We start from the raw sequence: 119,814 nt of genomic DNA on the forward strand, positions 1-119,814 counted from the left end.
GGCCTCTAAACCAAACACCAGTTAAAGGAAACACACAGCAACACAAACACGCTAATGTAAAAAAAGACACATATAAGAGCCGGGCACAGTGGTGCATGCCTGTAATCCCAGCAGCTCAGGAGGCCGAGGTAGGAGGATCAAGAGTTCAAAGCCAGCCTCAGCAATTTAGCAAGGCCCTAAGCAACTCAGTGAGACCCTGTCTCTAAATAAAATACAAAATAGGGCTGGGGATGTGACTCAATGGTTAAGCACCCCTGAGTTCAATACCGAATACAATACCGACACAAGATCTGGATTCAGAGGTAAGAACCTGTAATACCAGCTACTCTAGAAGCTGAAGCAGGAGGATCACAAGTTTGAGGCCAACGTGGGCAACTTAACAATAGCCTGCCCCTAAAGAAAAAAAGAGAAGGAGAAAAGAAAAATACACATATAAGACAAAATATAAAATATGAAAAATGCCTAGGTATCAGGCAATATAAAGAATAACACTAATTTATAGCAATAATTATATTATTTAAGAATTTTTATTTCATACACATACTAATGTCTTTATAGGAAATAAAATAATTTGAGGAAGAATAATAGGAATGTCAATAAAATGAGTGTGGTCAACTTTTGAATCTGGGTAATGCACACATGAGCTCTTATTATATAATTCTGTTTGTATTTGCTTTAAAATGCTTAATAAAAGGCTAAAATGGAAGAGGCCTCAGCACACTGCCCCAGGCAGCTCTGCAGCCAACCAATCAGAGTTGGGATTATGGATCAGCCTCATCCACTTAACTCTGGCCTGGACTATGGTAACCCTCGACAGATGGATGCCGTGAAACAGAAGGAATCCATGGGTCAAAAAAGTGAGTCAGCTCTGGTAGGGTCAGAAGCCTAACTCTATATTTGTAGAATACAGAATGTGTATTTTCTTTTTTCTATCTTTCTGTTTTCTTGTTGTTCTCCTTCACTCTTTGATAAAATTCTTCTATAAAAATTCCAATTTGGGGGGATGCTAGAGTACTATGCATGAGGCCTGGATTTGATCCCTAGCACTGCAATAAAGGAAAAAATTCCAACTTATCGTTGTGGTTAGAAGAAGCAAGGAAAATTGAGTTTATTGACTGAAAATTGAGTTTATTGAAACCTCTAATCCCTGCTAGGCATGTGGTGGTGCATGCTTGTAATCCCAGCCAGTCTGAGGCAGGAGGATTGTAAATCTGAAGCTTGCCTGAGCAATTTAGCAATACCCTGTCTCATAATAAAATATCAAAGGGCTGAGGTTGTAGCTCAGTGATAGAGGGCTTGCTTAACCTGGCATCATGTACTACCAAAAAAAAAAAAAGGAAAGAAAGAAAAATTCCTAGCTCCCTAGAATGTGGCTTTTCTCTCTAAGCAGGACACTGGAAGATGGGGAATTGAATCATCCCAGAAGAAAGATCTTCAAGACATGAAATTGGTCGATTTTTCTTAAGGTATTGAGAAGACTTAGTTGGCAGATTTTGAGATTAAATAACTTCAAAGTAAGCAGAAGCTTGGTACAGTGGCTCATGCTTGTAATTCCAGCCATTTGGGAGGCTGAGGCAGGAGGATTGCAAGTTCAAAGCCAGCCTCAGCAAAAGCAAGGTGCTAAGTAATTCAGTGAGACACTGTCTTTAAATAAAATACAAAATAGGTCTGGATATAGCTCAGTGGTTGAAAGCCCCTGAGTTCAATCCCCAATTCCAAAAAAAAAAAAAAAAGTAGTATAGGAAATTAAAATACACTCTGTGATTCAGCTGTGAATAATATTTATATATTTATAATACTAATATTGAATATTAATGTGTCAAATGTTATCTCTTGGTTTTCAGCATTTATTTCCATTTCATTTGGACACCTCACCTCCAAATACCATAACTGGTAATTAGATTTTCAACATAGGAATTTGGAGGGTCACAAACGTTCATATCATAACAGAATGAGAATAGCATCCTCTGGCTTCTGTTCAGTGGCTCTTCTCCTAATCAGGGGACACCCTTCCCATGGGACAGAATAGGAGTTGGGAAAGGCCTGTCATCCTGCGCCTTAGAGGTGCACCTTCACTCTAATGCGCAGGTATTAGGTATTTCTGTTATAGCACTTTATTTGTTCAGTTAAAGGTACTGATTGTCCTCTTAAATTGGGGAACACAAAAAAATAAGAAATATTGCCCCATAGTCTGGAAGAGGCTCATCAGCAGCATGCCAAAATGTATGATTGGAAGCTGAGGAAAGAGAGCGTACAGACTGGAAAAGAGCTTCACAGAACTGAGCTCCGCCTAACATTTCTCTTTCTGAGTCCTTCTGCACCAAGTCCAGCTGCGATAGATTGTACCCATCTATCGTTGGCATAACTCTTGATCCTCCTGTATCTGGCTTGTGTTTTATGCCTGTATGCATCACCTTGTGTCATTTTTGCCATGTCTGTCTCCCCTACACTCAAAATGGCCTCTAGTCACTAAGAGGAGGAGGACGGTGACGTCAGGCCACTGGGGTATCCTGGGGTGGGAGCTGCCATTGTTCGTTACAGCGAGGTGCATGCATGTTTCCTCCTCTTTGTAGCCGCAGTACTCGGAAAGTATTTCAGGAATAAGGACGCCCTTTGAGCTCCGGGTACCAAGAAGCCCTCGGTGCCCCTCCTCCCTCCCCCCCTCCCTCCCCGGAACGTCCAGGATTAGGGACAGGGGACTCCTCCACGGCGGCGGCGCAGACTGGTGTAGCCGGAGAAAGGAAGCACGAGACCAGCTTCCTGGGCCTGGCCTCAGTTAGGAGATATTCCTCCCATCCCCATCCCCACCTCCACCCCAACTCTGGACCCCAAGGAGCTGGGGAGGGACGGAACCGGCGGGGAACCACCACCCTTGCGCAGGGAAGTCGCGCCAGCCTAGCCCGCACGGCGTTGGACGTTCGCTACCAGCAGGGGGCAGCACGAGGCCGCTTCCCGAAAGGTGGCAGGTAAAGATCGGTGCTGCAAGGCTGCAAAGAGCTGGCGCTGGGACGACCAGGAGAGGGAAGAGAGGGGGCTGAGCCTCTGGGAAAGTTACCTCAATGACTGGGGTGAGGTATTCACTCTCAGGCCTGGCATAGTTTTATCCCTGACGCCAGAAACATAGTTACCTTTACCATCAACACGGTATAGCAAGGTGACATCTGGCACAGTGATCAAGGAAATAGGCTTTGCCATGACCGTGCGACTTTGTGCCAGTTACCTAATCTGTCTGAGCTTTGACTTCCCCATCTATTAAATGGATCCACAGGGCCCACCTCACTGTGTTGTATGGAGCTCATAAGCACACCAGTAAGTGCTTAATCATTGTTAACGCTTGTCAGCACTTTTCTTGTCGCATCTTAATTGCCTGTCTGTACATTGCTCTTGTCACTTATGGGAAAATATTTTGGGATCTTTACCCAAGAGTGGAATTTCTCTATCACTTCATGTGAAAAGTCCCCTAAACACCTGCTATCCCCTGGGTCGATAATACCTGTCATTCATCTTAGCATTGCCAGTGGCCAAGATGAAAGTTACGGCTCAGTGAGCTGGTGTGAGGCCAAGGAACTGCTCTGGGATAATGTTAGGGTGAAACTCCCATGTTAATGCAGAAATATTCAGAGGTGAAATAATTGGATTGTGAGAGCTGTAACCTAATCAGTCCATCCTAGTTTAAAAGGACTGGGTGGTAACTGTAGGCAGGTGGGGCATAACTGGAGTAAATGAGTCACTGGGATGTGCCCTGGAAAAGCGCATCTTCCCTGCTGCCCCTTGCTCCTCCCATCTCTCTGCTTCCTTGGGAGAAGCTTTCCTCTGCTAGGCCCTTTCCAGATGATGTGCTACCTCACTATGGGTCCAAAGCAATGGTGTTGGCTGTCTCTGAAACTGAGCCCCAAATAATCTTCCTCCTCTAAGTTGTTCTTGTCAGGTATTTTGGTTAAAGCCACACACACACAAAAAAAAAGGCGACTAAAACAGATGAGGTTGCCCTACACTAGGCCCTACAGAACCCCTGACTCAGACCTCAGACCCAATCAGCCACAGAGATCTGTCCAGATCCTCTTAGACTCCAGCGCCCTAGAATGGAGCAGGTCTCCTTGCTGTGTGAAAGGAAGGGCTGTTTCCCCCCAGCCCAATGTAGTTCATTCTACCCCCAAAGAGTTTGGCCTGATCTGGGTCTCTATCCACTTCTGTGATTCTGACTCTGTCTGCGCTCATGTGTGTCACTAAGGCTGGTGATTCCAAAAGGGGAAAAGGGACGCCATCTCTTTTTATGAACCATCCTTCACTTTCCCCCAAAGAAAACAAGTTGGAAGCTCACCCAGTTTCCCCCAAACAACAGCCAGCGAGGATTCTGCCCTTCTGCTCACGGCACAGCCCCACTCAGGCCCAGGTATAGGATGGGATCTCCCCAGGGAGACACGACAGCCTCCCTGAGAGACTGCTGGGAAGGGAAATACCTTCCTTAGTTGGAGACAATTGCTGAGAGAGATCCTGGAGACCCTTCCCTGGACAGTCACAAATTCTTCCCGGTGGCCCAGAGATAGAAACACATCTAACCTGTGCAGAACCTCTGGGAGAATTAGCTTAGGCTAAATTATTCAGTCCTCATTAAACTTCTGAGTGACACTATGCAATGCACACCTGCCCAATGGTATACAGCAGAACCTACATCCTGCCAGTCCCCTGGGAAGTAGAATTTCAGTCTGTGAAAAAAAAAAAATCTGTGATCAGACAAATGTCCACTTGCCTACCTATGCACTCCGGGGCTGTGCAAAGCAGGTAGAGCTCCCTTGAGAAAACAATACTTCCTATTGCTGTGGACTCACAAGGCCCTGAGACTCCCTCCAGAGGCTCTGCCCGATGCAGTCTGCGGGGCAGTTTGTGGCCTCCTTGCCTACAGCCTAGCACAGCCTGGCCAAGGTGGTTGACCACTCAACCACCCATCTCTGTCTCCTGGCAAGTGTCCTCACTATCTAGCCCTGGCTTCCATTCCTATTCCAAAGTCAGGAGTGCTTCTCAAGGATTCTTCTTTCTTCCCAAACTCCTATCCCTGACTGAGTCCCTGGTCTCTACTACACAGTTAAGTCATTGTCACTGTTATGTATGGCCACATACAGTGTCTTCAAATGTCACCCTAAAAACACCATTTCTGAAAATTTATCTAAGAAAATTTCCCCCACAACTACAAAGATGCATGTTCAAGGATGGGGTGTAAGGTAAGCACAAGGCCCTGGGTTCGATCCCCCCAGTACCGTTTTAAAAAAAAAGGACAGGTGTAAGGATATTTGTTTGAGGTAGCAAAAACTTTCAAAGAGCCCAGGTGCTCAGGTGAAATAATACTTTAAAGACCACACAGCTTGTGGACTTACAGGCAGCTCATAAAAATCTTTTCAAGACATTTTAAATAAAAGGAGGGGAAGATTGGAAAGCCATATGAACACTCGAATCCAATATAGATTTAAAGAAAATGGAGGACAACGTGTGAGTAAATTCAAGGACATGGCAAAACCAAAAGGTCAATAAACACTTTGGGAGATGCTCAAGATCATTGGAAGTTAGAGATGTGGAAATTATAGCAAGAATCAAGGATTGCCAGGCACAGTGGTGCGTGCCTGTAATCCCAGTGGCTCAAGAGGCTGAGACAGAAGGATCCTGAATTCCAAGCCAGCCTCAGCAATTTAGCAAGGCTGCTAAGAAACTCAGGGAGACCCTGTCTCTAAATAAAATACAAAAAAAAGGGCTGGGGATGTGGCTCAGTGGTTGAGTGCCCCTGAGTTTAATCCCCTGGTACCAAAAAAAAAAAAAACAAGAATAAAAGATCCCTGATGTGTAGTTGACTGGCAAAAATTTAAGAGTGGGAAAATATCAAGTTGAGGGCAGAGGAAATGTGTGGATACAGATAGCTGCATGTACTATTAGCTAAGTGTGGTCTGGATGGGGAGCTGGCGATGTCAGGCAAGGCAAACATTATTATTTTTCCATCCTGTCACTTAGAAACTCCACTCCTACATATAGATCCCAAAGACATTTTCCCATAGACATTTAAAGCAATCTGTGTGACAATGTTTGCTGTGGCAGTATTTGAGGTGACAAGGAAATTATTGGAGCCCTAGATATCTTTCCATGGCAGAGTAGACAAATAAAATGGAGTGATCACATGCTATGGAAAGTTACACAGCAATCAGAAAGAGCAGAGAGTGAGGATTTTAAAATGTGGTATTGCTCTTCCTTTTCTGAAATTCCACTCAAAAGCCAGTAGGTGGGGCCAATCAAAGCAAGTGTCCTCACAAAGGAGAGTGTTGCACCCTGCATGAGTTTTGGAATCCAAGCAGGAACACTGGCACCAGCACCGTGTCAGGGCTACATGTCCAAGCCCCAATGGGGTGTTTTAGAAGGGATTTCACAAGTGCTGGGGGTGGGTAGCAACAGGATCTGATTACATAAAGGAGGACTGATCAAATAAGTATATTAAAGATAATAAGAACCAAATTTTTCACCATCAGAGAAAGGAGCTAAAAATACAGGGAAAAAAAGGAAAATAATAAAAAGCCCTGTGGTTAAATTGGGACTGGAGTTATTGGTGTGAACTTGTGGGTCTTAATAGACATAAATGCAAATATATGTCATAGGGGCATAGATATATTTCATGGCTCTGTCCACTGAAAGGTTCTCAATAGTAGTGATCATAACCAGAACCCAGGTCTTGCCTTCTAAAAAGAATCATGCACTTAAAGAACCAAGATTCCTTGGGGAAAGGAATGACAAATTCAAAAGCTAGAGCATAAACATTGACATATATTGTGCCAGAAAGTAAAGAAGGACCCAAAGAATAGAAGGAAAACAGGAGCTGTGGGGGATAATGAGGTGTATATGCTAGGAAATCAAACTCAGGGCCTCCTGCTTGCTAGACAAGCACTCTACTGCTGAACCATAAGAGAGAAATGTTTGACAAAGATCCAAGACAATTCAATAGGGAAAGAATAGCCTTTTCTTTAAAAATGATCCTAGAGTAACTGGACATCCACAAGCAGACTAATTAAGTTGAACCCTAACATCATATCATATGCAAAGATTAACTCAAAATTAATCAAAGATCTAAATGTGAGAAAGCCAAAACTATAAACCTCTTAGGAGAAAATTTTGGTTTAAATGTTAACCTGGGATTTGGCAATGCCTTCTCAGAAATAATGCCAAAATTACAAGCAATAAAGGCGGGGGGGGGGTGATAAATTGGACTTTAAAAAACAATTTTTTTTGTTGTTGTTTTAAAGGACAGCATCAAAAAAGCACGGAATGAGAGAAAATATTTACCCATTATATGTCTGCTAAGGGACACATCTACAATATGTAAACAACCCTCAAAATTCATTCATATAAGGACAAATAATAACTCAATGTAAAAATAGGCAAAGGATATGAATAGATATTGCACAGAAGATGTACAAGTGAATGAGAAAAGATAGTCAATATCATTTGTCATCAGGGAAATAAAAATTTGAACCATAATGAAATACCACTTCATGTCCACTAAAATGGCTGAAATCAAATAAAAAGTGTTGCCAGGTGCAGTGGCTCATGCCTGTAATCCCAGTGGTTCAAAGCCAGCTTCAACAACTTAATGGGGCCCTAAGCAACTCCACTTGGAGACCCTGTCTCTAAATAAAATATTTTTAGAAAGGGTCAGGGATGTAGCTCAGTGGTTAAGCATCCCTAAGTTCAATCCCCAGTACCAATAAATAAATAAAATAACTCATACAGCAAGTGTTGCAAGGGTTGATGGGCTGTAGAAAAATAAGAACACTCATTTACGTAAGGGGGGAGGGATTTTAAAATAAATAATAAAATAATTAATTCCTCATGAAGTTAGCACAGTAGAAAGACAGAAAAGTTGATGTATTGTTTCCAGCTAAAGATGACTAAAAAGACCTTGAAAACTAAATGCAGTGAATAACATTGGATTAAATCCCAAGTCACAAAATAATAATAATAATATTAAAAACATTGTTGAGACAATTGGCTCAAGTTGAAAAGATCTGAAGATTATATTATAGCAATGTATCAATGTTAAATTCCTGCTTTTGATCATTGAAGTTTGGCCATGTATGTAAAGATCCTCCTTCTTAAGACATAAACACTGGAAGAGAGAGAGAGAGGAGGGGTGAGGGGGAGAAGGAGGAAGAGGAGGAGGAGGGAAGGAGGGAGGAAGGAAGGAAAAGAGAGGAGTAGAGGGAGGGAGGAAGGGGAAGAAAAGAAGAAAGAAAGGAGGGAGGAAAAAAGGAAGGAGAGAGGAATACTGTATCTAAGAGTAAAGGGCATGAGCCCTAGGTTCAGTGGTGCACGCCTGCAATACTGGAGGTTGAGACAGAAGAATCACAAGTTAAGGACAGTGTAAGCAACTTAGCAAGACCTTGTCTCAAAATAAAATTAAAAGGGCTGGAGATGTAACTCAGTGGTAGAGTATTCCTGAGTTCAGTTCCCAGTACTAGGAAAGATGAAAATGAAGATGAAGAAGAAGAGGAGGAAGAAAAAGAAGTGGAGTACCAAAGAAGCATAGTGCCTGCAACTTATTCTCAAATGTCCCAATAATAATAATTTTAGCTATATAGAAAAAATGACATATGCAGCTAAAAGGCAAGTGTACTGGAGTTTTCTGTACCAATCTTGCAACTTTTCCATAAATTTGAAATTATTTTAAAATCATGTTTGTTTTAATATTAAAAACAAATGAAATGCAACACTCTATACCCTGTATATTAATTAAAAACATGGGTATACAAAACAATGGATATTTCATGATAAAATACAACAACAAAGACAAACACAGTAAACACTACCCGCTGGTTTCAGAGGAGGGAGCAGACATGGAGGGTGGAAAAGAATGGAAGTGTTCAGCCTAAAGAGAACACATACAATTTTTCTGATAGACTAGGGAGGAAGTCTGGCAGAGCAAACCGCTAATTTCTCACCTCACACATCTGAGAAACAAAGAAAAGCTTTATATTTTATCTTCATACTTTGGCATTGTTTCCATTTTACGATATACAATACATTCACATGTTACTTATACAGTTTTTAAAGTGGGAAGAAAATGGCAAAATATTCATATAATTTATTCTAGACTATTAAGAATGAGATCAACGGCTAAGGTTGTGGTTTAGTAGTAGAGCACTTGCCTCATATGTGTGAGTCACTGGGTTCAATAAAATAAAGGTCCATCGACAAATTAAAAAAAAACACTATTTTCAAAAAAATGAGATCAAGCTATAGTCACTAACAAGACTACAACCTATGGTTAAGTATCAGCAATTGTATGACTCATTATTGCAAAAAACATCGTTTGAATATGCAACTAATGCAACTTTGTAAACTATCAGCTCTCATTTTTCTGGAGGGAGAATTAAAGAAATGGACTTGTATATACACTGGTCTAATTATTTTGTGGGTTGTTAAAATTTTAAATTAATATGGAAGACCTAAATATATTCTCACCTCATAAAAATTCAAATAATATGTGCATTGTGTTGCTGGTTTAAAATATATATTACTGTGACTTAGAAACAGCACTGTTTCTTACAAGACAATTAGTAGTTTTAAGTAAGCTAAGGTAAACTCCTTTTCAATAAAACACAATGTACGACAATAATGATTATGGAATTATGCCTCTATTAATACAGTAACCTTTAAAAACAATACAAATGCCCAATGGTAATGTTATCTGTTTCCAATTTCCTTGTGCAGAATGAAGAGTCTCACTTTTCCGGACCTTCCCGCTTGGACGTACACTCTGAAAATGTGTAAGCTACTACTGCGGGTACCTTTTCAAAACTCAAGGCCTGCACACGCTAAGATTCCTTTTCTGCCTTGTTTGTCCCTCCTTGAATATCGTCTTCACTAGGAAGCCTTACCCGATTTTCTCCAGGCAGGGGAAGGAACTCCCGCCCCTTGCTTTCATTGCCTCCTCTTCCCTAGAGGGCTCCCAGCTATGCACAGTAATTCTCAATCCCGAGGCCTGTCTCCACAGAGACCTGGGGTGCAGAGAAAGTGTTTTAAGGTGGGGGCTGATTCTTTATATCTGGAAATCTTCCACCGCTAGCACCATACTCTGCCCATAATAATTACACACACACACACACACACAAAATGTCTGTGCAAATTGCTTTGGAAAGCAGTTCGGCAATATATTAGCAGACAGGAAAATGTTCCTAAGCGGGACATGGTGGCATGCCTGTAATCCTAAATAGATGAGAGAGACTGAGGCAGGAGGATCGCAATTCGAGGCCACCTGGGCAACTTAGCGAGACCCTGACTTGAAATAAAATAGAGATGTAGATCAGTGGTAGATCGCTTCCTAGGTTGCCCGAGGCCCCGAGTTCCGATCCCCAGTAACCAGAAGAAGAGGAAGAAAAGGAGTCCCTATCCTGTTGAGTCAGTAAGGATCCTGAAGTTTATCCTCCCCGAAGAAGAAAGCTATATACCTGAAGATTTTGATTTGTGCATTATTTTAATGCTCAAGAACTGGAATAACTGACAATTGAATGGTCAAATAAATTATACAAAAAAAAAAAGAAATTATACAATAAAACATAGGATATTAATCGGCCGTTGAAAAGTATGCTTTTGAGAATCATAGCACACGGCAAATATTTAGGTGTGAACTCAAATTAAAAAGGCTGAATACAAAACTGCACGTTGACTAGGACTCAAATTATGCGAAATAAGGATGCACATTAAAAAAAAAACGTTTGAAAAGAGTCTTTACAGGGAAACAGTGAGGTTGCTTTTTTTTTTCCTGTTTTCATTTCTATTGTTGTTCTAGTCGTAAGAACAGTGTGCAAAGATTGGAAGCGGCATTAAGAGGAGTCTCAATCTTGCTTATACGATTTAAAAGCAGAATACGGTATTTTCGGCCAGAGGAAAGCGTTTCTTATGCAGAAATTTCGGGCCCCTCGACCGGCCCTTGAGACTGGAGGGTCGAGAATGGCATTCCCAGCATCCTTCGGAGCAAAGCCACAGCCACCGAATCCACATGAACCAAAGTGCAAGAGAGGGCTCTCTTGTCCACCACCCGTGAACTTCGCATGGGCGACCTGAATCCAGTTAGGCAGAGCCGAACGTCTATTGGTTGCGTGGCTTTTCTCCTGTGATCAGTCCCTTTAGACTGATTTCCCCAAGAGCAACCCGCAGGCCCATCCAAGACCAACCCGCCTGCCTACCAAACGCAAGAATTCGGGAGACAGTTGGGGGAAAGCCGCCCGCCCTGGGTGGAGCCCCTATCGCGCTTTGTTTGTTTGGGTGGCGCGCGGCCTCCCAATTTCCGGCCCCGCCCCTTCCCACTCCACCCGCCCCCCCCCCTTTCCCCCAGCTCCACTCCAGCTTCTTGGCTTCCTTGCACCCTGTCTTCGGGTCTTCTACTTCTCGCCGGCCTCCTTCCTTCTCCTTCCCTTCCAGCCATCTTCATACCCACCCTACTCCTACCCGTCCCCATCTCCCCAGCAAATTTCGCCCCGGCAGACAGAATCCGTGGTCCTTTCTCCGAGAAAATCAGCTTGATCCATTCTAGATGGACCAGGTTTCGGAGAAACCAAGCATCTGGGATCCAGTTCCCCAGGCCGCAATATCGGGGAGGGAAAGCCAAAGGTTGAGGCAGGGGATGGGAGAAGCGGATCCCCTGAGGGAGGAAAGACAGAGCTCGGGAAAGCTGGAGGCGATTAGAGTGGGGCCACCTCCACTTAGAGACCCTAAGAGTGCTCGTCTATCCGTCCGTCTGCTTTTTGATTTTTCCTTAAATCATCCACCCAGGGCGGGATTTCCAAGTGGAGCACCCAATTCGTAGCCCACAACATCTCCAAGTTTGTTCTCCTTGAGTATCCAGGAGCTCTTTAAAAGGGGTGGGTGGGGGGAGAGAGAACTCAAGTAATTGATGAAGACTCGGTACTTAAAACTGCTCTAGACTCAGTCTCACACACGCTTTACCTCTTTCGGGAAGAGCGTATCTCGCTCAGCTGTCCTCCCAACTCTACCACGATGCGTGTACAGGATGCACAGAAGAATGGACAGTGGGTTGCGATTATTTTTACAAAAATCGTGTCACATTCCATGATTTATTCCACACGGAGGCCATAGATGCCAGGGAAATGGAGAGAGAGAATTCCTTTGCACTGTTCGGTGCGTTTTGTTGAACTGTTTGCAGAAGAGTTTCACCTTGCCAAAAAGAAAAAAAAAAGGTATTATAAAAATAAAAGGAAATGGGATTCAAATCTAAAAGAAATATCGGTACACCCTGTTCTGCAGACTGCGCGCGCTAGAGTGGAAAGGTGCGACACATTACTCGAAGTCGCAATTTTGAGTTCGCCTCGCCACCCACTCATTCCGTGGGCCAAGGCCCAGTGTCGGCGAAATCCTTGCCTTGAGGCCGCCAGAAAAAAAAAAAAAAATCGACTCGGCTGGAGAGGTGGCAGACCAGCCCTCGGTGCGCTCTGACCGAGGCTTCGCGATGCAGTGTCCTCGGGATCGCAACGACTTGCTGCGGTTCGGTTCCCGCGTGGGGTCTGGAACCCGCCTCTCTCGTGGACCTTGACCTCCAGCGAACCTCGTCGCCACGTTTAGCTCTCCCTGACCTGATTTTGAACCCGCTAATCCCGTCCCGAACTCTCGCCCCGCGGCGATCCCTCGTCCCGGCCCGGCGCGCTAATTCCCGCTGACCCCGCGGCCCCGCCGCCTCTCCCAGCTCGCGCAGCTTTGAACCTCGGCGAGGGCTTCCGGCCTCTGAGCCAGGGCGTGATCCCGCGCGCAATCTGCACCTCCTGCGCGCAATCTGCACATCCCGCGTCGCCCCCAACCCACGCTTCGACACTCTCCACCCAAGCCAACAGCTTCTAACTACAAACATTCCGCCCTCTCGCTTTCCCTAGGTTCATTTGTAGTTCTGTGTCATTCATTTGTTTCTTTAAGAAACCTACCGGCCTCAAAAAGATCAAAATCTTCGGTAACACGTTCAGCTGGCGTCACTGTGAAGCTGCAGGCACTTTCATCGTGGCTGGCCAGCAAGGAGGACATAGGAAGAAAAAGCAGGGAACCGGTTCCTCTTGAGCAAGCGCCAAAGCGAAGACTGAAAAGACTGGAAGAAAGCAGGCATCTCGAATTCATTCCTACTTTTAAGGTGGAAGTGGATAGGCGTTCGAGATGAGACCAGAACGTGGAGCTTCTAGGGATGGGGCTGAGGATCTGGAAAGACAACTACTTGTCATTTTATGATCCTTTATGCTGTCTTTGAATTTTTCAAAATCTTTTTTCTCAGATGCATGTTTTCCTTCTTTAAAAAAACTAAAAACGATGAATATTTTAAAAGTTGATTAAATTAGTCCACATCACACGCATTTACAAACGCACCTCACACACCCGCTGGACGCGTGGGTCGGCACATTGGTTCGCAGTTGCTTTGTTTTGTAAGCCACCAGAAAAGAGCACAGACAACGTTTCTTTTCCGGCCCTCACAAGGCCGCTGAGTCTTCTTCATAAAAGCGCTTCCTCATAGGGAGTATTTTTCAGAGGTGGTTTTCTAAGAATGAAAACAAAGCTGAGCTTAGGGTCACCGGCTGGTTTGTGCATATCTGTGTGAACCACCAGGTGAAGAGGCCCTGTAAAACTCATCTCCAGATACCCAATCTTGACACCCAATCGGGTCTAATATCCAGGAGAAGGCTGGCTGTCTCCAGTGATGTAGGTGCTACCACTGTGGGGATTTGAGCCTGTTTGGCTCACAACTGTCTCCACAGTTTTATTAGATGAAGAATAGTCCACAGTATACAGCCACTCCTAGAAGAACTTTTCTCAGTCTGTATAAATTCTTAGTGTCACCTTGGGGTGAGAGGACTGGCTCCTGTAGGCTACAACTTCCAGGGGTTTCAGCTAGTGGCCAGCACCTTTCAGTATTTCCACAGATCCCCAAAAGTCACCCAACACAGTCTGTCACTCAGCTCCTCACCCTTCTGCTTTGGAAGTCCTTTCACAGGGTGAAAAGATGGAGAATCCCTCCACCTCACTCCACCCAAACTTCAGTTCCTGCACCACAGCACAAAATCTCTGAGTAATCCCCTCCCTGAACCCCAGGCACAGGCCAGGCAGCAGAGAGACCGAGGGCACTTGTGCCCAGACCCACTTGGGTCAGGGATCCAGGAAGTCACCAGTGATGGGGAGAGAGGGGAGAAACTAGAGTCAAGGTGACAGAGAAATGGGTGCCAGATAACTCTTCTCCCTCATTTCCCATCACCAAGCTCAGTCTGGATCCACCTGCGGGTGACACTGATCACAGTGATCATTTCTTGGGGGTAACAGGTGTGTGGATTCTTCAGAACTGGGACATAGGAGAGGGGTGGTTGGTGCCCTTGAATATGCAGTGTTCCTGCAGATGCAGAGGCTACAACAAAAATAAAAAGGAGCAGTGTCTACTTGGTAAGTCACTTTCTGTGGCACAGAGAGGAAAGGCAAGTGGCCGCCCTTGATGGAAGTGTGGAAACAAAAAGCCTCTGTGAATCCATTCTAACACCAACATTTAAGGTTTTTCTTTTACTGTATTCTCTTTAAATTTTGTTGTTGTTGACTAACACAATACCTTTATTTTATTTATTTTTATGTGGTCCTGAGAATCAAACCCAGCATTTCGCATGTGCTGGGCGAGCGCTCTACCACTGAGCCACAATCCCAGCCATCTTTTACTGTATTCTTTTGAACTGAATTCCATAAATTCAAAGGTATCAAAGGACATGAAGGCCACCCCCACCCATGCTGATATCAGAACCCCTCCCCAAGGCTGACCTGGAGAGCAGTCCCAGCAATTCACACCACTTTCTCTTGTGGGAAATGCCCAAGAAGGAACATGTTCCCTTAAACTCCCATTACCTCCCTGCAGGGTCTCTGATTCCTGGCCATATCCCTGCATGGTCTTGGGGGTATCTGGCTGGAAAGAGGGCAAAACCTGGTTTCCACACATAGACCCCAATAGAATTATAAACAGGGAAATCACAGTGTCTGTGCCAGGTCCCAGAGTTGGATGATTGAAGACAGGGTTACAGTTTGGGCCTCACAGCTCACTGTCCTCTAAATTCAAGCTCCATTTTTGGGAAGCAGAAGGTTGAATCAGACCAACAGAGTTTGCTGTCCTGAGGCTTTGGTGGCTGATGGCATTTCTCCAGTACCTCCACCTGGGACAGACACCTAGGCAGTATGTTTGAGGGCTGGAATCTAACTCCACATCCCTCAGGCTGAAAATTTGCCCTCTGTTCTCCTTGGACATGGCTAAGCAGTGGCTAACCTCCTCAATCTTCATCCTACCTGTCCAGGGAAGGACAGGGACCAACTGATGCTGTAGTTGTTCTTGACTAAGTGGAAACTAACATAAGCTTAAATTTTCTTTCTTCCAGCACCCATAAAATGCCATGTACTAGACAAAATATACAGACTATTCTTCATAACAATCCCAAAGGTTGGCACTATTGTCATTCTTATCTAATGAATGTGGACGCTATGGTACAGAGAAGTTAAAAGACCTATTGGCAACTAATAGTGGTAGAATCAGGATTTGAATCCTACCTAACTAGGAACCATGACTCTGAACCATTACTCCAAAGCCAGTAACTCCTACAGCAATAACAACAGCCCCACTTCATTGGACAGAATTGGAAAGGAGACTGGGGATACATAGCCACCAGATGATGCTTCTCTGAGCCTCTCCAGGGTCCTCCACTTGCTCCTTTTTCTGGCTGAGCTACTGGTTGGACACCCGGAATCAGGGAAGCACAAAATACTCTCACACAAAAAGTAGAAATAATTCAAATGTCCATCAATAATGAATGAATAAACAATGTGATATAACCATACAATGACTATCGTTCAGCCATAAAAAGAAATGAGGTACTGATACATGCTTCAATATGAATGAGCCTTGCTGGGCATAGTGTTGCGTGCCTGCAATTCCTGTGACTATGGAGGGAGCCTGAGGCAGGAGGACTGCAAGTCTGAGGCCACCTTAGCAATTTAGCAAGGCTCTAAGCAAGTTAGTGAGACCCTGTCTCAAAATAAAAAGTAAAAAAGGATAGTGATATGGCTCCATGGTACCCCTGAGTTCAATTTCCGGTACTGAAAATTAAGTTAAATTAAATTTAAATTTGAAAATATAAGTGAATCTTTAAAACGTGCTGAAAAAAGAAGCCAGGCACAAAGTTTACATATTATAAGATTTCATTTATATGAAATGTCCAGAATAGACAAATCAATAGAGATAGAAAGATTAATGGCTGCTTAGGGTTGAAGGGAAATGGGAAACTGGGGCTATGAGTTTCTTTCTGAGTTAATAAAAAAGTTAAAGTAGCTGTGCACGATGGCACTCGCCTGAAATCCCAGCAACTCTGAGGCTGAGGTAGGAGGACTGCAAGTTCAAAGCCTGCTCAGCAACTTAGTGAAGTTGAGCAACTTAGCAAAACCTCAAAATAAAAATAAAATGGGCTAGGAATGTAGTTAAGTGGTAAAGCATCCCAGGTTCAATTCCTAGTACCAAAAAAGAAAAAAAAATCAGTTTAAAGTTGATAGTGGGAACAGTCACACATGGAAGTACACTAAAAACCTTGAATTGTGTACTTTAAATGGATGGATTGTATGAAATGTGAATTAGATCCTAATAAAATTGTTACCAAAATAAAAACAAAAAACATATATAGTTCTCAGAACTCGAAGCCACCCACCCAGCCATGGCAAACCCAGGCTCAGCTCAGTTCTACTAGGATCCACAAGACTCACAGTCCAGGTTTCTTTTATCTCCTCAGAGTCCACAGGTAACCTCTATGGTGCTGGTTCCCTCAATCCCAGAGCCCCTTCTCAAGCTTCACTAGGGACCACTGTCCAACTTGAGAAGGGCAGAGGATGGAGCCAGGGCTGGGAGAGAACTCCATTCATACTCAGAGTGAAGTTAGAGAGTATGGAAGAGGTTTTCATCGTGGCAGAGCCTTGGGGCTTCACTGTTAGGTTTGAATGAACACCAACCAGCTATGTGACCTTGGTCTCAGTTTCCTCTTCTGCAAAATGGGCAACCCACCATAAATAGTCAAGGGACTATTTCACAAAATGGTGAGTCTGGCACAGCTTTAGGCACTGAACCAATACATCCCTGGCTAAAATCAGATGAAAATGTTTTGGGGACAATCCAGAATATGGTGGGAGTATAGAGGTTTTTTTTGTCAACAAAGGAAATATTCTGGAAGATTCTCTGTTGTTTTCATCTCTTAGTTCATGTAAATGCCATGTGGGTCAGATTATAATTTTAAGAAATGGCAAGTAAAAGGGGCCTTTCTCATTCTAATGGAGAGAGGGCTGGAACAGAAGAAAGGAAATAAAAAAGAGAACACGGAAAGAAGGAGGAAGGAGAGAACAATGGGTGAGCCCAGGACAGGCCATTGCGCTGTGGAGTTCTGAGGGGCGGAACCGACCGCCCAGGAAGGGATAGCAGAGCGGAGGGAGGAACATTGGAAAACCAAAGGAGAAAAGGACGCAGAGGGAGTAGGAGGAAGACTCCCAGAGACCTCTCCCAGGGAGGAGAGGAAGCAGAGACAGCTCTGGAAGGAATCTGACAGGAGAAAAGAGATCAACTAGTCAGGAGTCCCCCACCTCTCCTGCCTGCCTCCTCCCCAGCCAAACCCCTGGCCAATGCCTCCACCTCCATTTCCTGAATCACCACATATTGACCATCTCCTGGCTTTTGCTCCAGCAGTTCCTGCCCCCCCTGCGTGCACATGTACACACACACACACACACACACACACACACACACATACACACTTGTCCTAATTCTGTAGATCTCAACCAGGCATCACCTAGGAGGCTTTTAAATATATGGAGCCCACTAGGAACCATTAGAAAGTTGATAAAGAATTTTTTTCTAAGTTCCTAGATGATTTAATATGTGCTGGATAAAAAAAAAAAACAAAAAACTCCCTTCTTGCTTAAACTTCCCTGACCCTGTGTCAAGGCCAAAGCCAAGGCAGATGTTACCTGCTCCTCCATATCTGCCTGATTAGGTACCTGGAAGGCTTTGTCAGACCTCACCTATCGGCATCAGTCCCTCCATTGTGTTCTTCTTTACAAACTTGCCTAGACTCATAGCCTCCCCCAGATAGACCTTGAACTACATCCCCAGCCTTTATGATAATAATAATTATTATAATTAAAATTTTTGAGATTGGGTCTTACCACCCAGGCTAGCCTTTAACTTTTGATTCTCCTTTCTCAGCCTCTTAGGATGTTGTTATTACAGGTGTATGACACCATGTCCAGCAGTAGTGATCTCTTGAGCTTCTCAGTCTCCCATCCACCCTCCTGGTGTTCCTAAAGCCTAGAGCAGAATCCCAGAGTCATTGATGTGCCTCAGTCATCTTGTATTAGCTGAAGAGAGACAGTGACTGAAATTACAGGCAGCTAGTTATCCAGGAGGGGACTAATCACCAGAATTTGAGGAGCCTCACTATGACCCAGCACCTCTTCTTCCACCAGAAAGAACTGCCAGTGAGCTTACTATTGAAACTGCCCTTCTTGGATTTCAGCACTCCTATTCCTCTCAGAAATAAAGGCATTTGTATTGTTTTGCAAAAATAACAATGCCCATTGTAAAAAAAAAAAATCCCATTAGCAACCCATCTTCTTTTAAAATGTCAATAACCTCCTGTGGTGGGGAGGTGGGACAGTGGATCCTTCTCTAGCATGCTAATACAGAAGTCTGGCTTCAAGGCAAGGGCTGGAGGTTGCAGAAAGAAATAGGATATAGATCTTTTCTTTCATCTCTCTTGTACTTCCTAAACGGTGTCAGAATTCCAACAGTGTCCCTTTCTGCTCACCCCAAGTACCTAGCACCTTTACTGAAGGGAAATTCCCATTCTAGCTGTGATGGTCTTGGGAATTGAATTCTCTGGGGACAAAGCAATTGCTGCCACTGACTTTTGGGAAGGCACCAAAATCATGGAGGAGAGAGGCATGGGGGAGACCCATACAGAAAGTAAGTGGAGCAGGGCAGAGAACTGGACCCTTCTGAGCCTCCAGGTAAGGGTGGGGAGATTTACAGGCTGAGAGAACAAAAGATTAGAGAAATGTACAGATTGACAGAGACCCCAGGAAGGAGGACCAGAAGGAAGTGTGTGACCAGAAAGGCACCCCTGAGTCCTGAGTAGAGGGGCCTGCCTGGCCCCAGCCTCAGAAAGAGTCAAGAAGCAAGAAAAAAAGCTGGCTGTTCTGGGTCCAGGTTCAGGCCTGGAGAACTGGTCTGGTACACCTGTTAGAGCACCTTGAAGAATACACACAAAAAAGAAGGGCCAGACACAGCGTGACTCAGTGACACAGGCTGTGATTCCAGCCACTCCAGGAGACTGAGGCAGAAGTGCAGGTTGGGGGCTAGCTTCAGCAACTGAGGGAGACCCTATCTCAATTTAAAAAAAAAAAAAAAAAACAGCTGAAGATGTAGATCAGTGGTAAAGCACCCCTGAGTTCCAATCTCCAGTACCAAAAGAGGGGGGCAGACACAGGTTCCCCCACAAACACATTAGGGATTGAACACAGGGGCTCTGGACCACTGAGCGACACTTCCAGCCTTTTTACTTTTGTTTTTGGTACCAGGGATTAAATCTAGGTGTGCTTTATCACTGAGCTACATCCCAAACAGTTTTTTTTTTTTTTTTTTTTTTTTTAAATTTTGGGACACTCTCACTAAGTTGCTGAGCCTGCGGGGGCTCCTCCTGCCTCAGCCTCCCTGGTTTCTGGGTATACAGGGATGCCCCTACCACACCAGGCTCAGGCACAGGCTCTGAGCACTTGACAGGGATGCAGAACTGAAGGCTGTGGCAGAAGCTATTGGGGAACTGGCATTGAAGGATTATTTGGCTCCAAAGAAAGGTAATGAGTAACCCTTAAGAACCCAGGTAAGCTTTATCTTCTATCTGCCTCACACCCTCCTCACACACACCTTTCCTCCCCTAGCACTAGGACAGGACTCACATTTCTCACCCTAGAGGGGTCTGGGAGGAAGGCTGATGTTATTTATCCATAGGCAACTGGGAGCAAGCGCCCAGCGTCACTAAACCTGGGAAAGTTCTTTCCATCCGCCAAAAGGTGAGTAGGAGGTGGATGGATCCCCCTACCGGATGTTCTTCAAGAATGACCAGAACAGGCCCATACCCTGTAGAGACAGCTTGGATTATGATTCCAAGCAAGACAGACCAGAAAGGATGGCCACTTTCCCAAGTTAGTCTGTTTCGTGGGGCTGGAGATATAGATCAGCTGGTAGAGTGCTTGCTTCACATGCACAAGACCCTGGGTTCAATCCCCACCACCACCACAAAAAAAAAAAAAAAAAAAAGAGGGATTGGGAATATAGCTCAGTTGATAGAGTGCTTGCTTGATTCTTGGAGAAACCGAGATCTAAGAGTTCTTTGAATGAAGCTGAAAGAAGGGGCGACCTTCCTGCGGACTCTTTCCCCATTCCTCTCCACTGACAGCGGAGGACCTGCTGTTATTCTGTATAAGGAATGCATGATGGTAATGTCACCTGCCTCCGGGTCCAGGGTTCAGGACGCAGCAACTGACTCCGGCCCTGAACCTGTCTGTTCCTCCCCCAAGAGGAAGCCCACTAGTTCCTCCAGAGCGGTGAAACTAATATCCGTCATTGTGCTGTACTGTGCTGTATGTATCAGGCTGCAGCGGTTGTGTGGAACCAAGGAAGGACTACACTGGAGTTTCAATAGGGCAGAGCCACTGAGTTTAGGTCATTGCCCTGCCCCCTACCTACTGGGATCCTCTTCCCACCTCCCTCATATTCAGGTTCCTCAGTCGATTTCCAAAATGTTAGAGGAGGCAGAGGCCGTAGGAAATTCTCTCTGAGTCCCTAGGGTCTTGGCCCGATTGGGGTGTCAGTGAGGCCGCAAGTGGAGACTGATCACGAAGGCGAGATCAGTAAACTCAGGACACTGGTTCTCTGGTCCCAACCACCGGATGAGAAATTCCCATCCCAACAAATTCGCTCCAGACGGACTCAACGCCTCCAATTCTGCGTCTTACGCTAGATAGCTGGGGTCCCAGAGCCAGACGTCGCCTCAAGGTGGGCGCCCCAGCCATGTCATATTCAGAAGAGACAGACATCATTCCACAACCTACTTCCTGGCCCTCGGCTCAGCCAGACGCACGACCTAGCCAAGAGGCCGTATCCTGGTACAAGTGCGCCAAGCCTTGCAGATCTAGGACCAGCAGGAGGTACAGCGGAAGGACGCGGTCTCCCGGAATAGAAGGACGCGCTAGTGGGAACTCTGTGACCGCGCACAGCCGGCCTCCTGGGTAAGGAGCTGGGACATAAGGACAGCGAGCCGGGGAAATCGTAGGGGAGGCCCCAGCGGCCTGGAGTTGGAAAGCCTGGGTTCAAGCGTTGCCCAGACTCCAGCCTCGGCCTGAGGTCTCTGTTAGGACAGGGGTGCTGCTTGGAGAGGAGACCCAGTCCCCACCCCCACCTCCGTACGCACTCTGGCCTCCTCCGTGCGCAGAAGCCCTGACTTCCTCATCGGATTCCTGTGCGCCCTGCGCTGCCCAGGCCTTCGGGGAAGAAAGAGCCGAAATTTCTGCCGAGGCCGAATCCCGTACCACGTAAAACGAACAAGAGAAAAGGCAGAATAAAGGGCGCGGGAGAAAGGAGTCTGGGAACTCCCAAGACAACACCAGCGGTCCCGGCTGAGTTTCCCCCGCAACCAGTGACTGGAAGCTGTTGGAACCTCCCAGGTTCTGGCTTCGCGGGACTAGACCGGAGGCCACCAGCCTCTCCCGGGAGAATGGCCCTACTCACCAGTGAGTGAGCTCAGAAACTCAGCCATAGACGCCAGAAAAGCACGCTGGAATGGAGCTCTGAGTCACTGGTACGGAAAACTGCCGTTGGTGAAATAAAAAATGAAGACGGTGGAAAAAGTACCTCGAAGGGTCCAGCAGGTGCTGTTCCACTTGTGTTTGCACAGAAACCCAGGCCTGTGTGTGGCAGGAGGAACTGTGAGGTCTGGGGGTGGGGAGATGGTGTTGAGTGCTTTCTGCTTGTAATATAATTCTATGTTGGACACATCTTACTTGGATAAAAATAAATACATTTGAAAGCCAGAGAGAAGAAATGCTGGAGTGCAGAGTGGAGGTGGCTAGAGGATGAGATGGCCAGCATCCTACTGGGGGAGGGGATGGTGCTGGCCCTGGTGGGGGTCCTTGAGGAGCTTGGCTACCTTCCAGGGGCCAGGCTAGGAGGGGCCCAGTGCAGGGCTCACAGCACTGAAGCTGCAGGAATCCCCTTCAGCCAAGCTTGATTTGGCTGGGTCACACTTCCCCCAGAGCCATTCTGTAATTCAATAAACTTCCTTTCTCACCTGTTTTCCCTACACTCCAACAATCAGGTTCCCTGGACTTACAATCTCAGCTCTTACAATTAGTCCACATTGTTCTCCCACTGCACACAACTACCACCTATTCTGGGCCCAATCCCCTTTCTGCAATCACCCACTCATATAACTTGTGGCTGTATTTCCTTCTTCTCTTCCTCTTTTCCTTCCTCCTTCACTCTCTCCTGTCTTTTTTCCATTAGTATTGACCAGTAAGCCTTCTCCTCTGTCTTCTTTACCCTCCTCTCTTTTCCTGGGTCCCAAATTCTTAAAGAAGTCATTGAGAATCTCCCAATTAAGTAATTGGTGAGCCCCCAACCACCTCTCTTTTGACTAGAGCCATCTGGAATTGGACACGTACACACACACAACGGCTCATATGCACACTGCAAACACACTGTGCTTACCCCTCACAGGAGTCACGGAGGCACTCATCCTTGCCACAAATACACCAAGGAATCCACAGCCTCCCTCTCACAGAAACTTTGACCAGATCCTGGTACATACTGAAACACCTTTGCTAGTACTTAGCATCTGACACTCCAGCAGTTCAGAAAAGGCAAAGAACTTCTGAGCTTAGAGCATTTGGGGGATGGGGCACAGCCCCTATGGCACACACATATTTGCACGCACACCTTCCCTGGGCATTCTTTCTTTCTTGCCCCTTTCTGAGTCAAAGAAAGGGAAATCCGGGCTGGCACCTCCTGGCACTGTCTAGAGTGAAGATAAACTCGAAAATACTGCCCACGTGGACGTCTCAGAAAGCCAAGTGCTGTGCCCAGGGACCCTCAATGCCCAGCTTTTCATAGCCAGATCCTCCCCGGCTCCATCCACGCCCACCTGCGGCCCCGCGCTGCTCGCCCGCATCCCAGCCGGGACTGGTCCCAGGAGGCTGGACGCAGAGCAAGGAGCAGGGGGAGCTTCGCAAGAGAAAGCGCAAGGAAATGCCCGAGTTCTATCCCTGTTTCTAGATGCAGTTCTCTTGAGCAAAAACCTCAGAGGTTTAGGGGAGACGGGACGTTTGCTGCCCGCCAAGATCTCAGTCTCACTCTTGACTCCGGGATCTGGCTGTCTGTTCACACGTCACCCCTCCCTTACTTACACACTCATACACACCCCAGGGTGCGGGTGTAGCGGTCTTCTCCTGGCCCCATTCTCCCAGGCTCATTTACCCCAGGAGAGCTCTTGCTCTCCTAGAAGGGCAGGAAGGGGCTTGTGTTCTGTGTTCATGAGTGTAGATGTGGGTATGAATCTGCAGAGTGGCGCACTGAACCCCCGGCCTGCGGCCCTGTCTCCCCCCCTCCCCACCCCGCCAAGCGCTCGAGCAAGTCCAACCTCCAGTTCTCTGCTCAATCTCGCCTGGGTCGCCTTCCTCGCGCACTTTGGTTATTGATCCAGCTGAACCGGCGGGAGCGCGGAACTGCGCTTCCCTAGGGACGAAGAGAGTGGGGAGGGGAGTAGATTGGGGGGTAGTGAGGGGAGGTTGATAAACTTTAGGAGAAGGGTGTAGGGTGTTCCTCAGAACCCCAAGGCAGACCCAGCCTCCCTCTGCCGGGCTCCGAGCAGGACAGAACTAGGGGTGGAAGAGTGGGGTCACCACCTCCTCCCCCTCCTCGTCCCCTCTCCGCCTCCCGCAAGGCGCAGAGCCCCAGTGAGCCACCGAGAGCCCGAGAACCCTGACTCCTGCCCAATCAGCAGGGAGGGGAGGAGCAGCCAGGCAGGGGCGGGGCGGACGGAGGAGCTGTAGGGAGGGGGGCGCGAGGGGCGGGGAGCCGCGGGCTCGGCCAGCCCAGGCGGGCTAGGCTGCCGCGAAGGCGGCAGTGGCGGCCGACATGGGCGATGGGGGCGCGGAGCGCGACCGCGGCCCTGCACGCCGGGCGGAGTCTGGTAGCGGCAGTGGGCGCAACGGGGATCTCAGCGGAGCGGTGGAGTTGCAAGCTGACGGGGGTGGCGGAAGCCCAAAAGAGGTTGCCGGGACTTCGGCCTCCAGCCCTGCGGGCTCCAAGGAGAGCAGCGCAGACAGTGATGGGCAGTCCGGGCCCGGCGAGGCGGACCACTGCCGCCGCATCCTGGTACGAGGTAAGACGACAGCCCAGGACTCTGGTCCACTGGGCTCGTACCCTATCCCTATCAGGGCCTCCGACTTTCCTGACTCCTCCACCTTCCAATTCATATATTCATTCATTCATTATCCAGGCTTTCTTCAGCAAATATTATTTTGAGCGTCTATTGTGTGCTGGACACTGAGCTGAGTGCAAGGGACAAAGCAGCGAATGGAAGAAGTCCCCGTTTCTCCGCCTTACTGTTCTCATTTTCTTGGCCCGTCCCCTCTCTCTAGGCCCATCCCGGTTGGTTACTGTGGTGGAGACAGATATGAGTCTGGGGAACAGGATGCTGAGAGCCGAGTTCTTGTCCGGTGTCCCTTAGGGCAAGTACGGAGAAAAGCATCACATGCGCTCCGCAGGGACAAGACGTGGGGGGAACCAGAGTGGACAACCGCGTGAGGAAGAGGCCCAGGCTCCGCTAAGCTGCCAGAGCACTTCCTCTCCTCCTGCCCAGCCTTGTCTCCCATCCCCGGCAATAGGGATCCTCAGGAGTTGCTCCCGGGAGAGGGCACCGCTCTCTGGGGGCGGCGCGCGCCGTGCTAGCCTGCCTGTGCTTTGCTGTTCCGGTTCCCACTTCCTAGCGGCGCCTGGGCCCAGCTGGCTCTCGGCGCCGCCTTCCCCCGCCTTCCTTTTGCGTCCTTCCCTCTCTCCCTTGCCCCTCGCTCTCCTGTCTCCTGTCTTCTTTCCTGGCCATTTCTCAGCGCGGAACTCGCCTTCCCAGCACTCTCTTCCTGCAAGCGCCCGGGGAGGCCGAGGCTCCCAGGCCCCTAAAGCCAGTCTCCTACGTAGCTGAGGGGTCTGCTTTCACTTGATCTGGGCCTCGCCCATTGAGAAGGGAGGAGAAAGGAGTCTCTAGGGTCTTACCCCCAGCTGGTCCCCAGGCTTCGGGCCGGAGGCTGCAGTCGGCTGCCGCTGGCCATCCCGGAGTCCGCTTTCGCGGGTAACCGCTCGCCAGAGCTCCATCTTCGGATCGCTAGCTCGGCTTCCTTTCGCTGCCTCTTTCCATCCTCTTCTTCCTGAGTACCTATCCTAGAAGCCACCAGGCCTCTGGAGGGGACTGGCAAGAGCCGATTTCCTCCTCCTCCTGAAGATCCGAGTTTACCAAATCTGAGCTCTAGCCGGTCGCCTCCAGAGGCCCGTTGGCTTTTAGGACTAGGGTATAGCAGGGAGGCACTCTCACATGAAGGTAAGGGACAACCGTCTTCAGCATAACTGCAGGGATCTTGGTTTGGGAAACACTACTGTGACCTGGTGTGATCACCAGCATATTGGGTGGCACTGCTGCTCTGGGATCAGGCTTGAATCAAGGCAATACACCATCAGGTATTCCAGCAGGTGAGTGGACCTGTTGGGCACCTAGGATTAAATTAGATTCCATTCTATAGGCTGTGGGATATCCATAGTGCAACATGTGAACGGTCAGTTTGGTTTCATTAAGGAAATCTGTAGGGCCTCCAGAGATGTAGAAACTGAGTCCTACCAGACCCACACACTACCTCATCACATCACACCTCATCATGGGTGTGTATTTCCTTTTGCCAAGACAATTGTGAATTCTGAGCTCACCTACCAACTTCTCCATTCTATTAACATGATGTGTAGAACCAATAAATTTTCTGTGCACATGTCAATGAAATAGCTGCCAGCTGTAGACTTTTAGAAGGTAGGAGTCAAAAATGACCCTCCACCCTGTTAGTGGGACCTTCTAAACCAGAGAGACATAGAATGTCCCTATATGCAGGGCAGCCTGTGTACATCTTCAGGGGGTATACTTTTATAAATGTATATACACATAGCAATGCCATTATATTTTTAAAATATAGTGAAAATATTAAATATAAAACACAGAGGATCTATTTAGACACATAACAGAGATAAAAGGCAAATCAAACCTTCATAAATCCCTTTTGCCCTTCCCCATTTAATGATGAGGAGGTGATTATAGACCTGAAATGACCAGGATGTCATTTACCACTAATCCCTCCTTGTCAGGGTCACCTGTGTCAGTCACTGGCAGCCCCTCGTGGTCAGGGTGGGGCTTTACTAAGTGAAACAGCTCTGGTTCTGGCAAAGGAAAGTCCACAGTGCCTTGGCTACAGAATGACTGTTCCTCCCATAGATCCTAAGTGCATTTTGTCCTTGACCTCTGAGGATACATTCTCCCAAAGTAAAGGAAGGAGGGCTGGGATTGAAATACAGTGGCAGAGAGATTGTCTAGCATGCTGGAGGCCCTGGGTTCAGTGCAGAATACAAAATAATAATAATAATAATAAAGGAAGATCTTAGCCTTTTCAGCCTGGGTTACTATTGAAGTTGGGCCGCACTCCCTCCGAATCTTTTCAGATTCTTTTTCATTGTGTATTCCCCTTCTTGAGGACCCACCCCAGGGCAGCAGATCTGCTGAAGGAGTCTTCAGCACTGGGCAGTAGGAGGACAGTCTGGGTAGCAGAATTATGCAAAGTTCATTTAGAATACTGGCTTTACAACCCTTTGATTCTGAACAACTTCCTTTGTCTTTGTGCCTATTTCCTCATCTGTACAAATGGACGAATAGCCCTTACCTTGAAAGGCTTGCTAAGTTTCAGAGGTGCTCTCAGTAAAACTGGAAACACCCAGCAGATCTCTTAAAATACTTGCTGAAGGAAGAAGGGAGGATTAACTCCAGGTGACCCACAAGCCATTTCTAGTGGGTTGGGCAATGGACCTATGTGTAGGAGACCTCTTCCAACTCACCAGTCCCCCAGCCCTTCCCCAACGGGTCCCCTGTGGCTCTGGGCCCAGGGACTGGGTTGTATTGGAAAGTGAGCAACCCAGGGGTCAAAAATTGGCTGGTGGTAAAGAAGAATCAGCTCCACCTTGCAGACCACAGAAGGCGGTTGGTCCTCCCCAGTTCCCTTGGTGGGACCAGCTTGACCAATGACTCCAGCCTCTGGCTGCCTCTGTGAATATAGGGAGGCTGACTATTCTTCCTACCCTTCCTCAAAATGGAGGCTGCTTCTCGCCATACAAACGCACAAGCATGGCGTTGGTGCATAACTGGCACATCGCATGCTTTACCTCCGAACTCCGTGAAGCTTCCACCCAGACCTACAGCCCCGCAGGCCGCTCCACACCTAGTATGCATAGCCTCTCATCCGGTGAGGGGTGGGGACGGAAGGATCTTTTTGTTTTATATTTGGAAAGGGTACACCAACCGCCCAAGGGAGGCGAATAGAAGAAAGAGGCCTCCCCAAGCCGTGGCTCTAAAGCGAGCGTGGTTCTAAAGCGGCCAGCTGTGCACTCGCCTTTTCGTTGTAGCCGGGATCCCTATAGAAGACAAGGCCCAACTCTAAACCACAATTCCCCCCGCCACCATGCACCCTCCCACGCGCTCACTCCGACGTGACTACGTTCTTTCCACATTAATCCAGATATAAATTCAATAGTACATCTTGATAAATCCGAGAATGCGCATCCGTATTTTTAAGGACAACAGTTTGGCAGTGGCACTGGCTCACCCAAGGCGACCCTCGGGTCTAGACGCCAGTCTGTGGGTCTGGAAACTCCATTCAAGAAGCATCTTCCATGCCCCTTCTTCTGGAAGCAGGAGGGCGGGATAATGGCAGGATCCTTGAAAGAGTGACTCATCCATCCATCTATCCATCAGCAAAAAAAAAAAAAAAAAAATCCCGGCTCGCTAGTGCGCTGCTCCTTGCGCAGGGTGCTGGGGTGGGGGAAAGGGGCGCGAAGCCAAGCCTCTGGCTTGGCCTGGACAATTCCCGCGATGCTGGTGTTGAGAGAAAGGAGGATCAACCTTAGTGGGGTCTGGCCCCTAGGAGAATCCTCAGGCAATCTGGAATCGCGTTCCAAAACACCAGACAATGGCGTGCACCCGGCGGAGCCCTACCTCCCTCAGACTAGTCCAAAAGCTCCAATCAAGGGGTTTAAGAGGCTCTGGCTGGGAGCTGACTGCGGAATCTGACGCCTCTCGTCAGCAGCCAAGTCTGGGCTCAGCCCCGCCGGGCATCACTCGATTTCCACTTGAAATCTTGGCGGCCACTGGGCCTAGGGATACTGTGCCCCGGGCTGCAGGCCTAGTCCTGCGGAGCAGGCGTTTGGGCAACAAAGATGGAGGTCAGTGACATTTGGAATGAGCACCAAGCTGCCAGTCCGGGCATGGAGGCCTCCGCGGACCGCGAGACCTTACTCTCAAATCTGTCTGTTGATAGATACAATAACCCAGGCCAGACGCCAGGGAGGGTTTGAAAGATTTAAACAGCTTATGCAGAGGACCATACTTAGGAATTCTTATATTTGTTTTTATTTTTATCTTTTAGTGTTTGGGGAGAGTATCAAGTTTTTTTTTTTTTTATTTTCTTGGGGTCGCTTTGTTTTTCCTTTTTATCAGAACACTAGCATTTGGGTCTTTATTTTCCCCTTTATATGCTCACGATCCTCTCCCCACCCCCAATCCCCACCCTACCCCACCCCCACACGCAAAAGAAGCAGACCGCAGTCAAATGCATCTTGTTGGTGGGTCTTTTTCTGCCCAGTCTTCATTTTTTCCCCCCGGAACCGCGCAGAGGGGGTGGGGGAGTTGGATGGCTCTTCTCTCGCGCTATTTCTGCCTCTACGTAGTAGTCACACCTCTCTCTCTCTCTCTCTCTCTCTCTCTCTCTCTCTCTCTCTCACACACACACACACACACACACACACACACACCCGGGTGGCTCTGGAGAGAGTGGGTATCTGGGACAGAGAAGAAAAGAGGGGATGACAGGGGTGGGCATCCCGGGGCGTCTGTGTACCCGGTTCAAGTCTTACTCTTTGCGCACTCTCTGGAAGGAGAGAGGGCATCTACGCTTAAATCAGGCCCAGGCGCCATTTCCTCAACTATCCCCTGGCCCCAAGTCCCCCGCTGGTTGGTAAATCTTAAAAATTCGATTTAACTTTGGGAAGCGTGGCCTGGGGAACATATACATTTTGCCTTCTACTTCCTGTTGCTTAGTATAAAATAATGGTTGGCCTTTGATAGTCCTCCGAGAGTCAGTAAGCAGTCAGTTCCCCGGTTGTGCATCCGCTGGTTGCTGTTCGGTCCCCCAGTTTGAGATGCTCTGATAAGAAGACATCGAGGATGAATGAGCTTGCCCTGGACTCTCTCCGGACCCAGGGTAACCTAGGTGTCTGGCTACCCCATCCGGCGGGGCGGGTACAGGGGTCTCCTCCTCCCGGATTCTCCGGCTGTCGGAAGCCTGGTGTAGCCTGGTGGCATGGGGCACTGCAGAAAGTGGTGGCAGCAGGCAAGCGGGGGTCTGTCCTGTGGAACTACGTGTGGGCACACCCTGTAAAGTCAAGGCCGTGCTCTGGGAGGAAAGGTTGGGAGAGAAGGGCATTGTAAGGCTCTAGTGGAAGCTTGCAAAGGCCCGGGGACCCCTCAGATCATCTCTTTCTAGTTGACTTATTCTACAAACATAAATGTGCACCTACTGTGTGCGGGACTGATTCTAGTTACGAATGACCCTACGCAGATACTGACTTGCTCTAGGGGATTTGCGTGGCTCCTGACCTGTCCCCGCAGCCGACCGGGGTAGAGCCCGGCTGAAGTCAAGAGTGTCCGGAGCCAGTTTCCCCTCTTCGCCGCAAGGGGACCAAGTAGGAGGTGGACTCTGTGTCTGCCAAAGCCATGTGATTTCCCCACATGTGTTCTTAGCATACAGTAGTCATTCAAGTATTTGTCGAATAAATGAAAGGAGAGGAAATCATCAACATCATGTATTTCTCTAGATATGAAGTGGCCAGCGCACTTACATGAGAATATCTTTATATGAAACGGCGATAAGGGGAGCACACGATGTAATTGTTAAAATATAAAATTGATAACACCTTATATTTAGAATTTTGTTTGTGCAATTTGAAACTTTGGGAACCACTGAAACACAAAACCTGAAAAACCTTAATCTTCCTCCCCGCCCCCCACAGTAGTTAGCCCTCCAGGGCTGGGAAGGTCATCTAGAGGTCGGGTGGAACTGGAGCACCTGGGAAGGGCAGGGTCGCCTTCGGCTGGAGCTGAAGTTCTATTGCCCCGGCAAAAGTAACCACAGAATAGAGAGAAATAGCTGGATTAATAGCGTCTTTGCTTCCTCCAACTCACACCACGCGGCCCACCACTGAAAAAGCCCGGCAACTGAAGCTAGGTTTCTCTGTTTTGCTAAATTAAGCATTGACTCCTCCGAGGCTCCTCCATCCTCGGCCGCCCACCGTGTCCTCCCGCGCAGCCTGCCAGCCAGGGTGTGGGAAGGAGACTTCCTGAAGTCCAGTTTCGGGCATGACTAAGCTTAAAATATAAAAACGTAGGTAGAGGATTTAAATTCAAAAAGTAATAAGTGCTCACCCCGGCGCGATGGCGCACGTGGGTGTTCCCAGCAGTATACTAGGGAGGCTGAGGCGGGAGGATCGCGAATTAGAGAATTGCCTGGGCGATTTAATGAGTCTCTAGTCAAAATAAAAATGGGTTGGGGATGTAGCTCCGTGGTAGAGCGCTCCTGGGTCCAACCCCGAGAAGCGGGCGAGGCATTGGGAATAATACCTACTGCATACAAAAACAAAACCAGAGGCGTTAGGAGGCTCCCAGAAATAGCCACCATTCAGGTGTATCTTTCCATGAGAGGTTTCCACGCTCATATACAAGCATAAATAAAAGCAAAATCATGTCCTATAGGCTGTTTTTCAGCTTACCTTTTTTTTTAAAAAAAAAAAAAAAGTAAGTTTTTATATGAGCATGGAAAACCTAGTTCATGCTGTCCCTTACTGTAAATTTTCCCTTGCTTGGAGAAAGTTTAATTTCCTCTGGAAGAACCTTAATTGTTTTTCCTCAACATGAACACTGTGAAATGAATTTCCAAATCAAGGGGTTTTGTGCCTTTCCTGAATGGATTCATAAGTTCCTAGCAGTGTTACTGCTGCTTCATAAAGTTTACAGGACAATTTGAACAACATTTTCATTTAATTGTAAAACAGGAAATTAATTGATCAAAACTTTTTAAAGTATAAAGTGAAAAACCTCCAGTTCCTGCACCAAAGGCAGCCATTTTTTAATCGCTAATATGTTCTAGATTATTTTTTATGCTTATGCAAGTCAATGTGGCTGTATTATTTCTTTCTTACAATATATCTTGGGTCTTAACTTCTTGTTTGTTTTTTACAGATGCATAGTATTCTCTTTATGTGGACTGGATGGACCATAATGTATGTGATGTAACTTTTGCCCTGTTGGTGGACATTTAGCTTTTTTTCTTACTTGTTGATATTATTTATAATGCTGCAATAAATAAACTTATTCCTGTTCACTTCCACATGTATGTGTATATCTATCAGAAAGTTCCTAAAAGTGAGTTATTGGGTCAAAAGTTATCTGTATTTTTAATTCGGGAGGTATCAAATTGCCCTCCATCAGACTTAGTAATTTACACTCCTACCAACAATGCTTGAAAATGCCCATTTATCCCAATCTTGCCCACACAGTTCCCAATTTACATCTTGATAGATACTTTCAGATTATTCTGAAATAATAAATAAGTTCAGTAATTTACACCACAAATTCTATATCTTTTCACCTTTGTCAACCTTACAGGTGATAAATATTAACTCACTGGCATGTTCATTTTACTTCTTTGATAGTGAAGTTGACCATCTTTTCATGTTTATTAGCCAGTTGTATTTCTTCGCTGTTATATACTAATTCATTTCCTTTGATTAGTTTTAATTTTCAAATACGTTTTCTTTTTTGATCGGTAGATATTATGTATTATGGATAGTATCCCATTGCTCTCAAAATGTGTTGCAAAAGTTTTGGTTATAATTTGTCTTTTAATTTTGTTTATATCTTTTGTTTTCTGAAGTATAAATTATATTTTTAATTATAAAGCAGTTCATGATGTTTTGCTATGTAAGGTTAGGTAGAAAGTTCCTAATTTTCCTCACATAATACACTTCCTTTCTTTTTTTTTTTTTTGGTGATGGTGCTAGGGATTGAACCCAGGGCCTTGTGCATGTGAGACAAACACTCTATAACTGAGCTATATTCCCAGCCAGCATAATACAATTTCACTTCCAGATTTTATCTCCCAAACTTTCCCTACTATTGAAAAATACAAATATACAAGTTATGTATTGCAAAAAAGTATCTTTTTGCAAATTGCTTTTTTCATTTAATATATATTGTGGAACTATTTCCATCTAAAATTGCTTCATTCTTTCAAACAGCCACATAGTATTCTATTATGTAGCTATCACATAATTTATTTAACCAGTCCCCTATTAATGGTTATTTAGGTTGGGTCTCCTTTTTCACTATTATACAAATAATGCCATAGTGAAAATCTTTGTATCTTAATAAACGAGCTTTAAAATTTTCATTTATGAAACATTTGGAAAATTGTAAAAGTGTAGAATATTTTATTACATTTAAGAATAATTGTTCTTTTCTTTTTTTTTTTTTTTTGGCTATGACAAAACTATTGTAGTTAAGCTTTTTTTCTCTTATTGTTATTGGGGGCAGTGATGGGGTTTGAATCCAGGATCCTGTACCTGCTAAGCAAGTACTCTACCACTAAGCTATATCCTCAGTTCTATAGTTAAATTTTTTAAGAGTCTTTTAAAATAGACATATATTTAAATATTTGTAGGTAAAATCATATTATTTCTATTAAAAATTATGACAGTGCAGAAAAAAGTAAGATTGTTCCTGAAGTTGAAGTTGGGGGAGAAGTATATCTGAACTTAATATACTGTTTTTTCTAATTTTGTGGATGTTTGAAATTTTTCATATATTAAAATGTTTTAAATAATAAAGGTCAAACTGGGCATAGTGCAAGCCTGTAATCCTAGTGGCTTCAGAGGCTGAGGCAGGAGGTTCACAAGGCTGGGGATATAGTTCAGCCCTGGGGATATAGTGCCCTGGGTTCAACCCCCAGTACTGGTGAAAAAAAAAAAAAAGGATCATTTCAGATATACATAGTATGATTAAAATTACTAGATACGTCCTGGAAGTAAACTTTGAATATCCAAACATATATACTTAATATGATAGGCAATTCCAAAATCACACAAAAATGTAGATTTATATTTCCAGCAACGGAATAGAAATATGCTATTTCTTCACATCCCCCAAACCCAGGATGTACTCAGACTTTTAGAGGAAAATCTTTCCAATTAAAAAAAACAAAAAACTTATTATAGACTATTATGTACCAAGCCCCAGTACTATAAACAAAACAACACAAAAGGAAACAGAAAATTTATTAGTAGTAGTATTTTAAATTGCTAGTGAGGCTAAACATGTTCTAATATATTTATTCTACATGTTAATATCTTTTTCTATGAATTAGAAAAAGAATTTTCTAATTCTAATTCATATTTCTTTTGCTTATTGTTTTGAAATTGAAAATGTTCTTTATATAATAAGGAAATGAATTCTTTCTCTGTTGCATGTATTAAAAACATCCCCCAAGTCTTTTTCTTTTTAAAAAAATTTGTTATTGAAAAATTTTTTTCTAAATTGAAACTTAAATTTTAATCACATCTAATGATTATTTCCCTTTGTGCTTCTAGATTTTAGTTCCTAATTGGAAAGTTCTTCTCTCTCCAAAGTTAAAAATACTTTTTTTAAAAAATATTTTTTAGTTGTTGATGGACTTTACTTTCTTTATTTTTATGTGGTGCTGAGGATCAAACCCAGTGCTTCATGCATGCTAGGTGAGCACGCTACCACTGAGCCACAACCCCAGCCCCAAAGTTAAAAATACTTTACACACAAACACACACACACACACACAGATATCATCCTCAATATCTTCAGGGAGTTGGTTCCAGGACACCCCCCTACCCCCCTACACTCCCCCACATACACCTTTCCCTCTCCTTCTCTCTCTCTCTCTCTCTCTCTCTCTTTCATTCTTTCACTCTCTCACTCTCTTGCTCTCTCACTCTCTCTCTCTCAGAAGTTTAAGTTCCTCAGCATAGTATTTGCATAGCACATTCTACTTTTATATTATTATTATTATTATTATTATTATTATTATTATTATTATTATTATTTTCTTCTGGGAATCAAACCCAGGGCCATGCACATGCTAGGCAAGTCTCTGAGCTATATAACACTATCAGTAAGCCCCCCACACAACATAAAGAATTTTATAGTAATCAAGTAATATTTGTGGATTAGATCAAGAAAGACGTTGTCTCACTAAAAAGTCAACACATTAACAGCACGGGGGACTTCCTGATGCTAGGTAAAAATTGAAGTCAAAGAGGGCTTTAAGGGAGTCTATCAGGAGAGCCCAAGGAGGGGGTCAGATATGGGCCTGGAGGTTGAGAGCATAAGGTAAGTATTATTAGGCCAGAGGGTTATCACCTCTCCCAAGCAAAGGCTTTGCAAAGGGACAAAATTCACTCTCTCCATACCTCTAAAACTCAAAGTTCTTTGCAAAACACCTGAGGAGGAAGCAAAATTCAGGACTTATTTTGTTGAGACTTGGGGGTTTTCACCCTTAACTAAGTTCCTGAAGGAGGTCCCAGAATGAAAATTACCCTCTCTTCATACTTCCCCCGAACTCCAACCAGGAAAGGAGCGATTCCTTGAAAAAAGCAATTCAGAAGGAGCAAATTCAGAGAACAGAGTCAGTAAGAATGGGCTGGATTTTTCTGCAAAGACAACACAAATCAGAGACTTAACCAAAACTAGTGCATTTCTCACTCGCAGGATAAAGCTGTCCTACTGGGCAGGGGCTCAACTTGGAACTCAGAAGCCAGATCTGGCAATGCTCATCTTCCCTCCTATATCCAGGACCATCACAACAATACCACAGTAGGGGAAAGGAGCTGGCAATGCATACGTGGTGCTGATTGGTTGGGTAATTTGAGGGGGGAAGAGTAATACCCACTAATTTGTTTTATTGTCTTTCAGCACTCATCATCTTACCTATTTTTAAGTTTATTTTTTATTAAAAATAAATTATTTATTTTAAAAATAAGTTACTTATTAAAAATAAATAAATTTATGATGTCTCCTTCCCACCACTAGATCTAAGGGAACAGAACCTTGCCTATTTGCTCATTTATATATCCCCAGACCCTAGAATAGTACTTGGCACGTAGTAAGTAGTTGTTAAATATATGGTGAATATATGGTTGTCTTTATTTACATAGATCATTTATGTCTTTATTTACATAGATCATTTATGAGTGACTTAACATCAGTTTGTAAAATTATTTCTTCATTCTTTTTAATTGCTTTATAGTATGAATGTACCATAATTTGACCAGTCAGTTCCCTGGTGGGAAACACTGAGGATGCTTTCAAATTTTCAATATTTTGAGCAATGCTGCAACAAACATCATTATAATGTATACCTTGGAGCACATTAGTGGGTGTTGGTGCAGGAAAAATGCCTACTAAAATATAATCACCAGAACAAAAGCTGTGTGCATCTGTATTCCTGATAAATGTAATCTTAAAAAGTACTAACAGTTTATGATCCTACCAACTGTGTATAAGAGGGTGGATTTCCCTACAGTGCACCGTGGCTTTATTAATTACTTTTATTTTTTTAACCAGGGATTGGACCCAAGAGTGCTTAACCATAAGCGACATCCAATCCTTTTTGTTTTTCATTTTAAGACAGTGTCTCGCTAAGTTGCTTAGAGCCTCACTAAATTGCTGAAGCTGGCCTTGAACTTTCGATCTTCCTGTCTCAGACTCCCAGGCATGTGCCACTGTGCCTGGCTATTAATCACCTCTTAATGACTTTTCCATCTCATGGGAGATAAATGGCTTTCCATGGATGCTTGAACTTGCATTATCCCAATTATTGTGAAGCTATGCCCATCTTTTTGTGTTTATTTGCCACTTGGATGTCTTTTCCTGTGAATGACCCAGATAAATTTTTGAGCATTTTTTTCTACCAGGCTATTTCCCTTAAAAAAAAAAATCACAATTGGAACCAGGTACAGTGTGCACACCTGTAATTCTGGCAACTCAGGAAGCTGAGGTAGGAGGATCACAAATTCAAGGCCAGTCTCAGTGATTTAGGGAGACCATTAGCAATTTAGCAAAGTCCCGTCTCAAAGTAAAACATAAAAAGGGCTGGGGATATAGCTCAATGCTAAAGTGCCCCTGGGTTCAATCCCCAGTACAAAAAAATCATTTCTTCTTGAACTTGAACTTGGGGGTATAAGTTAGTGGGAGAGTTTGCCTAGCATATGTGAGGCTCACAGGAAATGGGAAGGAGAGAGATATGTATGATTGCATTGCATTTTGAGTATTCTGGTTATTATTTGTATGCCTCCTTCAAAAGTATTTTCTTCAAGCAGGGCATGGTGGAGCATGCCTGTAGTCTCAGCTAGTAGATCCAAGGAAACTGAGGCAAGAGGATTGAAGGATCCAGGCCAGCCTGGGCGACTTAATGATACACTGTCTCAAAATAAAAATATGAAAAGGGCTGGGGATATAGTTCAGTGATAGAGTGTTGCCTAGCATGCATAAGCCCCTGGGTTCAATCCTCAGTAATATTCTTTTTTGTTATTTGTTTGTTTGTTTAAAATATTTTCTTCAACTTTTAAAATAAATTTTAGCTTGGTTTTTGGTGCTTTTCTCATACCAATTTTTAGTTTTAACACAGTCAGATGCATCCTTTGTGTTTTCTTTACAGACTCTTGCTTAGGAAGAGTCTATCTTGCTTAGGAATCTCCTAAAAGTCTATGATTCACATTGTAATCTATTTAAAACTTGTTATTTATGGTGTGAGACAGGAATTGGACTGAATTTTATTCCAACTAGATGATTTATGGCTACCAGTTTATTTACCTCTATTTATTAACTAACACAACCTGTCCCATTTAGAATGCTCTTTATCATAAACTCCATAATTGTGTGTGTGTATGTGTGTGTGTGTGTGTGTGTGTGTGTCTAGTGGTGTACTCTTCATTCCCTTGTATCTCAATATTTACTCATTTGAGCATCATCCCCACTTCTGTTTTTCAACATATTTACTTAATATTTTGGCCTAATTCACTTTAAAATTAAATACTTACTTTACCTTCACCCTAAGCATGTAAAATCATGCTTTAATTTTTTTCTAGTAAACATTAAATTAAATAAATAACTTTTGAAATGACAAGTATTGATCATGTGATATTTTCAATCATCGTACAATCCACAAGCACTATGCAGAACTGTTTTGGGGAAACACTGTTGCATTCTTTTCACTGATGAATTGTCCATTTCTATGATAACACATTGCTCTATTTTTATGGCATGTTTCTGAAATAGTTTTCATTTTGAAAATTTGTAAAAATAGTATGGAGAGGCCCCCCATATCCAGCAGCTTCTCCCATTGAGGACGTCTTATACATCCATAGCACATTACCAAAAACCAGGCAACAGATATATGGACAACCGAATTAAGTGGAACTTTGGTTTTTCACCCATTTTTCCTCCTGCTCACTTTTGAGTCCCTGTATATAGTTTTGTGCCATTTTATTATATTTAGAGAGCCAAAGAGCTATCATCGCCATGGAAATACAAAACAGCCATGTCATCACAAAGGAGCTTCCTTGGGCTATTTATAGTCACATCCTCCCTCTGTTCCCACACCCTGGAAAACACTGATCTGTTCTCCACCTCCATAATTTTGTCACTTTGATGTCATATAAATGGAACCATACAGTACATAACTTTTGGGGACTGACTTTTTTCACTCAGTATAATTCTGAAAACTATGGGTAGCAATAACGCTCCAGTTTTGTTGCTGATAGTATCCCATTCTGTGGATGTATCACAGTTTGTTTACCTCCTAAGACCATCTGGTTTGTTTTCATTCTAGGGGCTATTACAAAGAAAGCTCCAGCTAGGCAGCAGGGTGGTGTACACTTGTAATCCCTGCTACTCAAGAGGCTGAGGCAGGAGGATCACAAGGTTAAGGCCACTTAGTGAGACCATTTCTCAAAATAAAAAATAAAAAGGGCCAGGGATAGAGCTCAGTGGCAAACACCTCCAGGTTTAATCCCCTGTACCACGAAGAAGGAAGGAAGGAAGGAAGGAAAGAAGGAAAGAAAGGAGGGAGAGAAACAGGCAAGTAAACTACTATGTACTTTTGGTATAGATTTTTGTGTGAGCATAAGGTTTCACTTCTCACCAGTGACTCAGGAGACTGAAGCAGGAGAATCATAAGTTCAAGTCCAGCCTTGGCAACTTAGTGAGACCCTGTCTCAAAATAAAAAAATGAAAAGGACTGGGGATATAGCTCAGTAAGAGCACACCTGGGTTCAATTCCCATACTATCCCCCCAAATAAAAGATTTCATTTCTCTAGAATAAATGCTCAAGAATTCAGTCCCTTAGTTGCTATGTGTATGTTTAATTCTTTAAGAAACTGCCAAACTAGTTTCCAGAGTGACTTGTATACCATTCCACGCTCCCACCAGCAAAGTACAAGAGTTCCAGTTTCTCTGCCTCATCCCCAGCCTTTGGTTTTCAGTATTTTTTATTATCTTTTCTAACACATGTTTCACATTGTGGCTCTAATTTACTTTCCCCTAATGGTTGGTGATTGGAACATCTTTTCATGGGAATATTTGTGTGATGTGTTTTGGTATCTGATGGCAAGTCTGAAAATTGTCTTTCTTGTTTGGTGACCCTGAGGGAGACCTTGGGCTGCCCTTGGTCACTCCCTGTTACCTCTTGTAGTAAGAGGAAAGGATGGTTAGGAAGTTGGCTCAGGAGCTCCAGAGTTCTGAGCAGGTGCCCCAGGACAGAATGCAGCCTCCAGTACCAGGTGTGACAGCACCCTTCCTCCTGTCTGTACCCTCAAGCCACATTTCATAAAGCCATAAAATACCTTTTCACAAAATGCCTTTGGGATGGATTCAATTGGGGTGTTGTAAAGAAGTTCTGAGTCTGGTCTCCTAACTGGTAATGGTGAAACTCAAGCAAAAGAGACTAAACTGGTCACAATGTAGTCACAAATATCACCCAATTTTTTTTTAATGTGCAAATAATTGGAGCTGGGGAGCTTGGGTTACCCCCTAAGAAGCCAGTGGTCCCTGCAACCCTTGAAGAGCAGAGCAAGCATCTGGTTGATGTGCTCTGCCCAGCACCTGGGCAGGACCTGACCTCAGTTAGTGGAGTGGGGAACACCTCTGAGCAGTGACTACATCCCTCTGTCCTGACTCCCCTTCTCCCTGGGGTTGACTGGGAACATGAAGATGCTTGAGAACCTCTGAGATCAAGGGCAGGGCCTGTGAGCCAGTATCCCTGAGGAGTCAGAGTACACCCTGAAGAAGTGAACACCCACTGGCACTAGCAGGAAGCAGCCAGAGTCAGCTCATGGGGTGGGATTGGAGGGAGGAGTTTCAGATTATCCTCTGGAGCAGGGATTCTAAAGCTTCTAAATTCTAAAGATTCTCCCCTGTGGATCCGGAGAATCCTGGCAAACAGCACATTCCAAATGCAGCTCCTTTCTCTTGTTCTCCAGGGGAATGGTTATCCTTCCAGAAGATTCCATTTATACCCATGCCCAAAGTTTCCTCATTGTAACCTATCAACAGCTTTATTAAGGATTGTCAAATAGGTTATTCATGAAATAAAATTAGAGCATTTCTAGAGTTTGTTGTCAGTATGACCTTGAGTAAGTTAATTAAATCATACTCCTCTCCTTCTGCATCTGTAAAGTGGGAATAATAACAGTTGTTTTTTTTTTTGTGGTAAGACTTTTATTAAGGGGAGTACACAGAAGGACTTTTAATTTTATTTAAAAACTTTTTTTAACATTCATGATAATAACAGTTTAAATTGCATTGAAACAGTGTCTAGCCTGGAGCAACTACGGCAGAAGTGTCAGCTATTCTTATAACTAAAATGTGAGCAGACGCAGCCACTACAGCTTCTGGCTACATTGCAAACGCCAACTGTGAGCGCCCCCTGGAGGGGATTTGAATTCGTGCAACTGTGAAAAGCCTGTGTTCCTGGGTTTCTGCAGGGGGGGATTCCCTGAGGGAGCGTTCTGTCCTCATTGTTCTTCCTTTGTGATGGTAAATCACTCTCATTATTCGGGAGTGTTTGGTAAATCCTACAGAGTACGACCCTGCATATTTCCACAATCTGATTTTAAACAGCATGGTCTAATGCCTAGATTTCAAGTCAGCAGTGTATGTGGTTTAAACATGGATCATCTCTACCCCTATAGTTAATGTATATTTATACACCACCTTCCTCCAAATATTTTACTTTTCTGAACACTTTGTGATGTTACTACGTGAGAATATGTGATGAACGTGGGCTGCATGCAGGGTTTCCAACCTTTTTTGAAGTGTCCCCCAGTCCTGGAGATCCTGCACATAGAGGGCATTGATCCAGAGCCCTGGAGTGGCACTGCTATTAGGTTATATGGAGAGTGGTGGAAGTCCCCTCTGGAAGGTACCCAGCATCCTGATGTAGTAGCAGTTGTCCTTGGGCTCCTCCTGGGGATCCTGGCTCCCTGTTCTGCCCTCTACCCCACACTAGCTAACCTCATCATAAACACCACCAGGGTCTGTGGGGCAGAATGCTCACACGTACCTGCATGTGTGCACATGGATGTACACACACACACACACACACACACAACACACACACACACACACACTGAGGATGGGATCTGGTTCTAGACGTCTCTAGTAGTGTTGCCTCACTAACCACACCCAAGTCTAATCCATTTTTTCCCTCTGTGCTTGAGGACTGAGTATATTACTTTCCATTGGTCCTTACTCTGCTGAAGCAGCAGAATCCTGGTGATCCAGAGTGAGTCCTTTCACTCTGGCCATGACAGTAGACCTGACTTTTTTTTTTTTTTTTTTTTTTTTTTTGTACCAGGGATTGAACCAAAGGCACTTAATCACTGAGCCACATCCCCAGCCCATTTTTATGTTTTATTTAGAGACAGTGTCTCTCTGAGTTGCTTAGGGCCTCACTAAGTTGCTGAACTTGCGATCCTCCCACCTAAGCCTCCCAAGCTGCTAGGATTACAGGCGTGTGCCACTGCACCTCGTCCCCAGTTCCTTTTATTTTATTTTTTAAAATTTTATTTTTTAGTTTGAGGTGGACACAATATATTTATTTTATATTTATGTGATGCTGAGGACAAATCCAGTGCCTCATGCATGACAGGTGAGCATTCTATCACTGAGCCACACCCCAGTCCTTTTATTTTGAGACAAGGTCTTGCTAAATTGTTGAAGCTATTCTCAAACTTGTGATCCTTCTGCCTCAGGCTCTTGAGTAGCTGAGATTATAGACCTATGGCACTCTGCCCAGCTAGATCTGACATTTGTACTGATGCCCATCCTATATATGCACAAGATACAACATTCTACATTAAATGGTTGAGGAAGCTGGGCCCAGAGAAGGTGAACAATTTGTCAGAGGTCACACAACCAGGCCCCAACCCGAGAAGTTCTGAGAAGTTCCTTGTTAGACTCTTATCAAGATGCTTGTTAGTAACCTAATCCCAGCTAGTGAACTAACCTGATTTCCTTCCTGGTCCCTGCAGATGCCAAGGGTACCATCAGGGAAATTGTCCTGCCCAAGGGCTTGGACCTGGACCGCCCCAAGCGGACCCGCACATCCTTCACTGCTGAGCAACTGTACCGCCTGGAGATGGAGTTCCAGCGCTGCCAGTACGTGGTGGGCCGTGAGCGCACGGAGCTGGCCCGCCAGCTGAACCTCTCAGAGACCCAGGTAAGAGGCAGGCCCAGGCCTCTCCACCCTGTCTTGGCTACTGGGGAATTCCTTGGGGTATGAGACCTGGGCTGCTATAGGCCAAACTTTGGAGGAGGTCACACATGCACAAGGGAGAGACTTAAAGCTATAGGCAAACCAGAGCAAATGGAGTACTGAGAGAGTTAGTAAGTGCCAATAGTAGGGGGCCTTGGGTGGAATATAGGAAAAGGCTTCGAGAAATAAAAATAAAAATTTAGGGAGTGGCTTACGGAAATGTCAGCTTGTAAGAGGAACCTCGAGAAGGGATGTGAGGGGTTGGCATGCTGGAAAAAAATGATTCTGGGAAGATGCTATTATGGGGGAGTACACTCCTGTAATCCCAGCTACTTAGAAGGCTGAGTGGGTAGGATCACCAGAGTCTAGGCATTCAAGGCCAGCTTGGGTAACATAGTGAGACCCTGTCACAAGAAAACAATTCTGGGGAGAGATGAGACATGACACAATAGGTCTGGGGAACTCTCCCTTCTTCATTTTGGGCTCCTTCCCACCCTCTGCACCTTCCCTTCTTCTCAGTATACCTCAGTCCCTCTTATGCAGAGGAGGGATCTGAACACTCCCTTCACCCACCCAAAAGGGCTGGCATTTTAACAACGGTATGCTTAGCCCTAGGAAAAACTTTTATAAACTGAGCACCTACCCTATGTGAATGAAGACATTTCAAGCTGGTTCTGGAACTATGAAATAATAATACTCAGTACTTACACATGCCAGGCACTAAGTGCTCTGCCTGTTAGGTAACTAATCAGTCACAACAACTATATGATACTGGTGTATTATCCAATTTGACAGATGAGGGGAGGTTATGTCCAAGGTCATACAATGAATAAGTCCCAGAGCTGGGATCTGGATGATCAGTCTGGCACCTTGAAGTGGAACCTGGCCCACCTGCCTCAAGCTCGTTAAAGAGTAACTCAGAAGTCGGGCACATGGCACTTGTCAGCAATCCCAGCTGCTCGGGAGACTGAGGCAGGAATATTACGTTTGAGGACAGCCTCACCAACTTATGGAGACTCTATCTCAAAATACATTAAAAAGGGCTGGGGCTGGGGCTGGGGCTCAGTGGTAGAGCACCACTAGCATGAGCCTAGCATGTGGCCCTAAATTCAATCCCTAGCACCAAAATAAGTCAATAAATGAATAAGAACACAGAGACCCTTAGTTTAGCTATAGCTCTAGCAGTTTAATCTCATGTATGAGGGAGATCAACCAATAGACAGAGTGCCAACAATGAACAAGACGGGATTTATAAAGGGAAGGGAGGCGAGAGGAGAGGAAGCAAACTGAGTACTCTGGGTTCCTTCCTGGGAGCCCTGCAGGGGACTGCATGGAGCCTCTCCATGTGCCACAGCTGTCCTGCCCTTGGCCTGGCACTTCTTCACTCACAGAATCCTCTAGCTCTTCAACTCACACTAACAGAATGTGGCCAGCAGGGCAGTCTGATAGACCTGGTTATCCTGGTCCCCTTGGGAGTTGAGCAGGCTACTCTTGGAGTAAACCAAGAGCTCTAAGGGTGCAGAGGAAAGAAGGGCCACCTGACGAGGAAGGCAAGGCGGGGTGGGGGGGATGCGGAGCAGCTGGTGTCCTGCAGGGGCAGGACATTTCCACCTGGTTTTGGTTAGCTCCTGCTGCCACTGCCTAGTTCCCCACACGACAGCTGGGTCCCCCATCCAGCTGGGTTGGGCCTGGGGCTGAGAAGCTAGGCTTGTGCTCAGAGAGGAGGCTACAGTGGCTGGGCTGGGCCAGGCCAGGGCTCCCAGGGAAGTTAGGGAGACACCATCATCCCTGAAGGCTATGCCTAGGTCAGCACCTGCCCCTTTCCTTGGTGCTAATCTCCCTCTGCCTCACCTAGTTTTGCCCTAAGCTCTCCCCTGAAACTGTGCTCTCTGGGGACCTTCTGGGTCCTCATCCTTCCCTTGCCTAGCACCCTACCCCACATCCAGCCTTGACCCTCAGAGGTCATCTGCAGCCTCTTTTCTTCCAGTAGGTCTTCCCTAAGGCTTCTTGACCTCGTCCCAAGAGAATATTCCATGGCTTGACCTTAAAGTGTGTGTTTGTGTATCTGTATGTTGTGGTGGCATACTGGTATGCACTGCCCAAGGACAACTGGTATGCACTGCCCAAGGACAAGAACACGTTTGAAAGCCATGTCTCTTCTGCAGGCTCCCTTGGGGAGCCCAGAATAAGCTGGCCTCATGGTGAACCCTCAGCAAATCTTCAGCTTCTTGCTTCCTGCTTACGCCCTCCTTTCTCTTCCCAATCCTGGGATTGTGCAATGGTATAAATAATGTATAGCTAACATTCTCTGGGAACTTTCCATGCACAGCTCCCTTCCTGACAGGTTTCGTCTTCACCACAACCATGTGAAATTGGTGTGAGGCATTTTTTCTGACACCAAGTTTGGTGTAGTTTCCAACACTACCCCAGCCAGCTCCAAGTCTCTGACACCAACTGAGTGTCTAACAATTCTATTATGACACAAGTTCCGAGTTATCACAGACCCCACAAGTCAAGGGTAGACCTACCCAACTCAATTCCACAGCAGATGCCAGTGGCAAGTCCCAGAAGCCACCTGTGCTTCTGACCCAGTGGCCCTGAATTCAGGGGCTTCCACATCTCCTTCTTGAGGTTCGATTTCACAAGAACAGCTCACAGAGCTTAGGATCCACTTTACTTCTATGTATAGTTTATTATAAAGGATATAAGTCAGGCTAGGAATGGAACCACCACATGATCCAACTATACTACTCCTTGGTATTAACCTTTTTTTTTTTTTTTTTTTTGGTGTGGGGGGGATTAAACTCAGGGGCACTCAACATTGAGCCACATTCCCAGCCTTGTTTTGTGTTTTATTTAGAGACAGGATCTCATTGAGTTGCTTAGCACCTCACTGTTGCTGAGGCTGGCTTTGAACTCACAATCCTCCTGCCTCAGCCTCTTGAGCCACTGGGATTATAGACATGCACCATTGTGCCCAGCCAGTATTAATCTCAAAGAAGTAAAGTCATCATACTATAGTAATACAAGTGTACCCCTGTTTATAGCAGCACAATTCACAATAGTCAAACTGTGGAACCAGCCTAGGTGTCTATCAGTGTATGAATGGATAAAGAAAATGTGGTATAAGTACACAATGGAGTTTTATTCAGCCATAAAAAAGAATGAAATTATGTCATTTGCAGGAAAATGAATGGAACTTGACAACATTCTGTTAAAAAACTCAGAAAGCCAAGGGTCTTATATTTTCTCTCATATGTAGAAACTAGAAAGGCAAAATGAAAAGAAAGGTTGGGGGATCTCATGAAAATTGAAGGGAGATCAGCAGAGTAGAGGAAAGGGACTGGGGGAGGGAGGAGGGAAGGAAAGGGGAAATACTGAGGAACCATATTGACCAAATTATATTGTTATATTGTGTGCATATATGAATATGGAACAATGAATCCCACTGTTTTATATATAGATATAATGCACCAATAAAATCTGGGAGAATTTTAAAAATAAAAATAAAATTGATTCTAAAAAAATAAAGGATATAAACCAGGAAGAGCCAAGTGGAAGAGGGGCACAGGTCAAGGGGATGGAAGGGGAGGGTCTTTCATGCTTCTTCAGCCCCCCCCCCCCCAACACTTCCACATGTTCCCCAAACAGACCTCCAATCTCCAGCCTCCCTCACTCCTTGAAGGTGAGAGGAAGCTGAAGGTTTCCACCCTATAATCATGTGTTGGGTCTTTCTGGGACTAGCCCCAATCCTGAAACTCATGAGGGGTCCAGGAGTCACCTGAATAGCATACATTCAGATTGGTTCATAATGAATAACAAAAGGCATTTCTGTCACTTGGGACCCTCCAAGGGTTTAAGAACTCTGTATCAGAACCTGAGACAGAAACCAAACATTTCTTTTCTTATTTTCCACTGGGGACTGAACTTCATGGGTGCCTCACCACTGAGCTACATCCTCAATTCTTTCATTTTTTATTCTGAGACAGATTCTTGCTAAGTTGCCAAGGGTCTGACTAAATTGCTGAGGCTGGTCTCAAACTTGCAATCCTCCTGCTTCAGCCTCCCCAGTCACTGGGATTACAGATATGCACCACTGTGCACCTGGCCTAACATTTCTTGTTACACTGCAATAGGTCTTTATTATTTTCAGCTTGAATGGAAAGAAACTGAGGCACAGAAAGTTTGAATAATTAGCTAAAGACTTAAAGCAGGAACATTCATTAGTTCATTTAAACTTTAGAAGAATTGGTTTTGTGGATAATGTTATCCCCCACGTAAGAAAACTGAGCCTCAGGTTATTTAGCTAGAATTCCATGGAATTCATAGTACATTCAGCAATACTTTTATTAAAAAATATTCTTGAATGCCTACTATATACCAGGTGCTGTTCTAAGGCCCAGGAGATGTAGCAGAATTTCAGAGTGCTATGAGGGGTGTCAAATGGGGTAGATGGTAGGGATTCAGAGGAAACATTTTATTGGAAAAGTCAGGGAAGGACTCTTTGAGATGACACAGAGCTTAAACCTGAATGACAGGTAAAAGATGGCCAGAGGAGGATCCAGAAGAAAAGTCAAGACAGAGAGTAATTTTACTGACCTGGGGGTAGGACCTGGCATAGAATGTTCTAGAAGTGTCAGAAGGCCAGCCTGGCTTGAGTTGGAGGGTAACAGGGCAAGTAGATCACGGCAGATTATGTTATGCTTATAGCCAAAGGTAAGGCCTTTAAGGGAAAGTCACATGAGATGATTGGCATTTTACAAAAGTAATTGGCTGCCATTTGAAGAATGGATCACAAGGGAGCAGAATGGACCAGTTAGGGGCTACTAACATGGTATTTTGAACAGAGTGGTGGTAGAAGAGAGAAGAGGAATGATCTGAGATGTATCCCAACTTGGAGGTAGAACCTGTTAGGACATGCACAGGGTGAGGGGAAGGCTCAAGCACCCGGGTGAGTGGCAAAACCCTTTATGAATTTGAGAAAGTTGTAAAGGAGCGGGGCAGTGGGAGCATAATGAAGAGTTTCCATTCCATCAGTTAAGTTTGAGATCCAAGTGGAGACGTCAGGAGATGTCAGGAGGGATGTCAGATTTTTTTCCCCCCAGAGTTAGGGGGCTGGATTTTCTCTAATTTATCTGAGGATCTCATTGTTTTGGGGTAAAGGATAAGAGATTCTTTCAGGTGTGCTCAGATAGTGAACAGACTATGAAGGGATTAAAATTTTTTAAAAAAGGAGGCCCAATTTTGTGGAAATCTAAGAAGAGGAACCATGGTGCAGCCAGGTCTGGGAGAGTCTGGATCTGAGGGTTCTTTTGGACCCAAGGGCTTCTCTGGTGCTACACGGAAGGTGCTATCCATTGCTCTTTAAGGGCTGGTATCTCTTTCTGTCTGTCCTCTTCTCTACCTGCTGCCAGCCAGCATCTCTACTCCCTTCCCTATATACCAGAAGGACCCAGCCATGGTCCTTCTTCAATCAGGCAGAGAAAAAGTGAGCTTGCCTTGGGCCCATTCGCATTTCTAGACTCTACCTTAATCTCTGTGTGCCCAATTATGTTGAATTGCATGCACATGTAAAAATCAGAAGTCCACCTGCAAGACCAGGTGTGCAGAACAATGAGACCTTTCCTCTGCTCCCAACACCACCAGGGCTCTGCAGGATGAAGTCCACACAATGTAGGCACAGTGAACAAGACACTGCCCTGGCCTTGCCCAACCCTGTGTCTGTGCAGGGAGAGGGGTCTCACAGGGGTTTCTCTCTTGACACCAGTCAGCCTCATCCCCCCATGGCAGCATGTGCTGAAAACAATGACAAAGTCAGAGAACAGGGACAGTCTCATTTTGTCATTCTTGCTTTTAGAAACTTCTTGATACACTTGGTTACCATGCTATGTTCAAAAAAAGTGGGAGCTGGGTGCTGTGGGTGCACACTTGTAATCCCAGTGACTTGGGAGGCCGAGGCAGAAGGATCACAAGTTTAAGGCCAACCTCAGCATCTTAGACTTTGCCTCAAAATAAAATCAGAAGGCTTGAGGATGTAACTCAGCAGTAGAACACTTGCCTACTACTTCTACTACTACTACTACTACTACTACTACTACTACTACTACTACTATTAATAGTACTTCAATTTCAAGCCAGGCATGGTGGCATACACTCAGGAGGCTGAAGTGGAAGGATCTTTAGTTCAAGGCCAGCCTAGGCAACATAGTGAGGATTCTGTCTCAAAAAAAAAAAAGAGAGAGAGAGAGAGAGAAACTTCAGTTTTGCTGTGTCAATTATTATTAACCCATGGAGTCATCACAAAAAGAAAAGCATGAGAAGGCATTAATATGATCCCCATTTCACTGATGGGGAAACAGAGGCAGTAAAAACTTAAGCAACCTGCCCGATGTCATCAAGCAAGTTAGAGGAAGAACCACAGCTGTCTGTCTGACTACAGGTTCTTCTCTACTATACTGCTTACTTTTTTTCCCCTGCAGTGCTGAGGACTGAACCCAGGCCCTCATGCATGCTGGGCAGGTCTCTACCACTGAACTACACCCCAACTCCTTATTGTTTGCTCCTTCTATCAAAACACTGTATTATAACCCTTGCCAACCTGCCATGTTTCCCATGACTAATGCCTGAGATCCAAGTGGGTTGAAATAGAGTTTCATTTACTTTGTTTTTTCAGCACCTGGCAGTGCCTGGCATGTATCACATGCTTGCTATTTCTGTGTTGTGTGAATGAATGACCAGAATACCAGGGTCAGAGCAGGAAGTAAGAAAAGATGTGGCTGAGGAGGAAGGAAAGGTGAGAGGCCTGCTCAGGATTCCCACCCTCGGCTGGCCTGGAGGATTTGAGCAGGAACAGGGGCCCAGAGGCTAGACTGAGGACAAACTGCCAAGTCTCAATACTGACAAGATTAACTTGGATCAGGGCTGTTCCATCCCTTTTACAATTGTCCTCAGCCCTACGTGTATCATCCCTGCCCCAGATGGCTTCTTCTGGAACAGCAGAATAGATGGTACCTTCCCAGTGCAGGTTACAAAACCCAGGGCCATCCTAAACCCCCAGTCACCATTCATCTCAGGTTCAATGTGTGCCCATAGTCCCAGGAAGCAGTCTTTATGAGATTATATAATTTCCAAAGGAACAATAAATCTTGGAATTTAACCCTGACAATAAGTCAGAAGAACATGATAAATAATCTCTCAGAAAATGCCTCCCCATTCCTGGAAACCATCCCTCTACCCTGGTCACAGTATGGCCCAGTAAGAGATTGGGATGTGAAGCCACCAACCATTCACTGTAACCAAGATGGCAGGCTGCCGAGAGGTCACTGAGAAGGCTAGGGCAGGTGATGTCCCAGGGAGTGTACTGTACTCAGGATAAGACCATGACTCTGCCACCCTGGGGGAATTCAGAAATGACTTCTTGGAAGAATGAGACTGAATTGAGACTTAAAAGATCAGTAATTTTGGAGTTAACCATAACAACAGGTGGAGGGCAGGGGACGAGTTCAGAGGGCTCTAAGCCTGTCCCTCCTCCGTTTATTCTGTGTTTGCTGAGCCTTTTAAACTAGTCCCAAAGGATTGACAGTGAGAAGTAGAGAAGCAGGTCTTCCCACTCCCACCCTCAAAGCTGGCGACACCCACAGCATGTTGGAGCCACCCACAGAGCTTTCCAAAGAATATCAATGCCTTGCTCCACCGGCAATTCTGTTGGAATGAATACTAGACAGGGCCCGGCAACAGAATTTAGAAGAACGTGCCCAGGTAATTCTAAATGTGCGACGGGGTTGAGAGTCCTTGACCTAGCCCACCCACGCCAACAAATGACATGCCTGGTCCCAGCCCCTGCTCGCCTGCCCTCTGACTTCTCCTCCCCACTTCCAGGGCCACCTGCCCAGGAGACTCCCAAATGCAGAAGCAGCCCACACCCACCTCTCCTTGCTGTGGGAAGATGGGTGTGTGGGAGAGCACCTGTACAGGCTTTGTCATTCTGTATTGTCACGCCCCTTGTTACTGCCACTTCCTTGTACCTAAATGCCCTCTGATCACTAGGAGTGGGTTGGCTCCCCTCCCCTCTGGACCCTCAGCTTCTCAGGGGGAACGGACTAGGACTTCCGTGCCTGTCTTGGCTCCTTCGCTCAGAGGCACCGCAGTGGCTAGACTTCTTAGATCCTCCAAAAGTTAGAGGGAACCAGTGAGGCCTCCCTACCGCTTCCCTTCAGGGACCTCCACTCTACGGCTCCTACTCCTCCTGCTGGCACATGCTGCCCCGGCTCTGGGTGAGAAGCACCTGGAACACAAGTCTGGGTGTTCCAGTGATGGCACTAGTGACATGATGGCCTAACACATTTTCCACCAGCTGAGCAAATGCCAATCTCCTTTCTGGAGGTACTTCCAGTACCTACAAGTGATTCTTTCTTTCTTTCTTTTTTTGGGGTTGGGTGTACTAGGGATTGAACTCAGGGGCACTCAAGCACTGAGCCACATCCCCAGCCCTATTTTGTATTTTATTTAGAAACTGTTGCTGAGGCTGGCTTTGAACTCGTGATCCTCCTGCTTCAGCATCCTGAGCTGCTGGGGTTACGGGTGTGCACCACTGTACCCAGCTCAAATAATTCTTTCTGGGCTTATCACTGATTTACCTCCAGTGGTGGGGACACTCCCTCCCTCTCAGAGATGAGAGGGAACCCATTGTCACTCCATAAAACTGACCACTCCTGGTTCCCCTTTTCTTGTACCATATTAGGAGGAGGGTTGGGGTGCTGGGCAGTGGTGGCAGGATCAGGTGTACTTCCTCTCAGAGACCCGGAAATAGGTCTCTGCCCTTTGTTGGTGGCTCTGTTTAGAATTTTGGTGCTTTGTTCCCTTATGTCCTCAGCTTTGAGCATGTGGCCATCAGAAAGACCCCTCAATGTCCTGCCACATTCTGCCTAGTGTCATGTTGAGAAGTTTGACCTTAACGGGGAATGGGGACAGAGGACCTGCTAATAAGACCCCAAAGGCCAGACTGAGCTAGGAAGCACTTCCTCCAGAGGCAGTGGTGGGACTGTCCTCAGACTGGGCAACTGACCTCTGCCCCATGTCACAGAGGGTCCCACTTTGGCTTCCTCTGGCTTCCCTATGGGATAAGGATTCTGCAAAGCCAGGAGTTATGCCCATTAGGGGCCTGCACCTATCTTAGCCCACCCCCAGGGGTCCAGGACTCCAGAGTTCCTGTCAAGTGACGCTTCTAGTGCTTGCCTGGGCCCTGCTCAAGTCAGTCCTTCTGAAGGAAGGCATTATTCAGAACTCCAGGTCCAAGAAGTGTCAATGGGCTGTTTGCAGAGTGTGAACAGGATGGGGTGGCCACACGTGTGTGTCAGAGCCAGGTCAGGCCATGAGACAAAGGCTTCCATTTTGCCTCTTGCCTCTGCAGTTACTTGGGTTGGGCCTGGAGTAGAGTCCTTTACAGTACTGGGCTTCCCACCTTGGAATCACCTGGTGAGCGGTAAAAACTGCCAGAGCCTAGATTCTACCCACCCCCATTCTGAGCTGATTGGGTGAAGCTAGCAGTGAGTTAATAGGTGGCTCCCACCCACTCTCATGGGTGGCCAAGGTCAAGAGGTACTGATATGGAAATGGTCAGGTCAGAGAGGACACAGGAAGAGAAGAGGCTCTGCTCTAGGAAGTGCCCACCACAGGGAGGAGGCTTCTGCCTTCCCCCATGTCTACTTGGGTGGATGGAGATGATCATAGTGGAAGAGGGAATGCAGGTCCCTATTTGGAGGAGTAACTAAACTGCATCTGTGAGTGTGGAGTTTGGGGTGCTTTGAGACATCCATAGGATGATGTCTAATAGACAGTTGGATGCCCAGCCTGGACTTCAGTTCAGAGGCCAGTGCCTGAGGCAGCATATAGATGGTGGCTAAAGCCATGAACTTGACTACCAGCCCAAAGTGCATAGGCTAAGAAGGGAACTCCAGTACTTCAATTGTACCCCCAAATTCCATCCTCCATCAGCCAATTCATTCCTCTATTCTAGGTCAGAGTAAACTTTAGCAATGAAGGGGTGTTTACAATTTGGGGACAAGGGTCCCTACTCATTTCACCTAGAGCAGACTGGTGGTGGGAAGACCTTAATGACAATCTGCTCTTCTTTCCCCTCTCTTTCCTCACCCCCGTGCCCCTGCCCTGGTCCACACACTTCCTCTCCTTTTCTCCTCCCACTTTCCCTACTCTGCTTTGCCTGTCCCCCCTCCCCACCCTCCACCCCAAGGTGAAGGTCTGGTTCCAGAACCGCCGCACCAAGCAGAAGAAAGACCAGAGCAGAGACCTGGAGAAGCAGGCTTCCTCCTCGGCTTCCGAGGCCTTCGCCACCTCCAACATTCTACGGCTGCTGGAGCAGGGCCGGCTGCTCTCGGTGCCCAGGGCCCCCAGCCTCCTGGCACTGACCCCTGGCCTGCCTGGCCTGCCTGCTGGCCATAGGGGCACCTCTTTGGGTGACCCCAGGAACTCCTCCCCACGTGTCAACCCGCTGCCCTCGGCCTCAACATCTCCCCCGCTGCCGCCCCCTCTGCCAGCCGTCTGCTTTTCCATGGCCCCCCTCCTGGACCTGCCTGCCGGCTATGAACTTGGCTCCTCAGCCTTTGAGCCCTACAGCCGGCTAGAACGGAAAGTAGCCAGCCCTGGAGGCGGAGGCAGCAAGAACGCTAACACTTAAACTCCCACTCCTGTGTGACACTGAGTCCCCAAGCACAGCACCGCCCCAGCCTCCTGAGCCCCAGTGGACTGCACTGAGCAGGCCCAGAAGAGAGGGGTGGCTGCTGCAGCCCCTCCTCACCTGCCCCAGCTCAGAGACTCGACCAAATGGCCTTGGTCCCCGCAGCTCGTGTGTGTGAGTGCAGTGTGCGTGTGCGTGTCTCTCACTGAAATAAAGGAAAACGATGACAAGAAGGGAAACAGGCCCCGCAGCAACACCTCATTCCATTTTGTCCCTGTCCTCTGTGATGGAAAATGGGCTCAGAGTGAGGGGGGACTTAGAGGGAAGACTCTAGAATCTGAGGATGCAGGTGGGTCACAGTATCCACTGTGTGAGTCAATAGGTCCCTGACTCCCACTCCCAACTGAGCTCCCACCCAAGAACCCCAGTCTCCAGGTGCCAACATCAAAGCTTTCGTTGGTTAAGTGTTATTCTTTGCAAGCTCCTCTTTGAAAATTAAAAATAGTTGCGAGGGTGGTTCACACCTGTCAGGAGGATTGCACATTGGAGGCCAGCCTCAGCGACTCAGCAAGGCCCTGAGCTACTTATTGAGACCCTGTCTCAAAATAAAAATAAATAGGGCTGGGGTTGTGGCTCAGTGGGAGAGCAACCCTGGTTTCAATACCTGGACCAAAAATAAAAATACATGAGAGGGGAAAATTGGGCAAACAATGCAAGGAAAGACCAGATCTGGAGAGGAGGAGAGATGGCATCAAAGCTGAATCCAGGCAGGACCCCAGAGTTTAGAAGGGGCCTGCCTAGGGCAAACATGCAACATGAGGCACTTAAAAATTTTTTTCTTATTTTCTTTTTTCTCAAGGCACTTTCATTTAACTTTAATTTTGTGATAACTAGACTTATACAAAGTTGCAAAAATAGGACAACAGAGTTCCTACCACCCAATTTCCTGCAATGGTTGCATCTTCCATAACAAGTTAAATATCAAATCAGGAAACTGACATTGGTACCATGTGTGCAGTTCCCTGTCTTTTTATCACCTGAGTAGATTCGTGAACACCATGCCATGAGGATGCTCCATCACCATAAAGATTTTACCCTCATGTTGCCCCTTTATGGTCACACAATCCCTCACCCCAATAGGAGAGCTCGTTGACAGAATGGGAGTGGGACCCAAGACCTGAATGGGTCCTCACCTGGAAGATGCAGGGTGAAATTTGGGCCCTGTGGGCAGAAAAGTCAAGCACAGCCTGCTCCAGTCTGCTTTGGGGGACACAGTAGCTGCCACTGTGGTTTCAAATTGGCTGCACTGACAAAGTCCCCCAGAGTGGGGTCTTGGGAGCCAGGGATACCCAACAACTGCACTTCTGCCTTTCCCTCTGTTCAGGTGGTATAGTTTAGGGAGGTGTTTGGAAATGCAGGAAGTCCTGAGTCTGGAATGAGGCATGGAGGTGACCTGGCAGAACTTGGGTTGGCCAGTCTAGCCAATACCCAGCATCTATTCTGCTTGTTTGGTACGGTGAGACACTCTACAGGCCCTGGGGTAGCACAACTGCTTTAGCCTCTCGGCACAGAGAGGACTCCTGGGAAGCAGTGGTGAGGTTCCAGGTAGAACACAGGCCAGGCTATGGGGATGCTTGATTTTTAACTCCAAATGTTGAGATAAGCAACACATAGGCCTCCATGTGTATTCTGTCCCAGGATGAGCATGACAAGGCAGGCCTGAGGTATGGGAGCTGGAGGTGAACGCAAGAAGGTGAGTCTGGGTCCTACAGCCAGCCTGGTTTCTCAGGCAGTTCTCAATGGCCTAAGACAGAAAGGCTAAAGGAGACCCAGGTCTGGTGGAAGACACAGGCTCAGCTCTTGGGGCTCACAGCCCAGCCACGCAACCAAGAGGCCTCTCCTAAGGGAGGCCAGATGTGTGGTGAATCTAGGGCCCTGGAGAAGCCAGGGAAGCCTTCCTATAGGAGATAGACTGAAGCTGGCTAGAAGAGGATCTTCTGTAGATGTTGAAAAAAGATGATGGTGGAATTGTGCCAGGGAAGAAATACCTAGGTATAGGCAGGGCAAGAGGCACAGGGTGAGGGCAGCTTGCCAGAAGCTGAGTGTGGGAAGGAGACCAGGAAGAGACGTGGTGAGGGGCATGAGGACTGTGGAGAGCACCAGAAGTTCCAGTGGGGAGCCACATTTACACTCCTTGTGGATTGTGGGCAGAGGGACAGCCAAGCACAGCTGCCCTCCCTCCTCACCATCCTCCACCTCCCAGGTCTGCCCAGCCTGTGCCCAGCCTGTGGGGAAAGCTTCAGAGCTGGAACCCCGGGCTTCCCTGTTTACAGTCAACCTGGGGGAGGAGCGGGGAGGGCGTGGGAGGAGAGGGAAGGAAGGGGCGGTGGCCGCAGGTGCAGGCTGGCAGTTCACTCCAGCTCAGTGGGGCCTGAAGTCGTAGAGCTGCCACCAGCCTACTCAGGCACTGACTCCCAGGCCACCACACACCATGGCTATGAAAGTAGACAGCAGGTCCAGCGGGCTCCCCAACAGTGACTGCGACCTGGGCACAGCCAGGGAACATATCCAGGCGGTCACCCGAAACTACGTCACCCACCCCCGCGTCAGTGAGTATGAGCCCTTAGTGGGTGAGGCTGGGGTGGGGAGCTGCTGAGACTCCAGCAGAAAAAGTCTTCTTGCCTCAGAAAAAGAAGAGGACTGATACCAGGGGATAGCAAGAGGCCCTCGGTTCAGTGGGAACCGCTCTGTGAGGGCAGCCTGCACGGAGTCATCTCTGCAGGTGGAGGAGGGATGGAGTGCCCAGCCCAGGCCGACCCAGAGGAGAGGACTGGGGGGAGGGGTTAGTTGTCATCATTGATCCTGCCTAAGACCCTAAGCCCCGAGAGAGAGAGCTCCAAATGCCCCCGAGAGAGTGCGCGCCCGTCTGTGCGCATGCGCACACTTCTATGTAAGGCGTGTGCCCCAGAACCCTCAGCAGGAGGAAGTGTATGATGAAGTATAGTGGGGCTGACATGTGTGTCAATGTATGTGAGTGTTCTCAATATAAGGTGATAGTGTCCCTGTGTCCCGAGAGTCAAGGGCTACGTGTTGTATGTGCCTTCTATGAGAGATGTGGGCCTGGAGGGGTGTGCACCCACTTTCTCTTGGAGGGGAAGAATCCTGTGAGTGCGAATGTATGCAAGTGTGCTTGTTAGGGTGCGGGTAGGTATGTCTGCATGTGCTTCGATGCAATGTGTATGTTCAAGGGGACAGCACAGGACAATGTCACGTATCTGAGTGTGGCAGTTTTTATGTGTGTACACAGGGCTAAGGGTGAGTGTCAGGTGTAGGAGCTTGTAAACCGGTGCTGGGGGGGGGGTACCTTTGTAACTTTCACGGAGGCAGCCCTGTGTGGCTAACTTCTGTGCTGGTTCTGTAGGGGTAGGACAAGTCCAGATGTCTGGGGAGGAGAACCTGTAAAGGTCCAGAGGACCAAAGGGAAACCCCCTCACAATTTCCTTCTCCAAGGTCACCCTCCCAGGCCTGGCAGTTCTCAGACAGCACGTGCAGCTCACTGGAGTAAACCAGCCTGGCCCGCCCCTGTTAAAGCCTAGCCAGAGGTTCCTAACAGGGCGTGTGGGGTGAGTGAGAGGAAGAAAATCTGACACAGGAAACTCTTCTCCCTCCCTCCTCCTCCTCTACAGCCATCCAGTCTAATGGAGGAGGTGGGGGGAACTTGAAAGGGCAACAAGAGCTGAGCACAGAGTAAGCAGGGTGGGGGGGTTGCAGTCAGCAAAGCCCCCAAGGTGTGAGGCTCCTGCTGAGGCCTGAGACAGGTGCTGAGGGTGGAACAAATTCCAGTAAAGGAGAAATGACAGTTCAGTGAGTTCAGTCTTCTTAAGGAGGCCCCACAGGCTCTGCCCTGTAGAGGTTCCGGGGGTAGATTCTCCCTAGGCCAAAGTTGTGGTCACCAAAGCTAAGAAACACACAGTGATTCAGTTCACACTGGGTCCAGAGCTGGGAACTCCTTCCCATGAGATGACCTGCCACCCCTGCGATCACCTGTCCCACACCTGAGGGCACAGGAGAGCTGCCATGCTGGGCAGGGTGTGGGGTCTGGACCCACAAACCCTGCTTTCCCTCTGAAACTTGCCCTTGTGAGTCCTGAAGATAAATGTCACCCTGCCTGACTCCTCCTCCAGGCAGGATTGCCCAGCCAGGAGCAGCCTCAAGCCAGTTTCCTCCTAACCAGTTCTTTATTTACAATCAACATCCTGGAGGTTCTGACCCAGGATGGGACCTAGGGGTGTCAGTGCCTCCATATTTATAGGCCTCCTGCAACAGTAGCTCCCACCCAGGCAAATGTGTTTATACCCCACAGTTAAAAACCAGAGCAAGTTCAGTGCAGGGAGCCCTCCTGGCTCTGCTCTGGCCATTGACTTCACTTTGCTGCAAACTGAGCATGCTCACAGGATGCACCCAGGATCAACCCCAGACACCTTCCCCAGCCATCCAGACACCTTCCTACCCAGCAGCATCCCAGCACTCCTCAGCGTGCTTCTGCACCTGCAGTGTCTCCTGCTCCTGTCTGTTCTCCTTGGGTGACTAGGGGGTGCTCCTCCCTGCGGCATGTGGACAGGCACAGGACCAGATAGGATCTGGAGACCCCTGGCAGGTTGGAGGCAGGGTTGCTCACCCCTCTGCTTGCCTCCCCAGCCTGATCTTCTACCCTGGGACTCTAAGCACTCTCTCAGCCCTGAGACCGAGCCTAGAAAGAGGCTGGACTCAGAGGGCCAGGGAGGTGCAGCTTGAGAAGCCCTTTCCTTCCCAGAGGAGATGGACTCCTCACAACTGATTTCAGTACAGAGACTACAGGAAAGAATTGGCCAGAAAGGAGGAGCTAGGTAGAGTCTAGATGGGGAGTAAAACCAGCAGTATCCACCTTGGGAAAGAAGGGTCTCTTTGCTCCACAGCATTCGACTTGTTCCCCAAGAACCTTGGCTTCATTGGGGAGGAGGTGGCATGGAGCTTCACCTGGGCACTGGGGCAGAAGAGGCTAGGCTGGCACAGGGGGCCAGTCTAGGCAAAGTTTTGAAAGGTTAGCAGCCTGGTTGGAGGGATGGAGCCTAATCAGGCCCTCCAGGGGCTTGAGCACCAAGCCGCTGGCTTTGCCTCCCTGCCTCAGTTTCCTTGGCAGAAAGGGGAGAAAGTTACATCGAGAGTCCCAACCAACAGGTTCCTGGGCTGATTCTAAGAACCCCCAGCTTCCAGCCTCTGCCCCCCTCCCCTAATCCTTCCAGCTGGGATCAGGGAGGAGGTGCAGGACCTGCTGCCCCAGGCTTGCCCCCACCCTGGCCTCACGCATGGGTGCCCGCCTCAGCCCTCTCCGGGGACGCTGCAGGTGTGGCTGGGCCAGCGCTAATTAGTGTGCCGGTCAGGATCCCTGCTGGGCCTTTGACGGGGAAGGCGGTAGGGAGGTGGGGGTAGGGAGCCGCTCCTCCAGCCTGCAGTCCAAAGTGCAGCCCGAAGTGTCAGCTAGGACAATGGAGAGGGTGGGCAGAGCAGCTGGAGGGAGTGTCTGCACAGTCTGGAAGGCCCATTGAGGGAGTGCCCCTCAGGTCATCTGAACCGGCCCTCTGCCGGCAACTCTGCAGCCCCCTTCCCTCTCCAGGGTCAAGGGGGACATCCCAGGGTGGTGTAGTGGCCATAATCCCCGAGGGCCACAAGATACTGCCTGAACTGTGGCGAAACCAGCTGAGTTTCTGGGTCTCAGTTTGCCTTCCTCGAAATGGACATAACCAGAGTATATACAAACAAGAGGCGTATACAAACAAGAGGCCTGTCACTCAGCTACCATTCTGTCTGTCTCAGGAGAGACACAGCCCCTGTAGGGGCCAGTCTGCAGTGCTATGGGTCTTCAGAAGGAGAGACCCCGTGAGCTGCAGTAGGTGGTTTTGGGCAAGACCTTGAAGGGTGTGAACAGCCCAGTGTGGAACCGAAATGGCATGTGAATGGGTTTTCTAAGACTCCACGGAGCTGTGTCTCCATCCAGCCTCCCTAGGAATCCCACCTAGAACCAGGTGTTGTGGCTGCTGAAGCCTGGGAAGATGACCTGTAGGTGAAGCTGGTGTGCTAAGATGGGGGACTCAGAGACCTCATGCTGTCCCCATGTGACCTGGCATGATCTCCCACCCTAACTCCCAGAATAGAGTTGAGAAGTTGGCCTCCCAGAGGGTCCCTGCAGGCAGGCACTTAGCAGCAGCCCAGGCTCCTTCCAGAGACCCTCCCCTTAGGGAGGAGTGTGGATCCTCTAATCCCACATCCTCTACCACCATTGTCCCCTACCTCCCCTTCCAGGTTAACGGGGATTTCATGTGACAGAGGCTGTGAAGTAGGGGAGCCAGCTGTGAATGAAAGGAGGAAGTTGAAAGACCTGTCTCCTGAAGCCTTGGAATTGGAAATGATTCCCTGTGGCTTTCTGGCCCTGGGGACCCTGCCCTGCCCCCATGCCTCCCTTGCTCCAGGCCCACCCACCCTGTGTCTTCTTACCCCAGGTCTGCAGTTTTCTTCCCCTCCCTCAGCCCTGTGGCACGTCTAGTATTTACTCTATAAAACCCGGCAAAGCGCTGGCTTGTTCTGGACTTATAAACTTACTGGCCTGTCCCCACGCCCCTGCCCATCCCCGCCTGACCCAATTCATTTCCTCCTTCTGCTTCCACGTCCTGCCTCTGTTCCACTCTTTATGGTCCTAACAACCCTGGCAATTTAATCAAAATACCACACGAGCAAGAGTGTGTGTGGATGGCTGCATGGTGGCTTTTTTTCCCTAATGTGGAGGGAGATGCCCCCACCTAGGAACCCTACCCTCCCTCTTTGGGGGGGGTCTCTTTATGCCTACACACCCCCTTAGCACCCCCTTTTTTTTTTTTTTTTGAAATCTCTTCCATCTCCATCTTCACAGGAAGTAGACTGGAGCTAAAGGTACAGTCCCTCAGGATGGGCAATAGGACCCTCCTTTGGTCCAGGGGGCTGGGAAGGTAGGGAAGGTCACATGTTGGTTCTCATGTGGGACATGTGAGGAAAAGCTAATGGAACCATAATTCATCCAACAAATATTTCACAAGTGTCTGCCGTATACCTGGTGCTTTCCTGAGAGGTGGGATACAGCAGTGAGCGCTGCAGAGGATGTTCCTGCTCTCTGGGAGTTGACACGTCCCTGAGCCCAGATGCAAGCCTCTGCAGGCCACTGCACTGCCTGTGTTCCCCCAAATCACCAAGTAAGGGATTCTTTCTCACGTCTGAGCTGCTCACCCCTGGCATATGTGCCCTTTCCCTAACTTCTGGGGCTGGGTGGATAGCTCCATTTGACCTGAGGGCTCAGCTCAAAAGGCCCATCCTGCAAAGCCCTGACCACTAGATCTGGCCGCCTGGCCATCTCACATACCCATCCTGTTCTTGCCCTTCTTAGCACCTACTGCAGTTGGTAATTGTGTTACATTCTCTCTGTCCCTTCTTTTAGATTGTAGGCTCCACAGCTGGCCTCGTACATCCAATAGGTGCCATAGAAATGCTTGGAGAGAGGGAGGGATTAGGGAAGAAGGAAGCAGATCACCTAGGGAAAGGGAAGTAGGAAGCGCCAAGCAGTGAAGTCTCCAGGAGGGAAGAGTGTGTTGGCCAAAGAATCTGAGAAGCAACCCAGAGGTGGACCAAGGGGGCGGGGAAGAGGAGCATGCATGCAGCCTCTCATGGAATGTGCTGGATCACTTTGAATGCAGGATCTAGAGGCCTAGGAGAAGCCTAGAGAGAAGTCAGCCCTGGAATCCAGAGTAGAGAGGCTTGAGAGGCAGGGAAGGGGGAAGAACCATTGGATCACTGGAGGCCATGCTTGTATGAGCAGAAGCTGGAGAAGGATTGGGGCTGAGGGTGGGAGATACCAGAGCTTGTTTGAAGGAAAGACTGTCGGGTGCCGGTGGTGGCAGGGTGGCACTAGCCCTGCACCGCAGAATTTGTTGTCTCCAGGGCCTGGTGCGGGGGAGAGACCTGCCTAGGATGGAGGGTGGGCACTCCTTCGTGGGAAGAAGTGAGGGCAGCCAGATGCAGTGGGTCTCTAGGCAGGTCTGAGGACAGGGAGCAAAAGGGTGCTGCCCTGGGCCAGCCAAAGCCTGGGCAGATAACTTTCCTTCTCGCACTCTTCTTGAGACTGGAGTTTTGCAAACAGTGCTGACATTGGAGGATCTATGTAGAGATCTGTACAAGCCTTGCCTTGCCCCATGGGTGGGTCTCCTGGTCTACACCCTGGTGAAAGGAGCTTTCAGACAAAAATAAGGGATTTGATTCAGAAGCCCAGAATGGGGAGGGAGTAGGTGATGGGCTATTGGGTTCTCTCGGGCACTAGGTGGGTTGGGGCCACCTAGTTTGCCCAGGAGCATGTCTGTAAGAGGGCTGTGTGAACCAGGGCTGACAGGAAGCACAAGGGGTTGGGGGGAGTTCAGCCCTGGCTCTGCCTCAAACCTGCTTTGCGACTCTGGGCCTTCCTTCTGGACTCCATTTTCCTCTGAGGTCTGCAGTCTGTGAGGGACCCAGCACCCCACCCATCTTGCCAAGCCAAGTTCTCCGTCTCAAGTTGAATCATTGGTGCCACACAAGAATCCCAGGGTAGGACCGAGGTACCCCTTTGCCTTGGGCAGGACTGTCCCAAAGTCCCTGGGCTAGCCCCTGGCAGAACCAAAGCTTTTGCTAACCTGGCACTGGAGTTGGGAAGTATTTCCTGATGTCTAACAGAACACCACCTTCTAAGCTAAGCCCATTCCCCCTCTATGGTCCTGTGCAGCTGCTAGGTCTGGGGGCATTTCTCTTCTTCTTCCCCCTACCCCTCTGAGCACCCAGCGAGCCAGGGGAGTCCAGCAGCCTCCCTGGCAGGGCCTCCCCAGGGCCTGTGAGAGCAGGGGCTCTGTTCTGTTTCTCTCAACAAAGCTTCTCCCCCCCACCCCCCACAGTGCTCAATCAGTGTGGGGTGAACAGAAGGAAATGTGGCCTGGTGAAGGGCAGAGGAGGGCACTTCTCAACCACAGCTGGGGGCCAGAAGCCTTTGGAAAATGTTGTGAGTCAGAGAGGAGGGAGCGGGTGAGGTGGGGGTTGAGGCCAGAGGGGAAGCCCATCAGGGAGGATAAGGGTCTCCTCCCCAGGACCAGGGAAGACTCTGAGGCCTCTGCCCTCCCCCAGCCTCCTGCAGGTGTCCGAGGCAGCAGAGGCCCTGCGGGCAGGGGCATGACCCTTACAGCAATGGTGGCTGGCCCTGTCACAGCTAATGACCCTGATGGCCCAGGCTGGGGAGGAGGTGGGGGGTGTTTAGACGGAGGGAAGGCGAGGATTCTTCTCTCTCTCTCTCTCTCTGTGTGTGTGTGTGTGTGTGTGTGTGTGTGTCCTGTGTCGTGGAGGCCAAGCATGTGTTAGGGGGTGTTTGGAGGTAAGAGCCTTACCACCCTGCCTTTCCCCCAGCCTACAGGACGGTGTGCAGCGTCAATGGGCCCCTGGTAGTGCTGGACCAGGTCAAGGTAAGGTTCTTCTGCCTCTTCCCTGGCCCCACGGCCATACCTCAGGGTTCCCTTCTCCCTTACTGGATATCTTCTAAATTGCCCTTCCCCTGGATGACCTGTCATCCACGTCTGCACTCTCCTTCCCTACTTGTGTTCCCAGGCAACTAAAGTTTTTCATCCCTGCCCTGTCAGTGGAGATTGTAAAAAGCACAAATACCTCTCAGAGGCCGGGCTCCATGGGCCTTGGGAAACCTGGTTCTACCACTGATGGGCTGGCAGCCCCGCGGCCTGCTGAGCCTCATTTCTGCATCTGTAGAACAGTGGTGCCAGACTCAAAGACAGGACTCTCCCCACCTGAGACTTCCATGGGGAAGAGCAGGATTTGCCCGTCAACTCCTCCTACCATTTCTCAGGAGCTTGATGGCTTCCAAAGTCCTTTGAACAATTGCAGTGTCAGAATCAGCCTTGTGGGTTGGGAGTGAAGTGGGACCCACAGGAGGCAAATGAGATGTAAGTAAGCTCTTTTGCATCTCCTGGGAAACTAAGAACTGGCAGACACTGAGTTGCCTTGTTGGAGACTGTTGAGTGTTAAAAGAGTCCTGCAGAGATTCAAGATCACTCTGCTGTCCTCACTGTACTAGCCAGTTCTAGTTCTCCAGCCTCCCACCCATTCTGAGCTGAACAAACTAGAAACCCCGGGTGCACCCTTGACCCCTTCTGTCCTGAACAGCACCCATCCAGGCATTGGGTCATGATCTGGTCACATGTTTCCTCCCTGCCGGGCGGGGGGCAGGGGACCCAGTTCCCTCCTATTGGATATGCATTAATCCTTAACTCCAGGAGCCCAACAGAACACTTGTACCAAGGACATAGTAGTGTTAAGCATATGTTTGTTTAAAGGAAAGGTGAGTAAATTAATGAGATGAACAAATGAATGAGTGTTAGCATGACTAGATAAAGACCTGTTAAAACCAGAGCCACTTATATTAATTAAATCAGAACCACTCAAATAACGATTCTAGAGATGTATGTTGCTGTTTGATCTATTGTAGAAGGGATGCCCTGGGAGGAAGTATGACGAGGTAGTTAAGTGTATGTACACTGGGGTCAGGGCTTGGAAGAGTCAGACTTTGTAAGTTTTGGGTTTTATCATTTTAAATATTTTTATTATTTAAATTGTGCACAATACCACAATTTGGTTTTTATAACCAAACTTCTGTAATAACAATAATAATTTTAAAAAACAAAGATAATTCTGGTTTTTTGTTGATGTTGTTGTTGAAAAAAATAACATTGATTTGTTTTCCTTCCTTCCTCCCCCCCCCCCCCCCCCCCCCGCCCTTTCTTTCTCTAAAGTACTGGGGATTGAACTCAAGGGTGCTCTACCACTGAGCCACATCTCCAATTCTTTTTAAAAATTTTATTTTGAGACAAGGTCTCACTAAGTTGCCCAGGCTGGTCCCAAATTTGCAATTCTCTTGCCTCAGTCTTCCTAGAAGCTGGGATTACAGGTGTACACCCTTGATTTGCATTTTTTACTTTTATTTTTATTTTGATACTGAGATTAAACCCAGGGGCATTTAACCACTGAGCCACATCCCCAGCCCTTTTTAAATTTTGAAGACAGGATTTTGCTAAATTGCTGAGTCTGGCTTTGAACTTACAATCCTCCTGCCTCACCCTCCCCAGCCACTGGGATTATAAACGTGCCCTACCATACTGACTTTTGCTTTGCTTTTTTTTTTTTAATAATTGGCATATAATTCTTGTACTTATTTTTGAGGTACACTATTATAATTCAATATATATATATACACAATGTACAATAATCAGATCAGCATAATTAGCACTTCCATCTCCTCAAACATTACTGTTCAATTTATTGAGAACCTTCAAACTCTTCTTCTCTAGCTTTTCTGAAATGTGCTAATTAAGACTTCTCATGTTTGATCCCAGCTTAATTCCACTCTTTTCTACCAATTCCTTATGAATCCTGGAGCCACAGCTTTAGCACCAACTTGGAAATACAGATTCTTGAGCTCTACCTCAGACTGACAGGGTCAGAGTCTTTGGGGTGGAGTCCCAAGTTTGCTCTCACAAACCCTCCAGGTTTGAGAACTATCTATCCAGGACTGTAAATTCCTGTTCCCTCATCTATTAAATAATGACAGTGAGGAGTAAATCAGAAAAATTATCCTCCCTGAGAACAGTCAGCAATAGCTCTTCCTGTTAGCAATGCTAATAAGCCTGATCAAACAGTTGTGCGATCCCCTGTCCCCCACCCCATCCCACCACACTCTCCTGCCACAGTCTTGGTCTATAGGGAACCCAGAAAAGTACAGAGACTCAGCACCTAGCAGACGTCCATTTCTCAATTCCCCCCTACTAGGAAACCAGAGCTAGATCCCCAGACGTATGGCTTTGTGATTACTGGATGCATCTGTAACTCTGACAGAGCAAACTAACTAGGTGGTGCATGTACCTGGAAAGCCTTCAGCTAATAAGAGAGAGGACAAGAATCGGTAGTTTACAGTCTCCTAAGTCCTGGAGAAAGGGAAGGCATCCTATGCACTGCTCCCGCTGCCGGCCCCTCTTTCTTTTACAGCCTGACTTGGGCAAAATTCCACTATTCTGTCTCTACAGCGCCACCTACTGCCTATATCGACACACAATCAATTACTCTTGTTTTCCATTCTTTACAAATGGAAAAACAGGTTGGGGAAGAATCCGACTAGATCAGAGGCTCTTAGCCCAGGAAATAAGACACCTAAAATTGTATGTAAACAATTGAAGGTATATTGGCATGTGCCGATGTGTTTTTCTGGAGGGAGTTTCTACTATTTTCATTTGATTTCCCAGAGTTTGTTAACTAGAAAAGGCTTAGTCTCTGATTTGAAGATTGTAAAACTGACCCTCCTAGATCATGAAGCATCCACGTTCCCAGCCCTGATCTCACAAAAGCACACTCACACACACCCATATTCACACTCTCAATAGTTCGTTCACACACTCGAATACTAACACACATTCACACTCTCAAACCCACACACCAGTCACTGCAAGCATTGAGGAAGTATCTGGATATCTGACATCCACCTGCTTGGAGCTATTCTAGAGATTCACGAAGGCAGTGGTTCTCATACTTGAACATACATTAGACTCCCCTGCAGGGCTTGCTCATAGACAGGTTCTGGGCTCCACACAAAGTTCTGATGCAGTAGATCTGTATCGGGGCCCAAGAATTCGCATTTCTAACAAGTTCCCAGATGATGTTCATGCTGCTGCTCTGGAGACCACAACTTAAGAGCAACTGCTCTGGAGAATCTCCCAACTCTTCTGTTCTGGGGTTCAAATCCATCCTTCCTTGACACTTGGAGTAAACACTCACCTGATCCACCAAACTTGATCCCAGACATCTTTATCTACTTTCAAAAGATTGCAACAGCCCCGAAGCCCATTTCCAGAGAGGAGGTCCCACGTTGTCCTTGCCATTGTTGACAGGAGGGGCCTTGGAGGACAGAACTCCCTTGCAGGAATCCTAGTAGACTAGTTTCAGAACTTCCCAGTCTTCGACATGTACATAGCAGCAATAAGGGGCATGGCCCCTTGCTGATTAAGGACTCAGTTGAATCTCCAGCAAAGGGGATGGGTCGCACTGAATTATCCCCACTCCCTGAAATCCTCTTAGAAGTCAACAGTGAGAGTTGATAGGATCAGGCTTGCTCAATATGCAGCTGGGAAATAGGGTTCCTTGGTGTATAAGCTGCTGCACCCTGCAGTTCTCCCCTGCACCCTCCATTCTAACTAGTTATGAGATCCTCGCCCTCCTTAACAAACACTCCCTGCCCACCACACAGGGTTTGGTATTCTCCTCCTAAAGGTTTCCAGTGTATATTCCTCATACCAGACATGTCCTTGTCCGGCCATGATCTTTGATATTTAAAGTTCTCTTCTCTGATCTCATCCTTCAGGGACACACAATTCACAACTATCCCCTCCACTTTCCTATTCCCCACTCCCTCTCACTCTCATAAACCCGCATAAAAAACTATCAATTTTTTATTACCCCCCCCCCCACTTTATTGGGCCTGTTGGCTGAATTTGGACCCATTCTGACCTGTCCTCTAACCAATAATTTTTCCCTGAAGTCAACAACCCACCATCACCACCAATGATGTGACAAATAAGGACGCCCGTGGCCACTTCTGGGAAATGGCCAGGCACAGGGCCTACACCCAGTGCAAGGGAAAAGAAGTCAGGGCTTGAACTTCGGAACTCATTTACCAGTCTCTTGCTGCCCTTGCTCTTGGGCTCCCTCTTGTGGCTGAGAACCCAAGACGGCTGAGTACCAGGGGCTCTTACCACAGGGATTATTCTCTTAGGGTGGGTCTTCCCTCCAGGGATCCCACTCTATGGGTTAGGGAAAGAACAACATTGCCAGGGTTCAATCACTGATACCAAAAAAGAGAAAAAATAGATAAAAATTTGTATTGTTTGCTCACAGCTTCTGAATTTCTTATTAAAGATGCCTCTCATCTGTCTTTGAATTATTCAGGAAGAAAGTTTCTTGTAAATATTTAAAATATGTTTTGTCTTTATATTTAAATTTTGTTTATGTATCTGCATTTATGATGAGGTGGTATTCTAAATAGATACCTAGTTATGTAATTTCCCTCCGTGAATAAATATACCACATTTATTCTATCATAGTCCTGGAAAACCTGAGATCTGTTTCTGGACTCTCTAGCCCATTATCTGACTCACATTAATTCACTGTTTGTCTTCAGCAGATTTATAGCAAGTGTTTTTTTTTTAAATAACAGGTTTTAATATCTGGTAAGGCAAATCCTCTATCTCTGATCTTTTCCATAACTATTTTTGGCTCTTCTTAAACATTTGCATAAACTTTAAGATCATTTTATCAAATTCCAAAAGAAACAATAATCCACTGGGGATGGCTTTAATTTATATGCTTTTAAAAGAATTAATATCTTTATGACAGCAAGTCATTGTTATGTTCTTCAATAAACTTTTGTGGGGGTTTTTTTGTATTTTTTACATTTATTACCAGATATTTTATGTGTTTTCACTTTAGTGCAGATGGGATGTTTTCCTCTACTGCCTCTTCTCACTGATTATGATTGGAATAGAAAAAAAGATTGATTTTTATACATTTATTGCGTTTGCAACCAAGTTCTCTTATGGGTCCTAGTAATTGTGTGTATGTGTGTGTTTTAATTAGAGCCTCTTGGGTTTTTCTAGATTTGCAATATCATCTGCAAATAAGGGAGTTTTATCTCGTTTTACATAAGCATACTTTCTTGGGGGGAGGGTACCAGGGATTGGACTCAGGGGCACTTGACCATTGACCTATTTTGTATTATCTTTAGGGTCTCACAGAGTTGCTTAGTGCCTCACTTTTGCTGAGGCTGGCTTTGAACTTTCCATCCTCCTGCCTCAGCCTCCTGAGCCACTGGGATTACAGATGTGCACCACTGCACCCAGCATAAGCATACTTTTATATATATATATGGTGTAAGATGGATACGATACCTTTATTTAACTTATTTATTTTATGTAGTGCTGAGGATCGAACCCAGGGCTTCACACAAGCGAGGCAAGCACTCTACCACTGAGCCACAACCCCAGCCCCATGAGCATACTTTTATTTTGAAACAATTTTAGTTTTATGCAAAAATAAAAATAGTACATCCATATATTCAATTATTAAAATTTTAATCAATTTTCTCTGTGTGTCTATGAAAATGTGTGTGTACATAGTTTTTTCTTGAATTTTAACTTTTTGAGATGGAGGAGGGTCTCACTAAGTTGCCCAGCTGGCTTCAGACTTGAGACCCTCCTGCCTCAGTCTCCAGAGTAGCTGGGTTTACAGGTGCACCATAGTGCCTGGCTTTTTTGAATCTCTTGAGGGTAAATTATGCCCTAATACAATGTGTGTATTTCCAAAGAATAAAGCTATCCTCTTGTATAACCATAATTGTAGTTATCAGCTTCAAAATTTTACACTGATATAATACTTTAATTTATTATCCATAATCCAATTTATCAGCTGACCTAATAAGGTCTTCTATAAATTTTTTCCCCTCTAGTATGAGATCCAGCCTAGGGTCATGTATTGCATTTAAGCATCGTGTCTGTTTAGCTTTCTACAGTCTGGATCATTTCCACAGCCTTTCTTTAACATTTTTAAAGAATACAGCCCCATCTCTCCACTACCCTTAAAAAAAATAGAACATTCTCCATTAATTTTCATTGTTATATTTAAATTTTTTGTCTCATTGAGTAAAATAAGATTTCTAAAAAAAAAAAAGTACCAGGTAACAACAGTGACATGGTTATGATTTTTATTGGAAATAAAAATAGCTTCAGCATTTCATAAGGATGTTGAGGTTGGTTTTCATAGTGTTCAAGTCGTTGCCTCTCATTCCTGTTTTACATAAAGTTATACAAGAAACAGCTGTCTTGGAATTGTATCAAAAGAGTTTCTGTTCCTGTTTACAAAATCCCAATTCGTTTTCCTTTATTTACTTATTTGGTACTGGGAATTGAACTCAGAAATGCTCTATCACTGAGCTCCATCCTCAGACCTTTTTATTTTTTGAGACAGGGTCTTGCTAGGTTGTTGAAGCTGGCCTCAAACTTGTGATCCTCCTGCCTTAGCCTCCCAAGTCACTGGGATTACAGGTGTGAGCTACCATGCTTCTTCAGGGTTTTTCTTTTAATTTTTGTAGACAATTCCTACTATGAATTACGTTGTCAATTGTTGACAAATGCACTGATGATGATGTTCTAGCCTTGCATTCTTGGAATAAACCCAGTTTGTTCATGCTGGTTTATTTATTTGATACACTGTATGATTGGTCTAATAGTTTAATTAGTATTTCTGCATCCATGTTAATTAGAGAAATTGGTCAATGATTCTCTTTTGGTACTATCTTCATTGGATTCTCATGTCACAGAGCTTCCCATTAGATAGTTCTGTTTCCTTCTAATCATCGTTCATTTTTTTTTTCCTGTTCTTGCTTTGGTTCTATTCTTCTTGGCCATTGCTCCAGCCCAGTACTGGGTGGAAGGATAACAGCAGGTGTTCTTGTTTTGCTTCTCGTTTTAGTGGGAATGCTCTATCCATCAAATCACTGAGTAGCTATTTCCTATAAGGTTTTCAAACAATATTCATTTGGGGATTAAGAAAATTCCCTTTTATTCCCTGTTTTCAAACAGTTATTTTGTTCTTTGCTTTTTGTTTGTAATTATTAAACTTTTCATTTATAATTATTAAAAATTTGACAGTTTTTAAACTTTTTCCAAAATGTTCTCAATAATCATAGTTTTTCATCTTTTAATCCATTAGTAAGATGAACTACATTAATAGATTTTCTAATATTAGACTAACCTTGAATTCTGGAATAATCCTAATTTGTTATCTGTTTGTGTATGTGTGTGGGTGTTCGTTTTTTGTTTGTTTGTTTGTTTGTTTGTTTTTTTTGGAAGAGGTACCAGGGATTGAACTCAGGGGCACTCAACCACTGAGCCACATCCCCAGCCCTTTTTTGTATTTTATTTAGAGACAGGGTCTCAGTGAATTGCTTAGTGTCTTTCCATTGCTGAGGCTGACTTTGAACTCTCCATCCTCCTGCCTCAGCCTCCTGAGCCTCTGGGATTACAGGCGTGCACCACCATACTCAGCTCATTTTTTAAAAAAAATATTATTATTTTGGTTTGTAATTTGGTCTTTTTTTGTACACTGCTGGGCTTGGTTTGATAATATTTAGTTTCAGATTTGGGAATCCATATTCATGAATGAGATTGCCTACAATTTTCTTATAATTATTTTATTTTGGTATCAAGATTATGCTTGCCTCTAACAATGAATACAGTGCTTTTTCTTCCAGGCTTTCGAAGGGCTTTAGCAAATTTGAAGTTATTTTTCTCTGTTATAATTCACTGGTATAACCATCTGAGACAGGTGCTTTTTTCATAGGAACACTTTAAACTATTTATTCAATATTTTAAAAATTATAGGATCAAATTTGATGCCAGCCTCAGCATCTTAGACCCTAGGAACTTAGTGAGATCCTGTATCAAAATAAAAAGAGCTGGAGATGGAGATCAGTGGTAGAACACCACTGGATTCAATCCCCAGTACCCCACCCCACACACACCTAGCATGACCGCATAATGATCATTTTATGTGGTACTGGGGATTGAACCCAGGTACTCTATCACTGAGCTCCAGCCCTTTTTATTTTGTTTTGAGACAGGCTCTAACCAAGTGGTCCAGGCTAGCCTTGAACTTGGGATTCTCTTGCCTCAGCCTCCTGCAGTTATAGGCATGTGCCACCCTGCCTGGCTTTTTATTCATTTTTATTTGGTTTTGATTTGAGTTGTGATCTTTTGGGACTTCACTCATTGCATCTAAATTTTTAAATATGTTACATGAAGTTTTTCAAAATTCCTTTTATTATCTCTTTAATATTATCAGCGTAGCTGGTTATAATTTTTTTTAATTCCAACATTTATTTATTTATTTATTTGTGGCTTTTCTTTTTTTCTTAATTAATTTTGGGGAGAGGGTAACTGGGTATTGAACCCAGAGGAGCTTAACCACTGAACCACATCCTCAGACCTTTTTATCTTTTTATTTTGAGACAGGGCCTCACTAAATTGCTGATACTGACCCCTTGAATTCGCTATCCTCCTGCTCAGCCTCCCTAGTTGCTGGGATTACAGGTGTGTGCCACTGCACCCTGCTCCATTAGTCAATTTTATTAGACTTTTCAAAGTACTAATTTGGCTTTCCTGTTCTTCCTTATTACATGTTTGTTTTATATTTTAATAATTTCTGCCCTTTTATTATTTCTTCTACTTCTTATGGGGTTTTAATGCTGTTTTTGTTGTTGTTTGTTTGCTTTTTGGTACTGGGGATTGAAGCCAGGGGCACTGAATCACATCTCCAGCCTTTTTTATTTTTTGTTTTGATAGAGTCTCATGAAATTCCTGAGGCTGGTCTTGAACTTAAGCTCCTCCTGCCTCAGCCTCCCTACTCACTGGATTTACAGATGTGTGCCACCACTGGCTCACGTTGCCTATTTTAGATTTCTTCAACCTTGTTTCTTTTCTAATAAAAACCCTTAAAATTTCAAATGCCTCACACGTATGCTGAAGCATAATTTTCTTTTTATATATATTTTTTTATTTGTAGATGGACATAGTATCTTCTTTTAAAGAGAGAGAGAGAGAGAGAGAGAGAGAGAGAGAATTTTAATATTTATTTTTTTAGTTTTCAGCGGACACAACATCTTTGTATGTGGTGCTGAGGATCGAACCCGGGCCGCACGCATGCCAGGCAAGCGCGCTACCGCTTGAGCCACATCCCCAGCCCCGGACATAATATCTTTATTTATTTATTTTTATGTGGTGCTGAGAATCGAACCCTGTTCCTCACATGTGCCAAGACAGGTGCTCTACCGCTGAGCCCCATAATTTTGGGGCTACAGCCCCAGCCCCATAATTTTCATTATTGTGCATTACCAAATATTCTCTAATTCTGATCAGATCCTCTATATTTAAAATGCTTTTATTTTCAAACAGATAAAGTTTTTCTATTTTTTGTTACCAATTTCTAACTTACATTGATTAGGGTCAGAGAACATGGTTCAGCTTCATGTAGTTTATAGATCACGGCATGATGATATCCTTTCCATTCTTTTTTAGATAATCTGTCACTTTGGTTTTGATTTTGCAAGGAGTAATTTAGAAAAGCACTTTAATTTCACAGAATATTAGCAAATGGTGCAGGGGTATTATCTTTCTACCATTGCTTTTCTTGGATTAAGGTTATGGTTCACTTCCTGAATTAAATCAGCCACATGGGAGGTGAGGTGGGGGTTCCTGGGACGCAGCGCTCACTCCATGTCCTCCTCTGGGCTGGAGGTGCAGATACAGGACTTGTCTCTTTTGGTTCTTGGACCCCTGTGTGAATGTGGAGGGTGTACTCCTCCAGCCAGCTTCCCTGGCCAAGCTCCTGACCCTCCCTAGACATGGGAAAGCCTGGAACCCTGTGGTCCCCAGCATATACAGAGACAGCAGAGCTTGGGGACTCCCTAGGGCAGATCTCTAACTGCCCATCTGCTGCTGTGTCCCTAAGAGACAGCCCAATGGAGTTTTAAAAATTGAGTTTCATTTACATACAATAAACTTCACTCTTTTAAAGCGAGTTCAGGTCTTTTAATATATCACATTTTATTTGTCTGGTTCATTAATTAATGGATATTTGGATTGTTTCCACTTTTTTATGAATATGAAAGAAACTACTCCCCTCCACCACCACCGTACCAGGGATTGAACCCAGGGGCGTTAACCACTTAGCCACATCCCCAGCCCTTACTGAAAAAAAAAAAAATATTTAGAGACATGGTCTGGCTGAGTTGCTTAGTGTCTTGCTAAATTGCTGAGGTTGGCTTTGAACCCACAATCCTTCTACCTTAGCCTCCTGAGCCTCTGGGATTATAGGTATGTGCCACTACACCCAGCTATGAATAAAACTTCTATGAACATTCATCTACAAGCTTTTATTTGGACATATGTTTTCATTTCTCCTGTATATACACAGGAGTGAAATTACTGGAGCCACATGATAATTCTATCTATGTTTAACTTTGTGTGTGTGTGTGTGTGTGTGTGTGTGTGTTGCTGGGGATCAAACCCAGGTCCTTGCTCATGCTGGCAAGCACTCTCCCACTGAGCTATAATCCCAGCCCTGGGTTGAACCTTTTGAAGATGTGAAGAAATCATAACTTGTTATCTGATGGTTAGGAGAAGGGAATCTGGAGTCATACCATTTATTATCTGCCTTTTTGATTTTAGCCATCCTGGTGGGTATGAAGTAGTACCTCAATGTGGTTTTGGTTTTCATCTCCCTAATGACTAAAGCTGTTGAGCATCCTAACATGTATTTATTGTCCATTTGCATATTTTCTCCTTTGATCAAATTATTTTCACTGCGTGTTCTACTTTAGATATTACTGAAATTAGCCTGATTTTTTAAATTCCTGAAGTCCTGATTCATATATGTGAATCATAATCACTGCTAGGAAAAGATGGCCCCAGGTAGATATATAGTTCCTGGAAACAGGGTCTTTTCTGGTGCCTGAGCACAGGGAAGCACTTTGCCATTGTTTCCCGTTAGTCTACAGCAGCAGAAACACTGCTTTCCAGCCGTGGGTGGTCACAATACCTGGTCACAATAGCTATTCCATTTTATTTTATATTTTTTAATTGTTGATGGACCTTTATTTTATTTATTTGTATGTGGTGCTGAGAATCGAACCCAGTGCGTCATGCATGCTAGGCAAGCGCATTACCACTGAGCCACAATCCAAGCCCCCCCACTCCATTTTATTGAGCATTTAAAGGTGCCAAGGTAACAAATTTGCAGAATATTGCCTCATTTCCTGCCCACAGCAGCCCTGTGAAGTATTACTATTATCACCCTCGTTGATAAGAAAAACTAAGGCTCATGACTCAATGACTTAAGTACTTAATGAGTTACTTAATTAGGTAACTTCCAGAAGGTTCCAAAGCTATTAAGCTTCAGAGTTTCGATTCTAACCTGGTCTTCTGACTCTGGATTCCCTTCTCCTAACCATCAGGTATACTCCCTCCTAGAGAGAATCCAGTTGTCCACTTCCCAGTCCCTCAAGTTCATTTCCATGAGTGTCTGGCCATCATAGTGCAGACAGCAGCTTGAGACTGGACCAAGGAGGGATGGGGGAGGTGGCATGGACTTTGCCCTTGTCTCACTCTTGCTCTGGGCTGCTCTCCTCCCCTGCCAGTTCGCCCAGTATGCTGAGATAGTCAACTTCACCCTCCCCGATGGGACTCAGAGGAGTGGCCAAGTGCTTGAAGTGGCTGGGACCAAGGCCATTGTACAGGTAAGTGGGCTCGGTGAGTCAACGAATGAACTGACAAAGTTCCCACACTATCTGACCAGCTGTGAAGCAGGCAAATGTCTATCTGCCTGAGAACACCCTGACCAGAGCAGAGCATTCTAGGAGGGTCTGAAGTGGGAAGCCCCAGTCTCTCCTGGTTAGAGTAACTACCTTTTGTCCCATAGGTGTTTGAAGGGACCTCCGGGATCGATTCCCAGAAGACCACCTGTGAGTTCACAGGGGACATCCTGCGGACTCCAGTGTCAGAGGACATGCTGGGTGAGGGATGGGGATGGGGCAGGGGTGGGTGCCCCTCTACCCTCCCAACCCAGCTTCTCCGACCAAACCCTTAGTGCCTGGCTTTGTCATTGCCTGTACACATATCTGCCTTCCCATGAGCTCTTGGAGGCTAGAGGTTGTATTTTCTCTGTTCTGACCTGGTCTCAGGGCCCACATACAGCAAATGTTCAGTAATGAGGAAAGCAGGACCCTGCTTGAGGTCAGGCTGAAAGAGACTGCTAAGCCCTGCATATCCCCTAACTCTCAAGATCTGCCACACCTGGCTTGGTTTTCCCCTTATCCAGCCCTGGAAGCCCCTCAACTAGAGTCATTGTGCTGGGCCAAGGCCTTGCTTTCTGGGATAAATGAGAGCTGACAGGGAGGGGGCCATGGGCAGTGGAGGTGGGGGATAGGAGGGGGGTGGTGTGAGGCTGAGAGCTGAGGCTGGCCCCAACATCCTTCTCCACCACTTGCCTACTCAGGTCGGGTTTTCAACGGCTCGGGCAAGCCCATTGACAGAGGGCCAGTGGTCATGGCGGAGGACTTTCTGGACATCAATGGTGAGTGAGTGGAGGCTTTGGATATCTTTTAGGACCCAGTCTCTGACATCTTCCCACTTCCGGCCATCATTTCTGCCACCTTGTCCTGGAAGTTCTGTCCGGACACAGGCCAGAGCCACTGACCAGCACTTTCCCAGGGCCAGGCAGATTAGGTGTGATGTGAGAGCATCAAAGGCCTCTCGTCCCCAAATCAGCCACCAAATCCAAATGCTGCCCTCAGCACTCTGTGCCCAGCCCCTATAAAACAGTGGTGCACACCTGTAATCCCTTCAGCTCGGAGGCTGAGGCAGGAGGATCACAAGTTCAGAGTCCACCTCAGCAATTTGGTGAGACTTTAAGCAACTCAGTGAGACCCTGTGGCTCAGGGGTTAAGCACCCCTGGGTTCAATCCCCCCCAAAAATTGAAATGCCATCATCATTGCATAGTGTTCCACATGTTCCCAGACCTTCCCTCTTCTGCCCTCAGTTCCCTGTCCCCAATCCTCAGAGCTAGGGCCACTGCAGCAAATCCAGCCCTCCAAGGCTGTCATATAGTTAAGTGGAGGCTTTTCCCAACTCCTGCAACCCTAACCCATCAGTTTACTGAGGGAGTCATGGAGGCCCACAGAGGATGGTAGCTTGTCTGAGGCCACACAGCAAGCCATTGGCAGAGCATAGATCATATATCTGCTCCTATAGGGGTCTCAGATTGCCCTCAGGTCCCTGCACAAGAGCCATAGGTGGTGAGGAGGGTTCTATCTCAGGCCAAGGGGTCCCCAGGCTGAGTTCTCACCACCTGCTTCTAATGCACCAGGGCAGTGCTGTCCAAGGTAGCACTGGGCCTGTGGTTGTTTAAACCTGAACCAAACCATATTTCATGTATGCAATAGCCACATGTGGCTGGGGACACACTGAGCAGCGCAGCCAGGGCACAGTTCTGTCTTCACAGAGAGCGCTGTTAAACTGCACTGTTCTAGGGCTGGGGACGTGGCTCAAGCGGTAGCGCACTTGCCTGGCATGCGTGCGGCCTGGGTTCTATCCTCAGCATCACATACAAACAAAGATGTTGTGTCCGCCGATAACTAAAAATAAATATTAAAAAAAAAAAAACTGCACTGTTCTAGAGTCTGGGCATGAGTGGGAAGGGCAAAAGCTGAAAACCCTGTTCCCTCCCAGGCCAGCCCATCAACCCCCATGACCGCATCTACCCTGAGGAGATGATTCAGACGGGCATTTCTCCCATTGACGTCATGAACAGCATTGCCCGTGGTCAGAAGATCCCCATCTTCTCAGCAGCCGGGCTCCCCCACAATGAGGTGAGGCCTGCAGAGGAAGCAGCAGCCTTGAAGACCAGTGGGCCCCAAGCAGGTCTTCAAGGCTGCCCTGAGTCAGAGCGGCCCTCACTGCTTGAAAGAGCCCACTTGTAGCTCCCAGTGTGGAAAGCCCTGCCTGGCTGAGCTCCCAGCCTCTGCCTGCTTGTCCTTGTACTAGTCTTTCCCAGATCACACCTACTTCACTGCCACCACCAGGTATGAACAGCCAGTTCTCCCAGAGTAGTTGGTGTGACAAGGTTTCTAGACATTTTCCCCCACCCTTCCTGAATTCCTGAATGTGCCTCAGTTTACCCTCAAAATGATCTGGTGATCAGACAACATAAATGCCCTCATTCTTACACACACACAAACACACACACACACACACACACACACACACACACCCTGGTTTGAGAGTTAGGATCCAATAGCCCCACATATTGAAGACCTGGGGCAACTCTGTGCCCAGATAATTCCAGCAGGCTGAGGGGGGGTCTAGGGGCTCTGAAAGGCCCAACTTCCTTCAGACAAGTGGTTCAAACCCATGCTAAGGCTGTTGCTCTTTGGAACTGTTCATTACTCTGTCTGTCCTGCTCCTCCCGACAGGCTCTCTCAGTTCTCTAGTAGTCACAGAATAGCCCCCCTCCCCAAGAAAGCTGTAGGACCCAGGGCAGAGCCTTCACCTCTCTGGGCTTGGACACTTGCTGGCAAGGCCCTGACAGGAGGACAGATTGAAAAACCTCTCCATCCATCCTCCTTAGTGGTGCCCGGGGAGGGGGGGGCAGGTGCTGGGCTCTGGCCCTGACAGCCTCCCTCCCCTCCCAACCCATTCTGCCTCAGATTGCTGCCCAGATCTGCCGCCAGGCTGGGCTGGTGAAGAAATCCAAGGCAGTGCTGGATTATGATGATGACAACTTCGCCATCGTCTTTGCAGCCATGGGGGTAAGAGAGGCGGGGCAGATTTGTCAGTTAGAAGCTGTGAACAGGCAGCCCTGGATCCATTGGTCTCTGAAACAACTTAATCTTCTGGGGGAGGCACAATCCCTCTTCTTGAGAAGCTGTCAGAGTCTGGGCCAGTCTGGTGGGAAAGGCAAGAGTGTGACTCAAGGGGTGAAGGTGGGCTCAGTGACCAGAGCAGTGTGTCCCTTCAGACATCTTGAAGGCCACAGCAGCTCTAAGATGGCCCAGAGTGGCTTGGAGAAGGAAGCCAGGGAACTCAGGGAGATAAGACAGCTCAGGAAGGGGATATCAGGGAGCCCTCAGGGGGCCCAAGGGGAGGAAAGGGAGTTGGGCAGGGCAGCTGGCCAAGAGAGGGGCAGGATGGCATTGAGCTCCTGAAGAAGTTTGAAATTCTCTGGAAGGGTATCTGATGAGGCCCTCTCAAGCCCCAGGGCCACCCCTGTGACTATGGCACCTTTACCCCCAGCAACTGTTAACCAGTCAGTTCACAGGCTTTCCTCAGAAAGGAGGGGCCAGGCGCTGTTCTCAGGCTGCAGCCCTCCCTGCTCTATGTCCAGGTGAACATGGAGACAGCCAGGTTCTTCAAGTCCGACTTTGAGCAGAATGGAAGCATGGGGAACGTCTGCCTCTTCCTGAACTTGGCCAACGACCCCACGTGAGCCCTCCCCATGTCCAGGGAGAAGACCATGTTTCCTTCTAATACTCAGGATACCAGCAGGGCTCAGGGCATTCCAGAACCACAGTCATGGGACCGAGCTAGGAAAATAACCCCTGGAGGCACAGTTGGAGAAACTGAGGCCTGGGAAGAGCTAGGGATAGCCCACCAAGAGTCCCTGGGAACCAGCTAGGACCCCACCTGCCACCTGCAGTCCCTCTGCTCTTCCCACAGCCTGCAACCAGCCACTGTCCTAAGTCAGGGCCCTTCACCCTTGAGTCACTTCCACAGTCACTACTAAAGAAATTGTCTCTCCTTTTTTTGGGGGGGGGATTGCTATTTTGAAGGTTTAGAAAATAAGACTTAAAATATTGGATCAAGTGGATTAAAAAAAATTCTCATAAGATATCCTGGGTGTTGAGGGGGGGTCCCCAAACTAAGGAACAAAAGGCTGTGATGACATTACCAAGAGGTACCCAGCATAAGGGTACTGAGAAGTGCTCCAAGTGGGAAGGGTAGGCAGTGTGTGGACCATGCACACCAGTGTGCTCAGGGACAGGAGAGGCACAATGAGTAAAGTGACAATCCTGAGGACACAAAGCAAGTGCTCTATCTAAGACACAAAGCAGGTGCCCTGGGGTGAGAAGGAGCTAGAGCAGGCACTTGTGCTCCCACCTCACCCATGGGAGATACCTCAGAGCCCTTCACCTTCAGACCACAGCAGACAAGTCTGCTGTCTTACTCACCCAACACTCACCCCTGCTTGGAGTCTCCTACCTACCCACCCTCCTGGTCTCGGCCTCCGTCTCCTCCCCTCCCGTGGATAGCAGGTGAAGGGGTGAGGACTTGGTGGCAAGTGCTCGCTCCCAGGAATATGGACCTGACCTGGGGGCTGGGGTAGGGGCTCATCTTATCCTTGCCCAGCTACTGTACACAAGCCAGCTTCCCTCTGTACCTTGTACTCAGCCCTGGGGTATGTGGGGCACAGGCCTGGGCCTTCAGGCTCTCTAAATACCAACCATGCCTGCCTCCAGGATTGAGCGGATTATCACCCCACGTCTGGCACTGACCACTGCTGAGTTCCTCGCCTACCAGTGTGAGAAGCACGTGCTGGTCATACTGACTGACATGAGTTCCTACGCGGAGGCCTTGAGAGAGGTAAGCTGACCATCAAGGGGTGTCAGAATCATCCCTGCCTTGCCCTAGGCTTGACCTCTTGGAATCAAGGGATCATCCTAAAAGTAAGAAGGGAACTCGTCAACCCAGGCCTGCCGTCCTCATGTGTGCCCCAGGGCTCAACTGCAGCCTGGCCTTTTCTCTCCCACCTTCCATTCCATTCCTCACAAAGTCACTGAAGCTTCTACCCATCTTCCTTGTTTCAGCCCCTGCCTCCTTTCTTATCCCAACATCCATGGATCTTGCAGGTCTCAGCTGCCAGAGAGGAAGTGCCTGGGCGCAGAGGTTTCCCTGGATACATGTACACAGACCTGGCCACCATTTATGAGCGAGCAGGCCGTGTGGAGGGCCGGGGTGGATCCATCACACAGATCCCCATCCTCACCATGCCCAATGATGGTAGCCTCCTCAAGCCCCCAGAGTTCCCCTTCCTCCCTTTCCCACCTGGACTCTTACAAATCCCATGCTGCTTTGCACAGATGTGCAGTAACTCTGCTCCTCCATCAGGGCTGATCCTTTCCTACACATCCATCTCTACCCCCTCACTCTCATGAGGGAAACAGAACCTGGGTGACCCCTGGGTGGGTGGAGACCACACCCCCAGCCACACTGAGACCAATGCATTTTCTTGTAGATATCACCCACCCCATCCCAGACCTGACAGGCTTCATCACAGAAGGACAGATCTATGTGGACAGACAGCTGCATAATAGACAGGTACTTGCTGCCTCCCTCCCCACTTTGACTCTCACTCCAAAAGACCTGGAAGAACAGATGTCCACTACCTCCTCTGAATGAACGAAGCTGACCCAATCAGGAGACATGCACCCAGGGAGGCCTGTGTGGGCCACAGCCTGGGTAGAATCCAGTCTACCTGGCTGTGGGAACTTGAGAAAATAATCCCTTCAGAGTCTGGGTGTACTGGGCAAGAGTGGGGAGGGCAGAGAAAAGCTGGAAACCCTGAACAGGACTTCACCAGGGATTGAACCCAGGGTCTCCTGCATGCTAGGTAAGTATCCTACCACTGAGTTATATCCCCAGCCCCAGGTCTTCTCTTCTGTGATATGGGAATAATAATACTCATTACACTGATGCATTGAGAAGCATAAAACAAGTCAGCATATGAGAAGTATCTGGCAGATAGTAGACAATAAATAAATACCAATTATTTTCCCTTTCCAGTTTTTTGCTTTGCTGAGTAAAAACACCAGGTGTCTGATACAAATAGAATGTGAATAATGGGCTTTTTATGAACTTAAGGTCACATCATCTTCCTCCCTCACCGACCTGTCTAAAACCACTTGTGTAGTCAGTCACCTGCCCTACAATATATACGACATAAGAGTGTCAGGGTGTGACCACTGACTTCTCTGTGGATGAATGAGGACGAGTCTCCTAAATAGGGGGAGATGAGACAAGCAGCTTGGGTGGGGTGGGGTGGGCTCTGCTGTCTGCCAGTCGCCTCCTCTGCTCCCCCAGATCTACCCCCCCATCAACGTGCTCCCTTCCCTGTCGCGACTGATGAAGTCCGCCATCGGGGAGGGCATGACGAGAAAGGACCACGGGGATGTCTCCAACCAGTTGGTAAGAAGGAGAGGGCCAGGGGCTGTTGGGTAATCTAGTTTCAGAAACTGGAGATTTGAGCTCCATCTGGACCGACAGGCTTTTCCCCTGGTAAAATTCCTTCGCAAAAAGGGGAATCCCAAGGGCAGCCAGGTTTGGGGCCATCGGGACTTTGGTGGGAAGTCCGCGAAGCCGCCACCGCCTCTGCTTCCTCCTCCAGTACGCCTGCTACGCCATCGGGAAGGACGTGCAGGCCATGAAGGCAGTGGTGGGGGAGGAGGCGCTCACCTCCGAGGACCTGCTGTACCTGGAATTCCTGCAGAAGTTCGAGAAGAACTTCATCAACCAGGGTGAGGCGCTTGGCGGGCGCGGAAGCAGAACCTCTCCACCCTCCTTCCGCCCCATACACACAGCCCTCACGCTCCTGCTCGGTCCCTAGGACCCTACGAGAACCGATCGGTGTTCGAGTCGCTAGACCTGGGCTGGAAACTGCTGCGCATCTTCCCCAAGGAGATGCTGAAGCGCATCCCGCAGAACGTGATCGACGAGTTCTACTCCCGCGAGGGGGCGCCGCAGGACACGGTGTCCGACACTGCGCTCTAGCCCGGACGGAGCCTGGCGCAGCTGCACTGTCCGGTTACCCCTGTCTTACGTGCCCGTGGTTGGCCACCTTTCCCCATTCGCCATCTGCCTCCCGCCATCTCCCTCTCCGACGTTCCCCCGCTGCCCGCAATACCTGAACTCACTTCCGCGTCCACCTTCAGACCCCTACAGGCTATGGGGGCTCCCCAGACTCTGTCTTCCTAGACTTCAGCACTGGGAAAGACCACAAAGGAAAGCCCATGTCCTACTATATTTTTATTTTAAATGATTTTTTTTTTTCTGTGATCGTGATGCTGCTGCTGGAGACCTAACCCAGGCCCTTGGGCATGCTAAGCAGCAGTTCTACCACTGAGCCACACCCCCAGCCCTGAATTTTTATTTTAAAAGCCCCCAAGAGAGAAGTAACAAAGATGAATTATCTTAAGTGAAAAAGATTGACAAGAAAATTTGGTAATTGTTGAAGGTGCAAGTGATGGATGCATGAAGTTCCTTATACTACTAGTCTCGCTCCTAAAAGGGGAGGGGGGGTGGATGAGGAGGAAAGGAAGGAAGGAGAGAAAGGAAAAGAACAGAGAAAGAAAAAAGCTGCATTAGTGCCTCAAGAGCTGACAATAGAATTCCTCTTGGGGGATGTATTTGTCCTTTTAAGAGGTATCTTATATGTTTGGCTTTTAATAGTTCTGCCCCAGAGAAACTGGGGAGGAATTTGGTTTGCTGCAGACAGGAAGGGAAAAGAGTCCTTAGGGAGATAGCCCGACAGACATGACAGCCCGTGCAGAAGGTTGGGAAAGACCCCTAAAATCAAGAAATTGGCGAAGAGCATCCCAAAATTCAGGATGCCTGAGGCATCCTTGGAAATGACCTACTCTTCTGTGATGTCCTATCCTCCTGTCTCTCTACCCCATCTACAAGAAAGTCATGAATAATTCTTTAAAAAGCTTTGACTGGCTGGGTGCACACGCCTGTAATCCCAGCAGCTCAGGAGACCGGGAGACCAAAACAGGAGGATCGCGAGTTCAAAGCCAGACTCAGCAAAGGCAAGGCGCTAAGTAACTCAGTGAGACCGTGTCTCTAAATAAAATACAAAAATTGGGCTGGGGATGTGGCTCAGTGGTTAAGTGTCTCTGCGTTCAATCCCTGGTACCTGCCCCGCCAAACAATAAATAAAATAAAAAGCTTTGACTGTCCACAGGGCTTAGAGTTGTTTTTATTTAACAACAACTTTATTGAGATATAATTCATACACTATACAGTTTACCCATTTATAATGGTACTACTTGACAGCATTTAGTATACCTACAGAGTTGTGCAACATTCACTACAATCAATATTTAGAACTTTTTCATTGTTTCCAAAAGAAAATTTGTACCCTGAGCCATCATCCCTCAACTACTCTCCACCTGTGCCCTCCCCAGCCCTAAGCAACCATGAATCTGCTTTTTATCTCTACAATTTTGCCTGTACTTGATATCTCATATAAATGAAATTGTACAATATGGTTTTTTTGTGACTGGCTTCATTCTCTTAGCAAAACATTTTCAAGGTTTATTTGTATTATAGTATATATCAGCACTTCATTTATTTTTATTGTCGAATAATATTTTATAGTGTGAAATCAAAACTTTTGTTTAGGCATCAGTTTTTGGACATGTAATTCATTTCCATTATTTTGGCTATTATAAAAAGGCTACAAAGAACATTATGTACAAGTTTTTGTGAACATATATGTTCATTTCTGATGAGTAGAATTGCTGGGTCCGATGGTAACTGGGTTTAACTTTTTGAAGAACTTCCACACTGCTTTCCAAAGTGGCTACACCATTTAACATTTCTGTCAGCAGTGTATGAGGTTTCCAATTTTTTCACATCCTTAGCATCCCTTGTTCTTATGTCTTTTTATAGTTTTACTTCTTCCTTTCAAATTGAGATGACTTTCTTTTCATTTTCTTCTCTAATTTCCCTGGTTAGAACCTCCAGTATGTTGTTGAATAGTGTAACAAGAGTGAACATGCTCATCTTGTTCCTAATCTTAAAGGGAAATTAATTGGTTGTTCTCCATAAATGTGATGTCAACTGTGGAGTTCTCAAATAATAGCTTCATTGAGCTAAAATTTGTTCTAACCAAGTTTATTGAATGTTTTATCATGAGAAGAGTGGAACTTTGTCTATTGAGATGATCCTGAGTTTTTGTCCTTTATTCTACCCATATGATATATAAACTTGGTTTTTCAGATGTTAGACCAAACTTGCCTTGTTAGGATAAATTCTATTTTGTCATAGTGTACAATCCTTTTATATATGTAATGAATTTGGCTTGATGGTCTTTTGTTAAGGATTTTTTACATCTACATTCACAAGAGATGTTGGTCTATAGCTATTTTTTCTTATGATGTTGTCTAATTTTCAAATCAGAGTAATACTAGTTTCATAAGATGAATTGGAATTGTTCATTCTTCTATATTTTTAGAAGCATTTGGGAATAATTGGTGTTAATTCTTCTTTAAATGTTTGGCTTGAGCTTTTCTTTGTGGGTAGTTACTATTACTGCTGCTGTTGCTACTAATTGAATGTCTTTAATTTCTATTTGTCTAATCAGATTTTCTATTTCTTCCTGAGTCCTTTTTGGTAGTTTGTTTTCTTACAGGAAGTTGTCCATGTCATCTAAGTTAGCTGAGTTTCTAGCAACTAATTGTTCCTAATATTTCTTTGTGATCCTTTATATTTCTGTAAGGTATATAGTAACATCCCCTCTTTCTTTCCTGACTTCACACATTTTAGTAAATCTCTCTTTTTTTTTTTTTTTGGTTGTCTAAAAAGTTTGCTAATTTTGTTGGTCTTTTTAAAAAGTCAACTTTTAATTTGATTTTTCTCTGTTTTCACTCATCTCAAAGCAGTTTCTAATTTCCCTGGTGATTTCTTCTTTAGCACATTTGTTATTTAGGAGTATGTCACTTAATTATACAAGTTTATAAATTTCCTAAGCTTCTTTCTGTTATTTATTTCTAATTTCATTTCAGTGTGGTCAGAAAATACACTTTGTATGCTTTCAATTTTTTAAAATTTTAACAAGTTTTTCTTGATGGCCTAGTAGATTGTCCTCTGCAGAAGGCTTTGTGTGTACTTGAGAAGAATGTATTCTGCTATTGTTGGGAAAAGAGTACTATAGATGTTTGCTTGGTCTAGTTGGTTTCTAATGTTATTCAAAAACTTCTGTTTCCTTATTGTACTTCTGCCTCATTCTATCCATTCTTGAAAGTGAAGTATTGATGTCTTCAACTTTTATTGTTGAGTTATTGCTTTCTTTCAATTATGTCAGTTTTTGTTTCCTATATTTTGGGGCTCTGTTGTTAGTGCATGTATGTTTATGACTGTTACATGTTTCTGATAGATTGGCTCTATTTTTTTTTTTTTTTTATAAAATAGTCCTCTATCTCTAGCAACAGTTTGCTTCTTGGGTTAAAGTCCATTTTGATATTTGAATAGCCACTTCAGCTTTCTTACAGTTGCTATCTATATCTCTATATATCTACTATATATATCAACAGGCTATCTAATATATCTACTCCTGTAGATAATATATAGTTGGAAATTTATTTATTTGTTTATTTTATACCCAGGATTTAACCCAGGGGTGCTTTACTACTGAGCTACTACATCCCCAGCCCTTTCTATTTATTTATTTATCTTATTTTGAGACTGGGTCTCACTAAGTTGCTGAGGGCCTTGCTAAACTGCTGAGGCTGGCCTTGAACGTGCAACCCTCTTGTCCTCTAGAGTTCCTGGGATTGGAGACGTGTGCCATTGTGCCCGGCTTGGAAACTGATTTTTCTGCAGTCTGTTATTACTGCATAAAGATATACATACACTGTTTGACTTTAATTTTCCATTTGTTTCATGACTTTTGTTTCTCTAGTCCTCCTTTAATGCTTTCTTTTGGATTTGAATATTTCCTAGTGTAATATTTTAATTCCTTTGATAATTTTTTCACTCTATTTTTTTAGTTGTTTTCTTGGTGGTTATTCTAGGTCTTACCAAAATCACATTATCAGAATGTATTTCAGATTTATGGTAACTTAACTCCAGTGAGGCATTGAAATATTATTCTTATGTTCTCTCACTTACTCGTTCATTTGTTCTGTTTTTGTTTTGTGAGGATTCAGATTATGGCATGAGGTAGCTTCTAGCCTGAAGAACCTTAATTATTAATTCTTATAAGGCAGGGATTCTAGCAACAAATTCTCTAAGTTTTTGTTTGTTGGGCAATGTCTTTATTTTACTTTTTTTTTTTTTTTTTTTAATTTAGAGACAGGGTTTTACTGAGTTGCTTAGGGCTTCACTAAGTTGCTGAGTCTGGCTTTGAATGCATGATCCTCCTGTCTCAGCCACCCAAGCTGCTGGGATTGCAGGCATGCACCACTGCATCTGGACAATTTTGAAAGATTATTTTCGTTTTTGTTTTTGGATATAAAATTCTTAGCTGACAAGTTTTTTTCTTTACTGCCTTCTTGCACTCATTATTTCTAATGAGAAGTAAGTTGTTAATCTGATTGGGGTTCCTTTGTATGTGGTGAGTTATTTATCTCTAATTTCTTTCAAATTTTTCCTTGTCTTTGTGTATTTTTTGTACAATGTACCTGAGTGTTGATATATTTATCTTACTTGGAGTTTGTTGAGCTTCTGAAATGAATAAATTAATCTCGTTTATCAAAACTGATAAGTTTTCAGTCACCATATCTTTAGAATTTTTCTCATTCATTTCTTTTACAGGTCTTTATGATATTCTCATTATGTTTGGCCTGAGCTTTTCTTTGTGTAAATTGAGGTGTCCAGTGGTCTCCCCTCTCTTTTTCTTTCCTTTCATTCTTTCTGTTCTTTTCTTTTGGGGCTCTATTCTTTTTTTTTTTTTCATTCCTTTCCCCCTCTATTCCTTGTATTACCTAATCTCTACTGTTTGTCATCAGTTTTCTGATTCTTTCCTCTGTAAGTTCAAATACGCTGTTGAGCTCTTGTAATGAATTTTTTTGGTGATTGGAATCCAACCCAGGGCTTTGTAAAAGCTAGGCAAGCACTCCATGACTGAGCTACACCACCAGCTCCCGATTAGTTTCTAGAAGAATTTCTCTTTATTGATATTTCCTGTTTGATGACATGTTATCTATTTTTACTTTTAGCATTCCTTTAGTTCTTTGAATATACTTACAATGGCTACTTATCTTGGTCTGTTATCTCTGATGTATGGGCCATTTCACAAGCAGCTGCTCTTGCTTGATTTCTTATTTCCTGATTATGGGTTATCATTTCCTGTTTATTTACATATCTCATAATGCTTTGTTAAAAACTGGATTTTTTTTTAGGTAACTTGTTTTAGCAATTCTGGATTCTTATTTTCCTGCCCCCCTCTCTCTGGGACTTGTTTTTGTGGTTTGCTTGTTGATTTGTTTAGTGATTTGGAAGGGCTATTTTAGCAGTCTTCCCCCTCTCAACATGAAGCCTCTGAAATGACCGCTACAGGGCGCAGCTTTGGGCTTGCATGCCATCATTTTGAGATAGCAGTGGTTTAAGCAGGATCCTCTTTCACTGTCGCTTTCCCTGATCTATTAAACAGCCTGCCTCTGTTGGTGTAATACCTAGCTTTTAGCCTCTGTGCATCACCAGCTTATCACTTTATTTTTTATTTTCTATGATGCCCTTGGGAATAAACTTCTCCATGGACGGATCTCTTTGCAGAGGTCATACTTGTCTTTGAAGTTTGTTCTGGCTCTAGGTGGGCTCTTCTGAACTCTGTCTCTGCTTCTCTCTGGTAAATTAGCTGTCCCAGAGTTTGGATTGTTTTTAATTGCTTACCAACAAAATCTCCATTGTTTTTAGAGAACCATTAGACTTAAACTTCCACACCGTTACAAATAAAGCCATTTCTTTTGGTGGAGATCTTTGGAGCTCTCAGTTCCTCTGGATTCTCTGGGCATAATTTCTGAGATCCTCCTGTGGATCTGAGGCCAAGGACAGTAGCCTGATTGTCTCATATCATCCTGATTTTGAGCAGGGTTCTGGACAGGGGCAGTCACATCTGGTCCTCTCTCTTGATATAGAATATGATCTAGCTATGAGCAAGTCGAGCCAAAGGTGATCAGGGCCCCAATATTCTCAGATCCTTGTAGGTGGAGCATCTGCCCTGTTAATAGAGGTGAAGTGAAGGGATCCCTCCAATCTTTCAGCTGCACTCATGATGAATTTAGCCTGTTGTGGGAGGCCATCCTCGAACGTGACTTGAGTTACTTCCCTGGCTGGGTGAGAGGCGCTTAGACACAGCTATGTCAGAGCTTTCCCCACCCTTCTCCAAGTCCGAGGCTTGTCCATGCAGAGGCATGTCTGGCCACTGCCCCGAAGACCCAATTGTCGCCCCTGACCTTGGGATGCTGCCCCCCTTAACCTTCATTGGATGGGATTTTCCCTGGAATTTTTTGTTCCCCAATAAAAGTCCACTCCCTGGCGTGTTCTATCTCTCTTGCTAGCCTCTTCAGCATGCTATTAGATAATAATAGTCTGAATAAATAACTTCCTGTATTAGGTGGCTGGAGGCTGGAGCTAGGAGAAGCCATCCTGGAGCTGGTTTTAAAGGTAATTAGAGTCTTGTCTCTTTAATTTAAAATTCCCTAGCATTTTACTCATGAATCGAACCTTCTTTAATGAAGCCATCGCTGGTCTGCTGGTCTGCTGGTCACTTGGCAGAGCCTGTACCAATTGGAGCTGGGAAGGGGAGGGAGAGGCATGCTCGTGTCTTGCTTCTAAGAATGAGGAGGAGAGAACCCTCATTTTATTGGCCATATTCATCCATATTGAAGCTTTGGTCATTGCTCTGAAATGGGAAAGTCTCAAATGCCACAGATTCATACCATTCTTATGAGACTTAGGAGATTTTCTTGAATGTTTCTTTATTTTTGTGTATGCCTTGGGACAATGCCCAGAGACTTTAAATAGTTCTTAAAAATAATTTCCACCAGTTATGGTTATTTCTTGAGGATTGGGCCTATGAATCTCCTCATACTACCATTTCAGAAGTGGAGGTTGGGCAAAGATTTAAGACAAACTTATTCTAAATCTCAAAAATCCAGGAGATATCAGAATTATATTCTGGGTCCCTTCTAGGATCCTTTGGATCAGCATGCTATCAGATAATAATAGTCTGAATAAATAACTTCCTGGATGTGGGAGCTTCTGGCAACTGCTACCCCGTGAGACACCCAGTGGAGGGAATAAGATTCTAGCCCAGTTTTGCTGCTCCTTTGGAATTGTTCTGAAGCTGAAGAATAGGATCTATTCAGATTCTTTGAGAGTACGGGGGAGAACAGACAGGGAAGCAGGCACACACTGGGAAATGTGTTTTAAGGAGTACAACTTGTAGCCAGGTGCAGTGGAGCACACCTGTAATTTCAGCATCTTGGGAGGTTGGGACAGGAGGACTGCAAGCTTGAACAACTTGGTGAGACTCTGTCTCAAAAAAAAAAAAAAAAGGGATGTAGCTCAGTGATAAAGTGTCCCTGGGTTCAATCGCCAGTACCAAGAAAACTGAAAGGGGAATACAACTGCTTTCTCTAATGTTTCTAGATACCTAAAGACCTGCCCACCCCCACTGATTAGTGAACAATCCAGATACTTTTCTTCTTCCAAATCTTGAACCAAGAGGCAAACATTGCCTTTCTCATCTGTTGACACCTGTCTTTCAAATTTCCTTCCTCCCCAGAATGGGTGTGTCCATTTCAACAAGACAATATTATTTCCTCTCTGTATTCTGCAATTACAACTTGATATTCAGGTCCTATTCCCTGTCCTAATCCTTGTCCCACTACCTTCACAGGCAGAACCCAGACCCACCAATAGAAGACTCCCACGTGCTGGCAGCCAAGCCCGAAATCCTGTTACCATCTTTGGCCCAGTACACTGCTGAGTCACATGAAGAAAGTTAAAATCAGCTTCAAGATCCGTTCCAAGCATAATTCTTCAGTTTCACTTACCTGCAGCCCCAAACAGTGCAGGGACAAGTTCCAATGCCCCCTGGAGCTTCACAGTGCTTTATTCCATATGGCTCTCTTTAGGGGCCACCCCACTGGTTCCAATTATTTTACTCAATGGAGAATTTAACCTCAAGAGCTTTGTACTAATCAGGCTTCAGTTGAATGTGACAGAAACTCAATCCAAACTAGTTTAAGCTTCAAGAGGATTGTGGGTGGCTCAGAGGGCTTGTAGGCCTTTAACCTTGGACCTGGGATATGGTGACAGCACTCTCTGGGTTCTGCCCCCACTTCTCTGAAGTGTGCTTCCTCCCCCAGCCTTCCATCTCCTTCGTCTAGGACTGTAGAACTAATTGCTCTGGAGCCATACCCTTACCTCTCCCTTCCAAGTGGAAATCAAATCTTTCTCTGGGCATTTTGTGTTGTCTGTCCTCCCATCGTCTGGGTAGCTTTATACATGCTAGGAAGTGCTGCACCACTGAGCTAAACCCCAACCGCAGGCTTTGCTAGTTTGGAAGGTGCTTGGCAAGGGTCCTGACTCCTTCTGATTACTGGGGTAATAGGGCAAGTGGGTTCTCAGAGGAGGTTTCCCTGGAAAAGGGGAAAGGTGCTTCTGAGTGGAAAATTTTCATCCTTCCCTGCAGGTCACTATGGTCATAGAAGACCCTCATTTCTCCTTCAATTTTCCCAAAGCAAATATCTGGGAGGCTGGGGTGCAGAGGGGAGAAGGTGCTAAGAGGGAAATGAAGTTAGGTATGCCCAGAGTTAGTCCTGGACCCTCAGGACTCCTCTGGGGTCTATCCTCTTAAGTAAGAAGAGGTGACAACATGCATGGTTCAGTAAGAGAAATTGATTCAAGCAACAGCTAATTGATTACTATATATATGTAAAAAGTCAAAAAGGCAAATGGGAAAATATTGGCAAAGAATATCAAAGGTCACTATGCTAATAAGTTTTACAGATCAATAAAAATCATATTAAGCGGGGCTGGGGATGCCAAGCGGTAATATGCTCTCCTGGCATGCGTGGGGCACTGGGTTCGATCCTCAGCACCACACAAAATAAAGATGTTGTGTCCACTGAAAACTGAAAAATAAATATTAAAAAAATTCTCATTCTCTCTCTCTCTCTCTCTTTTTTTTTTTTTTAAATATTAAGCCTGACAAGTTGGCACTTGCCTGTAATCCCACCTGCTTGGGAGATTGAAGTAGGAGGATTGCAAATTCAAGACCAGCCTCAGCAATTTAGTGAGATCCTTTCTCAAAATGAAAAATAAAAATGGCTAGGGATATAGCTCAGTTGTAAAACACCCAGGGTTCAATCCCTAGTTCCTAACAACTACAACAACCGCAAATGTGCGGATAGTGCTTCTCTGCTGGCACTCTTAGACTGCTTGCATGCCTTGACTACCTGTGAAGTAGACACTGTGATCCCCATTTTGCTGAGGCAGAAACTAAGACACAGAGATCAAGTAACTGGTCCCCACTGCAGGTGGAAGGGAAGTGAATATAAAAACTTCCTGAAGGGCAGTTTGGAAATCCCATATTGACAGCTAAAAAATACTCATTCCTTTTCACCTAGTAATTCTACTTGCAGAAATCCATCTTAAGAACCAGAATTGAGCCTGCAGCATATGTGACATGGCAGCACATCCATTATGATGCTAGACTGTGGGTGCGTCATAATGTACGTTTATTACGTGGAATGACAATGGGAAGTAACTGGAACGCCAAATGAAGAGGTACAAAAATGTACGCATGACGTGTGGATAGATCTCAATAGAACGTGATTTCTGCAGCTGGTTTCTGCGAGATGATTTTTCATTTCCACACTGTGCTTCTGTTTCAACTTTTGTAATCAGAACGAAAGCTAAGGGTGGTGTTTGCTGGGTTAGATGTTGAGTTTCCAGGGCTGTGGACCCCTGGCAGCTAGGGTTGGAGTGTATTGTCTCTGAGCACTGTAGTGGGTTGGGAGTGGGTGGCAGGCAGGTGTCCTCCCAGGTGCCTGGGTTCTGTCCCCGCATGGAACAAGGCTATAGACATTTGAAGCTGGCAGGATGGCTTACTGACTCCCTGGAAGCGGCTGCCAACAGCGGAGTAGCTACCGGGTGGAGCGTGGGAGGGTCCACGCACTGCCACACCAGTTGCGAGGCCTTAGGCCAGAGCTTCAGATTCTCTATAGCTTGACTGACCGGAGCTCCTCTGTGGGCTCTGCACGGTGGTTGGAGCCCCGGGACCTGGAAGCGGAAGAATGCAGAAGACCCAGCCTATGGACAACTCCAACGGGTTCCCTACAGCGGCCATCAAAATCCTTCCTGAGGTTCATGAACAGTGACTCCAAGCGGTCCAGGTGGGCCCAGAGAGAAGGCGAGCACTGGGTACAACACCTCCCAGACGAGGCATTGTCATAGAGGGCGGGGGCTGAAGCTGTCGGGGACACTCTGGGAGCAGGGCTAGGGCCAAGGCTCGACCCCTGGGAGGTGCCCGGGTTAGTAACTGCCCTCGCCACATGGACACCCTTCGCGGTCCGTGCAGCCCAGTCCCACTCACCCCCACCCCACGCGACCCTAGCATCTTGGAGTTGGGGGACTACAGGGCCAGTAAGTGCTACTTTGAGCTGTTTGCGGCCGCTGTGGGCGATGTGGAATGGCTGCGGTTCTGTCTGAACCGGAATCGCGGGGAAATCTCAGCCGACAACAAGGTAAGGCCTTGGAGTGTGGGAACAGGGACTGAGGTCCCCTCTTTCCACCTCCTACTATGCAAAGAGCTCCTCACGTAGTAGTCACCTGGGCATCCAGAGATGGCCTTTTCTCTGTGGCTGGTCCTATTCACCTTTCGTGGGAGGCCATTGTGGGGCAGGGAGGGGAAAGTATGAGCTGATGCACTGGGAGTGGGAAAGGGCTGTGAACCATTCCTAGGGAACAGGGAAGAGGAGACGAGTAACTCCAAAAATTGCTACATAGGCTAGGTTGTGGACCCAGGAGTCCCAATCTCGCTCAGCTTTCTCTTACTGTACTCTGGACCCCACAGGGCTTCACTGCCATCCACTGCGCAGCCGAGGAGGGCAAACTTCAGTGCCTACACGTTTTGGTAGAGGAGTACCAATTTCCAGTAAACTTGACCACCCGAAATGGTCAGACCCCTCTGCATCTGGTCATTAACAAGGACAACAAGACTGTGGCACTCCCCTGCATTTACTACCTGCTTCAGAAAGGAGCAGCCATTAATAGGTGAGTCCAGCCTATTTCAGAAGGAGGCTTCTTCTGGGCAGATAGGAATTCCACTTCTAGGCAGGCAGATCCTTGCAGGTGGGGCTGATGGAAGGCAGGGATTGGGACCCACCTAAAGCAGTCAGTTTAGGTAGCCACTAAACTTCTAAGCCTCAGTGCTCAGGTTTCCAAACTCATATTTATATTGGAATCACCCAGGAGGCTTTCAAAGGGTGTGACTTTTTTTTTTTGGGGGGGGGGGGGGCGCATGGGATGGGATTAAACTCAGGGCTGCTCTACCACTAAGCTACATCCCCAGCCTTTTGGTTTTTTTTTTTTTTTGAGGCAAAACTCAGTTTCTGAGGCTGGTCTAAAACTTGCCGTCTTTCTGCCTCAGCCTCCAGAGCTGCTGGGATTACAGACATGCACCACCATAGCCAGTTCAAAGGTTTTGCTTTAACGGGTCTGTATTGTGGCCTGGGCTTTGCAAGTTTCGAAAGATTCCCAGATGTTTCTGATTTGCAGCTAAGTCTGGGAACCACTGCCAGTGTCTTCAACTGATATTTGGGAGGATCACATGCTAGTCCAGGAGCAGACATTAAATTAGCAAGAGAGGGAAAAGGACACAGCCAGGGTCACCCAGTGTGCTGGCAGCAGAGCAGGGCTTGGAAATTGGTTTGCCCACCTGATAAGCAAACACCCTCGCCTTTCCTTTCTACTCTCTTCCCTTCCGATGGGGCCTTCTACAGCCAGACAAAAAGTGGCTCCACACCCCTGCACCTGGCATCCCGTGAAGGAATGTTGAGCTGTGTGAAGTTCCTGGTGCAGAATGGTGCCAATGTCCATGCCAAAGATGCTGCGGGTTGCAAGCCCATTGACTACTGCAAAATATGGAACCGTCGTGCCTGTGCCCGGTGAGGGTGTGAGAATCACCCCCAGCCTGCATCCCCACCCCTTTCTCCCAAACCCTCTCTTGATCCTCCCCCAGAGCCCTCACCCAAGGCTGAGCCTTTGAGAGGAAGGTCTGGGAAACCAGATGGTAAGGGGATAAGCCAGCTAAGGAGGACCCCCGCCCAGGATATTATTGAGGTTTTTGCCAGGCCTCACCTTTTTGGGTTAAACATTGCCATCCTTCCTTACCCTAGTGCCCCTGGCTCCTCAGCAGGGGGTGGTGACCAGACCACCAGACACTTTCCTCTTTTCCCTGCAAAGGACCCCTGGACAAAAGCAAGAGTCATTTTGCTCACCCCTGCTCTGGCAGCTCCTCCCACCCCCTCCAAGTCCTCAGTAGCCACCAGTCTCCCCAGCCCCGGTGGAAACGCAGTCTCTGTGGGATGACACAGCCCATCTTGGCATCAGGTTCTTAAAGGATGCCATGTGGAAACGGGACAAGAAGGATTTTGCCCGTGAGATGGGAAAACTGAAGCACCTCAAGGATCAGCTGATCGTCATGGAACACAACTACCTGGCTGAGTATCAAGTAAGGGGGAGGCTGGGCAGGGCCAGGCACTGGCTGCTCTGCAAGCTTGTGAGCAGAGACCAGGAACTCATTTATTATGGTGAAAAGAGCATTAGAAACACTTCCAACCAGACCACCACTCAGCAGGCTGAGGCAGGAAGATCATAAGTTCAATGCCAGTCTGGGCAACTTAGCAAGATCCCGTCTCAAAACAAAACAGAAAAAGGGTTTTGGATGTAGCTCAGTGGTACAGTACCCCTGGGTTCAATCCTCAGTACCAGGGGCAGGGGGAGCACTTCCACCAGTAAGAGCCCCCCTCTCCCCCATACTCTGGTGAAATCTCTCCCATATAAGCCACACTTTCAGTCACGTTTTTTTCCTGTGTCAGAAAGTAAATATAGCTGAAAAGAGCAAGTATTCAAAAGCCCCACTCAGGATGAGATTCTCATCAATGAGACCAGGACCTGCCCAGCACTGGGACTCACACTCTGTTAAAGAGATGATTCACCTTTCCCCCCAATAGACCACCACGCTAGGCACCTGCCAGACCCTGTGGCCCCAAAGACCAACAGGTGTGGTACCCACTCTAGTGTAGAGGCAGGTAATGTTCCCATGGGGGTGGTGGGTGTCAGGAGGGTCCTGGAAGGGATGCTTAAGAGGGATATTTGAAGGTGGGCAGCAGTTGGCCATATGAAGAAGTACGGAAGGGCTGACCAGGCAGAAGGAATAGCCATGTAGGAAGGCATAGGGACACATGGGAACATAATATATGCAGAGAATGGCAAGTTTGGAGATCAGATGTGAATTAGAAATGACAAGCTAGACAAACTAGAGTTAGAAACTGCTCTGGTAGAGGTCCAGAGCAGTGAAAGACTTTGGCTAGGGAAGAAAGGAGGATTTCAAGCAGGAATAATTAAATAGACTGCAAACAAACAAACAACACAACAAAAACGAAGAACCTACAGAGATGCTAGGAATCTTAGGTAGATCCTTAAGTGGGGAGGGCTACAGGGCCCTACTCGGACTCCAGCTATGATCTAGCTGCACTTCTCTCCACTGTTCTGAATCCCTCTGTTGTGTCACCCAACTCTCACAGTCACATACATGTTCATAGGGAGGCAAAGCCCTTCTGTTTCCTGTGGCCCTAACCCTCCCCAGACTCCCTTCTAGATCTCCACCAGGGGAATCTCTTGTTGGCCTCAATTGGATCATGTGTCCATTCTTGTTCCAATGACTAGAACTAAAGGAAAGCCATATGCTGATTGACTGAAGTCTGGGGCAAGGCTGAGGGGATTATGATTGGCTTAGCCTAATCAGAGCCTACCCCTTGCAGCTGGGTCAATCTGATTGCTTAGCAACAGTCTGGGAGTGAGACACTGAGACTACAGGGTAGGGAGTTTCTAGGACAGGTGGAAGGTTCAGTTCCAATGGAGGGAAGGACAGTTTGACAAATCATTGCTGCCCAGCCTGGGAGACAGCCAACTGTAACCTCCCCTATATGGCTACTCAAAGCCTACCTCTGAGAGCCCTGTCCAGGTTAGCTCTGCCCTATTCCAGGTTCAGTGCTATAGCTTGGACTTCTTGTTTGCCTTTTCCCTATCAAACCAGAGACTCTCATATGGCAAGACAGATATCCACTATCATACTGAGGATTCTTCTCTGGGAAGGGAGCTATTATCCCCGTAAGGCTTGAGGTTTTTCCTAGGACAGGAACTGTGTCCCCCTCCTTAAGTTGGAGGCTTACCAAGTCAGAGAGTATATCTCCCCCATCAAGTCAGAAGTCTCCTTCATCAGAATAACGGCTCTCATAGGCTGGAGTTTCTCTCAAACTCAGGGTTTCCCTGTGGCGAGGATAGTAGACCTAAAATTTCCAAGGTCTGTAGCCCCAGGGCCTCCTTCCACCTAAGTACTAGAGCAGGCCACCACCACTGTTTTCCTATTGTTGCAGAAAGAACGCCAACTTCTGAGAGAAGCTGATTTCAGGAAGTGGCTCCATTCCAAGCTGCCATACCAATGCCATAGCCTGGTCCACAAAAGCAGGGAAGAGGAGGATGATGTCCCACCTTTGCGTACTGCCCTCTCCAAGACTCAAAAATCCCAGATTTCTATGAGCTTCCATCCTTCCTTGGAGGAATATCTGCAAATTATATCACAGCGGGTGGTGCCTCCCAAGCCCATCTACCAGAAGCCTAATATCAGACGGCCCAGCACGTGGAATATTAGCACTAACCCTTCCAGACCACCTACCACCGAGATTGGAAGCCCTCAGGGAATCCGCCTGGGCGTGAACCCAGACCCGTGCTTGGAGCACGACTTCCAGGACTTTCTGGAAGTGACTCCAGACCCTACTGGTGGAGCATGGCTGCAAACAGTGGATGGCCACTGGGTGGCGCCCGTGCCCAAGTTGCCTTATGAGGTGATAGTCCGAGTTCTGTACCCAAGGGCACAGCCATACAGGATGAAGGTGCCCCAGGGCCTTTATCCCGTCAACATACTGGATGTGCCCAAGAAGCAGCACTTCAGTGAAGACACCTTCCAGGCCAATGCTCTGGTCATGAACCTGCGTGAGATATTTGATGAAGCCTTCCTGGCAGCCATGGGAGCTCATCAGGGGTCCCCTGACCTGCCTTCCCCCCAAGGCCCTTCATAAAGTTATTCTGGTGGCCTCTCTACCTGAGGAAAACCAGTGAAGGCTGAGGTGTGGTGATTCACATGGGGGGGGGGAGGAAAGGGGAAGGAGTGTCTATGAATTTCCCACTCTCCAGCTCATTAGCTCAGACTCCAGGCCTCCCTTCTTTCTGTGAGGAAATCTCTTGGATCCCCCAGGAATCCAAAAGAGCAGAGCTCTAAGGTTCAGAGTGGGGGTCAGTCACTGTGTTAGGCCCTAGCAATGTAAAAGTGGATACCTGCTTCCCTACCCCAGCCCAAAAGGGATCAGGCTTCCAAAACAGAGGGACTGCAGGGAAAATTCTGCAGTCAGAATTACTGCCTGCTGCAGGAGCTGAGCCTCACTCCTCACTGCAGATCCAGCCTGGGTGGAGGACAGCTAATATGTCACACCCTGGTCATGGGCTTCCTACCACATGAGCTGCCATCCCTTACTCCTACTGCCAGAGGTTTCTAGAGTTCAGTGAGATCAGTGGCTTTGATGTGAGACTATGAAAACACCTGTACTTCCTCCAGGAAGCCATCCCAGGTCCCCTGAAACCCCCGTGCGCACATCACAATTCATTCATTAAACAAACATTTATTGTTTTCTATGTGCCAGGTACCAAACCAGGCACTGTTGATACAAAAATTCAAGGACAACTGTTCCTGCCCTCAAGGAGCTTACAGTCTAGTGGGGAGACAGACCATAAAGCAGGCAAATAAGCCCAGAGTGATCTGTGTGGTGTGCTGGGGTGGGGCTGGTGGAAGATAGGACATTCAAAGCTCCTTGGTGGAAGTAAAATCTTGAGACTTGACAAAGTACCAAAGTAAATGGAGGAAAAGAGAATCAAAGTGGCACGAGAGCCATGGCATCTCTGCATACAGGAGGCGGGAACCCAGAGTGCAAGAAGGCCAGTGACAAGGCCAGAGAGGGAAGCAGGGATCAGAATACCAGGAGTCTCACAAGCCATGCTACGGGGTCTGGACTTTATCCTGAGGGCAGTGAGGAGCCATGGAAGGCTGTAGGTCAGGGAGTGACTTGATCCAACTGTGCATTTTAGAAAGAAAACTCTGGCTAGCCATGGGATAGAGAAAAGGTCAGAGGCTGTCAGAAGGTAAAAGCTGACAGTGGGAGTGGCTCAAATCAAGAGATGTTAAGAAGACAAACTTGACAATTTTTAGAGATTGGACATGAAGGGCAGAAAGAGAAAGCAAGTTTCCTGTCTGGCTCCTGAGTGATCTTGAGACCAAGACAGGTACCCCACAGGGGCAGTTTTGCAGAGATAGCAACAAGTGCCAACTGGGCTATGTGCCTTCTGGGTCTGTGAACCCAGAAGGCAGCAGAACTATGATTCAGATCAGGAGGGATGCTGGGGATGGAGGTCAACTCTTAGTTCCTTGGCAGAATCTCTGAAGCCATCAACCTGGATGTGCTCCCCCAGGGAGCCCACAACAGAATCCTGAAAGACCCCAGCATGCACAGGGCAAGCAGAGAAGCCTACATAGGAGACTAAAAGAAGCAGCCTGAGAGGCAGAGGGATAACCAGCCACAGAAGTGCCAGGAAGTGTGATTTATAAAGCAGGTGGTGATCAGACATGTCAGCTGCTGTCAAGATCCAGTAAGATAAGGCATAAAGCGTCTGCTGGATTTAGCCCATGAAGAACCCTGGCCACCCATAGGAGAGCGCTGACCAGCAGTAAACAGAGGGAGTGAAGCCACATCATCAGGATGAGGAATAAAGAAGTGGACAGCAAGGGAGAGTAGGGCCAGCTTTCAGCCCATCAATGAGGAAGATGCTGGCCTCGTGCCCTCTACCGTGTCTGCCTTGTCTGCATAGCAGAAAAGGGCCTGGGAATCTCACCTGCATCCAAAGAAGACCAAAATGTGCTAGTCCTCCCAGGGAAAGGGGAAGGCTGGCATTTTAAGAGAATGGAAATGCTAAAGTCAAGGAAATGAAGGGCTATGATGGGACTTCAGGCATGATATAGAGAGGAAAGATTTCCAAGCACAGGGTCTCCCCAGTGGTTTAAAGATAACACATGTGCAGTATATTTCTGCACCTGCAGCCTCACTGTGAGGTATAGGACATGGCCAGTGATGGCTCTCATGGGGACTTCATTCCAATATGTACTGTTGAGCACTTGCAAGGCACTGTAGTTGGAGTGCAAGGTCAACAGATGCTGGTCTGTGCCTGAGACCTGGCCTGCCTTCTTAGAAGGCAGAGATCATCTCCCTGGAGGCCAGCAGCACACAGAAGAGTACCAGACCTGTGTGCTCTTGGAGCAACAAACAGCCTCTCCCACCAACCCCATTTCTTAAAAAACAGGCTAGAGCCCAGGCTGCCTGGAAGCCAGTTTTTATTTTTTTCTTTGAGCCTGGAATAGAATTCAACCAGAAACCACTCCTTTTCCTCAGAGGAAGACTTATAAATAGGATACTGTAGATGTTATTCTGAAAATTTAACCCAGTTCTAAACTATCTCCTATCCCCAGCTTGCCAGAGCCTCAGGGAGAAAAGACCCAGATGAGACAGGTGCATAAGAAAGGCTGCCTCAAACTCCCTGCCCAGGTTCTATTCCTCATCTCCGCCCCCTTCCCACTAAGGGCCACAAGAAGAATTCCTTTGTGAGGATAAGACCCAGACCCAGAAGAGTCCCTGGAGCAGACAACTAGTCTAGTCCAGGCAGAAGATTAGCAGGGAGAAAGGAAGGTGAACTTTGGGGGTATTAAGGCAAACAGTGCCACCTAGAATCTTTATTCAAATGGGAATCAGCAATTGGACAAAAATCACAGTTCAACAGCAAAAACCATTTCTCTTGGGTACCAAGACATGGCCCCTCCCTATGGCCATCTGCCCAGAGAACTTGTCACCAACTGCTCTCCAACTTCACAGACCCTGCCCTGCCTGAGCCAGAACCTCCCAACTCTCTTCAGGAGAGAGAGGGGAGGACCTCCTGGCTAAGCAGGCTCTGCCACCCTCCCTGGTGCCTTGTGAAGGAGACAGTCCAGCAGCATCAGATCCGAGCCAAGCTGAGTACCCTGAGGAGGGTGGGATGGAGTTTCAGAATTGAGGGGAGGGAAGCCAGGGCCGGTAGAAGGTGCCTTCCAGGATCCTGGCCCCTACCTAGAACAGAGGTCCAGGTGCCTGACTCTCCTGATCTTGCTTCCACATCCCCTCCCCAGGAAGGTCAGTATATCTTCTGACGACTGGGTAGAATGGCCTCTTTGATGAAAGAGAAGACAACCAGGATCCCTAAGCGTTTGCCCCGTTTGCCTTTGGTGAAGTAATTGGAGACCACGTCATCTGTGGAGACACAGGCAGGGAGATGAATATCAGAGTGTGTATGTGTGTACACACAGCTCTCCCAACCCAGAGCCCCAGTGTCTCATCATAGGGCTGGGCTCAGGTGCCTTCAGCCAACTCAGGCCTTGCTGGCATCCCCCCACCTGGCCCTTACAGACCCCTTCTCACCTCCTGGCTGCATGGTGGAGGGCAGGACGTTCTCCCCAGCCGAGAGCGACACAAAAAATGCAAAAGGGATTATCCACAGGCAGAAAGTGAAATAGGCCAGGACCTGGCAACAAGAAAGACTGAAAAGAGGATGTCCAGGAGGCAGCAAGAGCAGGCTAGGTGTGGCCACCATGGGTATTAGAGAGGTGGCTAAGTGGAAACAAGGCCTGTCCCTAATCTCTGCAAGGGCTAGGGGCCAGGAAATAGGGTCTGGACATTCTCAGACCTAGAGATGATTCAATAGTGAAAGGCCACATTCCCAAAGAAATGACCTTGTCCTTCCCTGGGGCTTCAACCTGGAGCTGTAAGGTATGGAGCAATCCTGGAAGAAAACCCTGGCAGACCATGATGGGGTCTGGGGCTCAGAACTACAGCCCACCCCTGCCCTGTGAGGTCTGAGTCAGACAAGGCCAACCCAGTGTCCCTTCAGGGCCTCAGATGACCCCATCAGGGTACCCTAAGGACTCACTGGGGAATGCAGTATCTTCCCCACCTCAGCCAAAGGGATCCCTCTGTTTCTCAGCCACACTGCTTTCAAAAATCATCTATACTATGTTTTGTTTTTTTAAAACACATGATCCCTCAATGTACTCAGTTTTGGATCATAGCTAAGTTTATAAAGCAAATCATGCTTACTCCCTTTACTCCCCCATTCCTGTTACTAGCTGCATATGCTATGTACTTCTTACCTCTGAGAAAGGATAATATTCTTCCGCAAAAAACTGAAATGCTAGGTAATGATTCACCACCACTAGTCCTGTTAAGGGAAGGAAGAGTCAGTCAGCTTGGGAGACATAATGTAAAACAGGATTCATAAGCTTCCAAAGGCCCTGAGATTTGGGGGCCCTGTGTCTCACTCCTGATTTTGCACTCAACTCAGAGTATGGCTTTGACCCAGTATATCCCTGTCTAGAACTCAGCTGCTCATCTGTCAAGATGGGAGGATCAGCCAGGTGTGGTGGACCACACCTTTAATCCCAGAGATGCAGGGGGCCAAGGCAGGAGAATCACAAGTTCAAGGCAGCCTCAGCAACTCAGCAAAACCCTCAGCAAATTAGCAAGACCCTGTGTCAAAACAAAAACTATGCAAAGGATGTAGCTCAGTGGTAAAGTACTTCTGAGTTCAATCCCTAGCACCCCTACCCCCTGCCAAAAAAAGATGGGAGAATCAGCCCCAACCTGTTCAATGCAGAGAACATCATGAGTAAAGTCAGAAAATAGGTAAGAAAGTTCTAGCATGTTAATAAAAAGGGGATTCTGTGTTACATAACACAAAGCCTGGTTGCAATGAAACTTTTTTTTTTTTTTTTAGTAGTGGATGTTTTCTTGCAGTACTGGGGCCTCATGCATGCTAAGCAAGTGCTCTATCATTGAGCTACATCCTCAGGCTTTTTTAAATTTTATTTTGAGACAGGATCTTGCTAAGTTGCCCAGTGCTTACCTTGAACTTGTAATCCTTCTTTAGCCTCCCAAGTAGCTGTGATTATAGGTGTGTGCCAACACACTCAGCACGAACTTGGTTTTTATTGAATATGAGTTCTAAAGAAAACTCTCCTATAGGCAGTAGGTAGAAGGAAAACATGATTATGCAGACCAGACCTTTAAGAAATTCTAATCCAAACTGAGAAGCATAGAAATGGTCAACTCAAGTAAAGGGGCCCTCATTCCTTGAGAGTAAAAGGCCCTAGTTTGTAGACACTTTGAGGTATAATCATATGGTTCCTCAAAATACTAGGGAGGGGGTCCTGGCCCATCCTACCCCAGAGGGAGGCAACTAGTCTGATATGTTCTGGTCCCACACACACCTCTTTAGTGTGCAACTAAGTTTATGAAAAAGAGCAAGCAAGTAGATCCTGGAGAGAGGTTACTCAGAGTTAGGTGTCCCTAACTGTTCCCATGTTGAGATGAAGGGCAGGCATTAGAAAAAATATGTCCCCTGAATCTGGAACTCCTCACACACCCCTCACAGCAACTACCATGTCTCTTTTCTACCCGCTTGCCTCACCCCTTCTAAGATGATGACCACAGCTCTGCTTGCCTAGACATATGCTAAGGCTAAAGGAAACTGAAGACAGGACAATGCCCTGTGCCCACAAGAGCTTTTGGAAAATCCCAGAATCTCAGAAGGCTCAGGCAGGAGGATCAAAAGTTCAAGGCTACCTGGGCAACATAGTAAAACCCTGTCTCAAAAATAAAAAGAACTGGGGATATAACTCAGTGGTAGAATGCCCCTGGGTCCAAACCTCAGTACCATTAAAACAAAAAATCTAGGGCTGGGGTTGTGGCTCAGCGGTAGAGTGTTCACCTACCACATGCGAGGCCCTGAGTTTGATCCTCAGCACCACATATAAATAAATAAATAAAGTAATTGTGTCCAACTACAACTAAAAAATAAATATTAAAAAAAAAAAAATCTAGCCAGGCACAATGGTGCATGCCTGTAATCCCAGGGGCTCAGGAGGCTGAGGCAGGAGGATCGTAAGTTCAAAGCCAGCCTCAGCAATTTAGCCCCTGGGTTCAATCTCCGGTACGAAAAAATAAATTTAAAAAAATTTTTTTTTTTTTTGGAAAAACTATCTTGGGCATCTAAATGGCAGGCTGTAGGCTGGGGGAATGATAAAGGAAGCCAGAGGAGTCAGGAATCCCACAAAAAACCCTGATGAAGAAATTTTACAGTGAAATCACACCAAGGCACTCAAGGAAGAGATCAGTCCTAGTTTACTACTGAGCCCTACCTGTGGATAATAATCTCTTTCAAAGTTTTCCACAGAAATAGAAAAGTAGCTCTAAAACAACCCCCGTCTCTGTCTTATACCCTGACCCAAGGCTAGGCTGATCAATATAATTAGCAGAAGAAACAGCAAACCTTGTGATGAAAAACTTTCTAAAACCTTCTCCATGAACACCTGTAAACCTCTATAATCATCTACTACGTGCCAAATGAATTTCCTTCCCAAAAGTCCTGTGAGAAGTATCACCTCCAAACAGATCGAGTAGCTAAGGCCCAGAGAAGGGGACATGACTACACAAAGTTAGAAAGTGGTGGCAGGGCAAAGGCAAGAAAGCAGGGGTCCTCAACTTCAAAGGAGCTGCAACCACTGACTTGAAAAGGTAGTCCCCAAGAGACATCTGCACCAGGCCCTTGTCTGCAGGAGGCTCACAGTCCTTTGAGGCTCCAGTCTTTTTTTCTTTTTGTTACTAAGGATTTTTAACCCAGGGGTGCTTAACCACTGAGCCATATCCCCAGCCCTTTTCATTTTTTATTTTGAGATAGGGTCTAAGCTAAATTGCTGAGATTGGCTTTGAACTTACAATCCTCCTGCCTCAGCCTCCCCAACTGCTGGGATTACAGGTGTGCACCTCTATGCCTGGCAAGGCTCCAGTCTTAATCATGACTTTAGGCCAAAGGACTAGATGGGAAGCTGCCTACCTCTCAAGATAGGGCCTCAGGCTTTTCAGGCCAAAGTGGTTTCTCTGAGGCTGGGACTACTCATTGGAGAGCCCTGCCTCTGCCAATCTATACCATCTTCCCCCTTCCCAAATCCTTCTTCAAACTTACCTCTTTGGAAAGGCCCTCCCAGCCTAAGCCCTCCACCCCCAAAAAATTCCAGGCAATGGGGCTAAGTCAGGGTCTAGGGGCCTCAAGACTGAGAAGTCCATCTGCCCAACCAGCCTTGCCTCCTGAAGGACTTTGTGGCTTGCTTCCCTCTCTGTATCCCCTTCAGTACTCAGGACTGAGATGGGCATATTTATTCAACCATGTCAGCTGCCTCCCCAATTCTGTCCTCTCTCACCGCATGACAGGATGAAGTTAGGCGAGGTCAGCATGATGAAGGGGAAGGTCTGGAGGAGGCCAAAGTAGACTAGGTTGGTGAAGAGGCCTACGCCAATCATGCTGGTGGGGAAACGCTCAAAGACATAGAGCCCAATCAGCACAGCTGTGGAGAACTGGAAAAAAAAAAAAAGAAGCACTCGATGCAGGAAGCCCTTCCACACAGCCTGCCCAGACTCTCTAACCCCAGTTGCCTATGGGTAGCACTAGGTTCATACTTTAATCTCCTCATTTATAGTCACAGGCCTGGTTTCCCCAGCTAGACTCTCAACTCCCAAAGGGCAGCTTCTTTAAATGCCATTTCTCAAAACTTTTTTTTTGCATTTTTTTTCTTTTTACAGTGCTGAGGACTGAACCCAGGGCCTCATGCACATTAGGCAAATGTTCTATCACTGAGCTACATCATCAACCCTTGAAGTTCTTTGACAACAATCCAAAGTAAGAAAAATGTACTACAGTGACCCCAACACACACATACATATATATGATCAGAGTTCAAATTTAATACTAGTCTTTCCTTTTCTTTTTTCCCTTTTTTGGTGCTGGGGATCAAACCCAGGGCCTCATGCATGCTATACAGACATTCCACCATTGGGTTACACTTCAAGCCCCATTCCATTTTTTTTTTTCCTAAATGCTGATACCAACCTACTGAACTGATTATACAGCTCAATAATGAATTGTGCCCGCAATTTGAGAAACATGTTCTGAAGGAGGTGTAATTGTCAGTGCTTAACAAGTGACAGTTGGCTGAAGGAAGGTCTAATTCCTGCACCAACACCCACATGCCGGGCCTCTGAGCCCAGAGCTAAGGGCTACAGTCTTGTCTCCACCACTAACTTCCAACACCAGGCCATGTCCAGAATGGAAGCAGCTGATGACCCCAGGAGGCTTGAGTGGCAATGGACTCTTCCTGTCCAGATGTACCCCCAGTCTCTCCTGCAGCTGGAGGAAATCTGTCAGCAAGCAATCACTCCTGTGGCCTTGGCATCAATAGCACAGACCGTATCCAGGAAGAGAAGCCTCCCATGAGGCACGCGTGGTGTGCGTGTGGGTGCTCCCCTTAGGACAAATCACTCAATCCCATTAGAAAGACAGCATTGAACAAGCATTCAAAACTGTCCTTAAGGTTCCTGTAAGTTCTAAATGCTGGGGACAGAGCAAGGAGCCAGAAACAGTGAAAAACAGCTAAGCAAAGGCAAAGTCACAGGCCTGTCAACAGAGGATGTCCACTCAGCTGTCACCTTAGGAACAGAGAACAAGGTCTGCAGTGCCACTTGGGGAAGGAGGCCAAGTGGCAAGCCCAAATCTGGGCTCAGGAGTGCAGACCCAAAAGACAGGTCACAGACAGGGCTCTCATCATCCAAGCCAAATTTTCCCCACTTCCTGCTTTTGAGCTAGACAAGAACAAAGGGGAATATTGGGGAAAGCTGCCACTTACCCAGATCATGTATTTTATGATTCTGCTGGTAGCCACTGTGTATTCTTCTATCAGTTCTGCCAGGTAGTAGAGACCAGCCGCTGGGGAATGGGGAGAGGAACAAGCAGGGAGAACATCAGCCAGGGTGACTTCTGCCATCCTGGTCATCCCTTTCAGCAGCCAGTTCCCCACCAACCCTCACAGACTCCAGAAACTAAGGAACAAATCAAACAATCCACATGTTGCCCTTACAAGTCTGGAGAAGCAGAACCTTGTTGGAGCAACTAAGGAGAAATTTCGTAAGAATGAATGGAAGCCGGCATGGGACTCCTCAGCGCAATGCTAACCTCTGGCCCAGAGAACATAATTTCATGCACTCATTCAATAAATCTCTTCAGGGCACTTAATATGGGCCAGGTGCTAGGCTGAGTGCTGAGAATACAGTAGAACAAGACAGACAAGAACCCTCCTGACCAGGTTGAGGGGAGGTGGGAACAAGTAGGGAGAAGAGTCAGACTAGCCCAATGTAAGAAAGCTACTTTAGGGCAAGGACTGAGCACTACCGGATCACCAAATCCTGGAGGGCTTTCAGGAGAAGGTAAGATCTTAATTGAGATGGAGTAGGAAGGGGACACAAGGGAACAGAGCATCAAAGGCGGAGAGCAGCAAGTACAAACGGGCAGAGGAAACAAGGCAACAGCAAGTGTTGGGGAAAGTTGGGCAAGGTGGACCCGCGAGGATGGGAGCGGTTAAGCGGTAAGCAAGCGCAGGGGGGGCACTTCAGTCAATCTGGCACTGCCAAGCGGACTTTGTGACACCTGGCAGGACGCGCGGTCAGGCCAACCGGCTGGGCTTAGCCGAGAGTGGCAGGACATGGAGGGCTGGGGGTGCGAAACGACGAAGGTCGGGGGCGCTGAGCAGGGACCCCCAACTCGCTCCAGACCCCCCGCGAAGTGACCCCTGGCAAGTCCAATGCCGGGGCGGAAGCCCGCAAGGGCCAGGGTCGCGCACTCTCACCGACGGCCAGTGTGATGAAAGCCACCTGGATGAAGAGCGACAGCCAGCTCAGCATGTACATGAACCACATGGCGCCCCCACCCCGCCCGCCCAGCGGCCGCCGGGACGGGCCTGCGCGTTTGGGCTCCGACAACACGGAGCCACCGCCACCGCCGCCGCGTCCCCGCCCCGCGGACGGCCTACGGCTGTGCGCGGCCGCCGAGAGGAGCCCGGCCCGAGCGCCGCCCCCGGCCAGGTCCGCACTAGCGCCGCCCGCCGGCTCGGAGGACCAAGCGCTGCTGCCGCCTCAGCGCCGCTCTTGCTCTCCGCTGTTTCTTTTGTCCGCGGGACAGTCCCCAGGAGCAGAGAAGAGGAGGCACTCTTACAGCAGCTCAGAGTGCAGGTTGTCCACTAGGCCTTCTCTCGCTATCGCAGGTAACAAGGACGAAGTTATTGATTGCCTTACAAGTGCCGGGCGCTGTGCAAAAGGCCAGGCTCCATGTTCGTGACGGAAATTGATCCAATGATGCGAATCATTTTCTGCATGGAAGTTTGGGTTACCTTGCTCCAGGTCACACATCTATGAAGTCTCACAGTCAGGAGTTGGAGTGCTTTTAATTGGTCACCCTCAGACCTAACTCGACCTTTATATAGAGGCTCAGTTCTTTGGGGGTAGATTCTTTCTGTACCTTTGTGTCGCTTGCACCTTGCTCAATGATGAGAACGCAGGATGCTAACTGCATGGTCTGCGCTTACCAACCCTCTGGAAGAGTTGCTGAAGGATCAAGAGGAAGGAAGTTCTTGTTTAAAAGTTCCCCATCTAGTGGCAGAGACAGGCGTACAAAATAAAGTGTGTATAAAAGGATTCTGGTATGCTTTTTCCTATCAGCATCACATTTTGATGCATAAAAAAGTCAAAATTACCATAGGATCCAGCAACTCCATTTTGGGGTATATAAGCAAAAGAATTGAGAAAGTAGAGACTTTGTACACCACTGTTCATAGTGGCATTAGTCATAATAGGCAAAAAGTGGAAACAACACAAATATTCACTGATAGATAAAAGGATAAAGAAAAGGTGGCATGCATATACAACTGAGTATTCTTTAGTCTTATAAATAAGTGAAATTCTGGGCTGGGGATGTGGCTCAAGCTGTAACGTGCTCGCCTGGCATGCATGGGGTGCTGGGTCCCATCCTCAGCACCACATAAAAATAAAATAAAGATGTTGTGTCCACCAAAAACTAAAAAGTAAATATTAAAATCTCTCTCTCTCCCTCCCTCCCTCCCTCCCTCCCTCTCTCTCTTTAAAAAAAATAAGTGAAATTCTGGCATATGCTACAACATATGTATGTGAACCTTGAAGATATTATGTTAAGTGAAAAAAGCCAATTACTTGAGAGACAAACCTTGAAGATATTATTTTAAATAAATACGCCAAGCATTGTATGGTTCCCTCCTGTGAGGTTCCTGTAGTAGTCAAAATTATAAAGACAGAAAATAGAATGACAGTTTCCTGGGGTTGGGGACAGCGGCCAATAGGGACTTATTGTTTAGTGGGTAGAGTTTCCATTTGGGGAGGAAAATGTTCTGGAGATGAATAGTGGTGATAGCTGCAGAACAATAAATGCACACTTACTGTTACTGAACTGTATACTTCAAAAAAAAAACATTAAAATTGTAAGTTTTGCATCATGTATAGTTTACCATAATGAAAATACATACATTTTCCTATGAAGAGAAGGAGTGGAGTTTAAGAGTGGAAGAAAGCATTCCCACTGTATGTCTTTTTATATCCTTAAAACACTGAGCTATGTAAATATATCACCTATTCATAGTTTAAAAATTTAAAATGTCCACATTAAAATTGGTGATGATTAAAAGATCTACTAGGATGTCTCAAATGTTCTGTTGTTAACCCAATCACTTTGTGAGAAAAGCCTTGAGAAGGAAGAGGGATAACCTTGGATCATGTGACTTGGTCGTTCCTTATTGGCCCAACAGGGTAGCTTCATTCTCAGATCTTTTCTTCTAGGCAGTTTATATTTGAGACACAGAAGCATCACAGAAGCATCAATGAATAGAGGCATGATAAATTCTTAATTGATCTTTAAATATCTCTCCAGAAAGGAAAAAATAGAAAAGCATCCTCCATCCCATTCCAGAAACTTGAGGCTCCAGAGGGTGGGAACATTTACCCTAGACTAAGCCAGCCAGCGCTGTTACTCTAGATCTGGACACTTTCATTGCCCCACAGTTTTAAGATTGCAGACTGGCCATGGGAATCAGAACTAAGGAACCAAATTTTCTCTGAGACAGGAAGAGAGAGCCATAATTTCCTGAAAGCCACGAGAAGCAAGCAGTGAGAAGTAAAAGCAACTGGCTCCTATCTGTTCCATCCAGCCCAACATGACAGGGCAGGAATCAGGAGGCTCCTTGGGACCATGCCTAGCAGGGAGTCAGGCTGGGGAGCAGCAAGCCCAGGCCTTGCTTAAAGGAGAGAAAGAGAAGAGAGCAGGAGGGACCTACACTCAATTCAAGGGACTTATTTCAACAATGACAGGATTTGTAGATTCAGAAATCCTGACCAGATTGTTAATTTAATCTTTGACAGGCCCTAGTAACTACACATATTCTTTTAATTTTTACTTACATTCATATGTTACCATGTAATATCTGCATGTGGGGACCAACTCCCAAAAAATCTCATGAGGGGGCCTGGGGAAAACTAACTATGTCAACATCACACTTCTTGACTTTTTAACTAAGATTAAGGACAGAAGATAAGATGTGCTAGCAGTCACAGTGCTCTGTGCCACCATTCCGAGTGAGGATGAATTAACACATCTAGTATAGGAGATAGTACTGAGGCAGGCGCATAGGGTTAAAAGTTGGTGACAAGAGTTAAGTGACAATAATCCCTGCAACTCCAGAAGCTAAAGTAAGAGAATCACAAGTTTGGGGCCAGCTTAGGCAACTTGGTGAGAACCTATCTCAAAATAAAAAATTGAAAGGGCTGGGTATGTATATCAGTGGTAGACCACCCCTGGGTTCAATCCCCAGTACCGGAAAAGAAATTGGTGATGATTAAAAGAAAGGCATTACATGCTCTATGTTTAAGATAAGTGGCAGAAACAGGAATAGAGGATTGAAGTTCAAGTCAGAGACAAAAGGAAAGGCCTGCATGCTTTGTGCTTAAGATGAATGGTAAAACCCTACCTAAATATTTCCATTGTTCAAGATAAACAACAGAAAACATAAAACCTGATGCAAATATGTCTGATCACAACACCTTTACCTATCTAACAGTAATCCTCATTTACATGAATTTCTGTGTTAAAAGATATGCCCAGGAGGGTAGTTAGGGGAGAACTAACACAATTTTAGGCACATTTTGAAACGTGTAAACATTTTTGACCAAGTTTAAATTGGACAGATACAATAAGAAATTGCCCCATAGCTTATGTATATGTTAATTTGCAGCCCCCAAATGTATAAATGCTATTCACCCCTTGACTTGTCTGCTATTCTGCCTATGAGGATGGATGCTTGCCTATGAGACAACCATCTTACTTAACTAATCAATGCAACAAATGATTCTTTCTAACCCTCTCCATGTAAAAGCCATGTTTGATTTCTATCCTGAGTGAGTTAAAAGACCTGCTGAGCCAGTGACATTACTACTGTTGTCTCCATCTTACAGATGAGAAATGGAGGCCCAGAAAAGTTCAAAGTCACACACCTCGTGCTTAGAGGAGATTTGAATGTGGGAAGCCTGGTTTCAGAAACCATATGATTTTCCTTTGTATCCTCAAGTCACCAATCTTTGCGGTCAGGTGATTCTGCCTGTCTACCCAACACATGCCTTTTGGCTAGCGGGCTGGGTCCTGCCTTATCTCTATGCGGCTGCCTGGACTCCTGGGCTCATCCTTTCCTCCCTCTGTCTTTATCCTTGCAGGAACTAATGAATACACCAGAGGAGTCCAGTTTTAGTCACCTTTGGTTTGGTCTCCAATGTTTTCACTATTTTGTCTTCTCACATTCCCTCAAAATTCACTGCACTCAAAGCCTGGATGGGCATTTAGTTGGATCTGTGGTCCCAGGGCTCAACCCAACAGGGCCGGATCATCTCTAGGGTCTAGAAAGACAGTTGTGTTGAATAAGACCAAGATCCCGAGGTCAAAGTTCCCATCACCTGGCTGTGTTGGCTGCTGCCCTCTAGTGGCCATCCGAGGAGCTGGCACAGACCACAGCTAGGGTAGGGTTGGTGGCCTCCTGGAAGAGTTTTATAGACATAATTGGGGACTTACTGCCAGTCTTAAGAGTGAAGGCCAAGTAGGGAGGCCCTGAGAGCACACACACACACACACACATCACACCCATCACATACACATTACACACAGCTGTGGTCAGGATTCACCTCAGCTTCTGGGCCTGTGCTGCCTCTTACTGACCAGGTAATTGTTGTTGTGCGAGACACCATGAAGTCAGACACAGGCACAAGACACCATGAAGTCAGACACAGGCTGACAGGCTTGGAGACCCAGGCCCCTCTTTCCTTCTAAGCCTTATTCCTCTTTTGTGATTCTTGCCTAGACCTGACTTGTCTCTGCCAGCTCCCGGGCTTCTTCACAGAAGTTGGGGGTTGGGCAGATTTAAGGAGACATGTTCCCGCCCATCCCACTCCAAGCCCAATACATACCACCATGTTACAACAAGATGTCCTCTTTTGATGTCCCCATATCCTAGGGGGTATTTTTTCCTGTAATAGTTCATGTAGTTAGCAGGTTTGTTTCATATTCCACAGCAGGGTAGGGTAGCCAGAACAAAATTCTAGTAAGAGACAAAGCTCAAACCATGAAAAGCAATGACTGCGACTGTGTCCACAGCATCTGTATGTCTTAGTTGTCTAAGCTTCCCGACCCTGACCTTGTTTCTACACTATGTCTCTGCTCCCACTCAAGCAGCTGCTTCCCAGTCTGGGTACCCTCCCCCATCCTGGTCACATGCTTGGGGCCCCAACTCAGGTGTCTGAGTTAAAGAGCTCTCCAGTGACAAGTCCTCAAAGGCTCTATTAATTGCCTCAGTTTTATCTTCAGCTAAGCTGCCAGGCCTGAGAGGAGACATGATGAGAAAGAATCTGATGGGGGATGTAAGACCCCAGCAAGTTGTTAAATCAAATTTCTAGACACTGAGAGATCTCTGAAATAAAAGGATTTATTGAGCTGTAACAAATGCTAGTCTGGAAGAAAGGAAGAGTCCTGGGACAAATTCCCTAAGCTACGAGCAGCATGTTGGTAGCAGTTGGGAAAATGTCCATGAGATCTAAACCAGAGTATTTATAATGATAATTTTGGGAAAAGAAAGAATCAATTGCTTACCCTGGAACTTCCTTGGCTGTAGATAAGAAGGGCAGAACAACACGAAGCAGACAAAATTTTGGAGGCAGTAGGTTAATGCGTAAGGAGAACTTGTCATTCCTGGATTGGTCGGGGTTGTACACAAGGTGTGATGACTCCTTGACAGTTGTCCTCTCGGGTTTTATGTTAAGGGTTTCAAAATACTCTTGGGGATGTGGAGCAGGTTCTTTGTTTGATCTGAAGGGGTTAGCCAAATAGTTTCTCTTACCTCTTTTCTCTTACATTCTTAGACTGTAACTATATTTAGGACATGTCAGAATTTTTCTCTTACCAATATTCAGTCTCTCTCTCTCTCTCTCTCTCTCTCTCTCTCTCTCTCTCCACACACACACACACACACACACACACACCAGAGCTCCTGAGCAGCACTGTCCAGGTCCTGCAGCCTGGTGGGGTGGGTTAGGGTGGGGGAGCAGCTGGCTGGTGGAAGTCCAGCTGGCCTGGGCTTGGAGTGCCTCTTGGAAACAGCCTTATTAGCCAGGACAGGAGAGAGGCATCACAGTCGCTTCTGTCATTAACATAATGCAGATCACTGAAATCCAGGCCTGACTGTCTCCTGGCCTATATGCAAGCAGCTCCAGGTGGTCTCCCCTGACAGGAACTTCTGATGAGAAGAAAAGGGAATACTCTCTCTGACCAACTGGCCTCCTTCCTAGGGCTGCGAAGGGGATCAGTAGATCAAAAAAGTAAGAAGGTCCTGGACCAGGAAGTAGCCAGTGCTACCTTCCACTTCACAAATCAAGCCCAAGGTCAATCTATATATGAACACCTAGCCCACTTCTCTGCCAGGAACTCTTACTCATTATTGCCTAGGAAAGTCACGGGAATGTGTGTATCTCCATGTCCCCAGATCCCAGCATGGAGCTTGGTACAGAGAAGTGCATATATGGTGGGCAAGAGCCATCCTGCCTGTAAGGCTGGCCCCTTCCGCCAGGTCACACTATCCCCCTTGGAAGGGTGGATCCCTGACCCAAACTAGTGAAAGGGTCACTTGCTGGAGAGGGTCCCTGTGAGAAGCTGGATTGGCCTGTGTGCAGTGTGTGACACTCAGCCATCACAGTGGCAGCTTGTGAGCCCCACGGCCACCACTTATGCCATGTGGGTGACAATAGCAGTTTGTGTTGAGAAAGCCTGAGCTGATGTGCGTGAGGAGGAAGTGGACATTGGGTGTGGTCTGAGCCTTCTGATCACAGTTCCAGGCCCTTCCTGTCCCAGCTGTCTCCCACTCTTGGCTTCTATGACACACTGTTGAGGATCTGTTTCTTGCAAATTACTTGTCCTAACTTCCCCCAGAGAGGAGGTTTCAGGGCTGAATAGATGCCCCTAGTTATCTAAATCATGTCTAAGTGGAGCCTGGTGGTTCTCAGCCCTAGCCATGAGCAGACTCCCTGGGATGAGGTTCAGTGTCAGCAGATTTCCAAGTCCCCACTTCCACAGGGTTCCCACAGGGCAACCAGAGTGGAAACCACTACCCACGGGAAAGAAGAACACAGGAGGCATGGATCCTCTAGAGTCCTGAGACCTACATCGACCGGCCTCTCAGATTGGGCTACAGAGTTGTTGGCAGTGGAGGGGCCAGCATGTGTCCAGCCTGCCCGTCCTCATTCTCTTTCCAACTCTTACCTTGTAAAAGCAAACCCTGGAGCTTCCCGGCCCTACTACCCACACAAGATTCTCCAGATCATGACTCTGAAACCTAAAGAAACTTGCCTATCCTGTCCCCTGCCTCCTGAACAAATCCCTTCCACTCCTACCCTGGCGGCACTCAATGTGCCCTTCTCTTGGCGTATCCAGTTATTATAGTCTTTCAACACACAATTAACATCCTTGCCTCCAGGAAGCCCTCCCGGTTGCTCCAGAACACTCTAACCCTTTTCCTCTCTGGCCTATGTCACCAAGAGTCAGCCTCCTGACTCTCTTGCTTCTTTAGTTAATTTTCCAGGCATTTCCATCTTGCTTCACCAGCCAGCGTGCAAGGCCCTATGGCCGTTCATCCATAACCTTGCCAGACACCAGGCTTGGCACGAGGCAGAAGTTCAGAAATCTCTGGGCCCCTTTCTCATCCAAAGAGTCAGCTGAGGACGCCAGGTGAGATAGGAGTAGGCTTTCTCTTATATACACATGCAAATGTGGCCAGTGGGAGTTGATAAATTGGGAGGGGGGGAAAGATCACCTTTTAATTTCATCCCAATCTGGAATCTCTGTGCCCAACACACCAGATGAGCTGCCCATCACAGACTGCCTACCACCCTCCATACACTCTCAGAGTGGGCAATGGAGGGATGTGAGTCTGAAGCCACAGCCAGTGTAGGAGGCCAAGATTGATGTGTGACTGGTTTTAGGGCCCTGACTGGCTAACTGCATGGCTGTGTGTGTGTGTGTGTGTGTGTGTGTGTGTGTGATGGGGACAAAGCTAAATGCAAACTTCTGCCAACCAATAGCACAAAATAGCATCTCCCAAGAGCCACTGGAATCTCCTTGCTATGGCCATCTGCAGCCTTGACGAGAGCTGAGCTAGCAGCTTCTCCTCTGAGAGCCTCTGGGTCAGCTGGGGTAGAGGCGCAATAGACTTCAGAGACTGACAGGCGTCCAACCTCCAGACTCTCACTTACCCACAACCATATACTCTGCACCAGAAAGGCACTACACAGAGAGGCCCCCTGCAGCTGGCAATGCAGAGGGCACAGGTAGCCATGCAGGCAGAGAGGCACACGGGGACTTGCTCAGACATGGAAGCAATCAGGATGGAAGTGGAATAACTTGTACACAGATACACGCAGATCAGGCAAACCCACAGATGCAGGACCCAGCACAGATCTGGGCTTCACACCTGACATCCTCTGTAGACACCCAAATCAAGCCTTTGTCTGGTTTAGTAGGGCAATGACAGTTTTTCCCACCTCCCTTTTCTTACATCCACTCACCTTTTCTTGAGGCCTCCTGAAGTGAGGCCAGCCCCGGTCCTCCTCTCCTGTGACTAAGGGGCTCTCTGTTCTGGGCTGTGCTTAGTAGATGAAAGTCAAAGCAGAAGGTGGCCTTCCCTGCCTACGCTGGGTCTGGAGCCTCCACACACAGGAGGAGGCTCAGGGCAGTGAGGGTAGGTCATCGACACCCCCACTGCTTTCCCACGCCCAGCCTTGGTTACAGCATTTGCCTGGGACTGGCCCTGAGGGGAAGTCTGGCCCGAGAGAACCTGGTCTGGGGTCTCCAGTGTCCAGCTCAGGATTCTGGTCAGCCTATCCCACCATCTGCCAGTGGAGTCCTATAAGTCAGGGCACCATGGATGGCCTTGCCTTTAGCCATTTGGAAGCAGCTTCAAGGCCAATTTCAGGGTGGTCCCAGGGAGGGGCCTGGCTATAAGAATTGTTCTCTCTGGGCATCTCCTGGAGCTGGGCACCACATGCCACAGTTGGATCTGAATAACTGCAGGTACCCTGTGGGGACAGTCCAGGTGCTGAATGTGAGAGCAAGGCAAGCCCCTGTGTGCTGGGCTGTGGGATTGGACTAAGGGAAGGGGTCAGAGCTGGATCTCAGAGCCAAGCCTGGCGAGGAGTTTCTTACTGAGGGCTGTTGCCCCAATCTGGGTTGTCAGGTGCCACACCAGATATGGCATCTCTCTTTTCCTCCTGTCCACACACTCCACCGGGTCCCTATAGTAGAATTCCAGCTCATCTCACTCTGGCCCTGCTCTCTGCTCTTGTCTACAGCTCTCCTCCTCCAGAGTCACCAGGCTGTCTCTCTCTCCATTATTCAGATCACCTCCTCAGAGGTTAACTCCTGACCACACCAGCTTAGTAGCAACTCATCCCACTTCCGCTTAACCTTTCCTTTAGAACTTATCACTGCCTGACAACACAGTAGATACTTCTGTCGGTCCCACCAGAATGCAAGCTCCACAAGAGCAGGGACTTTGGCCTACTTAGACCCAGATTTCCCAGTGCACACAGCAGGCATGCACTAAAATGTGCTAAAGGAACACGAGAAGGCACGCCAATGACAGGCAGGTCCTAAGTGACAAACGTGCGTGAACATACACTCAGCACACACCTGCACACACCACACCAGCACCGGCGAGCAGAGGCATGCGTATTCTCGTGTCTCACTTGGCTCAGCTCCCCAGAGCCCAGGGGAAGCGTTATCACCCATGTTCCCCCAACCAGGCAGCCTCCAGCTGGACTCCACTCAGCCCTCCTGGTGCTAACTTGGCCTGACACGCCGGCTGCACATGGGGCCTCCCGTGGAAGCTGTGGCAAGCCCACCACCATTGTGGTGGTTGCTAATTGGCTCTGTGTTGGGCCTTGGGTCACCGCTCGGTCAGCCATGGCTGATACCTTCTTCCCACTTGTCTCAGGAAAGGCACGGCTGTCCCTTCTGCTTAGGCCTCAGCAGGCCATTGAACCGCACATGCCCAGCCACGTGGGACCGGCCTGGCCAGCTAGCTTCTCTGATGGTGGCCCCCACCCTATTCACTCTTGAGAGACAGCAGAAGTAACCCAGCAAACAGAACTGGCTTTGGGGTGGACAGTTGTCTTAGGGACATGGTGTGATAACCAGAGTAGGAGAGAGAGCCCAAGCCAGGTGTCTATTTGTCATCTGACTCAGCACCTGAGATTCCACTACTATAGGGACCACACTCCAGTCCATCCCTCACCTTCAGGGTTTCTCTTAAAGTGCACATCTCCTACTTGGGGACAAGAGGAAAGGACAGGGTCCTGGAGGGTGGGAAGAGGAAACACCATTAATTGGAATCTTATAATCAATTCTCACCTCCATTATATCCATCTGTCACGTCCTGCACATGATGCTGTTGTGCCCCTGACCCCTATGTCAAGGAATTTTCAGCAAACTATTTTCAGAGTAGAAGCAGCTGCCCTCACCCACATCACACCTACTATCATACCCACCATCATGCCCACCATCACACCCACCATCACACCCACCATCACACCCACCTCTGGGATGTTAAGGCTCTGGGGATCTCAGTGTGGTTATTCCTCAGCCAAGGCTTTGAACCTCAGTGGTGCTGGCTTATCTGACTTTCCTCCCAGAGGAGGTTGAGAGTGGACAGTGCCTGGGATGTGAGAAAGCTTAAGGCCTGACTTGATATAGGGGGAAGCTCACTCCACTCCTATTTTTCAGGTGCCCAAGGTGTACCCCTTCACAATTTTACCAGGGCCCAGGCCTTTTTTTTTTTTTTTTTTTTGCTGGGGGTACTGGGAATTGAACTCAGGGGCACTCAACCACTGAGCCACATCCCCAGCCCTATTTTGTATTTTATTTAGAGACAGGATCACACTGAGTTACTTAGCACTTCACTTTTGCTGAGGCTGGCTTTGAACTCGCCATCCTCCGGTCTCAGCCTCTGGAGCTGCTGGGATTACAGGCATGCACCACCATGCCCTAATCGTCTCCTGGTTTGGTACTAGAATAAATACATCCCAGTCTTCAAAACATTCTCAAATCCTGCCTCCTCCACAAAGTCTCCCCTACTGCTGTCTTGCCTGACATTACATCCTGTGGTTACGTCTTTGCTCCGTCTGCCCTGATCAGGGGACTTCAGAGCTCAGGACAGATCTGGGCTGTGGTGTGTCTCTCCTGCACTTCCTCCTCTGGTGCTCCAGCTTGTGGGGCAGGTCATGACTGCAAAAAGCACTTCATCAAGTCAACAACTCCAATGACCTCCCTTCTTGTCTCCTGGGGAGGGCACACAGAAGCTGTTGAGTGATACTTCCTGGGTCTGATCTAGCCCTTGCTCTGGATCTGGAGAACTGAAAGCTACTTGGCTCTTCCTGCTTAAGGGCCAGAAAGGGATGGGGCAGGCCAAGGCCTTGCAGAAACAGCACCTGTGTTGATGCCAAACAGAATCCTAGCTGCTCCAGGGAAGAAATTAAGAGGAAGGAGTGGAGGGGCGCCAGCCTCATTCTACTCCCTGCCAGGGCTCAGCTTGGGTCCAGCAGGGACAAGCTGCCTCGAGGGTATGGATCCCTTGCTTCAGGTGGTTCAGCCCAGAAGGAAACAAAAGTACACTCCTAGAGCTAAGTGTGAGGCTTCTGGGGAGTTGAAAAGTTTTATGGCCTTTGAGTAGGATTCAGCCATTTATAAATCAGTGGATTATTAAAGAAAAAAAGAGAGGTCTGGTGTACTGACTCACACCTGTAATCCTAGTGACTCTGGAGGCTGAGGCAAGAGGATTGCAAGTTCAAGGCCAGCCTCAGCAACTTAGTAAGACACTACCTGAACATAAAAAAATAAAAAAGCTAGGGATGAGGAGGGGGTTGTGGCTCAGTGGTAGAGCACTTGCCTAGCATGTATGAAGCACTGGGTTCTATTCTCAATATCACATATAAATAAATAAAATAAAGGCCCATTGACAACTAAAATATATTTTTTTAAAAAAGGCTGGGAATGTAGCTCAGTAGTTAAGCACCCCTGGATTCAATTCCCAGTACAAAAAGAGATAGATAAGTAGATAGATAAATTGAAAAAGAATAAAAATTCTACTTCTATTTGGATTTCCTTGAAATCTGCCCAAGGGATCATTGAGTTGGTATAGAGCCTTCAGGGCCATAAACTTGGGGATCCCATAGATCTATTTCTCCCAGAGTTTTCCAAACTGGAATTTAGAGAGTCTGTGATATATATTTGGCTGGGTGGTAGTGGTGTTGTTGGAAACTTCCCTGAGAGACAAGACCCTCTTGACTCACAACCTTGCTTCTCTAGTCAATAAACAAAACAGAACAGGAATGGGATTCTCTCCTTTGGGAGTTTTTCTGAGCCTTAACCTACTGATGGGCATCATGATTCTTTAGGATAAGTGTAGGGCAGGTGGATTTTCAGTGTCCCCCCGGGATTACAAGAACCATTGCTGTGAAACTACCAATTATCTCCCAAGGGAACACTATTTGGGAAACACTATTGAACTGATCTGTGTAGTAATATCTCATTCTGTTATTTGCAGTAGCATATAATTTCTGCCCTCCTAAATTATTGGAAGACAATTTTATGAAACCTAAAAACATGCCGATGCCTGTAATCCCAGCTAATTACCCTACCCAGCAGGAAATGACAGATGCTCTTCAGAGTTGATGCCAAACATAGGCTTTATCCTCATTTTCCAGGTTCTTCTGTGAGGCTCAAGGCCCACAAACAAGGAACCACTTTATGACCTTTACATACAGTGTACAGATTTTTGTTAAAAAGATACTTCATCTATATCATGGAAAACTACCCAGGAATTAAAAGGAATGACTTCAGAGACATGTAATCGTGTTGCTAAATCTCCAGGGAATTATGCTGGGTGAAAAAAGTCTACATTTCTAGACTCTGTGTGTGTGTGTGTTGAACCCAGGGGTGTTCAACCACTGAGCCACATCCCCAGACCTTTTTAAAAATATGTTATTTAGAGACAGGGTCTCACTAAGTTGCTGAGGCTGGCTTTGAACTTGTAATCCTCCTGCCTCAGCCTCTGGAGTTGCTGGGAGTCCCAGGTGTATGCCACCACACATGGCAATTTCTAAACATTGTTGAAATGACAAAAGTTTGAAACTGGAGAACAAATTAGTGGTAGGCGGGAAGGGAGGAGTGTTGAGTTTAAGAGGACAGCTGGAGCGGTCCTGCTGGAGATTGGATTACTCTGCGCATTGACTGTGGTAGTGGACACACAAACCTACACGTGATAAAACTGCATAGAATTAAGCACACAAATTCACAATTATAGAAATGGATACAGATAAGAATG

The 119,814-nt window shown here is 46.7% G+C and overlaps 4 protein-coding genes across 4 annotated transcripts; 3 read left to right on the forward strand and 1 right to left on the reverse strand.

Moving 5' to 3' along the window:
• The first annotated feature begins 24,217 nt into the window (after positions 1-24,217).
• Vax2 (ventral anterior homeobox 2) lies at positions 24,218-53,248 on the forward strand. Its single transcript, XM_027934503.2, has 3 exons — positions 24,218-24,512; positions 42,099-42,286; positions 52,572-53,248. Exons 1-3 carry the CDS (start codon positions 24,266-24,268, stop codon positions 53,013-53,015), a joined length of 879 nt encoding a protein of 292 aa, XP_027790304.1. The 5' UTR covers positions 24,218-24,265; the 3' UTR covers positions 53,016-53,248.
• Positions 53,249-55,430: 2,182 nt separating this feature from the next.
• Atp6v1b1 (ATPase H+ transporting V1 subunit B1) lies at positions 55,431-82,759 on the forward strand. The gene is made up of 14 exons (XM_027934505.2): positions 55,431-55,624; positions 62,496-62,551; positions 74,389-74,487; positions 74,670-74,763; positions 75,246-75,323; positions 76,479-76,618; positions 77,456-77,557; positions 78,133-78,230; positions 79,265-79,388; positions 79,655-79,805; positions 80,041-80,123; positions 80,886-80,990; positions 81,190-81,319; positions 81,409-82,759. Exons 1-14 carry the CDS (start codon positions 55,507-55,509, stop codon positions 81,570-81,572), a joined length of 1,542 nt encoding a protein of 513 aa, XP_027790306.1. The 5' UTR covers positions 55,431-55,506; the 3' UTR covers positions 81,573-82,759.
• An 8,579-nt stretch (positions 82,760-91,338) lies between these two features.
• Ankrd53 (ankyrin repeat domain 53) lies at positions 91,339-96,898 on the forward strand. The gene is made up of 7 exons (XM_071601253.1): positions 91,339-91,343; positions 91,661-91,930; positions 92,152-92,281; positions 92,611-92,810; positions 93,539-93,703; positions 94,149-94,269; positions 96,197-96,898. The coding sequence occupies exons 1-7, from the start codon at positions 91,339-91,341 to the stop codon at positions 96,896-96,898; spliced, it is 1,593 nt and encodes a 530-aa protein (XP_071457354.1).
• A 581-nt stretch (positions 96,899-97,479) lies between these two features.
• On the reverse strand, positions 97,480-106,833 carry Tex261 (testis expressed 261). The gene is made up of 6 exons (XM_027934317.2): positions 106,678-106,833; positions 105,682-105,761; positions 104,203-104,356; positions 101,098-101,165; positions 100,370-100,472; positions 97,480-100,201 (listed from the first exon to the last, which is right to left on the reverse strand). The coding sequence occupies exons 1-6, from the start codon at positions 106,745-106,747 to the stop codon at positions 100,086-100,088; spliced, it is 591 nt and encodes a 196-aa protein (XP_027790118.1). The 5' UTR covers positions 106,748-106,833; the 3' UTR covers positions 97,480-100,085.
• Between the last annotated feature and the right edge of the window lie 12,981 nt (positions 106,834-119,814).

The sequence above is a fragment of the Marmota flaviventris genome, chromosome 14 (assembly GCF_047511675.1).
Source record: "Marmota flaviventris isolate mMarFla1 chromosome 14, mMarFla1.hap1, whole genome shotgun sequence".
Classification (NCBI taxonomy): domain Eukaryota; kingdom Metazoa; phylum Chordata; class Mammalia; order Rodentia; family Sciuridae; genus Marmota; species Marmota flaviventris.

Excerpts from the sequence above, each read along its gene's own strand:
- Vax2 (XM_027934503.2), top strand. The coding sequence starts at position 24,266 with ATGGGCGATGGGGGCGCGGAGCGCGACCGCGGCCCTGCACGCCGGGCG. Across the intron at positions 24,513-42,098 it reads CCGCCGCATCCTGGTACGAG|ATGCCAAGGGTACCATCAGG; the intron begins GTAAGACGACAG and ends TGGTCCCTGCAG. Across the intron at positions 42,287-52,571 it reads TGAACCTCTCAGAGACCCAG|GTGAAGGTCTGGTTCCAGAA; the intron begins GTAAGAGGCAGG and ends CTCCACCCCAAG.
- Atp6v1b1 (XM_027934505.2), top strand. The coding sequence starts at position 55,507 with ATGGCTATGAAAGTAGACAGCAGGTCCAGCGGGCTCCCCAACAGTGAC. Across the intron at positions 79,389-79,654 it reads ACGCGGAGGCCTTGAGAGAG|GTCTCAGCTGCCAGAGAGGA; the intron begins GTAAGCTGACCA and ends TGGATCTTGCAG. Across the intron at positions 80,991-81,189 it reads GGGATGTCTCCAACCAGTTG|TACGCCTGCTACGCCATCGG; the intron begins GTAAGAAGGAGA and ends TTCCTCCTCCAG.
- Ankrd53 (XM_071601253.1), top strand. Across the intron at positions 91,931-92,151 it reads AGTGACTCCAAGCGGTCCAG|CATCTTGGAGTTGGGGGACT; the intron begins GTGGGCCCAGAG and ends ACGCGACCCTAG. Across the intron at positions 94,270-96,196 it reads ACTACCTGGCTGAGTATCAA|AAAGAACGCCAACTTCTGAG; the intron begins GTAAGGGGGAGG and ends CTATTGTTGCAG.
- Tex261 (XM_027934317.2), bottom strand. The coding sequence starts at position 106,747 with ATGTGGTTCATGTACATGCTGAGCTGGCTGTCGCTCTTCATCCAGGTG. Across the intron at positions 105,762-106,677 it reads TTTCATCACACTGGCCGTCG|CGGCTGGTCTCTACTACCTG; the intron begins GTGAGAGTGCGC and ends CCCATTCCCCAG. Across the intron at positions 101,166-104,202 it reads TAACTTCATCCTGTCATGCG|GACTAGTGGTGGTGAATCAT; the intron begins GTGAGAGAGGAC and ends TTCCCTTAACAG.